The 144,179-nt window shown below is 40.5% G+C and overlaps 1 protein-coding gene, 1 long non-coding RNA gene and 1 other non-coding gene across 7 annotated transcripts; 1 reads left to right on the forward strand and 2 right to left on the reverse strand.

Moving 5' to 3' along the window:
- Window positions 1-14,374: 14,374 nt before the first annotated feature.
- LOC132346565 (uncharacterized) lies at window positions 14,375-18,774 on the reverse strand. The gene is made up of 3 exons (XR_009496411.1): window positions 18,595-18,774; window positions 17,854-17,908; window positions 14,375-15,129 (listed from the first exon to the last, which is right to left on the reverse strand). It is a non-coding gene; the product is annotated as an uncharacterized lncRNA (long non-coding RNA).
- Window positions 17,198-17,302, reverse strand: LOC112448940 (small nucleolar RNA U13). The gene has a single exon (XR_003037397.1). It is a non-coding gene; the product is annotated as a small nucleolar RNA U13 (small nucleolar RNA).
- Window positions 18,775-30,874: 12,100 nt separating the features above from the next.
- SOCS5 (suppressor of cytokine signaling 5) lies at window positions 30,875-100,064 on the forward strand. 5 transcript variants are annotated; one of them, XM_024998577.2, is made up of 2 exons: window positions 30,875-31,039; window positions 95,897-100,064. In XM_024998577.2, the coding sequence occupies exon 2, from the start codon at window positions 95,909-95,911 to the stop codon at window positions 97,517-97,519; it is 1,611 nt and encodes a 536-aa protein (XP_024854345.1). In that variant the 5' UTR covers window positions 30,875-31,039; window positions 95,897-95,908; the 3' UTR covers window positions 97,520-100,064.
- The last annotated feature ends 44,115 nt before the right edge of the window (window positions 100,065-144,179 follow it).

Here is a 144,179-nt window from a genome sequence, read left to right on the forward strand (position 1 = left end):
CATTTTAAAGTGTCCCTCAAACACCCTAGAATGGGACAGCTTTTCCTTCTCCTCTCCAAGTAAGTGTCAACCATCAGGGCTGCAGTAGATTGTCAGGATGTGGCAGTGGGAATGAAAAGGGAGGCGAGGAAAAGGTTCTTGCTAAAACCATTCCCTTCCCTTCCCTTCATTTATTCCTAGTCCAAGAGCGGCTGGAATGAGTCACTCAGAACACACCTTGGTCTTTTTCCTGAGAAAGCCAAACTTGGAAGTGACTAGCAGGTCTAATTGTGCCTCTGTGGAATCTAAATTCTGGAAGGAGACAAAGAGAGGTCTGGAGGCCTCTGACTGGAGAGCCTGATGGATTAAATCCAAGCCGCCAACCGTCCCAAGAAGCTGTCAGGGTGCCTGGGCTGCGTGGAGTCAATCTGGACGATGCATTCCAGATGGTTTGCCTTTTTCCTTGGGTTTGGGGCCAGTTGGAGCTCCTGGGCGGTCTCCCAAGGTAGACCCCCAGAGAGCATAGGGCAACTGTCCAGATGGGAGGGACAGGCCGAGGATCACTGTGGCAGGCTCGAAATTAGAGGGAAGGGCCCCCCTCCTTTGTGTCGAGCATCTGGATATCATTTTTCAGGCTATTAAAAACACTAACTCTACTTTGTTAAATGCAGCCAATTCATTTTTTTTCAAAAAGCAGTTGGGGGCCAAGCAGTTGCCCCAAAAGGGATCCAAATAACTTGGGGCTGTGATATGGGGTGGCTCAGAAAAGGGGCTGCAAACCTTGCTAACAAGCATCCGACCACCACCTCCACTCCAACCTCCCAACTTCACCAGTTCACAGGCAATGACCCCACCAATGGCAAAGACTCAGGACAGTGCCAGGGTTGTGCAGTGTATTTTACTTTTTGTTTTTGTGCAAAATGTATGAGGCAGATGAAGAACCTTTTCTTCCACATCGAAGGCTTTCTGATTAGGTTACTGAAAATAAGCGGGAGATAGACAGAAGAGTGGGGGCAGGAAGAGCACGCGAGAGAACAGAGAGAAGGAGCAGACTGGATGAACCACTGAAAACTCTCTGTGGACTCCAGCGTCTGTGAATCAGCTCTAGCCATGACTGAATTTGCTGCTATGGAAAGAAGGCCTGTTTATCTGTCGTCCTGTTGCAACCACGTGGTTGGCCAGCAACCTGAGGGCAAGCAGCTAAGAGCAGCCCACTTCCCAAGGGGCCGAGGGAAGAGACAGGAGGTGAAGGATGAGCTTCTACCCATGAGTGTCCCAGGCTGGTTGGAAGAGAAGTGGTCCCAGCTCTGGGGAAATCCTGGCGAGGCAGCAGGCCCCAGCGCTAGGGAGCTTCTGGGTTACTAGAAAGAGAAAAATTGCAAAGCACCATGGAATAAACAACTGCAAGGGAAGGGGGTTCGTAAGTACTAAGGGGACACAGGGCGGGGTGAACAGAACAGTTTGGGATGTTTTGGAAGGAGAAAAGTTGCCAAAAAAGAAAAACCTTTCCAATCCAATAACCTTACCCAGAGGAATCAGAGGAAGCCCAAGGATAGATCCTGCCCGACCATCCCAATGTCTGTTCTGTTGCTTTGAGAACTGTGCTTTAGTCAAACTATTTTGGACACATTTCTAGAGGGTAGATACCAGAAAGTAAAAATCTTACACATCCGATCAATCCCCAAAAGTGTCCTGTTTGAGGAATGGAAATGTCTTCTATATGTATCTCCTAGCTCCAGGCACTACTTGTGATGGCAAAAGCAAGCTTCCTAAAATGTTCAGCCTAGTCCACTTTTGGGAGAAAGTGATGATATTTGGGACATAAATGTTTACTGTAAATATACATCATTATACATGAACAAACCAGAAGTAATCAAGTACACAAGTTGTACACTGCACACTTGTGGTGACATGCCCCTATGCAGGGTATCCATGCCCCTAACTCTTATTCATGCCATGTCCTTGGGAATCAGTCAAGAGGATTGCTATATCCATTATTCAGAGACCTCACTTGACCCTGGTCCTCACGGATGCCTCAGCGTGAAAATCTCCAGCTCCGAGGCCCAGACCCTCGCCTGTCTTGACAGGGCAAACAGCTCCCATTGTGTGCCAAGGTATTATTAATGAACTCTGATCTCACTCATGGAAGCTCTGCTGTGAAATGCCAGTCCTGTTAATAGCTCACCGTCAGGCTCTGTGCTCGTCTTCATGGAGTCGTACCTCAGGACTAACCTTTATCTTCCTTTTATGATCCCAGAACATTGACAGATTCTCAAATGCCATAACAATAAAACACATCATGAGCATCAGCCAGTCCTTCTAAAATAATATTGATGTCAGTGACAGGCACGCTATTTTCACCTCCAGATTTAAATGGGGGTGTTTTGATATGGTTTCCCAGACCAGGAGACTTACATAGTAGAGAACTTCCACGGACTGGATCTTTCTTGCTCACTTGAATTTTAAGAGAAAATTTCTCAAGGGGATCAGATAAGTGTTGCTCTAATTCTTGACACAGAGCAACATTAGTGCTTGTCTTGTTCACACTTGCTAACCAGCATTACTCTTCTGCATGAAGTTACATCCTTTCCTGCTGTGGTTGGATCTCTGCCTTTGTGACTCCTGCTTCTCCGCAGTAAGTTGATGAGGGAGCCTGGGATTCTCCCAGTCAGCAAAACCTGAACCTGGCCCCAAATCAGATTGCCTAGGGAACAGAAACAACAGGTGAAGGGAATTGCTACCCAGCCCCAACTCCATGGCCATCCCATCTTCATTTTTTTTTCCTGGAGTTGCCACGAGCTCTACTTGAGGCTGAAGCTCTGGTGCTTGCTCAGGAAGAAGATGCGTGGGGAGCTATTCCCTGATGAACTGGAGTCCTTGAGTCTCTATTCCGTAGGAGTTTCTTCTAGATTTTCTAGGATAACTCATCCCACCAGAGGAAATGAGCTCATCTAGTCACTGACCTGACAGATGGCAATGACTTTGGTCAAGAGTGCCAAGAAAAACACCCCAGAAGATGGCTGCTCTGCCCTGTGGCTTTGGTGGCAGCGCCACGTGGATGGGTCTGTCTGCCTATAGCCTTCTCATACCCACAGAGTGTAAACACCAGGAGCAGCCACATTCCTTGGGATCTGCATAGGGGGTGCCTCAGTGGGCATCTGACCTGATCTGAGTCCACAGAGAAGAAGCTGTTAAGCCAACTCTCATCTGGGAAATGCAGAGCTGTTTGTATACTCTGACCTGGTAGAGTCCATCCTGGAACTGTGAGCCAAGGAAAGTTGGCTGAAACGAGCAAGACTCATTTAAGAAGCTGTAATGGAGGAACGCCCATTCTGCCCTGGTGGCTGGCTGCCAAAGTAGATTGGCTCCAGGTAAGCCACTGGCAAGGACAACAATGCTTCTTCCTGCTCCACATCAGTAACCTGTGCATGGGTCGTGTGCTGCAGGAGGAAGGGCAGGGTGTGGAACTGGAAGGGTGCCAGAGGTTTATGTAGTCTGTAATCCTGGGACTCAGTGAATTCTTCCCTCTATCTCCTACTTCCAGGAGGCTTCCTCTCCTCACGTCTCTCCAGGTACTGTGATGAACCTATGATTTGATATTGAGGCTTTCATTTAATATTTCCATACCATCTCTGTCCACGCCTTCATCCGAGATTTTGTTGTGTTCTTGGCTGACCCAGATGATCATAAATCTGAGTTTTTTCCTCCAGTTTCTTCCACTTGTAACTGAGAAATGAGATTATCATGTAGTAAGCACTCTAAGAAAAAGGTACACAGGTTTGCTGTTACCAAGGGTATCTAAATTGACTTTAATCCATAGCAATTCATGTTAGGGGGAAAGGCACAGCAGTTTCCTTTTTCGAGAGTTTTCCCTCTGATTGTTCATTTTGTCCTTGTAACTCGTAGGAGCATGTAGAGATGAGTCAGAATACCTCTGTTTGACAGCTGAGGACAGTTCAGCTCCACAGTGACTTGTTTGAGGGAGTCCAGGTAATTGGTGACAAAGCTGATGTCTGGTCTCCTGATTTCCATTCTGGGGTTCTTTTTACCAATCTTCCTTATTTCATTCATGCATGTGTGCTAAGTCACTTCAGTTGTGTCCGACTCTTTTTACAGTCCATGCTACATGCTATGGACTGTAGCATGCCAGGCTCATCTGTCTAGGGGATTCTCCAGGCAAGAATACTGGAGTGGGTTGCCATGCCCTCCCCCAGGGGATCTTCCTGACCCAGAGATTGAACCCTCGTCTCCTGAGGCTCCTGCACTGCAGGCAGATTCTTTACCGCTGAGCCACCTGGGAAGCCCTTTTCATTCATTCAGTGTAGCGATTGAAATAAAAAATTGCCCCTACATGCCATGGTAGAAACAGGTCTGTAGTCTTGTCTCCTAGCCTGCCCACAGAAACCATCTGTCCAGTCACACAAATAGCACCATGTTTCAGCCTCTGCACCTTGGCTCCTGCCATCACTTGCTTGAACTGCCCTCCCTCATTTCTCTGCTTAATGAAATTTAACTGTCCCTTAAGCCCAAGCTTAACTGTCTTCTCTTCTATATTGCTCTTCTGATATAGCAGCAGAAGTAGTTTTTCTTACTTGAGACAGAGTTAATAAAAAAAGGTGTACAAAGCCATCTTATACTGCCTTGGATTATAGCTTTTTTTGCAGGTGAATTTTTTTCTCCCCAAATAAACTGTGAGTCCAAAAAGACAGAAATTGTGTGTCACACATCTTGTGTTCTCTGGAGAGTCTCACATAGACTATAAGCTCAGTCTTTATTGAATGAGCACATGTGACCTGGAGGAGGTTAGCTGGCTCCTTGACATAGTCACAGTACTGAGATTTGAATTCCGAATTCCAGAAGCGGGCCTCCATGTTCTTTCCACCAAGGAAACAATGCAGTTTTCACTATGACTAGCCTCTTTGCAGGTCAAAAATGGTTGAAAATAGGCTACTTCATATGGACCAGTCTAATACAATGCATATTGAGTTATTCTAAAAAAAATAGAATAGGTTAAAAAAAACCCTGAATTTCCTGGGTTGTTGGCTAGCGGTAAATGAGGAGCCCTCTTTCAAGGATGCTGCTTTCTCTCACAAACTTGAAAATGGATTCTCGCCATGAGTCAACGTGGGAATAAAGTATGGTGGTCATTAAGCTGGCTTCATGGGCTAAAGAAAGAGGAGATTGAGAGTGACCCACTGTTAATCTTTTTTTTTTTTTTTCTCAATCATTTTTTAAAATTTTAATTAATTTTATTTTGGCCACGCTGGGTCTTTGTTGCTGCACTCGGGCTTTCTCTAGTTAGCGTGCATGGGCTTCTCATTGCCGTGGCTTCTCTCGTTGCAGAGCACGGGCTCTAGAGTGCGAGCTTTAGTACTTGCAGCATGTAGGCTTCCTTGCCCTGCAGCTTGTGGGATCTTCCTGGACCAGCTATCGTACCGGTGTCTCCTGCATTGACAGGTGGAGTCTTAACCCCTGGGCCACCAGGGAAGTCCCAGTATTACCTGCTTTTATCAACCATGCACTGTTTCTGTCTGCACTGACTAAGCATGCTCTGCCCACAGTGGATGAATTTATGTAGATACAGAAATAACACAGAAATCCCTCATCGAATGCCAATCTTGTGATCATCTATTGCTCCTGCAAGTCATTTTAGTAAAAAGCTTAGATTTAGTGGATATCTTTTGTCTCTCTTCTTTTTGTTTTATATTAAGAGTTGAATTAAGGGTAGAACTCCAGGCCTCACTCTATAAATGAAATGTACACTCAGTCTGTATACTGAATCAATCTGTATACTGAAATGGAATAAAACAGAATTAATTATGCTGACTTGGAACCTCTCAGGAAGCTGCTTGGGTTGGGAGACTCCCAAGGGAATTACGCAAGGGACAACAGTATTTCACTCACCTGCCTTTAGAGTCGGGTGGGATGTGGTCAGCTGTAGAGCTCTTCTTCTGCTGAGCAGAGGTACAAGTTTGGGTCAGAATTAAATGGCTCAAGCCAATAGAGGAGAGACAGATTCTATCCTCTTTCACTTGCGGTTGTGAAGCTGTCTTTAAATAAATATTAAGCACATATTTTTCTATATGTGTTTGAAGCAATACAAAGTTGTCCCATTAAGGCATCTGTCTGTCTTGGCCCAGCCTTGTTTATCAGTGTCATTTTACTTATCAAAGGGAATGGACCACTCCTTGAACAGTCACAGAAACCACAGTGGAACTCAGGAAACTTAACCAGTCTTGCATCCTATCATTCACATCCCATTGCTAAATAACAATTCATTCCATTTGTTTATTAATGACAATTATCTGCATTGCTCAAATGACTTCCTCATCCAAATTAAATATTAGGATACTAGGTCACAACATGGCCTTTCTGAAGGCCATACTTCTCTGATGTACAAAAGAGAATCAGCAAACCAAGCAAAGACTAACAGCCTACTTCCTACCAGGCACTGTGTGAGGCTCTGGATAGTACAATAGGTTGGATCTAGTTTGGCTTATTCAGAAGACAACCCTGAGACAAACCAAGGACTGTTTTTATAGAAGTATAAAAATAGTCTTCAGTACATCATCTTTACAAAATTATAGACACATCCTAAGCAGCTCTTGCTTCCTTTAACAACTCATTATGAATTCTTTATCCATGCAGTTACCTACATTGCAGTAGCATTTATTTTGTTCACGTCTCTAGTGCTTCTTAGTATGATGAATTTATAATTCAGAGACTAAAAGTAGAATCCCCTCTTACGTGTTCTAAAATTACTCCTTTCAAAGTTCAAAAGCTCCTTCTCCCTTTTAGTTTTAGTGGTGGAAAATCTGGTGAATCATTCCTGATTACACAGTATATAAACTTCATAGTTTCATAAAATCTAATCATGTTCCTGTTCAGTCTTCCTTCCAACGTGCTTTACCCCATTCAGTAAGTCATCAGTCCTCAAGTCATTTCTGAGACCCTTCTGGAGCTTTTCTAGATTTTCATATTTGTATTGATGTGTACTGTTTCCAGGAGAGAAAGCAATACCTTTTCGAGGTTTAGATTGCCATGATTCTACAAATATCCAGGTTGATGTTTACATGGCTCTTTAATAATCAACAGGTCAGTATTTCACATCACCATTTGTCATTAATCCATGCTTCTTACCCAGATATTTCTTGCTGTATAAACGTCCTTACTGAAAAAATAAAACAGCTACAACTGAAGTAAACACCTGTCTAGAACATTCCTTCAAAACTCCTTGTCTGCTGCTGCATTCTCTTCCCTGATTTTGGTTTTCTGTGTACATTTAAGCACTCATCTATGTGCTCAAAATAAACAGATGCAAAACAAAACAACCAATATATCCTTCCTTTCCTCTTGCAGAATCCCAATCAACAAACCCTCTCGTTACTCCCTACCCATCCTCATTTTTCTCTTTCCCCTATTTCTACACCCTCACTAAACTCCCTTTTCTCTTCGTTCTTTGTCATCTTTTTCTTGTCACAGGGTATATGTTGAAAACACAACAGAAAGAAAAGACTTCCCATTCTCCAGTTAATGTGTAGCCAGTGCAGTGAGGAGGAAATAGGTCTCTTAGGCCAAATAAATTTTAGCAATTAACAGTATCTTCTGTGCATCATACTTAAAAATGCAGCTTTTGACATTTCATACTTTACAAATGTCAATTGTGAGACTTGCACTTAGGTAATAATTAACTATTAAACTACTCCACAAACATTGAATATGATTTAGCATGGTGCCTTGGGTATAGGAAATGTATTGTAAATAATTGATGAGGCTTTACTCTGATAACTATATGAGAAATGCCTACTGTCCTGTAGGTTATACTACTTAATGCAGATGTCCGGTGGCAGTTTAGTTAGCTTTATGAATGTTCTTGATGGATGGATAGAAACCACGTAGTGGATTGATAAGGAATGGATGGAGTGTATGGGTTTAAGTTTTTAGGAGATAATAGTCCCTTGGGGATCTTCCAGATAGTTTGTGGGCTAGTACTCTACAGAATTAACACAAATATGACAGGAATATATATTTAAGGAAATTACTTAGTTCTAGACAATGATGCTTTTTAATGTTTCATTGGTGTTTTCCAAAAAGGCAGGATTGCACCCATTCACTCAGGAAAAGCTTTTTTTAAAAAAAAGCAGATTAAAATTAGAAAATTGTCCAGAGTGTCTTTAATCTTTCACTGAACTGTCCACTCTAAGTACTTCTTTTCTAAGGACTCATCACTGCACTCCAAACTTCCCCAAAAAAGCCTCTACTGAAGTTTCGTCCTGAGTTTTCTAGTGACAGGTTTAATGCCAGCAGGGCTCCATGGACATGTAAACGGGATCTTCACCTTTACATACTCAAGCCACTGAGTAGGTGGCATCATATTTCAGTGAACTGGGAAATTCACAGGGACAAGCATGTTGACCCAAACATATGAAGATTGCTGAGTCTAATATTCTAAAATACGTAATTAGTCAATGACTAGGAAGCCTTCCTCACATCAGTCTGGAAAGATAGTCAAATACAGAATGTTTTCTTTTTCTTAGATAACTGAGCTAGTTGACTAGTCAATACTATACGAGTTGCTAATTTTAGAGGTTTTGGACTCAATTCAACAGCATAGACATAAACAAAATATGAGGACAAAAAACGGCAATATTTTTTTCAGAACATAACAAAAGTCCCTGTCAGTGGCTGCACATTGTTCATGAGAACCCTGTTGAAATAGAAGAATATAATAAAAACCAACTGTCCCTCCCAGCTGAAAGACACAGACATATGACCTGTGGTTTGAGAGATGCCCGAATAGACTCCTTTAACATATTAATATTAAAACTTGACCCCATGAGATCTTCAGTTTCTGCTTCAAAGACACTGTGGCTTGTGGAAGGGTCCATAGGCACATCCTCCTGATTTGGTCTCTGAAAATCGTACACTGAAGGTCCACAGGCACATCCTCCTGGTTTGGTCTCTGAAAGTCGTACACTGAAGGTCCACAGGCACATCCTCCTGGTTTGGTCTCTGAAAGTCGTACACTGAAGGTCCATAGGCACATCCTCCTGCTTTGGTCTCTGAAAGGCAGTGTGTCCCCCTGTCCTCCAGCTGCATTGTTCATCTCAGAGCAGTGCATAAAGATCCTACAGAACTGAAGATCCTACCCGCTCTTATTTACAAACCTCTTTGATATCTATTCACGGACGTTGGTGCAGAATGAAAATGCACAGGACATACAATTTCTTCCTAAGATTTCACTATTTTCTTTCTGCTATTTAGGAATAGGAAGTCTATTAATTTAAAGAAAATGTCCATGATTTCCCTGGTGGTCCAGTGGTTAAGAATCTGCCTGCCAATGCGGGAGACATGACTTTGATCCCTGGTCCGGGAAGATTCCACATGCTACTGGGTGACTAAGCCTGTGAGCTGCAACTACTGAAGCCCGCACACCCTAGAGTGTGTGCACTTCAACAAGAGAAGCCATAACCGTGGTGAGAAGCCGTGCACAGCAACCAGAGACAGCCTGCGCAGCAGTGAAGACCCAGCACAGTCAAAAGTAAATAAGTACTTTTTAAAAATTAGGCAAATGTCCACAGAAAGCATATCATCCTCCAGGTAATTTGATCACATCTACCAAATTTTAGTTAATTTGTGAAAGCAAAGAGGAACTGAGGAGCCTCTTGATGAAAGTGAAAAAGGAGAGTGAAAAAGCTGGCTTAAAAGTCAACATTCAAAAAATTAAGATCATGGCATCCAGTTCCATCACTTCATGGCAAATAGATGGGGAAACAATGGAAACAGTGACAGACTATTTTCTTGGGCTCCAAAATCACTGCAGATGGTGACTACAGCCATGAGATTAAAAGACACTTGGTCCTTGGAAGAAAAGCCATGACAAACCGAGAGCATATTAAAAAGCAGAGGCATTACTTTGCGGACAAGTGTCCATCTAGTTAAAGGTATGGTTTTCAGTTCAGTTCAGTTCAGTCACTCAGTCGTGTCTGACTCTTTGTGACCCCATGAATCACAGCACGCCAGGCCTCCCTGTCCATTACCAACTCCCGGAGTTCACCCAGACTCACGTCCATCAAGTCAGTGATGCCATCCAGCCATCTCATCCTCTGTCATCCCCTTCTCCTCCTGCCCCCAATCCCTCCCAGCATCAGTCTTTTCCAATGAGTCAACTCTTCACATGAAGTGGCCAAAGTATTGGAGTTTCAGCTTTAGCATCATTCCTTCCAAAGAAATCCCAGGGCTGATCTCCTTCAGAATGGACTGGTTGGGTCTCCTTGCAGTCCAAGGGACTCTCAAGAGTCTCCTCCAACACCACAGTTCAAAAGCATCAATTCTTCAGCACTCAGCTTTCTTCACAGCCCAACTCTCACATCCATACATGACCACAGGAAAAACCATAGCCTTGACTAGACGGACCTTTGTTGGCAAAGTAATGTCTCTGCTTTTGAATATGCTATCTAGGTTGGTCATAACTTTTCTTCCAAGGAGTAAGTGTCTTTTAATCTCATGACTTCAGTCGCCATCTGCAGTGATTTTGGAGCCCAACAAAATAAAATCTGACACTGTTTCCACTGTTTCTCCATCTATTTGCCATGAAGTGGTGGGACCAGATGCCATGATCTTCGTTTTCTGAATGTTGAGCTTTAAGCCAACCTTTTCACTCTCCTCTTTCACTTTTATCAAGAGGCTTTTGAGTTCCTCTTCCCTTTCTGCTATAAGGGTGGTGTCATCTGCATATCTGAGGTTATTGATATTTCTCCCGGCAATCTTGATTCCAGCTTGTGTTTCTTCCAGTCCAGCGTTTCTCATGATGTACTCTGTATATAAGTTAAATAAGCAGAGTGACAATATACAGCCTTGATGTACTCCTTTTCCTATTTGGAACCAGTCTGTTGTTCCATGTCCAGTTCTAACTGTTGCTTCCTGACCTGCATGGTTTTACCAGTAGTCATTTATGGATGTGAGATTTAGAGCATAAAGAAAGCTGAGTGCTAAAGAATTGATGCTTTTGAACTGGGTGTTGGAGAAGACTCTTGAGAGTCCCTTGGACTGCAAGGAGATCCAACCAGTCCATCCTAAAGGAAATCAGTATGGAATATTCATTGGAAGGACTAATGCTGAAGCTGAAACTCCAATACTTTGGTCATCTGATGTGAAGAACTGACTCATTGGAAAAGACCCTGATGCTGGGAAAGATTGATGGCAGGAGGAAAAGGGGACAATGGAGGATGAGATGGCTGGATGATATCACCAGCTCGATGGACATGAGTTTGAACAGGCCCTGGGAGTTGGTGATAGACAGAAAATCCTGGCATGCTGCAGTCCATGGGGTCGCAAAGAGTTGGACACGACTGAGCGACTGAAATGGACTGAACCAACTTTTAAAATGAGGAGGAAACTCTGGGAAGATGGAGGAAGTGGTAGCATAGATTTGAATCTCCCCAAATCCCTTCCCCCAAATAAATAACTGGATAGGAAAACTCAAAACCCTTGAAAATATTTACAGTAAAGCTTTAGGTGATAAAGTAGCTCTGTGAACATCAAAATACCAACCAAATGGGATAGCCAGAAGACCTGCCTGTTATCAGCTCCTATGTATGAGGAAGCAGAGAAATCCATGAGAAAGTGTATCCAAAAGATCAGGGGATGGAAAAGTTGAATAACAGCCAAGAGGTATTTGCTGAAAAGCATTTGGGCTCGTGTGATAACAGCCCTTGCATGGAAAAGAAAAGTTTGGAAGGGAAAACTGCAAATTTAAAGAGATTTGAAAGATATATCAATAGTTTTTTTAACGGACAAAACTAAACTATCATATTTATGGATGCCACTTGGGGGGTAAAACCACAAAAGAAATTGATTTCTATAAAAATCAGTATAGTGGTTATTATCGGGGAGGGAGGCAGTTGTGATCATGGAGCACATGGAAGGCTGGCAAAGTCCTCTTTCTTGACCTGAGTGATGGTTAAGGGGGTGCTGCCTTATAACAATCCACTAAGCTCTGCATTTATTTTATTTGGTTTTCTGTGTTTGTATTGTATAATAAAAAAAGGCTTTAAAAATTTTTAATGAACATATCCTTTGGCCTAGGAATTTCACTGCTAGGGATTTGTCTGTAAGAGAAACTCACCAGAGTATGCAGAGATAGGCATGCCCATTGCAGCATTGTTTGAAATAGCCAAAAAGTTGTGGGAGGGATGGATATGAATGTGTATTAGGCGGAGACTCAGTAAATAAATTATGAAACAGCCAGCCATTTAAAAGAATACTATGCAGTCAAGAAAAAAAATGAGATGGGTCTCATCTATACATGTTCCCAGACATATCATTATGTTTTTCTAAAAACCAAGATGTACAACAATATTATTATGATCCCATATATGTAAATACATACACAGACACACAATGCATTCACATTTAAAATATTTGAAGGAATATCTAAGAAACAGTCAAAAATCTTTACCCTCAAAGTTGAGTGGGAGTAGGGAGGGAGTCAAAGAGTGAGAATTCAATTGTCATTTTGTGTGTTTTTGTATTTTTCAAAAGTATGTGTGTATTTTATTGTTATTTTTAAAAAGCTGATGCCTTGATTGCAGTCTTGTGAAAGGCCCTGAGCAGGAGAAACCAGCTAAGCTGTACCTGTATTTCTGACAGAAAGAAACTGTAAGGTAATAAATTTTGTTGTAAGCTCTGTTTTGGAATATTTGTTACACAGGAACATGGAACTAACACAGTAGACTAAACCCAGTCCCTTCTGGAAGTAGAGCACATGCGGTGAAACACTTGCCTCTGGGAGGCTGCAGCTGGATGGATGCAGCACATGCGTTGGGTGGATGCAGCACATGCATTGAGTGGATGCAGCACATGCGTTGGGTGGATGCAGCACATGCGTTGAGTGGATGCAGCACACGCATTCGGTGGATGCAGCAAAGTCAGGATGGTTTGGTTTTTTTAGCAAATGTCCTCACCTGCACCACTTTATTTTGTTTCAACTCTTTTCTAGCCAGATGACCTTATCTCTGAAGACTTTATTCAAAATGGGCTTTCTTTACGAATTCATTTTGTTTTCTTTTCTAGCAGTGAGTTTTTTTCAACCCTATCTTTTATCTGAAAATTGCAGTTTGAAAGTGATTTAGTTAAGAATCATCCCAGATTCCAGTTTATTACTCTATACAATTATTTTCTGTCCTTGACTGCTTTGCTCCATTGTCTGCCTTCTTCTACCTTTCTTTAGAGCTTTTCTTAATTCTTTCAGCGCTTGGATGGAGCATAAGAATCTACTTGAGTAAGCCCTCCTATTATTCTCCCATTTCAACATTTTTTCTTTTCTTTTTCTCCCTGGAACTACATTTTTTATATTATAGTCATTGCTCTGAAAGCTTGTGCATGACTTCCTTTTATTTCTCATTTAATTAAGAAAGAAGGAATAAATCCTCCTGTAAGAGATAGACCATCAGATCAGATCAGATCAGATCAGTCGCTCAGTCGTGTCTGTCTCTTTGCCACCCCATGAATCGCAGCACGCCAGGCCTCCCTGTCCATCACCAACTCCCGGAGTTCACTCAGACTCATGTCCATGAGTCAGTGATGCCATCCAGCCATCTCATCCTCTGTCATCCCCTTCTCCTCCTGCCCCCAATCCCTCCCAGCATCAGGGTCTTTTCCAATGAGTCAATGCTTCGCATGAGGTGGCCAAAGTCCTGGAGTTTCAGCTTTAGCATCATTCCTTCCAAAGAAATCCCAGGTCTGATCTCCTTCGGAATGGACTGGTTGGATCTCCTTGCAGTCCAAGGGACCGTATGACCACATTTAGTTGGGAGAACAATATTTGCATTAATTTTTGCAGAATTTTCAGAATGCTTAGTTCTTTGAGCAACATAAGGAATCTCAGATTTAGGAGGCCTGATATTAGAGGAATGCTCTTCCCTCCCCTCCCCCAACTTCTCAGAAAATGGCAACTCCTCAGCTATATAGGAGAATTCAGAAAGATAAGTGGAAAGGAAAGATTTTTGAATACCATTTTCCTTGTTTACTGAGTTGGTGTGAGATACAAGGGGACTTAAGGATTTATTTTGAAAGAATAAAAATTATAGGCTCTCTAAGTTACAAATAATAACAATAATAACAAAACAAAAAAATACATGATTTTTCCTTCCAAAGTATTTGAGACGCACTCTATATGAGGAAAATGGCCTTAGAAGAACATAGCAATATATATCTTCTACCATAAAAAACAGACATGAGATTGTGTGAAATAAGAGATCAAAAAAGCTGGCAACCTATCCGGCAAGGTTTTGACTTGCTCTAAGTGTTTCACCCCTTTCTACGGTCCTGACGTTATAAACATATTCTTCGACAATCAAACCGCAGCAGTAACAACAACAAAGACAAATGCACAAAAGATTTGTTAAACTTTATTTTGTTTGTTTGTTTTATTAGCACATGGCCTCAGAGAAGCTAACTAAAGATTCCACCGTCCAACTCTGTGGTGTTGCTCCTCAGGGCAAGGCTGACATTAGATACAGGTATTTGAAAATGAAAGAGACTCCTTTCCAACCCAGAAGAAATTATTCAGGAATCTGGGAGACAGCATATGATGTTGTGCCAGGTGCCACCAGTCTTTCTCAATAAAACATCCCTAGTGAAAAAACGTGGAGGCCAGAAAGGGCTGGTGAGGGAAAACATGACGAGGAGGGCTGGCAGCAGCATGCCCGCAAGGAATTCAATGTCAGGGAGAGCATACAGGGAGACACCGTAAATGTGCTTTTCTCACCAAGCTCCTTTTCGTTTTAGAGTTGGGAAAACTGAGGTGCGGGCATAATCACCAAAGGCATACAGCTAGCTGCTGACAGAGCTGGCTGTCTCTACTCTATCACACTGCTTCTTCACTTCGCTCATTTCTGTTCTGAACTGCCCTTGTTAATTGGCACTAAAGTCTCTGCACCTAGAGTTTCAGACATGTTTGGAAACTTCCTTTAAATGTGTTGATCGACTGAGCACTGAATTATTTGTGAAAGCAAGAACTCCCTCCAGGATGAGGTATTCAGAGATCAGTCATGATATGTTCCATTCTTCCAGGCTCTCTACATTTTCACACAGGAGGCATCAGTTTCTTGAGAGTGCACAGCCCCCCAAAAGCCGTTGCAAAGGTATCTGTGGAGAAAACAAGGCAAAATCCCATGGGTCCAGCTACCCTCCACAATCATCCTTAGGATGACCTTGGAGAACCCGCTTCCTCCTGTGGCGATGATGTGTGTGGACTGGGTGATTTGTGAGAGGCAGGTGAATGAGCTATATGTACAGCTGGTCCTTGAATCTTTGGTCCTCCTTGTCATCAGCTGTTGGAGAAGGAAATGGCAACCCACTCCAGTGCTCTTGCCTTGAGAATCCCAGGGACGGGGGAGCCTGGTGGGCTGCCGTCTATGGGGTCGCACAGAGTCGGACATGACTGAAGCAACTTAGCAGCAGCAGCAGCAGCTGGCAAGACCGTGTCCTTGTCCCATTGCCTCTGAGAGACACTGAATCTTGGCAGGGAGAGGAAGAGGGAGTGATACTGCATCTAACTTTGAGAATAATCATTACCATATCAGTGTGCAAACGACATGCTCCAGTGGGGACTGTAGGAGTATGCACGTTTGTCTAGCTATCTTGAATATTATAGGCATGGTCTAATTCTTCTTTATATTCTTTCTTCTAATAATGAATTGCAAAAGAACAAGATGTACTGTTGTACTTTATAGTTCAGGCAAGCAATACAGGTAATTGGCTAACATGGTTTGGTATGATCAGCTTTTTTTTTTGAAGCCGATCTGGCAGAAAAGCAGTGGACTATTGCAGGAGTTGCACTGGCCTTTCCAACACTTCTCTGTCCAGTCCATTAATCAGCAGCAGAACCGCCAGGACACCACATTACTGTGCTGTAGCTCAAAGAGATCTGTGGTTGTAATTGGGTTGACTGGGAACAAAGTTATATCATTCCAATTCTGATTGATTAATGCTGAAGTCCTTGCTAAAGAGTGGTTACCAGTCTCAGGCTCCACAAATCATTCGGTGGTGAATGAGGACTAAGCTAAACAAACTTGGGCCTGTGAACATGGATTTTTCTTGCAGTGTGGGGCAGAGGTGTAGAGATGGTGGAAAGGGAAGAGAAAAACTAGATTTGACTGAAGAAGAAAGAAACCCCTGCAGCCTGGCTTCTTCTGGCATCTTGGGCACCTCCCTTTCTTTTGTTACCTTGTTCCCATCTCTGCATTCGCTGTCACTAAGCAGTCAGATTACCACCCAGTGGTACCACCATAGTCATTCCTTTCTATCACCCTGGCTCTTTCTTTACAGATGCCCATTATTAGCCAGATGGAGTTATTGCCCAGTCAAATGATTTAAACCTCCCCTCTCTGAAAGCTTTTCTACCCAAATTCTCCAACTCCACCCAATTCCTCCCAATACTTTTTTCTAGTGAAGGACACTCCCAGTCATTCCCTTTGTCTCTTTCTCTGAGTCTCTCTTTTTCATCACTCCCATATCTAAATTTTCTCATTCATAGAAAGATAACAATCCTCTACTTGGGTCAGATAATCTTTTCAAAAATGTCCACTAATCCTGGACACAGAGTAGGTAGGGTATTAGAATTGCAAGAATGTTTTGGACAAAATCAAATTTAAGTATTTCTTTTCTGTTTGGGGTTCTTTGAGACATATCCAAACAAATAATAGGGGGAAATGTTTTTTCAATTTTAAGTAAGCTCTGGTTGTTTCAGTGTCAGCAGTCTCAAGCATTACTTCTTGCCAGCTTTCCATTTGGTAGAAGGTGCTTCCTAAAGATGAACTTCTGTGGAGTCAGAACCAGCAGAGATGAGCCAAATCACGATTGAAATGCTTGCTGGCTGCTCCTTTTGCCAGTGTAGCTCTGTGTTTCCACTTGTGGGAAATCCATCTGCCTGTCAGTGCTCGTGAACGCCAATACCTTTTTTGATACAACAAACTCACAGTGTTCCGCTTCAAGAATGCCAGCATTCATAATTTTTAAGCCTCCAACTTTAAAGAAATGGAAGCAACTGACTTTCTCTTCATTTAAAAGTAGAAATAGTAGTATTACATAGCTAGAAATTTCTGTAAAGTGGATTGGCAATAACATTACTTATGCTTTCAAAACCTGAGTTCTTCAAAATTTATGCCTGTGTATCAGTCACAAGATAATACATTTTTTTTTTTTTTTTTTTTTACGTCAGACGGGTAATGTGCCGGTGTCGTAACAAGGTTTGCAGGGAGGCACATGTCACGCAGCAGCATGAACACCCAATCATCATGCTCATGAACTACAAAAGGATCAGATAATACATTTTTTGACTTTAAACTATTTTCTTTCTTGTCCTAGAAATCCTGTTATGCTGTGGACATTTACAGAAATTTGGCTTGAGAAAAAATATTTCAAAACTCAGGTAGAGGTAAATTATAATTTATTACTGGGAGGAAAACACTCTTAGTTGCAACATCTCTAACTGGAAAGCTTTTGAATTTTCTAGATTTGACATAAAGATTTATGAGGTGCGATTTCACAGAAGAAAAAACATTTTGGTAAAAACTTTTTTTTGGTAGGTAAAATAGGAACTCACAAGAGTAACTAGATGAACTTTAGTAGAAGTCCTCTGTGAACTTAACTGAGCAAAGAAATCCATTAAACTCCAGGAAACTAAAGGTGCGTGTTTATTATTTATTTCTGGCATTGAGTCCTTTCCATTTCCCTACAGAGTTGTTTGAGGGATCTAATATTTTGAAAACATGCTATTTTAACTTGAGTCAATAACTTGATCTTAGTAATTTGGTGAAAGGGCATGAGATTAGAGTATGGCCAGGGTCTCATTCTCACTCTGCTACTCACCAGATTTGTGACTGTGGTCATCTCTCTTCCATATTTTGGACTTCTATCTTCTCATCTGTTTGACAAGAATAAGAAATACCTGATCTTGTTTCCTCTTAACATTGTTATGAAGATCAAATAAAGTCCTAGTTGTTAAATCATTTTGAAACTATCAAGTGCTATACAATATAAGGCAGTCTATTCATTATCACCTCAGAATTCCTCTCAGATTACATTGCTTCAAATGCATTATTTAGGAAAAGTACAAACTTGAATGCCATATGGAGTCCCTGTTGACACTGCAGATGTTGGTTAATTTTAGATTCTAAAAGAACAAAAGAACAGAAGCAGTACCAAGCAAATTAGCCTCTCTTTAGCTTTTTCTTCGAAATCTCCTATTATACAAACACCAAACTAAAAATGGCAGGCTAAATATTATAGAAAATTACATCATTTGAAGCATCGAAATTCTGTATATCCAAGCCTTTTTGCAGTTTATTTTTGCAGGAGTTTATTCCCTTCAAAACACATCACCAATGAATTTAATGCTATAAGATTAATCATGGTTATTTCTTCAAGGACCAAGTAAGAGGATTTTAATCTTCAACTTTAACCACAAATAACACAGAGCCAGGAGAAATAGAAAAGTCTCAGAAAGACTCACAAAAAGCCATTTTGGTGGTCATAGTCTCTCTTGAACTAATGGAAAACTGAACTAAGCTCAGCTAGCCTTGGTCTCTGATTCTGAAGATTCATATTTACCAGTGGGAATTTCCTTGAAGAACAGGTGTGGCAGACTCTCACATACTCATGACAACTGCTTTTACAGCCTCATCAGCTTGAGGAGACCTGTCTTCCTCACAGGCGCCATCTGTAAGACATCTCTTTGCATTTTGTCAAACCTGACTCTGTTTACACATGCGCAAGCAAGAGGTGTTTCTGTAAAACATACAGATGGCATCTGTCATTCTATCTCTTGTTTGTACACCAGCCACTAACAAAAAATATCCTGGAACAAGCTGAGCATTCTGTAAGTGCCTTGTAATTATTTATATTAAATATAACATTTTTATCTTATATATTATTAGTATAATATTGCTTATATTATATATATCTACAAAGGTCCAGTTGATATTCTGAACCTAGATTTTTACTTTTTAGAGGATAATCATGTCCCCAAATTATTCACTAAGTCTATCACTTTAATTAGAAATAATTTTCAAACAGAGGCCCTAAGTATTTCACCTATGAGGCACCTGCTCCTCTAAAAGAGGTAAAAATTTTAAAGTTTGTCTTAACCTATCTTTTAGTCATTTGGTGGATACAGTCTGATATTTCAAAGTCTACTCTCACGTGGATTAGAATTATTAAAAGCAAACCCGAAGAGTAGATTTTATGACACAGCTTATTATGGATGCAGTAGGCTGATCATTTTTGTATTAAGTATACTAGTAATCTCCTCCCTATCCTGCCCATATATTGCCCCTGTTAGCACAAAAGGCCTAATAAGACAGGTGCAACTTGATTCTACATTACATGGTTCCCTCAAACTGGAACAAGATTTTAACTCCCTCAAATATTTTCCCCAGTGAAGCACTTTGGATTACTGCAGATGATTATAGGCCTAAACAAGAAATAGATTCAAACAACCCTCATTCACTGCTGAAACTGAACTGGAACTGACCCCTAAAAGAAATTGGCTTAATTCCTACAAGAGGAATATGAATCAGGTTGCCATCTGTTCCCTTCCTTCTTTAACTTCCCCAGTGAACTGGGTTTAAGCATAGAACTGGAGGAGTCTTTCAGGGAAGGGAAAGAAGACTCTGGTTTGGTGTTTAGATGGGTTTGCTGCAAGGCTAAAGTCACTCTAGATGTGAGAAGAAAGGAGTCTGGGAATTAGCTGGGGAAATCACAAAATTTGGCAAACCATGGACACAACATGCTTTTAATTTGCCAAATTTTGTTTGAAGATGTTACATCAATCAAAAATCCTTTGCTCGCCAAAGTTGAAAAAACATAACCCACAGTAGCTAAATCAAAAGGTAAATTTATTGACCCATGTAACTGGATAATTTAGAGTATCTGGTGCAGGTGAAGCTTGATCCAGGCCTCAAACAATATGACCGAGGACTTGCTTTCTCTCTCTCCATTTCTCAACTCAGCATCTTCCATATGGGCTCCATTCTTGGACAAGCTCTCACCTTCTGTACCCGATATGGATGCAAGCTGATACTTACCCCTAGGTTCAAATCCAGGACCAACTTTTCTAGCAGATCTAGAATGGGTCACTGTGACCAGGGGAGTAGGCTATACTAGAAGACCTAGACCCAAGTCACATGTGTCACCCCACAGCATGGGGGTGGAGACATCACTATTCTCACCAAGCCCTGAGAGTAGAGAGGACCAGAGTCCGCAGAACAAAATTAAGAGTGTGGTGAGTAGAACTGACGCTCTCTACAAACACTCAGGAACCAGACGCACAAATAAATTTACTGAATATTATCCCTCATTTAAGAAGGAATTCTGGATATCTTCTAGAATCCAAGTCTTACCAGCTGAAGAGAAAAAAAGGAGAACGTATAACTGACATTTCCTAATGTTTACATAGAAGAGTTAGTGCTTAATGAAAGCTTGAAGGCTAAATATTGCAAATACAGAAACCAAAATATATGAGAAGGCATTTAAATTTAATTAATTTAAAACCAAAAAAGAAGTGGATTCCATTTTAAAAAAGAAAAAGACAATGGCCAAAAGAGAGACTATAGAATCCTCATGTGAGACATTTTAAAAATTGAAGGTAGTTTCAGTTAGAGTTGCGAGTAGATACTCTTCAAAGATACTGGGCAGTTCTAGCTTCATGATTTGTAGATTTTGCAGTTTCTGAGGAAGAGAGCTTTAGAGCCAAGGAAAACTTTATAGGTGGCTATTTGTTGAAACTTGTCAACTCATGATTTGTTTTTAAATACTTTCATTCTATAATTGAAACAAACAAACAAACCTCCCCATACATGAAATGGAACCAAAGAGAAGTCCTATGTGGAAAGATAATTTTATTTTCTAATAGCACTAGTAATATGGCTAGGCTAGCTTCTTACGATATTTATATCTATTTCTCAAATGGAAGCTTTCACTGCCATGTTACTTGTACAGGTTTCTACATCTGTATGTTCTCCTAAACTTTGTTGTTCAGTCACTAAGTCGTGTCCGACTCTTTGCAACCACATGGACTACAGCACGCCAGGCTTCCCTGTCCTTCACTATCTCCTGGAGTTTGCTCAAACTCATGTCCATTGAGTTGATGATGCCCTAAATAGTTCTAAATATTTCATGTAAATTAAGTACCCTAGGATTCTTCCATCCTGGTCTCATGTATCTGGAATCTAATAAATAAAAAACGTATGGAGGGAGGTGCCTAATGTAAAGACAGGATGCTCACTTTACACGGCTCAGTTATAAAGCACATTTACCAAAGTCAATCCATCTTCCCAGGCCCGTAAACCTATTCTCCAAAAGCAACCATGGGAAATTGAAGAATTACAAAGACAAATGCAAAGAGAGGCTAATTTAAAAAAAGAAAATGAATGAAGGATATTTGAACCTGAGGCTAGGGTAGCACTAGAGCTGTTTGGGGCAGTCTACACCTTACAAGTTCTCAACTCCAAACCCATTAATCCCATCATATACTTCATTCAAAAGATGCTTCTAGATGTTGAGTTAAGAAGACTCAAGTATTTTCTAGAGCTTGCAATTTATTAACTGGCACATAATCAAGTTGAATATTATTCTTTCTTCTTTTTAAAAATATGCCAGCCATTACTGGTTACAGGAGAAGCAGATTAAATATTTTAAAATTTTCTGGACTTCCCTGGTGGTCTAGTGGTTGAGAATCTTCCTGCCAATAGAGGGGACATGGGTTCGATCTCTGGTCCAGGAAGATTCCACATGCCACAGGGCAACTGAGCCCATGTACCATAACTACTGAAGCCCAAGTGCCCTGGAGCCCGTGCTGGGCAATAAGAGAAGCCTGCACACTGCAACTGGAGAAAGCAGGCTTGCAGCAACAAAGACACAGCACAGTCAAAAATAAATAAGTAAATAGATAATTTTAAAAAATAGTTAAACAGGATAAACATGATAAAATACCAATAAACACTCACTGCAGAAATTAAAAATCTTTATTAGGAAATGATAAAAGCTATAATTTTCAGACCAAACAATGAAGAATTATTTTTAATGGAATGTGAGAGCTAATCCTTTGAAAGTTGACGTTCTAATTTGGAAACCTAGTCACGCCACCCTAGAATATTCCTTTGGAAGATTTCATTAAAGTGTTTAGGAGACTTCTGGGGATTTATCCTAAAGATATACCTGCAGACATATGTGCCAGGTTATTCATCACAGCATTGTTTGTAATAAATAGCAAAGATTGTAAACAGCTCAAGTGTTCATCAATAGGGGAATGGTTAAATAAACTGTAGTGTAACGTTATGTAGCTGTTTAAAAGAATGAGGAAGCTCTCTCAGTACTGATATGACAGAGCTCGAAGAGACATTGTCAACGGGAAAAGCAATATGCAGATCAGGAGATATAATATGCCACCTTTTGTGTAAGCAGGGAAGAAGAAAAGAAAGAACTGCTTACATGTGCATGAAGAATCACTGTCAGGACACATGGGAAAAGCAATATAAGTAACTATCTCTACCTATGAGGGTGGGTGGGCGTGAAGAAGGGATGGAAGAAGCAGGGTGGGAGGGAGAATTTTCACCATATACCTTTTTATTTTGTTTTGATCTTTTTAAAAATTTCTGGTGGAAACCTTTTTTTTTTTAATTTATTTATGTATTTATTTTTGTCCACACTGGGTCTTTGTTGCTGTAAAGACGGACCTTCTAGGGGCTACTCTCTAGTTGCGGTACCCAGGCTTCTCAGTGCTGTGGCTTCTCTTGTTGCAGAGCACAGGCTCCAGAGTGTGGGCTCAGCAGTTGTGGTGCAAGGGCTTAGTTGCTCCATGGCATGTGGGAATCTTCCTTGACAGGGATCATATCTATGTACCCTGCATCGGCAGGCGGATTCTCAACCACTGGTCCACCAGGGAAGTCCTGTTTTGATTTGTGAAACGTGTGAATGTATCAACTGGTCAAATATTAAAAATTAAATAAATACCAGAAAGAAAAAAGCTTGAGAGAAGTCATTCAGGAATCATACAGTAATTTCATGAAGGTTCAGATCAGATCAGTTGCTCAGTCGTGTCCGACTCTTTGCAACCGCATGAATCACAGCACGCCAGGCCTCCCTGTCCATCACCAACTCCTGGAGTTCACTCAGACTCACGTCCATCGAGTCAGCGATGCCATCCAGCCATCTCATCCTCTGTCGTCCCCTTCTCCTCCTGCCCCCAATCCCTCCCAGCATCAGAGTCTTTTCCAATGAGTCAACTCTTCACATGAGGTAGCCAAAGTACTGGAGTTTCAGCTTTAGTATCATTCCTTCCAAAGAAATCCCAGGGCTGATCTCCTTCAGAATGGACTGGTTGGGTCTCCTTGCAGTCTAAGGGACTCTTAAGAGTCTTCTCCAACACCACAGTTCAAAAGCATCAATTCTTCAGTGCTCAGCCTTCTTCACAGTCCAACTCTCACATCCATACATGACCACAGGAAAAACCATAGCCTTGACTAGATGAACTTTGTTGGCAAAGTAATGTCTCTGCTTTTGAATATGCTATCTAGGTTGGTCATAACTTTCCTTCCAAGGAGTAAGCGTCTTTTAATTTCATGGCTGCAGTCACCATCTGTAGTGATTTTGGAGCTCAGAAAAATAAAGTCTGACACTGTTTCCCCTGTTTCCCCATCTATTTCCCATGAAGTGATGGGACCAGATGCCATGATCTTTGTCTTCTGAATGTTGAGCATTAAGCCAACTTTTTCACTTTCCACTTTCACTTTCATCAAGAGGCTTTTTAGTTCCTCTTCACTTTCTGCCATAAGGGTGGTGTCATCTGCATATCTGAGGTGATTGATATTTCTCCCGGCAATCTTGATTCCAGCTTGTGCTTCTTCTAGCCCGGCATTTCTCATGATGTACTCTGCATAAAAGTTAAATAAGCAGGGCGACAATATTCAGCCTTGATGTACTCCTTTTCCTATTTGGAACCAATCTGTTGTTCCATGTCCAGTTCTAACTGTTGCTTCCTGACCTGCATATAGGTTTCTCAAGAGGCAGGTCAGGTGGTCTGGTATTCCCATCTCTTGCAGAATTTTCCACAGTTTCTTGTGATCCACACAGTCAAAGGCTTTGGCATAGTCAATAAAGCAGAAATAGATGTGTTTCGGGAACTCTGTTGCTTTTTCGATGATCCAGTGGATGTTGGCAATTTGATCTCTGGTTCCTCTGCCTTTTCTAAAACCAGCTTGAACATCAGGAAGTTCACGGTTCACATATTGCTGAAGCCTGGCTTGGAGAATTTTCAGCATTCAGTGGCTCTAAAAAGTTTTTGTTGAATAAAAATAAAGACTTTTAAAATTAATCAGGGATAGACTATATAGCTTATTTCCTCAGAGACCTTTTGATGAAACTATTTAATTACAAAGGCAATAAACAATTATAAAGGGCTTCCCAGTTGTTGCTGGTGGTAAAGAATCTGCCTATCAATGCAGGTGACATGGGTTCGATTCCTGGGTCAGGAAGACCCTCTGGAGTAGGAAGTGGCCACCCACTCCAGTATTCTTGTCTGGAAAATTCCATGGACCGAGGAACCTGGCAGGGTACAGCCCATGGGGTCCCAAAGAGGTGGACACGACAAAAAAGAAATAAAGTGTCATGATTTGCTTTTATATTGTACAAAGTAGGCTAAGAGAATAAATGAAAAGAATATGGTTCTATTAATATAAGAAATAGTAACTTATGTCATAAACCAATCTAGGCGACAGGCAGCTTGAGCACTATGTTAAGTAGAAGGACTCTAAAGATGGCTCAAAATCTAGCAGAAAACATTTTAAATATCTTAGTTGCTTAGTTGCTCAGTAGTGTCCACCTCTTTGCTACCCCATGGACTGTAGTCCGCCAGGCTCCTCTGTCCATGGGGATTCTCCAGGCAAGAATACTGGAGTGGGTTGCCATGCCCTCCTCCAGGGGATCTTCCCAACCCAGGGACTGAACCCAGGTCTCCCACATTGCAGGTGGATTCTTTACTATCTGAGCCACCAGTGAAGCCCAGCAGAAGATATAGCTTTGTTATTATAATCTCTAATATCTGTATAGTACAAAATATATTCACATTTATAATTATACTTAGTTCATTTAATCACCAGAACAGTCTTATGAGGGGGTATTATTAAAAGTGTTATCTCAGTTTTATAATTAAATAACCAAAGTTCAGAGAGGTTATGTGACTTGCCTTAGATGGCACAGCAAGTGGGGAATGAGATTTTTAAGTTAGACCCAGATCTCCTGACTCAGCTCTCCTGTTCTTCTGTTGTTATTGTTCAGTGTTCAGTTGCTAAGTCATGTCCAGCTCTTTGTGACCCCATGGACTGCAGCATGCCAGACTCCTCTGTCCTCCACTATCTCCCAGAGTTTGCTCAAATAAATTCATGTTCACTGAGTGGGTGATGCCATCCAACCATCTCACCCTCTGCTGCCCCCTTCTCCTTTTACCTTCAATCTCTCCTAGCATCAGAGTCTTTTCCAATGAATCAACTCTTCACATCAGGTGGCCAAAATATTGGAGCTCAGCTTCAACATCAGTCCTTCCAATGAATATTGAGGGTTGATTTCCTTTAGGATTGACTGGTTTGATCTCCCTGCAGTCCAAGAGACTCTCAAGAGTCTTCTCCAGCACTACAATTCAAAAGCATTAATTCTTTGGCACTCAGCTTTCTTTATGGTCCAACTCTCACATCCGTATACAAATATAGGAAAAACCACAGCTTTGACTGCATGGACCTTTGTTGGCAAAGTGATGTCTCTGCTTTTTAATATGTCTAGGTTTGTCAGAGCTTTCCTTTGAAGAAGCAAGCATCTTTCAATTTCATGGCTGCAGTCACCGTCCACAGTGATCTCCTGTTCTACTTCATCACTATGTCTGTTCAGTGTGATAAATATATGTGCAGCATGCTATGGGAGGTCAAGTGTAACAGACAGAATGACTATTTTTATCTGGAGAGGTCTGGGAAGGCTTTATTGAGGAAAGTCATATAAATGGGGCTATGAAAGGTGGAGGAGTTTCCAGGTGCAGGAAAAGGCACACTTCAGACAGAGATCATATACAAAGCACAGAAAGATGAAAATGTATAGCATGTTTTATATAGCAGGGAGCAGAGGAATCCAGGAGGGGAGGTTGGGGCCATGCTGTGAAAGATTTTCAGTGCTACTTTGTATGCCGTTGGGTAGTCTCTGAATGCAGAGGTTTGAAACAGTCAGCTCTGGGTTTTCAAGAGAATTAGAGTGGCAGATTGGGGGATGAACTGGATCATGAAGAAACTAGTTAGGAGGTTTTTTTTTTTTTTTTTTAAGAGTGATTGTGTGAGCAAGATGTATCTGAACGATGATATTAGAAATGCAAAGGACTGATTACAAAATGTTTGTGTGAAATAGAATCACTTTTTGGGGAGGTTGAAAAGAGGGAAGAGTGAAGATTATTTTAAAAATTTTCTTGCTTATATGACTCGGTGGATGACGACTTCAGCAGAATTGAAGAATGCAGAAAAAATTGAAAAGGGAATTGGAGGAGATGGGGGTTTTCTTGTAGCTAAGATAAAGCTTTTAGTCCTATTTGATTTGAGGAGCCTGCTGGCCTCCTCTGTCTATGGGATTCTCCAGGAAAGAATAATTGGCGTGGGTTGCCATGCCCTCCTCTAGGGTATTTTCCAATCCAGGGATTGAATCCACTCTTCTGGCTCCTGTGTTGGCAGGCAGTTTCTTTTACCGCTAGTGTCACCTTGGAAGCCCAGATATGTCAAGTAGATGGCTATAAATATGGGTCTAAAATTTGAAAGCAAGGTTGAAGTTACAGACTAGATTTGGAGTAATCAAAATGTAAATTGTATTAATATTTCTGCTGCAAAAGGGGCACAGCACAGTTTTGGGGGTGATGTCAATGTTCTATTTCATGATTATGATAGTGATTACAAGGGTATACATGTTTCAAAACAGATCAAATGGTGCACTTTAAATGGATTCATTTTATATAATCTTGAATTCCTTAAAAAAAAAAACTGCTAAAAATAAAAGTGAACTGCCTTGTATAACATACTGCTAAATTGTTTTTAAAAACTGTTAATTGTTTTATAAGAAAGAAGAGAATGAGAAACTGTTCTACACACATCAGTTAAAAACAACTGATAGGCAGCAAGGAAAGCTGCCATGGTGTCATTGGTTCCAGAAGCCAGTGCCTGAGGTGCCAGTTTATGGGCCATTTGGGAGTCTTCCATTCAAAAACTTATTCCCTCCCCAAACCACCCTCTTTCATCCTCAGCCCACCCTTGTACCACCTGGGTTGACTTCCCCATTTGGAAGAGCTGAGATAATAAAGGTACTTGAAGAATACAATATGACTCACCGCTGAACAAGAAATCTTCCCATATTGATTGATTTCAGGCTTATGGCCAATTTGGCCTCCTTGTTTGGCACCATTCCCTCAGCACCACTTCTGAATTGTTCTTTCAATATTCAGCTTAAAATCTACTTTGTTCAAAAAACCATGTGTAATTTGACAGGAGGAGGAGGAATCTGATACCTGTATTCACCACCCAGTGTGAACACATCTACCATGAATATACAGTCACCAAATTTCTACATTTATGTTGGATTCTCAGTTCAGTCACTAAGTCTTTCAGATCTTGAAGAAAATAAGTATTATAAGAGGCACCTTGCAGGGTGGCGTGGATCAAGTCAGTTAGCATATGTGACGGAGAAGGCAATGGCACCCCACTCCAGTACTCTTGCCTGGAAAATCCCATGGATGGAGGAGCCTGGTAGGCTGCAGTCCATGGGGTCGCTAAGAGTCAGACACAACTGAGAGACTTCTTTCACTTTTCACTTTAATGCTTTGGAGAAGGAAATGGCAACCCACTCCAGTATTCTTGCCTGGAGAATCCCGGGGACGGGGGAGCCTGTTGGGCTGCCGTCTATGGGGTCGCACAGAGTCGGACACGACTGAAGTGACTTAGCAGCAGCAGCAGCATATGTGAAAATGCCAAGTATGGCATTAAGTAGGCGCTCAATAAAAGGCAGATGCCTTGTCAGGCCTGACTATACTTTCTGAATTATTGGGTCTGTATTAAAAGTTTCTTGAAAGTAAAAGCACTCTTTTCTGCACTCTGCACTCCCACCCTAGCTAATACATCCTCCAGAGACATGGGTGAATGACGCTTAGAAAGCTGGCAGGTCAAGGATAAAGTTGAAAAAGATTTACACAATAAATATGTAGATGAGAAGAGATCATTCTGGGGACACGGAAAAAATGGAACTCCATTTAGAGGAGGTGGCAAAGGTCTTTCTTTACATTTCCTCTTTTCATTCATTTAACATTTCATCTTGCCAAGAAGAGGGGACAGAAGGTTTCATCTTGATGAGCAGAGCTACAGGACTGTGTGCCAATACACCTGGTATTGATTCATGCCAGCTGGGAGAGGAGCTTGGCTTCTCCATGTTTTACTACTGTGGTTTTCTGGGCTGGGCAGCTGGGTGCCTAATAATGATAAAAACCATAATAGTACTTCATAATTACGCACTGCCCTTTGCCAGAACTTGGGTTTAATTACAATGACTATGACGGAACTGGCAACATCTCACTCCCTGTTGGGGTGCAACACCTAAGGGCCTGGAAATAGAGTCAAGTGGCAACTGCAACCCTTCTCCTGCAGAGCCTCTCCTGGCAATTTACCCAGAGTGCTCTGGGTTTGAAGCTCATCAGAAACAAAGAGTACTTTTAAATTGCCCACGTGTACTTGGCACTGTCAAGTAAAGTCGTGTTTATGATGCAACTCCTGCCCCACATGGGACACAGCATCATGGAATCCCAGGCCTGGAAGGAATCAACAAAGGTAATCTCATTCACTTATTACCCTGCCCCCTGCCAGGAGGCATCACAGCCTCTACACTCTAATAGATGAGCTTATTGACCTTCCATTCTGACTGGGCTCAAGATGCTTTAGTGGCAGCCTGCTTCAGGGGTCAGGAGATTTCCCCAGTTCATTTCAATATGCATTTTGTAAGTACCTATTCTGAGCCAAGACACTGTGGAGGCCCAAAGATGTGTAAGGTCTGACCCCTGCCCTCAAAGTAGCTTATCTCATAGCTGGGGGATTGGTATTGAGGCAGCCCTAACAAAAAGGTAGAGGGAAGTCCTCACAGATGAAAGGAAGTAAAATCGCTCCAGATGAAACAATCAGGGCCATCTTTTCTTTGAGAACAAGAAGGAAGGATGAGAGGATACTAAGCAGGGTGGGGAGGCTGGGGGAGGAGGATGGAGGGGGAGACTGAGGTGAAGAGCTGGGCAAAAACTTCAGGAGATTCTTGAATGTTTCTCTGTTTTTTGGTGGGAGATCTTTATAGTGTATATCACCCCCTGAATTATTAATTTGCTACTTTACTCATATATGCTTTATTTCACCCTATTCAGGAACTTTGTCAGTTTTGTTCACCACTATATCCTAAGCACCTCAAACAGTGCCTGGCACATTGTAAAATGCTTAGTAAATACTGGCTAATGAATAAATGGCCCAGGTGAGGCAATGGCTGTTGAAATTGAGAGAAAGGGCAATTAGAAAAGATAATCAACGGGACAAAGCTCAAAGGGGTACAGAAGTGTTACAGCAAGGAGGCAGTAGCCTGGAGGATTGCTCCCAGGTTCTGGTATGGTTAAGTGAATGAATGGTGATGTTATCAAAGAAGATAACAGACGGGGAGGAGCAAGTTTTGTGGACTTCTTATGGTATTTCAGTTCCGATTTGGATGTGTCAAGATTAGATTTAGGTGGAGATATCCAAAAGCACTAAGACAGGCAGATTGGAACCTCATTAAAGGTACACTCAGTCATCAGAATGGTTAGACCACCATAGTGTGCAGCAGAATGACTCTGTACCTACTAAGCAGAGGACTAAGGATTAGATCCTGGGACTCTCTTAAAAAGCCAACACAATTGAATTAGAAAGGTTAACTGAAAAGAAATACAATCTGAGAGTTTATGGTTTTAGGGAAACTGGAGTGAGGGGAGACCTTAGAAACTACTGCAAGAGATCACTTTATACAAGCGACCCTTGAACTCGATCATATGGATGTCACTGGTGGCCTTGAGAGGGGCACTTTCAGTGGATTAGTAAGGAACATAATTTAGTCTGTACTGGAAGCAAGAATTGAAATACGGCTGAGAGCCAGACAGGGTCTCATAGTTTGTTTTGTTTGGAGGTGTTGTAATACGACCATGGGTATGTCTAACACAAAAGAGGTCGGTAAGTTTGTGAATGACAAGGCTTCTATAAGTCCAGATGGCCTGTCCTGGTGGAGTTGGACTACCTCAACTATGCTTTTATCCTTTTAGCCATTTCTAGGGCGGGGGGCCCTTCCAGCCAAACTGCAAGCAAAAAGTGGGAGACACCCATCCGATCTGAGTCATGTTCGTGACAGCTGGCAATAGGGATGGGATTACTTGAATTAAACGAAGTGCCTAGGTTCCCGTGGATCTTGGAATTTAGTAATAGGCTCCTTGCTGGAGGGAACTAGGGAGACTCATTCACTTTTCCGACAAGGAACTCAGGCCTCCATTCAACATTTTTCCTTTCCTTTTCCCTAACAGAGTTGAAACCAGGGACAAAGCGTTCCTCCTCCCACCACTTCAAGGCTGACCTTCCGCCCTCAAGCCCACCACTGCCCCTTCTCGGACCACGTGACCCTGCTCAGATCCAGAGACTCGCCGCCGCCGACTCCTCCCCTTGGGCCCGCTTTACTCCGCCCCTCAAGCCCACGTGACCTCATATCTCCCATCTGACTGGCTCCTCCCTTTCCCCCGGGCCGGACCCGGCCGCCGTCGCAGCGGCCCGACTCCAAAATGGCAGCCGCGCACAGAGCGTACCCGAGCGGCCGGACCTCCCTGACTCCCGGGCCGTCCAACTCTCGCTCCCAGCCTCCCTCCTTCGGCCTTCACCTACACACCTTCGGATTGGCCGCTAGGAATCCCGCCCCTCCAGAGCCCCGTCTGCTATTGGTCACGGTAGGCTGCCCTTCAGAGAGGCGTGCCGCCACCGCCCCCCGCCCCGGGAGGTATTTTCCATTCCGGTGGGGGTTGGGGGGTGGGGGGAGGGGTAAAGGGTGAAGAGGGGGAGGCGGCCCGGGAAAGGGGTGGGGGCCTGGAGGGGGCATCCGGCAGAGCTGGGGTCCCCGGGCTCCGTCCGGAGGAAGCGAGACTGCGCTCACTCGGGCAGTCACTGGGAGCCGGACGGGACCGGCGGGCTGGCCGGCAGACTCGCTCTCGGTGACTGCGCCGTCCGGGCCCGTCCTGCCTGGCCGCAGGTGCCCCTGGATGAGGCCGCCCCGCGCGCCCCGACCGGTGAGTGTCCCCGCGGCCGACCTGGTTGGTGAGCGCTCCCCGGCCCCCGCGCCGCCGTTAGCTGCCGCCTCTCCGGCCCCAGGTGCTCGCGCCGGGCGCAGTCCGTCTCTGGCCGGCGCTTCCACATCCCGGGCGGAGGCAGCTCCGGCCCTCTGGCCGGGAAGAGGACGACGGGCGGGGGACGGCGGACCCGGGCCTCGAGCTCGGTGCAGACCGTGAGGCGCATAGTGGGAGCTTGCGCTTGGTAGGCTTTCAATGCATTTCGTTGAATAATTTTTCTGGTTGGAGGAATGTGGGGCGCCTAAGGGGAGAGGGATCGCTCCAGGCTAGTCGGAGGGCGTTCATGATCAGGGTCATGGCCAATCTCGGGGGTCACCAGAGACTGTGGGGCATTTGCCCGCGCTGCATGGAAGAGGGCACCCGTCAAGATACTGGGCTCTGAGGCTCCAATCCGGGGGTCCTCAAGGTCAACGAGAAGGTCCACCGGGAGATGAGAGGGAACTGGGAAACTTGGCTGGGGGAAGTGTCTGGAGCACCTCCGGAGTTTAACTCGAGGTGGAAAGGGATGCTCAGGCTGGAGCTGGAAGACCCTCTTCAACTACTTAGGCTCCTAAGATTCTTTGGTACTGGGATTTGGGAATTCAAGTAGCTGAGGCGAAGTGACTTTCTGGAGAGGGCGTTGTATTTAAAGAAGGATGCTCAGAAACAGTTTAAGCGCTCATCTTGGCTTGGTTCTGAACTTTGAAAGGCTGGAGGATTGGAGTCACGAGGTGATTTTTGACATTTTCTTTCGGCATTCCAACCAAAAGGTGGACCTTGGCAGCTACCTTCTAAAATGTATGTATGCGTTCGATGGTGTTTTCCCGGTTATTATTTTTGCTCAAACTGCACCTTGAAATTCGCAAACTGCACCTCTTGTAGCAGCTTCTGCATCTGCTGAAGATCCCTCCTTCAGGTCTCTCCATCCATAGCAGTGGTTTACTTCCTTCCAGTTTAACGTTTAGACTGATGTGTACTATTATTACAGGTTGCTAATGACTTTTATTCTATAAGATTAATAAGTAATTCACGGGCTTTCTTTCCCTTGTTTTTAATTGTTTCTTTACAAGGTCATATAAAATTGAACCACAAATTTTATAGAAGTTTAAAATATTTTAACTTTGTTGAACTGGGAAGATATTTGGTAGGCTAGCAGCTCTCGAAAGCAATACAAAAATCAGCTTGATTTTTCTAACAGTTGGGAATTTTATTGTCTGAAGCTTAGTTTAAGTTTAATAATCTTGTATTTGCATAACACTCTTGAAAATGAGTTAAGAGCATAGAAAATTCATACCAGGGTTAGTCCACAGAATCTACCTCTGTGGCAGCCCACGGAGGTTCTTCATGTCTCTTAGAAGAGGAAGCTAAGAATTTCACAGCTAGATTTTTAATTTTTTCACAATCATATATCTTACTGATTCATCACAATTTATAAAATAAAAGTTTTTTTTTTTAAGGGAGTATTTAAGCATAAGAGAAAATTTTGTAGATCATATTTTCACTTTGATGTAAAATGTAATTCATCTGTCAGAGAAAACATTTCTGCAAAAGGTTGTTAGTTATATTCACTTGGCACCTTCTTAGTTATTGAATAAATAATAGAAAATTAAATTTTTTTCTCCCTATTGTCCTTGAATTTTACTATTTGTCCTTAGGGAGAATGTACTGGCACACAAAACAGTAGCCTGAAATATTGAAACCTAACACCTTTTAACATTATAATAGCTTCTACATTATTCACCTTCAGACTCATTTATGGCAAACCAGTGGTCAGAAAGGCTTTCTCCTCTTAGCTTTGTTTAGAACGGGCTATTCGCCCATTGTCAAAATAAGGAAAAATAATGCATAATGCCTGCAAAGTAATGGTAATAACTAAAAGAGTGAGAATAGGAAGCTTGGAAAAAAGATTTATGTGTATGAGTCACATTTCTTCTAGAGCTGGAAGAGTAGAATTTGGATATGATTATTTTGCAGATCAGAAGACTGAGACCCAGACCAGTGGAAGGGTCTAAAATGCTAGCTAGTGATGAGCCACGATTGGTGGCAGGTCTCTGGACTCGAGTGCAGGGTTTTTCTACGTTATCATGTTCACATTGTTTATTTCTAAAGCATTCTGGTGCCCACTATAAGTGGTTTTAGGATTATGGGTGATGTTGTTCCCTTCTAAGGATGGGGAAACTTGGGTTGACTACTATTATACATGAAATGATATACAATAAGATGAGCTTTTATTGAACATTTTAAAACAGTATGCAGCATTGTTAGTGCAAGTGCTGATGTTTCCCTCTCATTGTCATCTAGATTGAAATAGTAGGTGAACTTCTTAGAGTAGGCTAGTGTTCTGTAATTTTTATGCTAAAACTTAATTGCTTAAAAATTTTTCAGTTCGGTAGGCTCAGATATTTTAAAAATAAGTTACACAAAAATTATTATTTTAAATATGTGTGTGGAGATTTTGTTAAAATGGATTTTAGTACCTTTAAAAAGAACAGTAGTAGAATTGCATAATTATAAAAACATGATTTTGATCATAGTTGTAGTAAAGACTGGATTTGTATAATAACATCATGATCCCTGGCAAATTATGTTAACCATTGTGTACCTAAGTTTCCTCACATGTAAAGTGAGGTTAGTAAATACACCCCCTCAAGGGGTATTGGTGAGGATTAAAAGTACAGAGTAAGGGTACAACAAATATTAGATATCATTTGTAATGTTCATTAGGTATATACGAGCACTTATGTGTCCAATTGTTTACTTGCTATTAATGAAGTCACTTTGTGGCTACACAAATTTCCTAGATAAATGCATGATCAAATAACAGTCTGCTTTAAGGGACACTTAGAGCAATGATGCCCTCCTTTATTTATTTATTTTTAGTCATTAGTCTGCTCACCTTGGAACTTGAGTTAGATATATCTGTCAAGTTATAGTGAGTGTGGCTGTTCTGAATGTCACTGGGAGACCGTTGTAGAAGTTTCATTATTCTAGAATTAAAATGTTAACAGTTGATTTGCAGATATTCTGTTGAAAATACAGTGAGTTCTGCAGGCCTCCTTGTTAAACTTAGATGAGGAAACCAGGTCTCTGTAAGGTCTTTTACTATTTGCAACCCCCTTCTCCCAATGGAACCATGAGAAAACCATTGAACATTATTTTCTATTGAGTGGATATTTTGATGACTTCATTCATTGAACTATTAGGTTTTAGTGATAACATTTGTTTAGCTCCAATTTTATAGCATTTAATTCTTTTTGATTTGCTATAGCCCAGATCTCACTAGTCTCAAGAACATGTGGTTTAGCAAATGTGTTTTATGGTGACAGTGGCAGATTTTTTCTCCTGGACATTTTGGAGTTCGTCCTCATCAGGTTCTTCAGTTGATGTTATAGCAGCTTGTCTTCTATTTGTTGTTGTTGCTTAGTCGCTAAGTCGTGTCTGACTCGTTGAAACCCTGTGGACAGTAGTCTGCCAGGCTCCTCCGTCCATGGGATTTCCCAGGCAAGAATACTTGGGTGGGTTGTCATTTCCTTTTCCAAGGGATCTTCCCCACCTAGGGATCGAATCTGCATCTCCTGCATTGGCAGCGGTTCTTTACCACTGAGCCACCAGGGAAGCAGTCACACAGGAGCTTACTTTTTCTTAATACCTTTTTTTTTTACATTAATTTCAATTATTTTTTAAGTTATATCACATAATATTTAAAAATTGCCCTTATTTTTAGAATTTCATTGAATTGAGCCTATTTTACATGTTTGAGATTAAAATAAGAAATAAGTTGTAGCTCAAAAGCACTTTTATTATGCCAGTACTTGATTTCAGCTATTTTGTTTTAGATCTCAGGTAGGCATTCTTTTGGTGGTACTTCAGATGATAAACACATGGGTCATCCCTTTACTCTGAAGTAACGCTGACCAGCAGGGCTAAGAGTTACATGGAGTCACCAAAAGTTTCCAGAGTCATTTTCTTTTTCTTTCATTTGTACAGAATTTTACTGTTTGAGAGGGACCAACCCTTAGTCCTCTTTTGATAAATTGTTATAATAAAGATTATGAAATTACTACAATTTGCTGTTCATTTTTGGCCTCATGACATACTTTTAGGAATTTTGTAGAACTTAGACATACAGATCTGGAGAAGGCAATGGCACCCCACTCCAGTACTCTTGCCTGGAAAATCCCATGGATGGAGGAGCCTGGTAGGCTGCAGTCCATGGGGTCGCTAAGAGTTGGGCACGACTGAGCGACTTTCCTTTCACTTTTCACTTTCATGCATTGGAGAAGGAAATGGCAACCCACTCCAGTGTTCTTGCCTGGAGAATCCCAGGGACAGAGGAGCCTAGTGGGCTGCTGTCTATGGGGTTGCACAGAGTCGGACACGACTGAAGCGACACAGCAGCAGCAGCAGCAGACATACAGATCTTTTCTTCACATCTAATCTAATTATGTGAATAAAATATTTAGTTAAATATGGTTTCAAAAGATATGGTAAATACCATGCTATAATAAAAAAAACAACAAACCATTACTCAATTTTTCATTAAGTTGGTTTTCTTCATGTATTTAAAAATAATTATGGTGTTGTGAATTGCCTGTTAGTCATATTGAAAGTTCATGGGTATATGGACTGAGTAGATACAGACCATGCAGACTACTTTTCTTAGCCTCAGTGTAGATGTTAGAGAGTGACAGGGAAAATGTAAATCATTTGCCTTGCTCCACTTAATCATGAATTTTTCATCTGAGTTATCCAGCTATCCTACTTTTAAAGAGGGGAAAGGGTTTTTGTATCTGGTTAGAGCAGAAGTAATCTTGAAGGGTAATTGGCTGAGTTGGACTGTTGGTGTTGGGTAAGTTTGCATCTGAATAGTTTAACTGAAAGTTACCTGTCTTTACTCTCCACCTGGTCTTCCCTGGTGGCTCAGTGGTAAAGAATCTGCCTGCAGTGCAGGAAACGTGGGTTTGATTTCTGGGTCAGGAGAAATGGCAACCCAATCCAGTATTCTTGCCTGAAAAATCCCATGGACAGAGGAGCCTGGTGGTTTGCAGTCCATGGGGTCGCAAAGAGTTGGACATGACTTAGAGGCTAAACAACAGCAATTCTCCATGCAGGTGACAAATTCTGAGGAATGCCCTGAGGGAAACCATAGTGACATGATTGCTAAATACATATAGGGAGAATATATGTCTGCAAGTTCACTAATAGTATATAAGCATTTTACTTACATGCTGGTTCACATCAAAATTAAATTTACCTTCCCTTTGGTGAGATGTCATTCAGTTACTGTATCTTTATCAAAACTAATAAGAAAAGCAGTGGTGAAAATAATTTTGAAACAGTTATTTTTGAAATGAGTTTATCTGCTCTGGGATTGTCTTCAAATAATAACTTCCTTATTTTATTGGAAAACTACAGAGCTTCCCTTGTGGCTCAGATGGTAAAGAATCTTTCTGCAATGCAGGAGACTGGGGAGGTAGAGTTTGATCTCTGGGTCGGGAAGATCCCCTGGAGAAGGGAATGGCTGCCCATTCTAGTATTCTAGCCTGGAGAATTCCTTGGACAGAGGAGCCTGGTGGAGCTACAGTCCATGGAGTCACAAAGAGCTCAACATGACTGAGCGACTAAGCATGCATGCCTGCATACAGGAATAATATCCAGTCTTTCTAATCTGAGCCAGAGTCTTCAGTTAGAGGTGGTAATCAAGAATTCATATGTGGTATTTCAAGCCAATTGAAAAGGATAGAAGCTTATTTAAATTATACATATAAATACACAGGCTTAAAATGGAACATGAAAGATAAAATGATGGAATGAAAATGATTTGGGAACTGAACTTCAGGCCTGCATATGCGGCAGGTAGTCAGAGGAAGAAAGTTAAGAATTAGAAGTTGGAGAGAGAATGTTGAAGGCAACTGGGCTTTGGTAGGAGTTTTAGCCCTAGCATTGGTCCTAGGTTCTGTGTACTAGGTGTGTCTTTGTATCAGGAAAACTGCTGAAGGATAAACTTAGTAAACATTAAATATAACCTGTTGGGAGAAGTCCAGGTGCTGTAAGAGTTAAAATATGCATGTAGTCAAAGGGGAGCTAATTTATCTAATTATTTATTTAGTCTTTGACCTTGGTTATTAACATGAGAAGTAGGCCATCCTTATTACTCTTCAGATGATTGGTGCTGGGACTAATTTTATTTAACATTTTTATAAATGGTTTAAAGACATACTGGCATTGAAAGTTGCCAGATTTGCAGCTGACTGCAGCTGACTCCGTGTGTCGTTCCAAGCAGTTAAAAGCCAAGCCAACAAGAAGAAGCTACCGGAACATCCTTGGATGAGTTTTTGTGTGGCAGAGAACAAGATAATGCATTTAGGAGAAGATAGTCCAAATGATATTTATAGCCTGAGCTGTGACCCAGGAAGGGGATCCAGAAGTCATGGCGATAACTTCCTTGAAGGCATTCGTTCTAGTTACTGCTTGGCCACAAAGTCCAAGGAGGAGCATGTTGAGTGTTGTGGGGCCAGGTTCTGAAAACAAGAATGTTGTTGTACATGAAAATAATTACACAAGGGGTTACCATTTTTACTGTTATGTTCCAGGCCAAGAGATTTGCCATCGTGCTTTGATTTAATTCTGTTTTAACGGTTTCGAAATGTAGGTGGCATTCAGTTTTATCAAAGAGGAAGTTTGATTCAGAAAAGTTAAGTAACTTTCCCAAGTTGGCCAGTATGTGGTAGAATTGGGACTGAGGCCCTGGTTTTTTTTTTTTATTGTTAACCCTAAACATTTCCGGATATATTAGGGGGCAGCTCTTCAAACTTGTCATCATTTAGGGTTTATGGAATGCGGTTGTACTCCTTTGCTGTGGCAGCTTTGGATGTCATTACCAGAAGAGACAGTGTCTAGGTATTCTGAGAGGACTTAAAGACGTTCCTTAAATTATTGATTTTTAAGGAAAACTAGGGATGTTTTGGGTTTCCTAGGCTGTTCAATAGTAAAGAATCTGCCTGCCAAGCAGGAGACAGGGGTTCAATCCCTGGGTCGGAAAGGTCCCCTGGAGAAGGAAATGGCAACCCACTCCAGTATTCTTGCCTGGGAAATCCCATGGACAGAGGAGCCTGGCAGGATACAGTCCATGAAGTTGCAAAGAGTTGGGCATGACTTAGCAACTACACAACAATAAAAATGTTTTAGTGTATTGTATAGTCTTACTGTTAGTGCTGGCTGCCCATAAAATGTTTCTCCTGTTGACTTTATAAAATGCTGGATTATTAATGGGCATTACTAAGGGAAACATTAACAAAAAACAGTTTTTGGGTGGAAAAGACACCAGAGTAGGAGTCCAGAGACATGGGCTCTCCTAGTGGTCTGAAAGAGGGGTGTGAAAACATTTGGATAACATTGAAACAGGCATTAATGTTCTTGCTATGAAAGTAGGAGAAGGCTTGAACTGTTTTAAGAGATGAGAAGGTGAAGAGAGAAATTGTAGTTTCTTTAAATGTGAGTTAAAATGTAAGAAAATATTTTATATTTCACTTATAAGGATGACATCTATCGTGTATAAACTGTTACACGTATTTTGTATTTATTGATTTTGGCACCCTCAAAAAATGAGGTTCCAAGAACCAAGTGAGTAGGTAAATGTGAAAGTACTTTGTAAATTTTTAAGTGTTCTATCAGTAAGAGTGATAGAGAAATACCGATTCTCTTGAGAAGGATGGACAAAGAAGATGCTGTGAAAACTTTAAGTAGGAAGAGAAAAGTACAAGAGAGAAACAGCAGAAGTGGTGAAGGAAGATGTTCAAGATGAAAGAAAGGAAGTGAATGAATGAATGTGAAGAAGATTGAGCTGTAGTTCTCTTTGTGCCAGTTGATCAAAAGGAGAGTAATACATCAGTAACTGAGGACTTTTTAACCGTAACTTACAATAAGGAAGTAGCTCAGCAGGTAGTCTACATTGACCATGTTAATAAGGCTATGAAAATAGGCTAATTGAGAGTTGACTGTGTTGTCTGTTTCTCCACTTCTATATAGGTTTAGCTAATGGCTTTAACATTCAGAACATAGCTCAACGTTCAGAAAACGAAGATCATGGCATCTGGTCCCATCACTTCAAGGGAAATAGATGGGGAAACAGTGGAAACAGTGTCAGACTTTATTTTTGGGGGCTCCAAAATCACTGCAAATGGTGATTGCAGCCATGAAATTAAAAGATGCTTCTCCTTGGAAGGAAAATTATGACCAACCTAGATAGCATATTCAAAAGCAGAGACATTACTTTGCCAACAGAAGTCCATCTAGTCAAGGCTATGGTTTTTCCAGTGGTCATGTATGGATGTGAGAGTCGGACTGTGAAGAAGGCTGAGAGCCGAAGAATTGATGCTTTTGAAATGTGGTGTTGGAGAAGATTCTTGAGAGTCCCTTGGACTGCAAGGAGATCCAACCAGTCCATTTTAAAGGAGATCAGCCCTGGGATTTCTTTGGAAGGAATGATGCTAAAGCTGAAACTCCAGTACTTTGGCCACCTCATGCGAAGAGTTGACTCATTGGAAAGGACTCTGATGCTGGGAGGGATTGGGGGCAGGAGAAGGGGACGACAGAGGATGAGATGGCTGGATGGCATCACCAACTCGATGGACGTGAGTCTGAGTGAACTCCGGGAGTTGGTGATGGACAGGGAGGCCTGGTGTGCTGCGATTCATGGGGTTGCAAAGAGTCAGACACGACTGAGCGACTGAACTGAACTGAACTGAATGGCTTTAAATTGTATAAGGGTGCTCATAAAAATAAAATAAGCTGGACTGAGTTATTGTTTATTCTAGATTCTTAAAAATAAAAGGCATAGTGTGTTTAAGGAAAAGGGTGAAGTTTGATCTGTCAGAATAAGTACAAAAGAAAATTAGGGAGTCAGACTAGAACCAAGGTAGAATGGGAACAAAATGCAATAGTACAAGCTAGGGTTTTTATTTTCTTTTATCGATGAGGAAGTGATAAAAAATAGTTTGGTCTTTTAAAAACAGTTATAGGTGTAATAAAGAGAGCAGCCTAGAGGAGCAGGTAATGGAGACATTTATTCACCAGCAGTGCTGCCCTGGTGGCTCAGTGGTAAAGAATCCACCTGCAGTGCAGGATCAAACCTGATCCTGAGTTGGGAAGATCCCCTGAAGAAGGAAATGTCAACCCACTCCTGAGCCTGGCAGGCTATACAGTCTATGGGGTCACAAGAATCAGACACGACTTAGCCACCGAACAACCAACAACAATACATACAGTAGAGTGAGTGAATGAGGTATTTCCTCTGGCCTCTGGTAGGCAAATCACAGTCAAAGATGCCATATAAGGCTGTATAATTGTCATTCAAGAATGAGATTATGATGGTCTGAATTTGTAATAGGGATAGAAACAAGAGCACTGATTTCAGTGGTACATAGGAGTTTTAACTCCTCCAGACTTGGTTTGTGTTTGGAGTTTAAGGAAGTTGAAGATGAGTCTAAGGTTCCTGACTTGGTGGTAGAATAATATGTGCAAGTGAGAGAAGGGAAACACAGAGTTTGCTTTCAGATAAGTAGTTTGCTTTTTGGATAGGTAATAAGTGATCAGTTGGAAATAATGGGTCTAGCTCAGGAGCATGGTCAGCTTTATAGATATTATTTGGAAGGTATAAAGTTTGTAGTTGAAAGTTTTGAAATTAGACAAGTAATGACCATAATTCCTAAATAATAATGCATGCGGAACAAAAAGTAACTGCCAGTGTTAACACTAAGCTCAAGAATGTAGACATTTTAAAATATTTGTTTGAAATTTTGCCCACCTCTAGTCAAACACCTACCACATAGCCTTACAAAGAATACATAGAAATATTTACTGCCAGCAAGCCAGAAATATTTTAGTGTCCTTGAAATAGTGTACCACATCCTGTCTGGCCATCCAGCATAACAGGGAATTCGTAGACAAATGCACTTCCTTATTCTTCACTTTAGTCTCTTTTTGGAATCCTGTTTGCTTTCTTCAGCTGGCGGGGTTGTCTGAACAGATACTGAAGCCCAAAGGCTTTTTTTACCTTTAAAATCTCGGCCAGAGCAGCTCTAATTAACCATCTCTTTACCTCTCTTTCCTACCTTTCCAGCCCTATGGAGCTCAAGTCTCTGGCAATAGAATGGCTACTCTTATGAGGGAAAAGTAAAAACGGCACAAGAGAAAGAGCCTTGAAGAAGTCTATAATCTTTTCAGTTCTCCCCCAAGGTTCTACTCTTTTAATCCAGGGGATGGAGTTGGTGAGTCATTAAGAAGAGATGTCCAAATTCAGTAAAATAAATATATCTATTAGGAGCTAGGTCTTCAAGTGCCGAGGGAATTTGGAAAGAATCTGAGGTGGTTTAGTACTTAGTGGAAAAGATGAGTTTTTGGTTCAGTTTTAAAGGAGGTAGCAAGACAAGGCTGTGCAGCAAAAAGTAAGAATAACACTATTAAAGAACTAGGCAAAACAGTATGTACCAAGAAGGTAGAACTTTATGAAAAGCAAAGGAACTGGTGAACAGGATTCTTTATCTAAAATGCACAGTTTGGGATGTGGTTCATGATAAATTAGTGTTAAATGACTGAAAACTAAAATTTGGAGTTAGTACTCCTTAAAGTACATAAGTTGGAGAAGGCAATGGCACCCCATTCCAGTACACTTGCCTGGAAAATCCCATGGACGGAGGAGCCTGGTGGGCTGCAGTCCATGGGGTCACTGAGAGTCAGACACGACTGAGGGACTTCACTTTCACTTTTCACTTTCATGCATTGGAGAAGGACATGGCAACCCACTCCAGTGTTCTTGCCTGGAGAATCCCAGGGATGGGGGAGCCTGGTGGGCTGCTGTCTATGGGGTCGCACAGAGTCGGACACAACTGAAGTGACTTAGCAGCAGCAGCAGCAAAGTAAATAAGTAGAAAGTTGAATGTGAACAGAGGAGTATCATAACATGATTTAAATAGCAATTAAGCAATTATGGAAGATGACAACTGTTACGTATAGGTTATGATGTAATTATGATGTATGTGGCAGTGATTAATTTATATACCATCCAAATTCCTTATGTTTTCTTTTGTTTTTGTATTATGTACTTCTATACCGGTAGTTCTCAAACTTTCCTGGGCATAAAAATTATATAAAGCTCTTGTTTGAAATATAAATTCATCCTGATACATGTAACAGTGTGATCATGTAATAGTGTTTAATTCCTTTCAGTTAGCTGACTAGTGTTTCATTGTATAGATATACTGTGGTTTATTACTATAAAAGTAAGCATTGTTGCAGTTTTCAGCTGTTATGAGGAAAGCTGCTTTGAACATACCCATACAGGCTTTCTGTGACACGTATGTTTGGGTGAATGCCTAGAAGTGCAATTGCTAGGTGTATGGGATAGGTGTGTTTAACATGAGAAACTAACAGAACAATTTCCAAGGCGGGTTTCCCAATTTATACTCCTACCAGCAGTGTTCCCTCTTCCTTTTTTTAAGGGAAGAGTTTGGGTACAATTGATGTTCTTCCTTAAGTGTTCGATAGACCTCACCAGTGAAGTCATCTGGACCTGGGAGTTTTCTTTGTAGAAAGGTTCTTAATCAAGGATTTGATTTTTAAAGGGATAGGTCTAAGACTCTTCAGATTTTCTATTTCTTTTGGTGTCTGTTTTGGTAATTTGTGTCTTGTGAGGAATTTGCTTCATCTAACTTGTCGAATTTATCATCTTGAAAAATAAATTACACATTTTATGAAACCGTATTTTCTTTTAATGTAAGATATGTACTGGTGTTCCCTCTTTGATTCCTGGTTGTTGGATTTATTTTCTTTTCCCTCCTGATTACTCTAGCTAGGGGTTATCAGTCCTTTCCAAAAATTGACTTTTGGTTATGTTGATTTGCTCTGGGATTTATCTGTTTTCTATTTCATGATTTAAGTTTTTTTATCTTTTACTAATTCCTTACTTCCTCTATACTTTGGTTTTAATTTGCTCGACATTTTGTAGTTTTTAAAGTGAAAACTTAAATCATTGATTTTTAATTTTTTGAAAAATGATCAACATTTAAAGCCATAAATTTTCATTACCATTACATTCAAAATAGTTCCTAATTTCTCTTATAATTTTTCTTTGGCCCATAGATTGTTTCAAAGAGTTTTGTCAAATAATTAACCTATTTGGAATTTTTCAGCTATTTTGTTACTGTGTTTTCATTTAATGCCATTGTGATTATAGAACAAACCTAATAATTCCAGGCAACTTAGGCTTTTTTATTATTTTATGGCCCAACAGATGGTGTATCGTGGTGAATGTTCAGTGTATATTTGAGAAGAATGTGTATTCTCCTGTTGCTGTGTGGAATGTTCTCTAAATGTCAATTAGGTTAGATTGGCCTTTGTAATCTTCTTATATTTTTACCAGTTTTTTTGCCTGTTCTATCAGTTGCTGAGAGCACAGCTGAGGTTTTCACCTACAATTTTGGATTTCTCTGCTTCTCTTTTGAGTTCTATCAGATTTTGTTCCGTGTTTCAAGCATTGTTACAGCACCCTTAGGTGCATACGTATTTAGGATTGTTAAGCCTTGTTAACAATCAAGGGCTTTCCCTGGTGGCGCAGAGGTTAAAGTGTCTGCCTGCAGTGTGGGAGACCTGGGTTCAATCCCTAGGTCGGGAAGATCCCCTGGAGAAGGAAATGGCAACCCACTCCAGTACTCCTGCCTGGAGAATCCCATGGATGGAGGAGCTTGGTGGGCTACAGTCCACGGGTCGCAAAGAGTCGGACACAACTGAGCGACTTCACTTTTCACTTTGTAAGCCTTGTTAATGAATTGGCCTCCATGAACTGTCCTTTCTTATTCCTGGTAATTTCCCTTGTTCTGAAGTTTCTGTGTTCTTTTGATTAATGGTATATTTACCATTGTTGCATGGTATATTTTCTTCCATCCTTTTAAAAGCTTTTAACCTGTCTATCATTATAGTCAAAGTAGGTTTCTTGTAAACAGTGTGTAGTTGCATCTAACTTTTTAAATCCAGTCTGATAATGTCTCTCTTAATTTGGTGTGTTTAGACCAGGAGTTGGTAACGTTTGGCTGTCAGATGAAACTCTACCACCTGTTTATGTATGTAAGGTTTTGTTGGAGCATGATCATGCTCATTCGTTTACCCATTGCTTGTAGTTGCTGTTGTGCTGCAGGTGGTGAGGTTAAGTAGTTGGGACAGAGACCAAAGCATAAAATATTTTCTGGTTCTTCATAGAGAAAGATTGCCAACAACTACCTTAGACCATTTACACTGAATGTAATTATTGATAAGGTTGGATTAAAATGTATCATGTTACTGTTTATTATTCTTTTTTTCCTTAATGTCCTTGTCTTTGTTTGGATGGGTTATTTTTTATGGTTCCATTTTATTTTTTCTATTGGTTTATAACATTTTTCTTAAAATTTTTTAGTGGTAGCCCTTATACTTAAGGGCTGCCATCAAATACTATCATGCCGCTTCATAAGTAAGAATCATACATAATATTACTCTTCCAGCTTCTCCTTCCCATCTTTTGTGCATTTTTGTCATACATTTTGATATGTGTGCTTTAACCCTGTTGCTGGTTTTTTTGCCTTTTTAGGCAGTTGTACCTTTTAGACCATTATAGGTGAGAAAAATGTCTTTCATATTTCTCTCATTTTAATCATTTCTTCATGTGGATTCAGGTTTGTATGTAGTATCATATTCCTTTTGTTTGAAAAACTGTTAACATTTCCTTTAGTGCAACATTCTCTCTTTCCGTCTCTCCTCTTACTTTCTCTCATTTTGCCTTCAGTTTGGGAAGTTATTGTTAATAGTTACAGAATTCTAGTCTTTTAGGATTTTCCCCTCTTTTAGTACCTTAAAGATGTTATTTTCCTACCCTCTCATTTGCATAATTTCTGATAGGAATTCTGTGGTGATTTTTATGTTTGTTTCCCTATATGTAGTGTGTGTTTTCCATTTGGCTGGTTTTCTCTTTATCGCTGGTTTTCAGCAACTTTATTATGATGTTCCTTGGTGTGGTTTTATGTTTATTCTTGCATTTTATTGAACTTTTAGATCTGTGGGTATATTGTTTCACCATATTTGCAAAATTTTTAGCCATCTAACTTCAGATTTTTAAGTTCCCAAGTATTTCTTTTTTCCTAAGACTGCAGTCCTACGTATGGTCATTTAGCCACTTAATATTAATTCACAGGATCACTGAAGCTCTTTTCATTTTTCTTCCAATCTTTTTTTCTTTTTTTCATTGTAAAAGGTTTATGTTAACCAGTCTTCAAGAACACAGATTTTTAAAAATTCTCCTTTGTCTAACAAACTGTTATACCCATCCAGTTAAATTCTTCTGTCAGATATACTTAATTTCCACTTTTCTGTTAGGGTTTTTCTTTTTATTACGTCTGTGTTTTCCTTTAAGCCTTTGAACTCTTTTCTAATAGCTATTTTGAAGTCCTTTTATTAAAATTCTCTTTATCCCTGCCACTCCTGGATCCTGATTATAGATGACCATTTCTTATTTTTTCATACATTTGGTAATTTCTTATGGGATTATGGTATTGAATATTTGTTTTTTTTCTTTTTTCCTTTTTTGAGTATTAAGTTTAATTCTGGCAGGCAGTTACTTTGTGGATCAGCTTGATCTTTTGACTTTTGTTTTCGGGGTTTTTGGGGTTTTGGTTTTGGGCGGTTCTAGAATAGCTTTTAGTTTAGGGCTAGTTTGGGCCCATTACTGAGGCATGTTCCTTCTTGTGTCTCATTTGATTGCCTTACGTGTTCATCACGGTTTATTCATCCTGGCTGGTGGAAACGGAATGATCCTGGCCCTGTGTAAACTCTGGGAGTTGTTGGAGCTCCTTTAATATTTGTTTTTTTCTTAGAAGTTTTCCTCTGAGAGTCTCATAGGTTTACATAACACACATATGCAGATTGGTGTTTAGCCAGAAACTCAGAGGCCTCTTCTGTACATTGTTGAGGGTTTCCGTTTAGTTTCTAGCTTTATAATCATATGCCCTGCAAATCCTACCCATCTCAGACTCCATAAATTCTGAGCTCTGTGACCTGAACTCGGTGAGACTGTTGACTCTGTTTGGGTTCCCCCTCCTTTTGTTGTTGTTCCAAACAGAAAACTAGGGCAGTCTTTGGGTTGACCTCATTTGTTTCCCTTCTTTCAGAGGTCATATTTCCATACTGCCTGTTACCTAGTGTCTGAAAATAATTGATTTATGTTTTGTCTACTTGTCTACTTGTTTGTGTCAGGAGGACAATTCTGGACTTTGTTGCTCTCTTTTGCCTTCATTTTTGAAGGATATTTATGCTGGATGTAGAATTTTAAGTTGGCAGCTTTTTTTTTTTTTTTCTTGTAGCATTTTAAAATCATCATTTCATTACTCTGTTAAGTTGTTTCTGATAAGTTAGTGGTCATTCTTACTATTGTTCATTTGATGTAATATGTCTTTTTCCCCCTCCTCTGGCTGCCTTAAAGATTTTCTCTTTATCTTTGGTTTTCAGCAATTTTATTTACTCTAGGACTAGCTAAGATCTCACACGCTAGTAAAGTAATGCTCAAAATTCTCCAAGCCAGGCTCCAGCAATATGTGAACCGTGAACTTCCTGATGTTCAAGCTGGTTTTAGAAAAAGGCAGAGGAACCAGAGATCAAATTGCCAACATCCGCTGGATCATGGAAAAAGCAAGAGAGTTCCAGAAAAACATGTAATTCTGCTTTATTGACTATGCCAAAGCCTTTGACTGTGTGGATCACAAGAAACTGGAAAATTGTGAAAGAGATGGGAATACCAGACCACCTGATCTGCCTCTTGAGAAATTTGTATGCAAGTCAAGAAGCAACAGTTAGAACTGGACATGGAACAACAGACTGGTTCCAAATAGGAAAAGGAGTACATCAAGGCTGTATATTGTCACCCTGTTTATTTAACTTCTATGCAGAGTACATCATGAGAAACGCTGGACTGGAAGAAACACAAACTGGAATCAAGATTGCCGGGAGAAATATCAATAACCTCAGATAAGCAGATGACACCACCCTTATGGCAGAAAGTGAAGAGGAACTTAAAAAGCCTTTTGATGAAGGTGAAAGTGGAGAGTGAAAAAGTTGGCTTAAAGCTCAACATTCAGAAAACGAAGATCATGGCATCTCGTCCCATCACTTCATGGGAAATAGATGGGGAAACAGGGGAAACAGTGTCAGACTTTATTTTTCTGAGCTCCAAAATCACTGCAGATGGTGACTGCAGCCATGAAATTAAAAGACGCTTAGTCCTTGGAAGGAAAGTTATGACCAACCTAGATAGCATATTCAAAAGCAGAGACATTACTTTGTCAACAAAGGTTCATCTAGTCAAGGCTATGGTTTTTCCTGTGGTCATGTATGGATGTGAGAGTTAGACTGTGAAGAAGGCTGAGTGCCGAAGAATTGGTGCTTTTGAACTGTGGTGTTGGAGAAGACTCTTGAGAGTCCCTTGGACTGCAAGGAGATCCAACCAGTCCATTCTAAAGGAGATCAGTCCTGGGTGTTCTTTGGAAGGACTGATGGTGAAGCTCCAATACTTTGGCCACCTGATGGGAAGAGTTGACTCATTGGAAAAGACTCTGATGCTGGGAGGGATTGGGGGTAGGAGGAAAAGGGGACGACAGAGGATGAGATGGCTGGATGGCATCACTGACTTGGGTGGACATGAGTCTGAGTGAACTCCACGAGTTGGTGATGGACAGGGAGGCCTGGTGTGCTGCGATTCATGGGGTCGCAAAGAGTCCGACACAACTAAGCGACTGATCTAATCTGATCTGAATACCAAGGCATGGCCTTTCTGAGATCTCTACCAAATGCATGTAATAGTCATCATTGAGGTCCCCTCTCTCCAGCTGCCAGGAATTTGAATGTCTTCCAGATAGTTGTTCAGCACATGCTCCATAGCTGTTCTTTCCCCAGAGTTTTTTGTTTGGCCTCATGGAGTCTTGCCTTGTGCATATTCAGCTTAGTCTTGGCAAAGAATTAGGAGATCTCTCTACAGGTTTTTGAAACATTTTCTCAACATAACTCCTTTCTTTCTTGTATTTTCTTTAAATTCCAGTGACTTCAGTGGCCTCAAACATGAAGTTCTATTTTTTCAACTCAGTGAGATCTCTGTTCTTTGGAGATTTCCCTTCCCACGTACATGCAGAAAACCAGGGTGTTCATGAGTCTTTAAATCCCTCCTCTGAATAATCGCAGTCTGATGCTGCCTGTTGTGCAACATCTGAAAATAATATTTAATATGTATTGCCCAGATTGATGGTTTTTCACAGCAGGAGGTCTAGCCCTGTATCAGTTACTCCATCATAACTGGAAATGGAAATGTAAAATTTCATTTTTATTTTTCTTCTTTTTAAAAACTTTTTTTGTTGTGTGGCTTGTGGAATCTTAGTACTCTGACCAGAGATCAAACTCAGGCCGTCAGCAGTGAAAGTGCACAGTTCTCACCACTGGACTACCAGGGAATTCCCTAAAAACCTTTGTAACTTTTGGTACAGCATATCATCATATTTTAATTTTCAAGCCATACCGAAAGCTATAAAGAAGAAAGTTCAAAAGAAAGGAAGAAAGCTTAATATCTGAAAATGAGGTTTCCATGGTTACCTTTAATCATTTCAGATCTCTTATTGCAAATATGCACATGGAAAAATAATTTTTTAAGGTAGATTTATGCAATTCATACTATTTTTAATTAAAAGCACTTTAATTAACAAGGGTAAATTTATTAAGCAGAATCAACAGTGGAAGAATGGCTCAGTTCAGTTCAGTTCAGTCGCTCAGTCATGTCTGACTCTTTGTGACCCCATGAATCGCAGCACGCCAGGCCTCCCTGTCCATCACCAACTCTCAGAGTTCACTCAGACTCAGGTCCATCGAGCCAGTGATGCCATCCAGCCATCTCATCCTCTGTCGTCCCCTTCTCCTCCTGCCCCCAATCCCTCCCAGCATCAGTCTTTTCCAATGAGTCAGCTCTTCGAATGAGGTGGCCAAAGTACTGGAGTTTCAGCTTTAGCATCATTCCTTCCAAAGAACACCCAGGGCTGATCTCCTTTAGAATGGACTGGTTGGATCTCCTTGCAGTCCAAGGGACTCTCAACAGTCTTCTCCAATTTTTAAAATTCTGATAAAATGAATGGAGGATAAGGGCAGAAGGATTTAAGTGATTGTAGTTTTTCTCATCTTAATCATGCCTGTTCTCCACTTTTGCAGATACTTTAACTTGAGCTTTACAGTATAGATTTAGTAAAACATTTATTTATTCTTACATTATATGTATGATATATATCCTAATTTTTTCTATTTTAAGGCAGTCTCCCATGTTTCATAGTTTAAAATTGTGGAATTTCTATCAAGCACTGCTTTGTACACTTGAAGAGATTAATATTGCTTTCTTTCTCCCTCCCTTTTTTTTTTTTTTAAAGTTTTTGTGTTGCTTTCTCAGCCACCTGTTACTGTGCACCTCCTTGTAGATGTGGATACCCTTATGGTATAAAAAAGAAGTCATAGACTTTACTTTTCTCAATAAAATACTACATTTGCTGTCTCAGTCCCTGGCATCTTAAAGTGTATGGACCTGGTGCTCTTTAGGAACTCACTCTAGTGACTCAGCTTCACATTTTTTGCTATATATAGAACATGCTAGAAATCCAATGGAGAAAGTTAATATACCAAAGAAGAGACAAAGGAATGTTGTGGTTAATGAATAAAGAACTAGACATGTCTTCCAGGGAAGTACCATTTATATCAGACCTCAGAGAATGACCTTAACTTGGACAGTCTGGTGTCTATTCCTTAGCAGTTGCAGATCCAGAAACTTATTTTGGTCAGGGGAACTGATTTCATTCTACGCAAAGTTACTGAAGACTCCTATGGGAAACAAGCAAATTATTTCTTAATAGTATCAAGCCATAATAGTTTGATAGCTCACATCTTCACTGCAGGGCTGCCTCTGCAAATGGGATGTGAATAATTAGGGTCCAGCTAATCAGACTGTTTTCCTGAAGGCTCAAGGTAGTACATTCTTCTTCGATTACCTTATTTTTAGACTTTGTGAAAGACTCTATAGCTGTGCGCAAATCTTTTAATCTCTGCAGTCTCCATTGTCTTATCATTAAAATTGTGATAATAACTAGCTACTTCCCAGACTTGTTGTGAGAACTAAATAAGGTAATCCATGTACTGCAGTGCCTGCTAGAGAGTTGCCATTCAGTAATTGTTCAGATGATTTGTTGTCTTTGACTTCTAGATTGGAGGTCTGGGAGTTAAGACAGGCACTCTTATCTTTTCTTGCATTCTTGCACTCTTTCTTTTCAGGCACTGATAGCAACTCTAGGCCAGGTGGTGTTGAGGTACTAACACTATTTGATTTCTAAGAATATTGTTCTGAGTGATAAAGTTAATTCAACTTATTGATGAACTGTGATGAATCTGCATAAGTTATGTTCTCCGGTGAGATCTAACCATTTTCATATTTTTAAAAACTTGTATTTTCTTTATTTATTTTTGGCTATGCTGAGTCTCTGTTGCTGCATGGGCTTTCTCTAGTTGCAGAGAGCAGGGGCTGCTCTCCGGTTGTGGTATGCGGACTTCTGATTGCAGCGGCTTCTCTTGTTGTGGAGCACAGGCTCTAGGGCAAATGGGCTCAATAGTTGTGGCTCCTGGGCCTTAGAGCACAGGCTCTATAGTTGTGGCGCAAGGGCTTAGTTGCTCCACAGCATGTGGGATTTTCCTGGATCAGAGATGGAACCCATGTCTTCTGCCTCAGCAGGTGGATTCTTTACCACTGAGCCATCAGGGAAGCCCCCATTTTAATATTTTGAGACTAAGGTAAGAATCATTCTTTTAAAGACTTCACTAGTGTTTTCTTCTCAATTTGACATTTCTAAACAGCTTGGTATTTCTTGTAAAACAAACAAGTCCAGGTAACGGATTTAATAAACTGTTTTTACTTGTTGCTGACAATGTAGTAAGAGTCATACTCTGTAGTTAATATTTCTAATTTATTACATTCATAGATTATAATGCTGGGCTTGATCCCATTGCCTTTCCTTCAGATGAGCTCACTGAGACCCCAGGAACCAACCTGAAACTAAGTCAGACTAAGCTGATGTATCATATGGGTCTCTGGGACTGTGAGGTGCTGGTGCAGCCCTTGATGAGTTTGTACTCTGGAGGAGACAAGGACAGCAGCTGGCTCCTCCCTTTAGGTGTCAGCATCCTTTCTTTCACATGGTTGTGAGAAGGTGTTATTGAATGCAAGCAGGGAGCTTGTGGTGTCTGCCTGAGTAGCAGACATCCTAAGCAGGTCCCTTCTAAAAGGAGTGCCTGCTTGCCCCTCCTTCTTGCTTAGCCAAATCCAAATCACTGTGAATGAACAAATGTGCTTTTTGTGTCAGGTACTGTGTCTACTCCCTGGCACTGTGGAACAGCTGGGACTTAACCCTGGAGTTTTAATGGCAGGGCTAAGACAAGCCTCTGGACTCCAGCACACTCTTCTTTTTGCCATACCCCCATCCTCCCTACATCAGATGAATTCTTTCTTCTCTTCTGAATTACCATTTGACTTACATAGAAGACTTGTTAAAGAGTGTTTTGATGTCTGTTTAGATGTTATTCTTTAATTGTTCTACATTTTACTTTCTTACTTAAAATCCTGGTGTTTTATCATCTCACAGGTGTGTATTGGATCCTCAGCTAAATCCTTGAGGATCTGTGCCATTCTGATCTCTCTTTTTATTTTTGTAATATAAATTTATTTATTTTAATTGGAGGCTAATTACTTTACAATATTGTATTGGTTTTGCCATACACTGACATGAATCCGCCACTGGTGTACACGTGTTCCCCATCCTGAACCCCCTTCCCACCTTCCTCCCTATCCCATCCCTCAGGGTCATCCCAGTGCACCGGCCCCGAGCATCCTGTATCCTGCATCGAACCTGGACTGGCGATTCGTTACACATATGATAATATACATGTTTGAATGCCATTCTCCCAAATCATCCCACCCTCACCCTCTCCCAGAGTCCAAAAGACTGTTCTATACATCTGTGTCTCTTTTGCTATCTCACAGGGTTATCGTTACCATCTTTCTAAATTCCATATATATGCGTTATTATACTGTATTGGTGTTTTTCTTTCTGGCTTACTTCACCCTGTATAATAGACTCCAGTTTCATCCACCTCATTAGAACTGATTCAAATGTATTCTTTTTAATGGCTGAGTAATACTCCATTGTGTATATGTACCACAGCTTTCTTATCCATTCATCTGCTGATGGACATCTAGGTTGCTTCCATGTCCTGGCTATTGTAAACAGTGCTGTGATGAACATTGGGGTACACGTGTCTCTTTCAATTCTGGTTTCCTCGGTGTGTATGCCCAGCAGTGGGATTGCTGGGTCATAAGGCAGTTCTATTTCCAGTTTTTTAAGGAATCTCCACACTGTTCTCCATAATGGCTGTACTAGTTTGCATTCCCACCAACAGTGTAAGAGGCTTCCTTTTTCTCCACACCCTCTCCAGCATTTATTGCTTATAGACTTTTGGATAGCAGCCATTCTGACTGGCGTTGATCTCTTTTCTGTGACCCTTAGGGCTTAGAATATTTTAAGCATTCAGTAAATTGTTGATCAATGGGTAAATATGTTATCAATTTTTTAATTACACCAAAATTTACATTTTAACATACTTTCAACTCAAGAAAGATCTGTATTTGCTACTTAAAGCTTGTATCCTTGAAGAGTTAAGATTGAAAAGAGTTACAAAAGTGCTCTTATCATTTGGAAGAAATTGAGTGCTGTCACAGATAACTGTAATGCTTTAGGAACTAGGGAAAGTTGCGGATGGGGAGGTTGGTCACTTACTTGAGTAAATGACTTGTGGTCATCTGTTTGTGTTTTTGCTTTTTACAGTCATAACCTAAGGTCTAATTTTATGGCACCCATCACATATATATCCTTACAGAGAATAGCTGTCTTGAATTACAATCCTCTGTGTTTTAGTAGATTGATTTGCTCTGGGTTTATTTCTTGAGAAGAAAAAAAAAAATTATTTCATGGCTCCTTAGGATGAGTGGTAGTTATGACCGTCTTACTATGTGGTCTCAGTCAGCAGTCTTTTTTTTTCCCCTCCCAGCTTCATTGTGGTATAATTGATGAGTAAAATTTGTATATAGTTAAACGTGTATGTGTGTGCATGTGCACTTAGTAGCTCAGTTGTGTCCGAGTCTTTGCATCCCATGGACTGTAGTCCACCAGGCTCCTTTTGTCCATTGGGATTCTCCAGGCAAGAACACTGGAGTGGGTTGCCATGCCCTCCTCCAGGGGATTTTTCCAACTCAGGGATCGAACCCAGGTCTCCCACATTGCAGGCGGATTCTTTACCATCTGAGCCACCAGAGAAGCCCATGAATACTGGAGTGGCTATATATTTAAAGAATACAGCATGGTAATTTGATACACATATACATTGTGAAATGCTTATTGCAATCAAGCTAATTTACATTTCCATTGCCTCACATAGTTATCCTCTTTTGCAGGGGGAAACGAAAACATTCAAGATCTACCCTTTTTGCAGATTTCAAATATAGAATACAGTAATAATAACCATAGTCACCATGCCATACAGAAATTATTCATCTTATAAATGAAAGCCTGTACCCTTTTGCCAACATATCCCTGTTTCTCCTACCTGCCCGCCCCCTCCCCACCCCTCTGCTGCTGCTGATACCATTCTGCTTTCTGTTTTTATGTATGTCACCTTTTCTTTATTCATCATATCAGCATTCTTAAAAAAAATTTTTTTTTTTTTTATATGAAGCAGAATCAGTTGAGAAAAATTTGGATAAACCACTGTAAATCTGTAATTGCTACTAGGAAAAACAAGGGACATACCATACTAATAATAAACAATGTCATTTTTATTTCAAGGACCAAATGAATATATAGTACGAATGTGGAATCTTTCTTTTGACTTAATATATGCTCTATTTGTTTCATCTCAAATTATCTTTTTTACATGGTGATGTTAAATATTTGTCTTTAGTTATTACTATGTATTAACAGCCTCTATAGTTAGTAACGCTGAAGAAGCTGAAGTTGAACGGTTCTATGAAGACCTACAAGACCTTTTAGAACTAACACCCAAAAAAGATGTCCTTTTCATTATAGGTGACTGGAATGCAAAAGTAGGAAGTCAAGAAACACCTGGAGTAACAGGCAAATTTAGCCTTGGAATACGGAATGAAGCAGGGCAAAGACTGATAAGAGTTTTGCCAAGAAAATGCACTGGTCATAACAAACACCCTCTTCCAACAACATAAGAGAAGACTCTATACATGGACATCACCAGATGGTCAACACCGAAATCAGATTGATTATATTCTTTGCAGCCAAAGATGGAGAAGCTCTATACAGTCACCAAAAACAAGACCAGGAGCTGACTGTGGCTTAGACCATGAACTCCTTATTGCCAAATTCAGACTGAAATTGAAGAAAGTAGGGAAAACCACTAGACCATTCAGGTATGACCTAAATCAAATCCCTTATGATTATACAGTGGAAGTGAGAAATATATTTAAGGGCCTAGATCTGATAGAGTGCCTGATGAACTATGGAATGAGGTTCGTGACATTGTATAGGAGACAGGGATCAAGACCATCCCCATGGAAAAGAAATGCAAAAAAGCAAAATGGCTGTCTAGGGAGGCCTTACAAATAGCTGTGAAAAGAAGAGAAGCGAAAAGCAAATGAGAAAAGGAAAGATATAAACATCTGAATGCAGAGTTCCAAAGAATAGTAAGAAGAGATAAGAAAGCCTTCTTCAGCGATCAATGCAAAGAAATAGAGGAAAACAACAGAATGGGAAAGACTAGAGATCTCTTCAAGAAAATCAGAGATAGCAAAGGAACATTTAATGCAAAGATGGGCTCAATAAAGGACACAAATGGTATGGACCTAACAGGAGCAGAATATATTAAGAAGAGATGGCAAGAATACACAGAAGTACTGTACAAAAAAGATCTTCACGACCCAGATAATCACGATGGTGTGATCACTGACCTAGAGCCAGACATCCTGGAATGTGAAGTCAAGTGGGCCTTAGAAAGCATCACTACGAACAAAGCTAGTGGAGGTGATGGAATTCCAGTTGAGCTGTTTCAAATCCCGAAAGATGATGCTGTGAAAGTGCTGCACTCAATATGCCAGCAAATTTGGAAAACTCAACAGTGGCCACAGGACTGGAAAAGGTCAGTTTTCATTCCAATCCCAAAGAAAGGCAATGCCAAAGAATGCTCAAACTACCGCACAATTGCACTCATCTCACATGCTAGTAAAGTAATGCTCAAAATTCTCCAAGCCAGGCTCCAGCAATACGTGAACCATGAACTTCCAGATGTTCAAGCTGGTTTTAGAAAAGGCAGAGGAACCAGAGATCAAATTGCCAACATCCGCTGGATCATGGAAAAAGCAAGAGAGTTCCAGAAAAACATGTAATTCTGCTTTATTGACTATGCCAAAGCCTTTGACTGTGTGGATCACAAGAAACTGTGGAAAATTCTGCAAGAGATGGGAATACCAGACCACCTGACCTGCCTCTTGAGAAACCTATATTCGGGTCAGGAAGCAACAGTTAGAATTGGACATGGAACAACAGACTGGTTCCAAATAGGAAAAGGAGTACGTCAAGGCTGTATATTGTCACCCTGTTTATTTAACTTCTATGCAGAGTACATCATGAGAAATGCTGGACTGGAAGAAATACAAGCTGGAATCAAGATTGCTGGGAGAAATATCAATCACCTCAGATATGCAGATGACACCACCCTTATGGCAGAAAGTCAAGAGGAACTCAAAAGCCTCTTGATGAAAGTGAAAGTGGAGAGTGAAAAAGTTGGCTTTAAGCTCAATATTCAGAAAACGAAGATCATGGCATCCAGTCCCACCACTTCATGGGAAATAGATGGGGAAACAGTGGAAACAGTGTCAGACATTATTTTGGGGGGATCCAAAATCACTGCAGATGGTGATTGCAGCCATGAAATTCAAAGACGCTTACTCCTTGGAAGGAAAGTTATGACCAACCTAGATAGCATATTCAAAAGCAGAGACATTACTTTGTCAACAAAGGTTCATCTAGTCAAGGCTATGGTTTTTCCTGTGGTCATGTATGGATGTGAGAGTTGGACTGTGAAGAAGGCTGAGTGCCAAAGAATTGATGCTTTTGAACTGTGGTGTTGGAGAAGACTCTTGAGAGTCCCTTGGACTGCAAGGAGATCCAGCCAGTCCATTCTAAAGGAGATCAGCCCTGGGATTTCTTTGGAAGGAATGATGCTAAAGCTGAAACTCCAGTACTTTGGCCACCTGATGGGAAGAGTTGACTCATTGGAAAAGACTCTGATGCTGGGAGGGATTGGGGGCAGGAGGAGAAGGGGACGACAGAGGATGAGATGGCTGGATGGCATCACTGACTCGATGGACGTGAGTCTGAGTGAACTCCGCGAGTTGGTGATGGTCAGGGAGGCCTGGTATGCTGGGATTCATGGGGTCGCAAAGAGTCGGATGCGACTGAGCGACTGATCTGATCTGATCTGATGGTTAGTTGAGGGACAGAATTTGAGTTTCTGAGTTTAGAATTTATATCTTTGTATATCTGCCATATCTTTGTATAATTTTTAAAAATTTAAGTCTCCTGTCAACTATCTCTTTGTCCTCCCATTTCATTGGTTTTCACATGCTCAAAACATTTATTTTTGAGCCTTAATTTGTGACTAACTAGAAAAGTTCTAAGATAACTTAAATTATATATTTTTAAAAGCTTTAAAAAAAATCTTGATTAACCTACAGTATAATAGACTTTTTTTGGTGGGGAGGGTATTGTTCAGTCAGGTCTGACTCTTTGCTAAGTCAGGTCTGATTCTGCGACCGCATGAACTGAAGCAGGCCAGGCTTCCCTGTCATTCAGTGTCTCCCTGAGTTTGCTCAGACTCATGTCCACTGAGTCAGTGATGCCATCAAACCATCTCATCCTCTGTTGTCCCTTTCTTCTCTTGCTGTCAGTTTTTCCCAGCATCAGGATCTTTTCCAATGAGTTGGCTCTTTACATCAGGTGGCCAGAGTATTGGAGGTTCAGCATCAGTCCTTCCAGTGACTATTTAGTGTTGATTTCCTTTAGGATTAACTGGTTTGATCTCTTTGCTGTCCAAGGGACTTTCCATAGTCTTCTCCAGCACCACACTTCGAAAGCATCAGTTCTTCAGTGTTCAGCCTTCTTATGATCCCTCTCAAATCCATACATCACTACTGGAAAAACCATAGCTTTGACTATACGGACCTTTTTCGGCAGAGGGATGTCTCTGCTTTTTAATACACTGTCTAGGTTTGTCTTAGTTCTTCTTCCAAGGAGCAAGCGTCTTTTAATTTCATGGATGTCACTGTCTACATTGATTTTGGAGCCCAAGAAAATGAGTGTGTATGGTTATTTAAATTTTAACTTGTATATGCATCCATGTACCCACCATCACAATCAGGATACTAAACAGTTCCATCACCCCCCGGAACGCTCTCATGCTGTCCCTTTGTGTCACACCCCAAACCCCTGGCTATTCCCTCTTAGCCCCTGATAATTCACTAATGTCATATTAATGGAATCATACAGTATGTAATCTTTTGAGACTGGTTTCTTTCACTGATAATAATGCTTTTGAAATTCATCCAAGCTATTGGATGTATCAGTAATTCATTCCATTTTATTGCTCAGTAGTATTCCACTGATAAACTATACTAAAGTTTGATTATCTATTCATCTGTTGAAAGACATTTGGGTTATTATCTGTTGAAAGACATTTGGGTTATTTCCAGTTTGGAGTGATTATGAATAGGGCTATTATAAACATTTATGTACAGGTTTTTGTGTGAGCACAGATACTCATTTCTCTAAGATAGATACAAGGAAAGGGATTGCTGGGTCATACAGTAAGTGTGTATTTATTAATAACCTTATAGTAGCTGCCATACTTTTTCAGAATTGCTGTCCTATTTTGCCTTCCTGCTTACAATGTATGTGAATTGTAGTTGCTATGCATCTTCTCCAGCATTTGGCATTGTCACTCTTTAAAAACAATTTTAGCTGTTATAATATTGTTATGCCTTTAATTTGGATTTACCTAATGGCAAACAAAAAAGATCTTCACGACCAAGATAATCACGATGGTGTGATCACTGACCTAGAGCCAGACATCCTGGAATGTGAAGTCAAGTGGGCCTTAGAAAGCATCACTACGAACAAAGCTAGTGGAGGTGATGGAATTCCAGTTGAGCTGTTTCAAATCCCGAAAGATGATGCTGTGAAAGTGCCACACTCAATATGCCAGCAAATTTGGAAAACTCAACAGTGGCCACAGGACTGGAAAAGGTCAGTTTTCATTCCAATCCCAAAGAAAGGCAATGCCAAAGAATGCTCAAACTACCGCACAATTGCACTCATCTCACACGCTAGTAAAGTAATGCTCAAAATTCTCCAAGCCAGGCTCCAGCAATACGTGAACCATGAACTTCCAGATGTTCAAGCTGGTTTTAGAAAAGGCAGAGGAACCAGAGATCAAATTGCCAACATCCGCTGAATCATGGAAAAAGCAAGAGAGTTCCAGAAAAACATGTAATTCTGCTTTATTGACTATGCCAAAGCCTTTGACTGTGTGGATCACAAGAAACTGTGGAAAATTCTGCAAGAGATGGGAATACCAGACCACCTGACCTGCCTCTTGAGAAACCTGTATTCGGGTCAGGAAGCAACAGTTAGAATTGGACATGAAACAACAGACTGGTTCCAAATAGGAAAAGGAATACGTCAAGGCTGTATATTGTCACCCTGTTTATTTAACTTCTATGCAGAGTACATCATGAGAAATGCTGGACTGGAAGAATTACAAGCTGGAATCAAGATTGCTGGGAGAAATATCAATCACCTCAGATATGCAGATGACACCACCCTTAAGGCAGAAAGGGGAGAGAAAGTAAAAAGCCTCTGGATGAAAGTGAAAGAGAAGAGTGAAAAAATTGGCTTAAAGCTCAACATTCAGAAAACGAAGATCACGGCATCTGGTCCCATCACTTCATGGGAAATAGATGGGGAAACGGTGGAAACAGTGTCAGACTTTATTTTGGGGGGATCCAAAATCACTGCAGATGGTGACTACAGCCATGAAATTCAAAGACGCTTACTCCTTGGAAGGAAAGTTATGACCAACCTAGATAGCATATTCAAAAGCAGAGACATTACTTTGCCAACAAAGGTCCGTCTAGTCAAGGCTATGGTTTTTCCACTGGTCATGTATGGATGTGAGAGTTGGACTGTGAAGAAAGCTGAACGCCGAAGAATTGATGCTTTTGAACTGTGGTGTTGGAGAAGACTCTTGAGAGTCCCTTGGACTGCAAGGAGATCCAACCAGTCCATTCTAAAGGAGATCAGTCCTGGGTGTTCTTTGGAAGGACTGATGGTGAAGCTCCAATACTTTGGCCTGATGGGAACCTGATGGGAAGAGTTGACTCATGGAAAAGACTCTGATGCTGGAGAGATTGGGGGCAGGAGGAGAAGGGGACAACAGAGGATGAGATGGCTGGATGGCATCAATGACTCAACGGACATGAGTTTGAGTAAACTCTGGGAGTTGGTGATGGACAGGGAGGCCTGACATGCTGCAATTCATGGGGTCACAAAGAGTCGGACACGACTGAACGATGGAACTGAACTGAACTGAGATTGAGGAGTTGATCATCCAGACCCACTGATTTCCTGTTCACCCTAATTCCTGGCATCATCTCGGGAATTTTGCATCTATGCAAATAGCTAGCATCCCAGTCTCTGATGCCCTCTCTTAGCGCTTACCGTCTTACTGGGGTTTCTCTTATCTTGAACGTGGGGTGTATCTTCACAGCTGCTCCAGCACAGCGCAGCCACTGCTCCTTACCTTGGATGTGGGGTATCTCCTCAAGGCTGCCGCTACTGACCTTGGACGTAGGGTATCTCTTCTGGGCCGCTCTCCGCTCCAGCGCCGTGCAGCCTCCACTGCTGACCTTGGACAAAGAGTATCTCCTCTCAGCCTCTAGCTGCTCCAGCACCTCGCATCTCAGCCATAAAAAGGAATACATTTGAGTCAGTTCTAATGAGGTAGATGACCCAAGCCTATTATTACAGAGTGAAATAAGTCAGAAAGCGAAAGATTAATATCATATACTAACGCATATACATGGAATATAGGAAGATGGTACTGATGAATGTATTTGCAAGGCAGCTTGGAGAAACAGACATAGAGAACAGACTTGTGGACGGGGGCAGAGGGGAGGAGAGGGTGAGATGTATGGAGAGACTAACATGGAAACTTACATTACCATGTGTAAAATAGATGTTTTGCTGTATGTCTCAGGGAACTCAAACAGGGACTCTGTATCAACCTAGAAGGGTGGAATGGGGAGGGAGATGGGAGGAAGGTTCAAGAGTGAGGAGACGCCTGTGGCTGATTCATGTTGATGTTTTACAGAAAACAACAAAATTCTGTAAAGCAGTTATCCTTCAATTAAAAAATAAATAAATTTTAAAAAAAGAAGAAGAAATTGCCTTTGCAAACACCTTTGTCCAAAATCATATGAGCTGTATTCATGTGGATCCACTTCTCAGCTCTAGTCCATTGATTTGTGTCTGTTCTTTAACCCAGTGCCATACCCTCTTTACTACTGTAGCTAAGAATTGTTTGGCTTTTTTAGCTCCTTTGCTATTGTTTTTAGAGTTAGTTTGTGTCTATATATACAAAAAATATCCTAGAGGGTGGTAGTTTGATCAGAACTGTGTTTAATCTACAGATTAAATGAGAAAAATTGACACCTATACTATGTTGCACTTTCAATTCATGAATGTAATATGAATTTCCACTTAGATCTTTGATTTTTTTTTAATAGTGGTGTAGTTTTTGGCATACAGATCTTGTACCTGTTCTATTAGATTTATACCTCCATATTTAAAATTTTGGGGAGCTATTGTAGTGGCATTTAAAAATTTTGGTTTCCACTTGTTCATTGCTGATATATATGTGATTGATTTTTTTGTGTGTTTTCCTTATATTTTATGATTTTTATAATTTTACTTATTAGTTCCAGGAGGTTTTCTGTAGAATATCTGAGATTTCTATGTCGACAATCAAGTTGTCTGCAAATAGGATGTATATTCAACATACTTTCATTGTTAAGTATGATGTTAGCTGTAAGCGTGTCCTTCCTTCTGCTTGATTTGGATTTATTTTGCTCTTTTTTCCCCTAAGGTAGACTCTTAAGACTATTGATTTGAGAATTTTCTTCTTTGCTAATATTAGCATTTAATGCTATAAATTGTCCCCTGAGCTTTGTTAACTGCATTGTACAAATGCTGATGTGTTTTAATTTTCTTTGAAGTAAAAATATTTTCTGGCTTTCCTTGAGATTTTGTCTCTGACCTATGGATTATTTGTAAGTGCAGCATTTAATTTTCCAGTTTTTAGAGATTTTCCTGTTATCTTTCTGTTATTGATTTCCAGCTTAAGTTCATTATGATCAGAGAACATATGTTGTGTTACTTCAGTTGTTTTAAATTTGTTAAGATTTATCTTCTGACCAAGGATAAAGTCTGCCTTGATGAATATTCTGTGTGTACTTGAAAGTACCCTGCTCCTTTTGGGTGGAGTGTTCTATAAATGACAGTTAGATGCAGTTGGTTGAGGGTATTCTATATCCTTGTTGATTTTTTGTCTACTAATCATATAGATCACTGATGTAAGAGTGTTAAGATCTCCAACTACTGTATTTTTTCTTCCAGTTTTTTCAGATTTCACTTTGTAATTTAAAGCTCTATTATGTGCACACTCTTTTCACTCTCATGCGTTGGAGAAGGAAATGGCAACCCACTCCAGTATTCTTGCCTGGAGAATCCCAGGGATGGGGGAGCCTGGTGGGCTGCACAGAGTCGGACACGACTGAAGCGACTTAGTAGCAGCAGCAGCATGTAGGAGTGTTATAATCTTCTTGGTGAATTGACCCTTTTATCATTTTATAATGCCATTTTTTATGCCTTGTAGTTTGCTTTGAAGTTTATTTGAGATTAATACAACCATTCCAGCCTTCTCATGATGAATATTTCTGTAATACATCTTTCCCCATCCTTTTACTTATAACCTACTTGTAAGTTTTTGAAATAAATTTCTTGTAGGTAGCATATAAGTGGGTCCTGTTTTTAAAATCCGTTTTATAGTCTTTGTCTTTTAATTGGTGTGTTTAGGTGCTTTGCAATTAATATAATTATATATTTGGATTTAGTGTACCATTTTATTTTTTGCTTTCTGTTTTTTTTTTTACCCCTTTCTGCCTTCTTCTTGACAGAAGCTAAAACAGCTTTTAGTGTTTCATTTAAGTTTATTATTTTTTTTTATTACATCTCATTCTAGTCTTGGTGTGGGTATGTGTGTTTGCTCTATGGATTATAATAAATCTAAATTCTTATAGTCTACTTAGGATAAATGTTTTCCCACTTAAGTGGGGGTGTAGAAGCCTTATTACTGTCTATACATGTTGCCTCTTTTTTTGTTGTATTGTCATATATTGTGTCTACATACCTAGAAAACTCCATCAAACAATGCTACAGCTTATACTTTTAACCACTAAACATTTTAAAGAATTGAAGAAGAGAAAAAATAGTTTATTGTATTTACCCATATGGTTATTAATTCTTTTTTATTACTAATGTTCCAGTTTTCCCTTGGTATAATATCCCTTGTGCCATTCAGTAATTCTTTCAAAGCTGATTTGCTGGTAGTGAATTTTTTTGGCTTGTCCCTTCACCTGAAGGATATTTTCACTGGATACAGAAATTCTGCATTGACAGTTTTTTCCTTTCAGTCTTTTAAAAATATGCCTTTTCTTTCAGAACTTAATGGTTCCTGTTGAGAAATTCACATCCATTCAAACTGTTCTTCCCCGTAAGCAATTAATCACTTTTGTTCTGTCTACTTTCAGACTTTTTTCTTTGTTTTGAGTTTCATCAGTTGTACTGTTAGGTGTCTGGGCACACATTTCTTAGGGGTTTATTGTGTTTGGGTTCTGTGCGTCTCAAAATCTGTGTGTACGTTGTGTCTGTTACCAAGTTTGGAAAGTTTTCAGCCATTATTTTCTCAAGTGCTTTCCTGAAGTGAACTCTTTCATGCTCCTTTTACAATGCCAGTGACACCAAAGTTAGACCTTTTAGTGTCCCAGAGGTCCTTGAGGCTTTGTTCATGGTTTTTTTTCCTCCTTGTTGTTCAGACCTGATAATTTCTATCAGTCTGTCTGCAGGTTCACTGACTTTCTTTTGTCACTTCCATTTTGCTTATTGAGCCCATCCAGTGAATTATTTCAGTTGTTTTATTTTTTAAATCTAAAATTTACATTTGGTTTGGTTTCTTTGCTGAGACGTTTTCTTTTAGTCTTTTAAAGTGTTAGTTTCATATAACTTAGTTTATGTTAGTTAATTTATGTAACAGTACATGCTTGTTGTAAAATAGATACATGTGGAAGTATATGAAATTTTAAAATTTCATTGTATGGATGTTACTATTAATGGTCATATAAATTGTTTTTACTTTTTTTTCTGTGCAAACCAATGTGCATGTTTGTATATGTATATTCATGCACACACATACTAACTTGTATATCTGTAAATTTTTAGAAGTAGAATTCTAGGTAGGCATTATTTTTAATACCCACAAAATAGTTCACATATTTCCCTATTGAGGTGTAGTGTGAAGATTATTTTTTGTTTTACACTAGTATAAATTCTTGGAGAAGGCAATGGCAACCCACTCCAGTGGAAAATCCCATGGACGGAGGAGCCTGGTAGGCTGCAGTCCATGGGGTCGCTAGGAGTCGGACACGACTGAGCGACTTCACTTTCACTTTTCACTTTCATGCATTGGAGAAGGAAATGGCAACCCACTCCAGTGTTCTTGCCTGGAGAATCCCAGGGACGGGGGAGCCTGGTGGCCTGCCGTCTATGGGGTCGCACAGAGTCAGATACAACTGAAGCGACTTAGCAGCAGCAGTATAAATTCTTAAAAAAAAAAAAGCAAAACCCAACTATTCAGTGAAATGGCTTTGCAGAACTAGAATTAGTATGTTAAGTGTTATGAATATGTTCAATTTTTTTCATAATTTGTAAATTGATGTTCCAAGGACTTGGTGATAAATTTACACTTATATAACTATGGAATTTAAACTCAGGAATAAATCCTTTGTGTTTCTTCTGTCAAAGAACAAGAGACTCCTGGAAATATTTAGAGACCTGTTTATTTCAACGGTGTTTGCCCTTCTTGGAGCATTTTTATAACAGCTACTTTAAAGTTTGTCAGATAATTCCAGCAACTATGTTGTTTCAGTGTTGATGGCTCTTTATTGTACCAAGCAAGTTGAGATTTTCCTGGTTCTTCATATGCCAAGTAATTTTGAATTGTATCCTGAAATATTATGAGACTCTGCTGCTGCTGCTGCTGCTGCTGCTATGTCGCTTCAGTGTCCAACTCTGTGTGACCCCATAGCTGGCAGCCCACCAGGCTCCCCCGTCCCTGGGATTCTCCAAGCAAGAACACTGGAATGGGTTGCCATTTCCTTCTCCAATGCATGAAAGTGAAAAGTGAAAGTGAAGTCACTCAGTCACGTTCGACTGTTAGCGACCCCATGGACTGCAGCCTACCAGGCTCCTCCGTCCACGGGATTTTCCAGGCAAGAGTACTGGAGTGGGGTGCCATTGCCTTCTCCGTATGAGACTCTAGATCTTGCTTAAATTCAGTGGAGAATGTTCATTTTTGTGTTTTAGCAGGCAGTGGACCCTGTTGCTTTAGGCTGCGAGTTGCAGCTAGCTTTCTGTGGGATGAGATTTCAGTATCAGTTTGGTTTTCAAAGCCTGTGGTGCTCTGCTGTTTGGCTCTGTCCTGTGTGTACCCTCCCATTGGCCAGTTTGAGATAGGTGACTTCGTGTCTTTGTTCGATTCTCCACCTTTTTGGTTTGTTATTTAGGATAAATTCAATGCTCTGTTCAGCTCTGGAGTGACCCCAGGTGTTCATAATCAGCCTCATGGAGTTGCTTTTCTGAATTCCTCCCACTCAGTCTATTTCCCCTACCCTTTCTGCTTCCCTGGAATCTCCCTGAAGGCTGTCTACTATGCTTTCTTCCTGTGATTGTGCCCACATGCCGGGACCAAGTTGCAGGGGGGGATGGGTTAGGAGAGGGGTTTGCCCCACCCTGTTGAAACCATAGCTTCTGGGATTAAGAGAGGAAGATTTCTCTTGCTCATGCTTTAAAGTACCTGTGGGCCCCCTACCAGTACTGCCTCCCTTTTCCTGCCCAAGCCTTGAACTAAAGGGTGCCATGTGAAACAGTCTGCGTTACTGCCCACTTCCGGGTTTCTCCCAGTCTAGGTGAGTGGTAGAATACAAGAGGGAAAAAAAGAAACCCGCCTCTGGTTCCATGGCACTTTGTATTCTGGTCTTGCCCAAGCTACCTGCTACCATTCAATTTTTAGAGTCTTTAAATAACTGTTCCAGACATTTTGTTTAGATTTGATAGGTTTATTCAGTAGAAGGACAGGGTGGTGTGTTTTTACTTTATCTTAATTGCCACTGGAACCCTGTATTGTGTACTTTTAAGTAGGTTATTATTTATTCAACCCATATATGTCCTTATCATTTGAGTGAGGACCATGTGCTTGGCAGTTTACATATATTATTTGTTTAATTCTCTGACAACTGTCTGTCTTGGGACATGAGGAAATTGAGGAGTGAACTCTTAAACTAGGTCCAAAGATAGTAACTGACAGGCTGGGGATTGACAGAGGAGCCTAGGGGTGTTCCCAGTACCAGCATCATCAGACCCACTTGAGAACTTGATAGAAACGATCTAGCCTTACCTCAGGTCAACTAAATCCGAATTGTAGGAACAGGGCCCAGTAATTGGTTTTGATGAGCCTGTGTTAACCTGATGGATGCTAAAGTTGAGGACCATTTCTCTATGCTATAGGACTTCACAATACTAAGTACGTTTTAGTTTCTTTTCTGAACTCTAATATAAGAAACAGAAGTAGCTTTTCACCATTGTTTGAGACATATGGTAGTATGCTGAATGCGAACTAATTTTCTTACTGATGTAAATAACATACAGCTTTAAAATTACACTTTATTATTCAAGTTTACAGTAGTTAAAATATTAATACTATGAATTAAAAAATTTAAATGTGTGTGTATGCAAAGATATCAGTTTAGAGGTGAATTTTTGGCCAATAAGTCACTTAGTCTCTGGTAGTTACTATATTATATGAGAAAGTGAAAGGGTTAGTCTCTCAATCGTATCCAACTCTTTGTGACCCCATGGACTGTAGCCCCTCAGGTCCTCTGTCCATGGAATTCTCCAGGCAAGAATACTGGAGTGGGTTGCCATTCCCTTCTCCAGGGGATCTTCCCAACCCAGGGATCAAACTTGGGTCTTCCACTTTGCAGGCAGATTGTTTACCATCTGAGCCACCAGGGAAGTCCATGATCTGTATTTTCAAGTTTAGGATATTAATACTTAATTTCCCTAGATTTCAGGGTAACTTGTTATACAGATTTAGACTAAGATTGGGTTAGATAAAATGGCCCAAATTTGCAGATTGTCCTATTTTGTGTAATTTTATTTTTCTCACAGAAGATTAAATGTACACCTAAGTTTAATTTGCATGTCCTTATAAGACATTTTATATTTTTTAATTGAAGTATGTAGTTGATTTAAAATGTTGTGTTAGTTTCTGGTATACAGCAAAGTGATCAGTTTTTTATACATACATACTTATGCACACACACATTATTATTTTTCAGTTCTTTTCTATTATGGTTTATTACAAGATATTGAATGTATATAGTTCCCTGTGCTTACAGTAGGACCTTGTTGTTTATCTATTTTCTATGTAGTAGTTTGTATCTGCTAATCCCAAACTCCTAATTTATTCCTCCCTTTGGTAACCGTAAGTTCTTTTCCATGTATGTAAGTTTGTCTCTGTTTTGTAAATAAGTTCCGTTATATCATGATTTAGATTCCACGTATAAGTAGTATTGTAGGATATTTGTCTTTCTTTACCTGACTTACTTCACGTAGTATGATAATTTCTAGGTCCATCCATGTTGCTGCAAATGGCATTGTTTCATTCTTTTTTATGATTAATATTCCATTGTGTATATATGCCACACCTTCTTCATCCAGTCATCTGTTGATGGACATTTAGGATGCTTCTATCTCTTGGCTACTCTGCATAGTGCTGCAATGAACATAGGGGTGCATTTATCTTTTCCAGTTGTAGTTTTCTCTGACATATGCCCCTCCTGCTGGATCATATAGCATCTCTGTTTTTAGTTTTTTAAGGAACCTCTATACTGTTTTCCATAGTGACTGCACCAATTTACATTCTCACCAACTAGTGTAAGTAGTGAGAATCATTTCCATGGCACACCATTCAGTATCATAGTAATTCAAGTCTGTGCTCCAGGCACTAATGCCGAAGAAGCTAAAGTTGAATGGTTCTATGAAGACCTACAAGACCTTGTTGTAGAACTAATACCAAAAAAGACGTCCTTTTCATCATAGGGGACTGGAATGCAAAAGTAGGAAGTCGGGGGATATCTGGAGTAACAGGCAAGTTTGGCCTTGGAGTACAAAATGAAGCAGAGCAAAGGCTAACAGAGTTTTGTCCAGAGAACACAGTGGTCATAGCAAACACCCTCTCCCAACAACCCAAGAACATCACCAGATGGTCTGTACCAAAATCAGATTGATTATATTCTTTGCAGCCAAAGATGGAGAAGCTCTATACAGTCAGCAAAAAACAAGACCTGGAGTTAACTATGGCTCAGATCATGAGCTCCTTATTGCAAAATTCAGACTTAAACTGGAGAAAGTAGGGAAAACCACTAGACCATTTAGGTATGACCTCAATCAAATCCCTTCTGATTATACAGTGGAGGAATTAGATCTGGCAGACCAAGTGCCTGGAGAACTATGGACAGAGATTCGTAACATTGTATAGGAGGTGCTGACCAAAACCATCCCAAAGAAAAAGAAATGTGAGAAGGGGAAGTGGTTGTCTGAGGAAGCTTTTCAAATAGCTGAGAAAAGAAAAGAAAAGAGCGAAAAGCAAGGGAGAAAGGGAAAGATACACCCAACTAAATGTAGAGTTCCAGAGAATAACAAGGAGAGATAACAATGCCTTCTAAGTGAACAATGCAAAAAAAAAAAAAACAGAGAAAAACAAAATGGGAAAGACTAGAGATCTCTTCAAGAAAATTAGAGATAGCAAGGGGACATTTCATTCAAGGATGGGCACGATAAAGGACAGAAATGGTAAGGATCTAACAGAAGCAGAAAATTAAGAAGTGTCAAGAATACAGAAAAAGATGTTAATGACTGGGATAACCACATGTGGTTGGTCCCTCACCTAGAGCCAGACATCTTGGAGTGTGAAGTCAAGAGGGCTTTAGGAAGCATTACTAGAAACAAAGCTAGTGAAAGTTGATGGAATTCCAGCTGAGCTATTTAAAATCCTAAAAGATCATGCTGTTAAAATGTTGCACTCTATATGTCAACAAATTTGGAAAACTCAGCAGTGGCCACAGGACTGGAAAATGTCCCGTTTCATTCTAGTCCCAAAGAAGGGCAATACCAAAGAATGTTCAAACTACCATACAACTGTGCTCATTTCACATGCTACCAAAGTGAGTGAAAGTGAAGGGCGCTTAGTCCTGTCCAGCTCTTTGAGACCTCATGGACTGTAGTCCATGGAATTCTCCAGACCAGAATACTGGGGTGGGTAGCCTTTCCCTTCTCCAGGGGATCTTCCCAACCCAGGGATCGAACCCAGGTCTCCCACATTACAGGTGGATTCTTTACCAGCTGAGCCACAAGGGAATACTCAAAATTCTTCAAGCCAGGTGAACCAAGAACTTCCAGATGTAGAAGCTGAGTTTAGAAAGGCAGAGGAACAGAGATCAAATTGCCAACGTTCCTTGGATCATAGAGAAAGCAAGAGAATTCCAGAAAAACTTCTGCTTCATTGACTACACTAAAGCCTTTGACTGTGTATCACAACAAACTGTGGAAAACTCTTAAAGAGATGAGAGTACCAGACCATCTTGTCTGTCTCCCGAGAGTCAAGCCGCAACAGTTAGAATCTTATATGAAACAACAGACTGGTTCCAAATTGGGAAAGGAGTATGTCAAGGCTATATATTGTCACTCTGCTTATTTAACTTACCTGCAGAGTACATCATGTGAAATGCTGGGCTGGATATATCACAAGCCGGAATCAAAATTGCAGGGAGAAGTATCAACAACCTGAGATAAGCAGAGGATACCACCCTAATGGCAGAAAGCAAAGAGAACTAAAAAGCCTCTTAATGAAGTTGAAAGAGGTTAGTGAAAAACTGGCTTAAAACTTCAGCATTCAAAAAACTAAGATCATGGCATCCATTCCCATCACTTCATGGCAAATAAAAGGGGAAAGAGTGGAAACAGTGACAGATTTTATTTTCTTGGGCTGCAAAAACACTGTGGATGGTGAGTGTAGCCATGAAATTAAAAGACGCTTGCTCCTTGGAAGAAAAGCTATAACAAACCTAGATAGCATATTCAAAAGCAGAGACATCACTTTGCTGACAAAGGTTTGTATAGTCAAAGCTATGGTTTTTCATGTACAGATGTGAGAGTTGGACCATAAAGACTTAGCACCAAAGAATTGATGCTTTTGAATTGTGCTGGAGGAGACTCTTGAGAGTCCCTTGGACTGCACAGAGATCAAACCAGTCAATCCTAAAGGAAATCAACCCTGAATATTCATTGGAAGGACTGATGCTGATGCTGAAGCTCTAGTACTTCGGCCATGTGATGGGAAGGGCTGACTCATTGGAAAAGACCCTGGTGCTGGAAGAGATTGAGGACAGGAGGAGAAGGGGGCAACAGAGGGTGGAATTGTTGGATAGTGTCACTGACTCAATGGACATGAGTTTAAGCAAACTTAGGGCGATAATGAAGGACAGGGAAGCCTGGTGTGCTGCAGTCCAAGGGGATGCAAAGAGTCAGACACAACTCAGTGATCTAAACAATAACAAGTGTAAGAGGGTTCCTTTTTCTCCACACCTTCTCCAGCATTTATTATTTGCAGACTTTTTAACGATGGCCTTTCTGACCAGTGTGAGGTGATAACTTGTAGTAGTTTTGATTTGCATTTCTCCATGGACTGCAAGGAGATCCAGCCAGTCCATTCTGAAGGACATCAGCCCTGGGTGTTCTTTGGTAGGAATGATGCTAAAGCTGAAACTCCAGTACTTTGGACACCTCTTGCGAAGAGTTGACTCATTGGAAAAGACTCTGATGCTGGGAGGGATTGGGGGCAGGAGGAGAAGGGGACGACAGAGGATGAGATGGCTGGATGGCATCACCGACTCGATGGACATGGGTTTGGGTTAACTCCGGGAGTTGGTGATGGACAGGGAGACCTGGGTGCTGCAATTCATGGGGTTGCAAAGAGTCGGACATGACTGAGTGACCGAACTGAACTGAAATGAATAATTAGCAGTGTTGAGCATCTTTTTATACGCCTATTGGCTGTCTGTGTTGCTCAGTTGTGTCTGACTCTGCGAACCCATTGCCATCAATATGAGGAAACATTTTATATAAAGTTACCAATCAGAAAAAAATCTTATTAGACCACATTTTCAGAATTTTTAAAATTAGCCTACAATCCACCTATGCTTTTGAGGTATGTGGATTAGTTGATTAGATTAGTAGATTAGTTATGGAACATTTTCTTTTGTGATAATCTCTCTTACTGGCAGAATAGCTGGGGATTGGGGTAGAGTAGATATAAATTCTCCATTGTAGAAGTAGGTCTTATAGTTACTATTTATATTAGATTTTTAAGTCTCTTACCCCATGGTATCTGCATAAGCAAGACACATAATAATCACTGAGTACTCTTGTAAGGTAAAAAAGCCCTGCCCTCAAGAAGCTTACAGAGAAACAGTTGCTATTCCAAAAAAATAGTTACTCTGAGAAAGATATGTAGAGTACTGTGAGTGTGGTGTGTTGGAGATAGGCTGGACCTGTGAACTGAGCTGTTAGTATTTCATGCAAAGATGGGCTCAATAAAGGACAGAAATGGTATGGACCTAACAGAAGCAGAAGATATTAAGAAGAGGTGGCAAGAATACACAGAAGAACTGTACAAAAAAGAGCTTCACGACCCAGATAATCACCATGGTGTGATCACTCACCTAGAGCCAGACATCCTGGAATGTGAAGTCATGTGGCCTTAGGAAGCATCACTACAAACAAAGCTAGTGGAGGTGATAGAATTCCAGTTGAGCTATTTCAAATGTTGAGAGATGATGCTGTGAAAGTGCTGCACTCAATATGCCAGCAAATTTGGAAAACTCAACAGTGGCCACAGGACTGGAAAAGGTCAGTTTTCATTCCAATCCCAAAGAAAGGCAGTGCCAAAGAATGCTCAAACTACTGCACAATTGCACTCATCTCACATGCTAGTAAAGTAATGCTCAAAATTCTCCAAGCCAGGCTTCAGCAATACGTGAACCATGAACTTCCAGATGTTCAAGCTGGTTTTAGAAAAGGCAGAGGAACCAGAGATCAAATTACCAACATCCACTGGATCGTGGGAAAAGCAAGAGAGTTCCAGAAAAACATCTATTTCTGCTTTATTGACTATGCCAAAGCCTTTGACTGTGTGGATCACAAGAAACTGTGGAAAATTCTGCAAGAGATGGGAATACCAGACCACCTGACCTGCCTCTTGAGAAACCTGTATTCAGGTCAGGAAGCAACAGTTAGAACTGGACATGGAACAACAGACTGGTTCCAAAGAGGAAAAGAAGTATGTCAAGGCTGTATATTGTCACCCTGTTTATTTAACTTATATGCAGAGTACATCATGAGAAACGCTGGACTGGAAGAAACACAAGCTGGAATCAAGATTGCCGGGAGAAATATCAATCACCTCAGATATGCAGATGACACCACCCTTATGGCCGAAAGGGAAGAGGAACTAAAAAGTCTCTTGATGAAAGTGAAAGAGGAGAGTGAAAAAGTTGGCTTAAAGCTCAACATTCAGGAAACGAAGATCATGGCATCTGGTCCCATCCCATTTCCCCCATGGGAAATAGATGGGGAAACAGTGTCAGACTTTATTTTGGGGGGCTCCAAAATCACTGCAGATGGTGATTGCAACCATGAAATTAAAAGACGCTTACTCCTTGGAAGGAAAGTTATGACCAACCTAGATAGCATATTCAAAAGCAGAGACATTACTTTGCCAACAAAGGTACATCTAGTCAAGGCTGTGGTTTTTCCAGTGGTCATGTATGGATGTGAGAGTTGGACTGTGAAGAAAGCTGAATGCTGAAGAATTGACGCTTTTGAACTGTTGTGTTGGAGAAGACTCTTGAGAGTCCCTTGGACTGCAAGGAGATCCAACCAGTCCATTCTAAAGGAGATCAGCCCTGGGATTTCTTTGGAAGGAATGATGCTAAAGCTGAAACTCCAGTACTTTGGCCACCTGATGGGAAGAGTTGACTCATTGGAAAAGACTCTGATGCTGGGAGGGATTGGGGGCAGGAGGAGAAGGGGACAACAGAGGATGAGATGGCTGGATGGCATCACCGACTCGATGGATATGTGTTTGAGTGAACTCCGGGAGTTGGTGATGGACAGGGAGGCCTGGCGTGTTGCAGTTCATGGGGTCGCTAAGAGTCGGACACGATTGAGCGACTGAACTGAAGTGAACTGAACTGTGGTGGTATATACACCACGCAAATCAGAAATGTTATGTATATAGTCAGTTCCTCTGTAACAGGACAAGTGCATTCCTAAAAATCATTAAGTGTAGGGAAAAATGGGATTGGGACACACTACTCAAACTTCCTCAGCCACACATTTCTTTGTTTAAAAAAAAAAAGGAGAAACCTAATTAAAACAGTAAAACAGTTTTGCATATTAAAATGGAAATGGTTAAGAAAAAAATAAACATTATTATAAATAGGGTGCTTTAACTTGAAAGCACCCTGTTTGCTTGTGAAGTGGGTGTGGGGGAGATTGCCTCTTGTGAGTTGTGGAATGGTGGAGGGAAGGCGTCTGATACCTGAGGCAGAGTTAACACCTGATGTGGATGGGTGAGGCTCCCGACGGGAGGTGGGCTGAAGTAGCTGGGAGGTGCTGGAGGCATGTGTATGTTCTGTGTATTCCTGGGCGCAGGGCTCAGTGCTGCTGGGTGCAGTTTTCTGCATTCATCCAGTGTTAAAATCGCATAAGCCAGTGGCGTTCCTGTGGTGCTCTTGTTGTTCCGTAGTGAAACAAGGGCAGTGAAACAGATTTAAGTTTTCTAAACAAATGTTAGAGCAGAACTGAGTGTAACAGGGCTTTTTTCCCCTTCTGAGACCTGGTTTAACCAGCACACCTCTGGAAGTGGAGCTCTTTGGTCAACCTGGAGGAGTCTTGGAAGACTTGACAGAGAAGACAGTTGAACTGAGACTTGGCAAATAAATAGTGTTTTGCCAGGAATGACATAGGTAGAAGGAGGGCATTCCAGGCAGGGTGAACAGCAGCACCTGAAAAAACAGGCAGATGTAAGCCTGGTATGTTTGAGAAACTCTTACGTAGTTCAGCGTTAAAGAAGGTTATAACTTGGAAGGAAGGAGAGAAGCAAAGAAAGGAAACATAGTTAATAAAACATAATAGTTAGGCAGGGGCCAAATTCTCAATGGCCCTGAATACCACTTTACAGAATTTACATTTTATCCCTTAGCGGGTAGAGAACACTGAAAATTTTCAACTGTGAATTATATTTTCTATCACTGGTTTCTGTAGCACTCACTGTGCTACAGTGAGTGACTGTTTCTGTCACTCACTGTGACAGAATGGCAGGTAGACTGAAGGAGACTCAGCTGGAATCTGGGAATCTCGTGGGATAGGGAGGAACTAGTGTGGCTCTTTGATCGGAGAAGGCAATGGCAAGCCACTCCAGTACTCTTGCCTAGAAAATCCCATGGATGGAGGAGCCTGGTAGGCTGCATTCCATGGGGTCGCTATGAGTCGGTCGCGACTGAGCAACTTCACTTTCACTTTCACGCAGTGGAGAAGGAAATGGCAACCCACTCCAGTGTTCTTGCCTAGAGAATCCCAGGGATGGCAGAGCCTGGTGGGCTGCCGTCTATGGGGTCGCACAGAGTCAGACACAACTGAAGCGACTTAGCAGTAGCAGCAGCAGTGTGGCTCTTTGATAGCCTTGACCCTTTCGAGAATATTATCAAAGCTGTAGATGCTTACTAGCAACTGTGTCCTTTCTGTGTTCCTAGAAGGCATTACTACTGAAACCCTATTTCTTGGTTTTAAAGGCTAGGACCTTGAAAGTTAGTCTTCTGTATGGTGAGGAGTCCAGTGAATTTATTAATATAACCAGCTTCCACAGTAGCTAGTTTCACTGTTAGCTTTATTTATATAATGTTTAAAAATGATGTGGCTAATCACTACTGCAGAAGTTGTATTGTCGTGCATTCATTGAGAAATAATTACATGGGCCAAAAAGTCTCTTTGCCCATTGAAATTCCTGTTTTTGCCCAAATTGTTTTATAATAAAGGATAACTATTGTAAGGGATAACTAATAATCAGATGAAATTCAGGGGTTAAGATATAGCTAGATATATCTAGAGTCTTCCCAGCAAAAGTTAGATACAAACGATTTTAATTACAAGTCTAAATAAAGAAAGCCATCTAGCCCACCCCTTAAAAAAGTGTATCTTTCCTCACAGGATTCCATAGCATATTTTGATGCCAGTTACCAGAGGACAATACTGATAAACCTCTCAATCTCGTTGAAGATACCAAAGATACTTTAAAACTAATTGAAAACAAGAATATCAGGATAAAATATATATTAAAAAAAAAAACAATCATGTCCTGCAGTCTTCCAGTTAATAAATTCCAGTATTCCATACAGTATTTAGGGTCTGGTCAGCAAGTAATAAACATTTTTAGAAGGGTAAAATGCTATATTTAAGTTTAGGGAGAACTAGAGACAAAAATAATGGAAACATTGAGAGACTTCTTAAAAGAATTTTTGGATCTTTGAAACTTTGGAGAATATAATTATTAGATTATGGATTTATGGAGGCCATATACTCTCTCAGTGTTTTGTCTGTAATACTTTAAATAGTTGCTGCTGCTTTTTTATTTTTTTGATGGGGCATTGGTGGTTGCTTGTTTCCTTAATTATAAAACTAAAATTTTTCAAAAATAATATATGATTTATTGCAGAAAATACTACTACTTGCATGAATAAAAGTTAAAACTCTTAATAACCTTAATGCTATTTTGTTTGTTTTTGCTCCCTCCTCATTTTTATAACTCTTCTTTGATGGTGAAAGGAGTTTGACCATCAAATACCAAGTTCTTACTGTGGACTAGATGCTGTTCAGTTATTACTTATATGATAGTCTCTGATAGCCACTTTGAAAAGAACCCATGGGTATAGGTATACAATAAAAATAAAGTGTGTTACAATCAGATGGCCATATTTATACTGTAATTCACAGACCTCCATTTGCTTTAAAAGGCAGATTCTAATCTTTGCCTCATCCAGACGTTGCCATATTGTATGTATGCTCCTTTTTTTGCACTGTCCATGTTTTCTCCCTTCACACTCTCAGAACTTGTAATCTTGGTGCCAAATATTACTTCTTCTAGTCCTCAGGATTTACAGAAATAACAGTGTGTCCTTTTCTAATAGAAATAATGCTTTGTTTTCTCACTGAGCCATTTGGCTCTTCTAGAATATGCAGAGAATCTTCAGTGAAGTCATAGTCATTCAGTACAACCAAGTACAGGAAGAGAAGCACCCTTTTTAAGCATATCATGTTTAGAGTCTTTATTTCCAGCTTTTCAAGTTGCGTTTTCTTTTTATTTCACGCCACCTACCCTGTCCTTCAGCCACCTGAACACACCTCTCCTTTGGGAGGCCAGATCCTGTCCTCTGTCTCTGCCTTAAATACCTTTCTCCACTCACTCAGCAGTCAGCTGTTCATTTTTCAAAACCCAGCTCAATATCACCTTTTCTGTGAAGTCTTCCTTGACCCTCTGTGTTAGTTAGGATTAGGTACAATGGCAAGCAACAGAACCTACAAAATAACAACGGTCTAAAGAGAGGATTTATTCCTCTTCTGCAACAGTGGAATATGCAGCATAGGGCTGAAATGACAGCTCTGCTTCATGATGTCATTCGAGAAGTGATGTCTCCCTCAGGGTGGCAGAATCTCTCAGATTTAACCCTTGTCCTCACCATCCAAAATGGAGGTAGTCTATTTTATGTACTATCATGTATAAAGGAAGGGAACACAAAAAGGGACTAAGGATATTCCTGAGCTGTCTCATAAAATTTCCCTAAAGCTGCCAAATTATGTATCTGCTTACATCTCACTGGCCCCAGGGAAGATCTGGAAATAGAGTCTTTATTCTGGGTGGCTCTGTACCAGCTAACCGTATTATTATGGAAGAAAGGGAGAACATGTATGGAACACAGCTAGCAGTCTGCCACAGTTGCCCAGCTAGAGATGGTTGCATCGTGCTTTGTGTTCTGGACAGCACTCACATTAGCATTTAGGTTGTATTAGAAGTCATGTATCTTCTCCACCAGATTGTGGACTTCTAAAGGCATTCAGGAAAAGGATGGCAAAATTATCAGAGACAAAAGCAGGCAATGATACTTAAATATCCATGTGAACAAGGGAAACTGTTTATATAGACACTGATTTCTTAGACCTAAGTTTTTTTTTTTCTTTTTTCGCCATTTTGTAGAGGGAAGTGGACACTGCCAATAGTAGCGGGCATGGCTTCTTTTCAGTAATGCCTCAAAATTGACCACACAGAACACAGAGTTATTTAAAATGTTGTATATAAATAAGAATCATGCTTCATTTAAGAAAATTTTACTCAAGTATATAGTTAATTTACAATGTTGTGTTCATTTCTGCTGAATAGCAAAATGACTCAGTTACACATAGATATATATACATTTTTATATATATTCTTTCCTGTTATGGTTTATCAGGATACTGAATATATTTCTCTGCTATACAGTAGAACTTTGTCCATTCCATATATAATATGCTTCTTGATGTGCCATGAGTAATAGAATTCCTATGTTTCTGACAAAGAAAATAAATAAAAATGACTAGTGTCAGGAACAATGAAAAATAAAAGGTTGTATATTCTCTGTATTATGCCATTTTAAACAATTGTAGTAAAATTTACCTAAGAGTTACCGTTTTAACCATTTTTAAGAATACTGTTCCGTGGCAGTAAGTACACACACATTGTTGGAGTCATCGCCACCCATCCCTCACCAGAACCACAGCATGTCTGAGCCTAGAAAATTCTGGATATTGACCTCTGTCCCACTAGATACAAAGTCTAAATTAGCGATTAAATTGTTTTACTAAAATTCTGATTAAATTTTCAAAGTTACATAAATACAAAGTGCATGTCCAGTGGTTTAAACAGAATCTCATAGATACCTTCCCACTGCAGCTGATTGGTCAGTTTGGCAGAATGGTGAGTCATACTTACCTGGCCAACCACAGACCAGCTGTTGATTTACTCAGTTATGTGAACCAAGACCAAAGCACCAGAATAGAATAGAGAACCCTGGCTCTGTTTTAACATTTTGTCTTTTCCCTGAAAGTCTGAATGTAAGTTTCCATCCGGCCCCTAGGTGTCTTGAGTTACAAGAGGCAGTCTCAGACTTCCTTGTCACTTAAATCTTTTAGTACAGTTAAGAGATAAAACTGACACGCCTGAAAGGATCTGAGGAGAAGAGAACAACACGTTGTGGTGTTAGCTCTGAATTCTTTTAGGGGAATCAGAAATTGATACACACATGAAAAATCGAAGTGAATAGTAAAGGACAAAATAGTGGCGGTGTTTTAGAGTAAGAAATAAGTTCGACTAAAACGGGGCACGACTATGGATGGCAGTGAGTGACAGTGAGGCACCAGAAGGTGTGTGTGACTGCTGGATGTTCCGGAAGGGAAATGAGTCTGGCAGGAACAGAAGAGAGACAAAGGTGTTGCAGAAATCTAGGAAAGTGGCAATGGAAATTTGGACAGGGTTTCTGGCAGTGGAAGTGCAGAAAAAAAGGTAAATTTGAGAGCCATTCTGGGGGGGAAATCTATTGAACTAAATAACAGTAAGTATAATTGTGTCAAGTGGAAGAAGAGCAAAATGAAAATTTTTCTGAGAAATTCCATAGAAATGTGACTGATATCCCATTTTTGGGAAAGTTCTTGAATTAACTTTAGATATAGTGTATTTGAGTTGCGAAGGAGAAGCCAAAATGAGACAGATTTTTTTTAGGCTCGTAGTGGACTGAAAAGTGGGTGGAATGTGTGGTACAAATCCAGCTGTACTTGAGGTGAGAACTGGTCCTGGAAAATAGGATCACTGATTATAACAGTAACAGCTAGAGCACATTTTCTCCTAACTTCTACATACCCGAGAAACTCTTAAATAAGTGTTTTAAGTTTATTTATTATTAATTGGAGGATAATTGCTTTACAATATTGTGATGGTTTCTGCCTTATATCAACATGAACCAACCATAGTATACATATGTCCCCTCCCTCTTGAACCTCCCTCCCACCTCCCACCCCTTAAATAAGGTTTTTCCCCCCCAGTTAGCTTCATTTCAACTGATGAGACTAGTTAAATAAATCATAAATCACATCCAGGACACTGGATTTCTTCTCCCATACTATTAAATAAGAAAGCAAAATCTATGCCTTACATAGAAGGATGAAGAATAGGGACAAGAACTTAGATTCTTTCACAAAGAAAAACATCTTAGAATAAATATTGTGGCACAATAATGTCTTGCCAAGGAGCATTGTATTCTTAAATTTTATAAGCTACTGAATTAACTAATTTGTTTGATTTATAACATTTGAAGTAATGTACTAGTATATAATAGAATGTTTCATGTTTTCCTTTAGTGGAACGTTTAGTTGAAGCTGCTATGCCAAATGTTTATAGGCTTTCTGTCTCAGAATGGCTCTTTGTGTATATAGCAAAACAGTTATAACCATATGGAGTTAAGTAGAAAAAAACCTTGGTAATAAAGTGTTTCTCTTATAATTAGAAATTGCCTTAAGATACAATATGTTACAGTAGTGATAAAGGTAATATAATTGGAGAAATAGTCTATTAGTATAGAGATGACTGGAGTTTCACTGAAGATACTAAGGTGATAGGGTTGAATTCACATCAGAGTGCTCCTTTTTTGATTAACATTTTTATAACAATAGAATTCCCACCATTCCTACCACTGCTTTTTATCTTCTTTTTATTACATGTTGGAAACTCATCTTCTAAGCTCAGCTGTACTAGAAGTGTTACAGTTGTATTGCATCACATAATCTATTTCTGTTGGTTATTCTATAAATAGTATTACCATACACAAAAGAATGCATATTACTTACTATCGGTGCTCTTTGGCAAAGAGTATTTCCTGCTTCCCAGTCAGGTGTTATTTACTGCTGATCCCAAATACTGTTTGAGAATCAGGTTGGCTTTAATGGAGAGCTCTGTATTTGTTATTCTTTTCTCTACTGATTGTGTTTATCAGCCCCTTCAACCCCCATTTCTTTGTATCTTTTCTAACTCACTCTTCCCCCACCTTTTCTTTAAAAAGCTTTTAAAAATACTTTGTTTATTCTGCATTTTACACATAATATGGGTTTTATAAGATGGAATCAGATTGGTGTTTTTCAAGATCTACTTCCTTTTGAAATAGCATTTTTCCAACTAGGTAATTAATATATTACATTTGAAAGTAATATCTTGGAAAAGACAGAAAAGAAAACAGGAATACAGAAAAGAAAGAAAAAAATGATCAATTAATATAATTGAACACCTCCCAAAATAACTATAGTGGTATTTGCTATCCATAATCTTTTTATTAAAATGTTTGTATTTATGTGTTGAGGTTAGTTTACATACTAATTTTATTTTATTACCATATTTGTTAATAAATATGTTTTTATTAAATAAAAATAAATTTTATTAAATAAATTTAAATAAATTTTAAATAAATAAATTTATTAAATACATTTTATTACCATATTTATTTTATATAATGAACATTTCCAAAACACTAAATGCTCCAGAAACATGGTTTTAATGTCTATTAGTCCAGTCAATGAAAGCACCACAATTTATTTAACTAGTCCTCTGTTAACAATACAGTTTTTCCCCAATTTTTGCTAATATTACTTAGGCTATGATGAATATCTCTTTGTATATAAACCTTTGTGTCTTTATCTAATTATTTTCTTGGAATATATTTCTAATTGTGAAGTCTTGTCAAAAAGTATACACATCTATTTTAAAGTTTTGATAACATAAAATTTCCTTCTTGAAACGCCATGCGGATTTGTGTCCTCAGGTTTGTAAGAATACAAGCTTCTCAATACCACGTTTAGATAGTACCATTAAAATGTAAAATAAGGGAAACAAACTTTGCCGAGTTGGTAAGTAAAAAATCTTATATTACACTTTGCTTTGGATGTCTAGTAAATTCTAAGAATGACCTTTTTTCATACATTTATTGGTCAAGTGTTTTATCTGATTTTGTGATTTTTTTTTTCCTCTGGACATACCCTTTGCTGTTTTCTATTTGTGGTGTTGTGCTTTATCTTTTTCTTATAAATATATTAATACTTCGTCATATGTTGAAAGTTTTTTATGTAGCATACCATTTGTCCTTTAATTTTGTTTATGGCATTTTTTGACATGTAAAAGTTTAAAATATTCAACTATTAAGTATTTTGATAATTTCCTTTTGATTTCTTTCTTCAGCATTTTGTTTAAATAGACTTTCCCATCTCTTCTTTGATAGGTTAGACAGTCTCTTATGTTTATTTTTTTATTTATGGTTAGTCTGTTTTTACAGTCCATTGAAATGCTCATCCATTCCTTTTACGTTGGAAAGATTACAAAATTTTAGATTCAGAATTATAGAGTTTTCTAGTTTAAGAAAATCTGTTAGCTTTATTTTTACTCCCATCTCCTTAAGAGAAAAAAATGATTTAACAATAAATCTACACTTGGACATTTAGTATGGTGATAATTGACTTATACTGAGGCAAGGGAGTGGGAGAGGTAATTTCCAAGTCTGTAGGCCTTCCATTCAGGTTTCCTATTAGTAATAGCAGAAAAGAGGAGGAACAATGAGTTACATGTTTCTCATTGTCTGCTTAAAGGAAGCAGATCAGTGTTCTTGAGAGAGAAATCTTGGCAGTAAAGTCAGAGGAATTTTTTGTGTGTATCTTTATATGAGGAATGATGTCTTTGATACCATTTTTATAGGACATGGAATAATAGAAGGCCATTTATTTTATAAACTCTTAATAAAAGTTAAGGGCATAATATTAAGTTTTAATTCTGGTAAAATACTATATCTGCAGGAGTCAAAATAATACAAACCACATAGGTGTCTTTCTGGTTAAGTTATTTGATGTGAGGGAGAGTTTAGAAAATGTCTGTGGTTGGTTAGATATTTCTCTAACTCTTTCAGCATAATAATTGAGATTTTTAAAAATTAGATTTTGATTTGTGTGTATTTGTGATTCCAGTTAGAAATAGCAATTGTGGAATGGTTCATACACATTAGATCCAAGTGTTTAACTGGAAAGTGTGACATTTCATTGTGAAAATTAGCCAATTAATTATTTGACAAGGTCAAGAATTATCTCATATAAGTAGGTTTCCAGAATTACCTGCAAGCAATAACAAACTATTTTTACTTGCTATTTTTACTTCAGACAGTTAAAATGTGAACAGTTTAAGTAAATACTAAATCTTAATTCATTTCAGATCTGACATAATATCTAATTTTTTTAATAAAGTACTGCTTTCTTTATTATCAAAGAATATTGAGAATTAACTGTAGTTCAAATTGCTCAGTGTATCTTTGACACAATTTAAACTTACTTTATCTGTAAAAATAACCCTCATTTTTAAGCTGTATGTAGGGCAAGTAAATATCTCTTAAACTGTGCTGAGAAGGTTTTTATAAGGGAAGACAGGAAGGAGAAAGTTTGTGACAAAATAGTATTGCTATTATGAGGGTTTTTGTTGTTGCTTTTCAGCTGACCCTGAACCTTTAGTGTTTAAATTGAACATTAAATCAGCACCTGACTGAAAGCTGACTAGTTACATAGAGTACAAGACCGTGAGAATAGCTCACTATGTTGGACATTAGGGGATTATACCTTAATCGCACCGTAGTATGATTAGGACTCAGAATTGCATCTGATGTGCTTGCTGCTGGTAGATCTTAAATAACATGACTCTATTTGTGGAATGCTATACTTTTAAGTTCTGATATTTTAAAAAATCACAGATCGTTGAGGTTAGTTAATGTAGTTGCTTGTAGAGAGAGGACTCCCTGGGCTGGCTGGAGACAGAGGGTTGCTTATCCTCTTTAACATCTCCCATGAAAGACTCCTTACAACCTACTTCTGGTTGTTTATTTACATTTTTAACTAGTTGAAATACTAATTTTTTTCTAAGAGTTTCTTTGTTTTTGTCTTCCTAAGGATTAAAAAGTGACCACTCAGAATTCTTCCTGGAGAAAGACTCTTTATATCCCTACAACAACCATCTGGTTACCTTATTTCTCCAGGTGATATGGTTTCAGCTGTATCTTTCTATTCCTCAGTTATAATACTGATAACTGTTGATTTGTTGCTCCTTTTGTGCTGAGATCTTAAAGTGTAGAGGAAGAGCCAGACATAGAGTCCCTTGACTTTTCTTTGCTGCTTGAAATCCTGGGATCAATCTTAAGGCAGATGTTCTAGAGGGGAATGAGAGTGAAGGAAGATGCCTTACTTAAGCAGCTGTTTCAAGTAGTGTATGCAAATGATGATGAAGACTGAACCTGGGAGATGGCAGTGGAAAACAGCGGGGAGGCATGGACCTGACGGGGCTCTCGGGTGGACTGCAGACCACATTTTCCAGTTCACCCTTCCCTAGCGGAAGTGTAAAGGCAGTGGTAACTAGGATGTCTGTATTTCTCCCCTTGCAGTTTGAATCTCATACTTCCAAAGCATACAAAAGTTAGGGCTTTGCCTAAAGAGTGAAGAAATGACCTACTACTAAGTCATTTCAGTCGTGTCCAACTCTGTGCGACCCCACAGACGGCAGCCCACCAGGCTCCGCCGTCCCTGGGATTCTCCAGGCAAGAACACTGGAGTGGGTTGCCATTTCCTTCTCCAATGCATGAAAGTGAAAAGTGAAAGGGAAGTTGCTCAGTCGTGTCTGACTCTTAGTGACCCCATGGACTGCAGCCTACCAGGCTCCTCCGTCCATGGGATTTTCCAGGCAAGAGTACTGGAGTGGGTTACGGTCATGTTCATTGTTGCATCTCTTCAGTTTCCACGTGTTTGTTTTTAGCATATAGATCTTGTATCCTGCAACCCTGCTGGGTTTTCTTTTCCTTTTTTTTTAGGATTTGTTCAGTTCAGTTCAGTCTCTCAGTCATGTCCAACTCTTAGCGACCCCATGAATCACAGCACGCTGGACTTCCCTGTCCATCACCAACTCCCGGAGTTCACTCAGACTCATGTCCATCGAGTCGGTAATGCCATCCAGCCATCTCATCCTCTGTCGTCCCCTTCTCCTCCTGCCCCCAATCCCTCCAGCATCAGGGTCTTTTCCAATGAATCAACTCTTCGCATGAGGTGGCCAAAGTATTGGAGTTTCAGCCTCAGCATCAGTCCTTCCAATGAACACCCAGGCCTGATCTCCTTTAGGATGGACTGATTGGATCTCCTTGCAGTCCAAGGGACTCTCAAGAGTCTTCTCCAACACCACAGTTTAAAAGCATCAATTCTTCGGCGCTCAGCCTTCTTCACAGTCCAACTCTCACATCCATACATGACCACTGGAAAAACCATAGCCTTGACTAGACGGACCTTTGTTGGCAAAGTAATATCTCTGCTTTTCAATATGCTATCTAGGTTGGTCATAACTTTCCTTCCAAGGAGTAAGCGTCTTTTAATTTCATGGCTGCAGGATTCGTTAGGTTTTTCTATGTGGAGAATCATGTCATCTGAAAATGGGCAGTTTTATTTCTTCCTGCCCAATCAATCAACATTTCTTTTTCTTGCTTTATTGTCGTGGCTTTCACTTCTCTTTTAACCCTAATCTCTTGCTCTGGCCACCAGTGATTTAGAAATCATAGTTGTTAGATTGACTTCTGCCTGGAACACTTGCCTGGGTTGGTGCTTTCCTTATGCAAAGATTTTTCATTACAGATTCAAAATCTTTTAGAGTTATGGGCTTGGTGTTTTTTATTTTTTCTTGAGTTAGTTTGAAATTTTATGTTTTTCTAAAAATCTAGCCTTTCTAAAACCCTTTTTAATTTATTGGCTTAAAATTTCTCATGTTTTACATCTGTTTGTTCCTTTTAAATGTCTTACAGTGTGTATGCATGTAGTTTCTGGCCCCAGGCTATTATGCTTTCTAAGGTTCTTTAGTCTCTTGCTCTGGTCAGCTCACTTCCTCAAAGCACTTCTCTTTAAACCTCTCTGCCCCTGCCACCCTTTTTTCATTTGCAGTTTCCAAATTGCTGTGCACTTTTGCATGTAGTATCAGTAAACGTTAAAATGAATATATATTTTTATCGTCTTTTCAGATTACTTGTTTTTAATCTTTTGATAGGTGAGGTTTTATTTCAGTTGTTAGCAAACTAAAGGTTTTTTGATTGTCCTGTTTTAAAAAAATAAAATTGTATGTAACATGGTAATACATAAAAGTGAGGTATATTACTTGGAGTTTCTAGTCTATAATTTTAGTCAGAGTGCTTCTCTTGAAATTAGTTTTCTTAAAGGGTTAAAAGGTATCCTATTTGTCTTTACTTCTCCCAGTATTGCTCCCAAATATCTTTCTGAAGAATAAACTCATTTCAAGATGTTTAAAATTTCTTTTACTTAGGCCGATTTAAGGATCTAGATAAAAAACCAGAGTTGTCCTGATTATGGGGCTTCTTCCTTTCTTTTACTCATTCATTACAAGCTGTCAAATTATTTGAAGACCATGGATTATCTTCAGGCCTATAATTTGGCATAGAAGGAAGTAGTATCCTTTAGTTTGTATTATAGTGATAATAGAAGGAAAGTGTTATTTTAAAAAATCATTTTATTTTAGTCCTTGGAATCTTTGTATTTCTTGTGACACTAAACTACTGGAGTTACAAAATGGATATCCTTCCTAGAGAAGGAATGCTCCAGATTACAATTGCTCACTTACCATTGGTAACTAAATATTCTTTGTAAATTATTAGCAGGACCGCAGTGAGCTCATTGTTAAACAGGCCCCAATCAGCAGTGAAGGCTAACCAGTGTAGTAGCTTGATCCACTAAGTTCCTCAACCTAGAGCTGTTTCCCTTGGTAGATATTTGTTTCTAGTTTACTTTTTGGTATTAAGGGAGACTTGTGTATGTGTGTTGGGGGTAGGGGGTTGGCCCTGTGCTCTAGGAAATGTTACAGGCATTTCTGAGAAGGTACTAATCACATTGGACTTCCGTGGTGGCTTAGTGGTAAATACCTGCCTGCCAATGCAGGAGACTCGGGTTCGATCCCTGGGTCGGGAAGATGCCCTGGAGAAGGAAATGACAACCCACTCCAATATCCTTACCTGGGAAATCCCATGGACAGAAGGAGCCTGGCGGGCTACAGTCCATGAGGTAGCAAAAGAGTTGGACATGACTGAGCAACTCAACAGCACCTAGTCGCACCCTGCCTTGATGCTTAGTAACAACAGTTTGCTTTTTGCTGCTACCACCAGAAGTACGTGGTACTTCTGCTGCCCTGTAGATAGTATAACAGAAGCTACCTTTTCTGAGCCCTTGTTGTATATACTCAGCTATACTTACCTTTATGTCATGTTATCCTCTTAAAAACCCTTGTAAGAGAGGGGTAGTTATTTCTATTTTTAGATGGAAAGGCTGAGACAGATTTCACAGCTGGTGAGTGCTTGAATTTGCTTTTAAGGCTTTCTGAAGCGAAAGCACATGTTCTTTGTGTTCTACCACAGTCTGCCAATAATGCTGGCCAGATAAGAAACATTTCAATGAATAGTATGTTTGTTAGTATATTACATAAGATACTTTCTCCATAGAAAATGTAGCATAACTTACTAGGATTTTATGCCTCCCTAACGTGCAGTATATATATGGTAGAATTTAAATGACGGCAGTGTTAAAAACTAAAAAGAAATATTGAGTCACTAAAAAAAAATGAATGAGGACTATGTTCCTGGGCCTTGCCTAGTACTATACAGATTAGCTATGCTTAGTTTAGACTGTAGATGAGCTGTGGCTTCAACTGCTAAGGAATACTGAAATCCCTGTAATATTTCTTAGGAAATAATAGAGAATCTTAAATGATGAATGATAAAACTTTCAGTCTGGTAGATTTTGTACATAGGAAAATACTGACATTTGTGGCATGACCTAGAAGAACTGAAAGAGAGAATTATTTTTAAGAAGAAAGGAAAGCTAAAGGTTCATGCTAGATAGTACTGGTAACAGCCACTGTCTTTTGAGTGTCTCCCATGAACCAAAGGCTTTATAGATATGGATTCTAATCCTCACATCCAACCCATGAGGGAGATATTATCCTCATTTTACCAAGCGGGACATTTAGGTTCAGAAATGTGAAGGACTGTACTTGTTCAGCCTCCTCCCCCACTCACCCCCTCAGCTGACTGTCTCACGCTTGTGCCCTTTTCACTATGTTGTCCTAAGCGCAGTGCAGGCAGAATCACTACAAGTACTCTGTGTTTAAGAATCTGGGGTTTTGATGGGTTGGAGCACTCTCCTGTATGACACTGGAAATTAGAATTGTGTGAGTAAAATTTAAGGAACATGCAAATTTTAGATACTTTTTTTTTTAAATCAGAAAAAGAAATAGCTCTTAAATTGTCTTTTGGGGGGTTTATTAAGGCAGTCTGTAGAACACTGTGACTCTTAATTTGATTTAATGTCCATTTTTTCTTCTTTTTTAAGATGTGCTATTGTATTTACTTTAATATGCAGAAAGAAATACAAGAAATTACTAAGCTTCATCTCTTGAAATTAAGCATGTGGTTCCAAATATATATTTTTTTAATTTATTTATTTCAATTGGAGGACAATTACTTTAGAATATTGTGATGGTTTTTGCCATACATCAGCATGAGTTGGCCATAGATACACATGTGTCCGTCCCGCCCCCATCCTCAACCCCCCCACCACCTCCTTCCCCACCCCATCCCTCTAGGTTGTCCCAGAGCACCGGCTTTGGGTGCCCTGCTTCATGCATCGACCTTGCACTGGTCATCTATTTTACATACGGTAATGTATATCCAAACATATTCTTAATTGATCTTATATTTGAAAGTAGTATTCTAGAAAAGAAGTGAAGTTTAGTCATATGTTGATAGATCCATTAGTTATAATAACATCAGAACACTTTTGAGTGGTATACAAGCCTACAGAGAGAGTCATGACTTTCATAGTAGGTAGGCATAGACTAGAGACACCAAGCATTCACAGTAGGCCTGTGAATACGCCTTTTGCTCTGGGTTCTTTTGGTCAGTGTTGTTTCACACATTGCACTTAAAATGGAACAAGCTAGTGGTTTTCTTCTGAGTGCTAGCTTTGTCACATTTTAATATCAGTTCCATCCTTTAATGGAACATTTTGATAAATCACCAAATTGCATATAGAAAAAAATCTCCCAAATGTTAATATGCTATTGTCTAAATCATCTGTAATTTTCAGTTTTGAATTCATCTACTGAAGAGTTATGAGAGCCTTTTATTTTCATAGTGGCTTTTTAAATAGTGTTTATTAATTCCCATTGTGGTCGAAATGTGGCTGTATAATTTTAAAACTTTTATTGTGCAGTGTATTGTGTACAGGAAAGACTGTGTAAAATTGTAAGTGAAGTCTAAAAAATATTTAATAAATAAAAACCATTGTAGCCGTTACCCAACCAAAGAAATACAAAATTAATAGTGCTTTAGAAACGCCCTAAGTGCTTCTCACTAACTCTGTATCCCTTGCCACAAACGTAACCATTTACCTGCTTTTTATATTCTTACTAGATATGTATGCCTATCTCAACAACATATTTTGGACTTAAACAGATAAATTGATTCATAATGTACATATCTTATGTATCATATCTTTCTCTAAGCATTGTCTTTGAGTTTCATAGTATAGATGCAAGTGGGTTATCACGCCTGCTTGTCTAGTAATCCATCATTGGATATACACTCATGGACTGATGAGGTTTCACTAGGATGTCCCAGTGACAGCCTCAACTGCAGTGTTTGCTAAACTGAGTTTCTTAACTCTCTTCAACCTCCCACCTGCCAAAACTGCTCTATTGACTGTGTTTTCTATCTCTGAAATAGCATTTCTTTCCACCCAAGCCAGAAACTTTTTTTGACACCTTTCTCTTCCTCTTTCACCATGTCAAGGCAATCATTAATCCTGTAGATTTGCCTTCTAATCATTTCAAATCTGTGTCTCCACTGTTACCAGCCTAGTGGGGTCCTTACCTGGACCTTTGAGGTGGTCTTTGTGCAGCATCAGTATCCTTTCCTGTTCTCTCTGTGGATTACAGCCCTGCCTCTTCTGCTTCATCTTGGCCCTCATTCCCTTCACTTGCTAGTCTCTGTTAACTTCAGCCATTGTTCATTGCCATGCTCCTTCCTGCTTCACGACCTTTGCAAATGCTGCTTCCTCTGCCTGTAGAACACTGTCCTCGTATTCTACAACAGTGTTGGACACTGTTCATTCTCACTCATCCTTCCTGACAGAATTTTGAAATATCACCTCCTCAGAGAGAAGTCTTCCTAACCATCCCTGAATCTAGCTCATGACTCCCTGTTATCATTAGGACTTTGTACCACTCCCACCTGGCATGGCTATAAAATTGATTAACTGGTTATTAACGAAGACCTTTCCTTTGATTCAGTCAGTACCAGTAGTCCACAAAGTCCATTAAAGCAAGAAATCATTAAAAGGGGTGCATGCCTTAAGTATTCTACTCTCAGAACATGACTCTATGTTCATTTGTCAGGCTTTTTATTAAGGGACAAAGGCCTTTTCTTTGAGAATAGGTCCATTAGTTTAGTTGCCAGTTCCATATTGTTTATCTTTTAGAAACTATACTCATAATATTAATATATCATTTAAGATTTATAGTTTGGGTTTTTTAAGTAGCGTAAGAGTTTAGACTTTTCTGATGCATTCTGATCTTAGAATCCTTATATATTTTTGTAGTATTTTTTCTAATCTTTGAAACTGTTTTCTTGCCTATACCTGATATAGCAACAGAAGTATCTCACTTTTATTGAGTATATCAAAAGTTATTCAACTCAGTGTTCACATTCCCCCATATTTTGTTAGGTTAATTAACAGTTAAATCACCTAATTATAATAATAAGTATAAATGACATGAACAGATCTAGAACTCAGTAAAACTCAGCTGATGGGAAGAAGTCTGAGTATATTAGGTCAGAGGATTCCACATGTACATGCTCTACTATATTAATATACTGTGTATAGTATAATACTGTAACTGAATTACATGATCATTTATTATCCACAAAACAGCGGTTTTATATGGTTGAATATAATATTAAATAACAGTGTAAAAGATATGTAGGCATACAGTTGGATAATGTAGATCATGTCACAGACTATAAAGTATGTTAAAAATATTTAAAAATAATTTTCTAAAAAACCCCAGTGGTTCTCAGATTATTTTAAGGGACTAGAGCTATGACAGCCATGCATCCCTGGATTTCTGGATCAGTCTTTAATATTAAACACTGTATTTTTTTTTTAAGTTATTGAAATGTCACCAAAATATCAATCAAAAATGGCATCTCCTAAACTGCATCTTGTACTTGACTTTGGCACAGAAATACTTTAGTCAGTCCTGTGTCCCAGTTTTTATACTGAAACTGAAGAGCTTTCTATTGAAAAGGTATTATGATTAGTAGTCTAGATAGATTAAACAGTAGAGGAGCGGTTTAGTTGGGTCACATGTTTCCTCTCTGCCCACTATGGCATGCCATGTAGTCTGAAAATTTGTTGAATTTATTTCTGATAAAGTATGGATTCAGTTCCACTGGAATGAACTCCTGGAAACTATTTCAATGACTTTGTTTTGTGGAAATTTTGTAATAGATACTACTTGGCATTAAGAGGGCCATTGACTACAGTCTTTACTTTGTTAATATATATAAATTTTTTAGTAATGGAATTTGACCTCTCATTTTTCATAATTCTGATTTATAGCTTATCCTGTTAATTATCACTTTTCAACAAAAGCTGTTTAACTTACTACAGTATTATAAAACCAATTTAAATTATGATTGTCCTTCAGGAAAGGAATGACTTTTTAGAAATTTGCTTTGGATAGGTTTAAAGATAACTCCGCAAGCATAGAAATGTGAAAGATTGTTAATGGATGATCTCAATCTAGAATCAATACAATCGAAATTTAACACTTTTTCATAAAAAGCCCTGTGTAACTTTATATGAAACCATAAAGTAATAGAGTTGTAATAGCTCACACGGTTTTAGCTGTATTTCCAAAAATTTAACCAGAAAAACCAAAGAACCTCAAAACTGACATTGTAAATATTAAGAAAGTTGATATGTCTTCCTGATTCTTATATGGACTCTTCTGTGAATCACTATTGGGATTTTCTTCCCACTATTACAGCCACCCACATAGCATTCCCCACATCAAGAAAAAAATCCATTTTCTGTCCCCAGGGAGTATTGGAAGCATACTAGTCGTTTCAGTTAGGATATTTTGTCACAATGCAATCTAGCAGCAGCCTTCCACACTAGGAAGAGAGAGATCGCTAAATTTCATGCTCTAGGAAACTGAACCAGAGGTTTAGTGTTAGAAACTGCCTGCTGTCACCTGGCCTGTCATGCAGCTTGTTCATACAGCTTACAAAGAGCTGTATATGAGAATACGTGGTTTTAAGTTTGGTTGCTTTCTAAAATCAATGGTTATTTTTTTAGGTATAATTTGCTTGTCAAAGAAGTATCTTTAGATAGCTACAAAATGTATCTTATAAACATGGAGATGAGAGATTTCTGTACTTTTTGAATATTACTCGTCTAGTTTCTGCGGTGGTATGGCTTATCATCTTACATACAGTAGACCAAGGTCAACAAACTTTGTCTGTAATGAGCCAGATATAAAATACTTTCAACTTTGTAGGCTACATGTGATGTCTGTTGAATGTTCTTTCTGGGCTTTTTGTTTTTGTTTTTTTTAATCCTTTTAAAAATGTAAAAACCATTCTTAGCTTGAGTCTATACAGAAGCAGGCCACAGGCCAGATTTCCTCCCTGGGCTATAGCCTGCTGACCCCTGCTCTAGATCAGCACTGTCCAGTAGAAATATAATTTGAACCATGCATGTAATTTAAAATTTTCTAGTGGCCACATTTAAAAAATAAAAAGAAGCAGATGAAATGAATTCTACTACAATATTTTACCAGTTATATCCAAACTTGTTATTTCAATATGTGGCACTAACCACATTTCAAGGACTCAATAACTACATGTAGCAGACAGCACAGTTCCACACCAGAGCTATTCAAAGTATGGACCATGAACCGGTGTCAGCCTACAGTTTGTTACCAGTTTTTGACAGGTTAAGTATAGAAATTAAAAACAAGCATTTAAAATATTTTATAGTAATTTAACAGTTACTTTATATCTGTTCAACTAGTAAGAAACTTGGCACTTATATTTCATGTCTTTTTTACATTTCACTTTTAAAGCAATTTTATGATATTTTACAAAAGAATCAGTCTATGAAATTAAAAAGAAACTGCTTTCACTACAGATAACTTAAGAGGCCCCTTCAGTGCTTCTCAAGCAGTTTATGCTGCTGGCTCAAAAGTGTGAGGAACCAGTTACCCCCGGAGGCAAGGGTAGAGTATGGGGCTGAAAACAGCACAGTGGGCAGTCCGTGCATCAGTCTCCCATGTGTCTTTCACCCTGAGCAGCCTGGAAATGACTGTTCCTTTACCTTGGATAAAACTAGAGGTCAGAGCTGGGAGGAGTTTAAGAAATTTAGTCATAACTGAAGTTGGGATATCTTTCAGAAATAAGCAGCACTTTTGAAACACAGAGACTAAGTGAAAGTAGGAATACTGAAGTTAAGACCTCGCAACCTGCCTTCCCTGTACTCAGAACACGGCAGTCAGGAGTGTATGCCCCACATAGGAGATTGGAGCCTTTCTTTCCGGGATGAACAGCCAGGAGACAAAGCTTACAGATAGTAACTTTTGAGGATCCCCTAATGAAAAACCAACTCATTGTCTCATCATCTTGTAATAAAGCCAACCAGTCAGCAAGCACCACCCCCGTGCCCCCCATCCGCCCCCTCCTCCCCACCCCCCAGCGAACAAAGCTTCTGATCTACATGTCAGTGCTGATGCATCATCAGACACTACAGAAAGCCTCGCAAGTCAAAAACAAAGACCTAAAGACTTAAGGAGAAAAAACAATATACTTAGAAGAAACAGATACAAATGTTTAAAATGTTAAAAGAAGAAAAAAGGAAAACGTTTTAAAATTTTGTATCCTTAGAGAAATGAGGCATTATATCCAGGAAGCTGGAATAGGATGCTATTAAAAAGAACATTCAGAGAACAAGAAAATTTGTCTTGAAAATTAAAACTGTGATACAAAGAACTGTAACCGCACTAGAACTGTTGGACAGTGATGTCAAAGAAATCTACCAGTAGAAAATGAAAAGAAAGACAGTCTTAAAAGGAGACATATGATAATCAGAAGATGAATCTAGTGTCTAGTGAACTTTAGACACTAGATTTTAGTGTCTAGTGTCTAATGAACTTTAAGGAGGGAGGGAGGGAAGATGATGGAGTAAAAAGAAATTGAAAGGGCCTGGCACAATGAGTGTAAAAAAGGTCCCACACTATACAAAGAAGCTGCAGTGTTTCATGAAATAAAAACAGGTCACATGCAGAAGACTGGGAACTGATATAACATTAGACTTTTCAACAGCCAAATTGAAGCCATTAGAATAGTGGAATAAGGCCCTCAAAATTCTGAGGGTGAATTATTTCCATCCTAGAATGTTGTCAACTCATATGAACACATTATCTAGAAACAGTGAGGAAAACAGCAGCAGAAACAGCTTAACAAAATTCAAAGTAACTTTCCTTGACCCCTGGGAGTGGGAATCAAGAATGGAGAGAGTGTATCAGGCAGTACTCCTTTTTGATATAAGCCTTGTAATAGTGTTTGACCTTTGAAACTGTAAATGTATGAATTAGGTAAAAATAAAAAGCAACTTTAAGAAATGAGAAGGAATCCAGGCTAAAAGGGGCTAGGATGTTGGAAGAGTACATCTACAAATTCTAGAGTCAACAAAAATGGAGCAGGAATTAGTCCTAAAAATAATAGGGCCATAAGTGAAATCTTAATATATAAAGAATAAATGATAAAAACAAAACATGTTCAAATGGTTTAAGACTCAAAAAATGCTTACAAAAGATTTTTTTTACAAGGAGGAGGAAGCAAAATGTTCTGACAGAGTTTAATAGATTTAACAGTCCCATCTAACATTTTATTAGAACATATACCACCTGTCATGCAAATTTCTATGTACTTAACAGTATGCTTTTAATAAAGAGGACTCTCACCGTACATTTTATGATTTCAGAGACATAAATTATCTATGTTGGCATTGTCACTATTCCAAGAGCACTGTTAGTTCAAGACCCTTTCTGGAGGAAACTAAAGGGAAGATACATAATTCTTCTTAAGAAAGTTCATTTCTCTTGCTCCTAGTCAGCTTCTTGAAAATGGAAGTATTTCTGACAAAGAGATTTAGTCGTTTATGGAAAGATCAGCTCTAATGACTCTTATCACTGTTAAAACAAAACTCAGTTTTCCAATACTGATTCTGAACTGTGCAAAATAGTACACAGTGAGATAGTAAATAAATATGAACAAAAAATTCAGGGGGAAAAGTGCCATAAATATTAAATGTCAAAATAGAAGAAGAAAAAGATTCTGCTGTCATATTGTGATAAAACTGGTTGAAGTTTAAGTTTAGGCTTTTCTATTTCATCTAATGTTGATTTTTAGGTTACTAAATGAGACAGCGTGCCTATAAATGTCATAGTCTTAAAATAATTTACACTTGTAAAGTGCCATGAACTGCTTTAGATTTTTTTTAAAGGAGCAAGAATAAAAAACCCAAACTGCATAGTTTTTGTTTTTTAATTACTGTAGTATCATAACTTTTTTCCTATTACTCTGTTATTTTCAAGTTTTTCCAGGATTAAAAATCGAGACGCTTACCTTCTATTTAAACACGTATTATCTTTCTTTTTTCCTGTTTTCTGTTACACTCAAACTACTTCAAAATCACGGAAAAAAATTATGTCATAGGGTGAGGAGGGTAGATTAGGAATTTTTACAAGTGATTGACCTGTAAGGCTTAGATTGCTAGATGAGTGGAGTAGAGTTAGTTGGTAAGTGAAATTAGATGACTGCTTAAAGGTTTTTTTAATTAATTTTGATGTATTACACAAATGTGGTCCTGATTATCACTTTTAAGAAGTTGAATGAAGATGCATTTCAACAATGTAAAACATATTTTCCCTTTATAATACTTGAGGCAGTACCTAAATTATTCAAAGTAAGGAGACAGAAACCAATGTCATAATGGCCTGATGACTCCGTGGTAAAGAATTCACCTGCAATGCAGGAGATACAAGTTTGATTCCTGGAGATCCCATGGATCGGGAAGATCCCCTGGAGAAGGAAATGACAACCCACTCCAGTATTCTTTCCCGGGAAATCCCATGGACAGAGGAGCCTGGTGGCCTACAGTCCTTGGGGTTGCAAAGTGTCAGACACAACTTAATGATTACCAACAACAACACATGTGAAAAAGCCACCAGAGTTTAATTAAAAGGGTTTCTTTGCTTTCCTCTGAGTTCTGTATTCTATTTGAAGGGAAGTAGAAAGTGAGGACTTGCTTGAATAATGGTGTCACAGTAGGGTCTCATAACCCTTATCACAGTAATGGGGTGATGTAATGTAAATTTCTGACCAAAACCACTGATGTTTCCCATGAGAAAAAGAGGGATGGGTACTGACTGCCTTTTTTGTTTTCACACACTCCTTTGATTAACTTATTTTCTTCTTTTTCTATTTTTTGTCTTTAGGTCTTATAATCAATGGATAAAGTGGGGAAAATGTGGAATAACTTCAAGTACAGGTGTCAGAATCTCTTTGGTCACGAGGGAGGAAGCCGTAGTGAAAATGTGGATATGAACTCCAACAGATGTTTGTCTGTCAAAGAGAAAAACATCAGTTTAGGAGACTCAGCTCCTCAGCAGCAAAGCAGTCCCTTAAGAGAAAACGTTGCCTTACAACTAGGGTTAAGCCCTTCAAAGAATTCTTCAAGGAGAAACCAAAACTGTGCCGCTGAAATTCCTCAGATTGTTGAAATAAGCATTGAAAAGGATAATGACTCATGTGTCACCCCAGGAACAAGACTTGCAAGAAGAGATTCCTACTCTCGACATGCTCCTTGGGGTGGGAAGAAGAAACATTCCTGTTCTACAAAGACACAGAGTTCACTGGATACGGATAAAAAGTTTGGTAGAACTCGAAGTGGACTTCAAAGGAGAGAGCGGCGGTACGGCGTCAGCTCCGTGCACGACATGGACAGTGTGTCCAGCAGGACTGTAGGAAGTCGCTCTCTGAGACAGAGGTTGCAGGATACTGTGGGCTTGTGTTTTCCCATGAGAACTTACAGCAAGCAGTCAAAACCCCTATTTTCTAATAAAAGAAAAATACATCTTTCTGAATTAATGCTTGAGAAATGCCCTTTTCCTGCTGGCTCAGATTTGGCCCAAAAATGGCATTTGATTAAGCAGCACACAGCCCCTGTGAGCCCACATTCAACATTTTTTGATACATTTGATCCATCCTTGGTTTCTACAGAAGATGAAGAAGATCGGCTTCGAGAGAGAAGGCGGCTTAGTATTGAAGAAGGGGTAGACCCCCCGCCCAACGCACAAATACATACATTCGAAGCCACTGCACAGGTTAACCCGTTATATAAACTGGGACCAAAGTTAGCTCCTGGAATGACTGAAGTAAATGGGGACAGTTGTGCAGTTCCACAAGCTAATTGTGACTCAGAAGAGGACACAACCACGCTGTGTTTGCAGTCACGGAGGCAGAAGCAACGTCAGGTGTCTGGAGACAGCCATGCCCACGTTAGCAGACAGGGAGCCTGGAAAGTCCACACGCAGATTGATTACATACACTGCCTCGTGCCGGACTTGCTCCAGATCACAGGTAATCCCTGTTACTGGGGAGTGATGGACCGCTACGAAGCAGAAGCCCTTCTGGAAGGGAAACCTGAAGGTACATTTTTGCTCAGGGACTCTGCACAAGAGGACTACCTCTTCTCTGTGAGCTTCCGTCGCTACAACAGGTCCCTGCATGCCCGAATTGAACAGTGGAATCACAACTTTAGTTTCGATGCCCATGACCCATGTGTGTTTCACTCCTCCACTGTAACAGGACTTTTGGAACACTACAAAGACCCCAGCTCTTGCATGTTTTTTGAACCATTGCTTACAATATCACTAAACAGGACTTTCCCTTTTAGCCTGCAGTACATCTGCCGTGCAGTCATCTGCAGATGCACGACGTATGATGGAATTGATGGGCTCCCTTTACCATCAATGTTACAGGATTTTTTAAAAGAGTATCATTATAAACAGAAAGTTAGAGTTCGCTGGCTAGAACGAGAACCAGTCAAAGCAAAGTAAACCCTCCTGTCCCAAAGGGCATTAACTAGATCTGCTTTTTTGTGCATCAGGCAGTGTTCCTATAGCAAGCACACATATCAGTGTTAGGTTTCTTCAGTACAGTATGCAAGCTTAGTGTTAGTATCTGTCAGGTGCGATCTGCTGTTACTTTTACTCAGTAAATGTGGTGCCTATTGAGACAACAGGGGATAGAGCTACAGGTATTCAGTAAGGCTGCAGAAACATTCTGCCGATTTAGCTGACAGTTTGGTTTTTAATGGCTGTAGTAACTGAGTGAAGCAACTCTGGGGCATTTGCTATGAAGAATTCTATTTCTTACTGAAGAACAAATTATTAATATTGAATGAGTATTTCAACAGTATGACTAATGTTTGAAATTATTATTTTTTCTAAGAATTTTTCTATAACCTTCCAAAAGTAGTGATGTTTATAGTTACTGTAAGTCAAGTTTGGAAGTCCAAAAACATAAAGACTGCCTTCCTTTTAGAAAAAAAACACAAATGCAATTTCTGGCCACAAGGGCATAGTGCAGTTCACGTAAGTGTGGATATAGTTTATAGTCAGCCTCCTTTTCTCTTCTGCAAAAGGTACTGTTAAGTAAACCAGGTTTTCTAAGTAGTAGTTCTTAAAATTTCAGACTTAGAAAAAGTTGGTAGTAGAATTTTATTTAAGGCCTTAGGTATTCATTTTTTAATGAGTGCTTTAACTTAAAGCGCATTGGAAATAGCTGCTGCAAGGTAGGCCTGCGTGTGATTTTTTTTAAGTTGACACGTGCAGTCGAGTTGCTGGTTTGTTAAAGTTGGATCTTTTTCTATGCCCATGATGAGTTTGTGAACCATGAAGAAAGTGAGACGAGAAGATACCCAGACAAGTCAGAGGATACTAACTCCAGTGGTTGCTGGTCGTTGAAATTATTGTTAAACTGTAACTCATAATTTGGATGGCAGTATTTATCTCTTTGTTGTAAACTCTCATAGCTGAATTGCTTAAGTACAAGTTACAGAATTTCAGTGCACTTAATTTTTAATGGAAAATCTGAAACCTAAATTGCTGATTTAAAAGGTACTGTACAACCATTGTATCTGTAAATAACTTTACTTAGCACCTTTTTGTCACTTAGAATAGTATGCAATACTACTTGAGTGAGCTATTTTGGACGTAATACCAAGTTCTAGTGTTTGCTTCTTAGTATTGAACCGAATTTACAGTCCGTCTTAGACATTTTGCACTAAAGTAGTCAAATCTGTTCTTGTGTCTTTCTGTTAATGTGCTCTGTACCACTGGTGAGTGCTCCCTAGTTTCCTTACCTGCTGCTACAGAAAGTTATTTTACATCCCAGTGGCTGTCGCCAAGGCCACAAAAAAGAAAAGCTATATTTGTATGCAACACTAACCCTTTGACTGCTAATGTATGTTTCTGCTTGCTGTGCCTTGTTATGGCTGCTTTTTTGTGCTAATAAAGTATGTTTGGTGTTCTCCTTGTATATCTGCTGTTTTATACATTTGCAACAATTTCTCTTGTAAATGGAATGGTTTGGGGTTTTTAAATAAGCATTACCTGGCAACCTCCTATAGTTAATGCAGAATTACTGAACAGTCTAATATTGACTTATTCCAAGTAAGCTAATTCTAAATTTAATTCTGTACATCTTTCCAATCATAATCACATATACTGTGGAACAGTATCTCTCTAGTTACTGAAAATTACTGTATAGTTTAGGTTATAACAGAAAATGAACAGAGAAGTACTGAGTAAACCTATTGATTTCTCTGCTTTTAAGTGAAAGATTGAAACTATCAGTGACATGTTATAGTAAATGAATATCTGTAGCCTCCTGCATCAGAAGCAAGTTAAATGAAGTCTTGTGAATTAATAACAGTAGCACCATTTATTGGTTTGGGGACCATTTTAATTAATAATAAATGCCCAAAATGTAGAAACTTTAACCAAAGACTTGTCCATTTTAAAGCAAAATGGGGATTGAAGGGACTTACAATTCCTGTCATTTCTAGTAGAAGTCCCTGAAGAACAAATACCAAAGTGTTTGAGAACGTCATCCAAACCTACTTTAAAGCATTATGTGCAATTAAGTTGTTATGACATAATGACATTGCATAATTGTTGGGTCCGTTTTCTTGAACTTATAATGTACCTGAAAAATAAACCTCTTGGGGAAATAAAGAGTTCATACTGATTATTGGAGAAAGACTATATATGCAAGCAAGATCTTGTTTTAAAGAGGTAACTTGAAACTCCAAGAAAGCACTTGATGTTTTATATGCTTGTAGGAAATTGATGTTTTAATTGTAGTTTTACAGAAAGTATTAATGCTTTTATGTATTTCAGAACTTTCTTATGTTAAATGGAAATTGTTTTAAATGTGTAAATATTTGAGTTTATGTAAGCATGTATACACTGTGCTAAAAGTCACTTATGTTTCAGTTTGTGTGTAATATTCATATGCGACTTTTGGTTTAAATTTTTTTCTTAAAAAAATTAGTGGCTTACATTTTAAAAAAAGAAAAATCACCAGCATGAAACTGCACCTAAGTCTATATTCACTGTGTCTTTTTCTGAATCCCACTGTAGTCTGTCAACTAAATTTATGTTTTCATGGGTTTTTTGAAGTGCATTTTAATACAAACTAGGAAATTCTTTAGAAGTTTAGAGATTTCATATAGAAGTAATTATAATTAACCCAAAGAAAGATTGCTCTGGTTCATATACATTCTCATTCTTAAGTTCATTATCCATTCATTCATATTCTGTATATACATACATACATATGTGTTTATGATGTTAATATTACTTTCAACATTAATATTGACATCTGATTCAAAATCATTTAAAGGCCTTTATATATATATATATATTTATATAAAGGCCATATATATATACACTCTATCCTTGTACCATTCAGATTTGATTATCTGCACCTGAAGTTTAGACTTATAACTATAATCTTGTTTGTAGTAACTTGTAAAGAGAAAGCATTCATTAGTATTTTCTTTACTGGCTAAACACAGTAAAGATTCTTTGAAGAAACAGCTTGATTTAAATATAGTTATTAAGTGAGTGAGTGAGTGAAGTCGCTCAGTCGTGTCCGACTCTTTGCGACCCCATAGACTATAGCCTACCAGGCTCCTCCGTCCATGGGATTTTCCAGGCAAGAGTTCTGGAGTGGGTTGCCATTTCCTTCTCCAAGTTATTAAGAGTCGTAATTAAATTTATATTTCTTATACAAAAGTTGAGCCCAAATAATAACACTTCACAAACTGATGTGTGTTCTTATGGTCCATGAGAAGATTTATATAAAATTTATAGTGGCTTGAACCATAAAAATTGATACTTGAATTCTAAGATTCATATTGACAAAATTCAAAGTTTATGAACATTTTAATTTGACGTTTTGACCTTGTTGCTGTTCATTTTCATCCTAAGTTTTCTCTTGCTCCAGATCACTAAATATTAGTTTGGTAAGTTTTATTGAGATTGGTCTTAGATCCTTTATTTTTGTAACAAAGAAAGCTATAAAGTTGCTTCTTGGTAGTGGCAGAGTCTGGAGTGAGTCCGAACTCTCCTTGGAAAGATGCAGAGCCTATGTTCATCTCTGGGAGTATGTTAAGTGTTAACACGGGGCAGATCACATGCGTTCCTTCATATTCTGCACCACAGCACATACAGTGTAACCTAGATGAAATTAGATAAACATGCACACTAAGGGCTGACTTAAAGGTGAGAAATATTATTCCAAAGGAAGCAGTACTCCATGGTACATGAAAACTACATATCTAGGCTCATGTTTTGTTTCATATTTTTGCAACAGCCAAATACAGAACATAGACTTTCACAATGTGGTATCTTTCTAAGGAGGTTTGGGATGGAGTTTTTGTGGGAGATGGTTGGTGGTTTGGAGCAGGGGGGCGGGGTGTTAATGAATTGTCCTTAAAAAGTAAGGATCAGTTGGAACAACTTTCCATACCCAGGAAGCTTGATTAAATATTAAGACTCATTTCAGCTATTCATTCACAAATACTCATTGAAGAGCCATGTGCATCCATCACCGTTTTAGTGATGGGCACACACTGGGTTATCAGACAAAGTTACAGGGTCACTGGGGAATGGTGACCTTGAGTGATGAGAAGGAAATCACCAATATCAAAAGTATGTCAATAAAACTAAAGATCTGAAAGCAGGAATGAGCTTTTATACTGGAAAAGAATGCTAGTAAGCCAAGTCCCGTGAGTATGGTGGGAAATGGTAGGTGATAAGGTTGTAGAGATTGACAAGGGCCTGACCACTTAGGGCTATGGGTCCAAAGTAAGGAATCTAAATTTTATTCTGAGTCTGATGGTAATAAGGGGGTGACATGGTCTGCCTTATATTCCTTTAATAGATGGAGAACAAGCTGCAGTGGGGCCAAATTGTCATCTAGGTGAGAGATGGTGAGAGCCTAGATTGGAGTGGTTGTCATAGGGAGGAGTCTTTTGCTGGAAAAAAACAGGATTTGGTGATAGGTTGGATGTGAAGAAAGAAGAAATCAAAGATGACTGATTTTGAGCAAAGGATGATGATGCTATGATTTTAGAATAACATTGGAGGAGCAAATTGGAGAGTATAAGTCAAATCTTGACCTTGGGTTTGTTGAATTTTGAAATTACTATTAATTATCTTAGTGGAGACATTGGGATGTATGAATTACTATTATCTCAGTGGAGACATTGGGATGTCTGAATGTAGAGTTAAGGAGGAAAAGAAAATATGGGGCATTGCTATATAAATAATACTTAAAACTACAGGACAGGATGGCAAGAGCTAGGCATTTTGCAGGGGTTAAGTATTTCTTGGGAAAAAGTGAAAGTGTTAGTTGCTCAGTCATGCCTGACTCTTTGAGACCCTATGGACTGTAGCCCACCAGGCTCATCTGTCCATGGAATTCTCAAGGCAAGAATACTGGAGTGGGTAGCCTTTCCCTTCTCCAGGGGATCTTCCCAACCCAGGGATCAAACCAGGGTCTCCTGCATTACAGGCTGATTCTTTACCATCTGAGCCACCAGGGCAGACCCACCAGGGAAGCAAGTGTTTCTTTGGGAGAAGTAATTAATGGCAGTACTTACCTTAATTTGTCAATTCAAGGTTCTGTATCATTATCTTTTGTTTTTTAAGCCATCTAATTTGAATAGAGGACTTGCGCTTCAACAATTTTTCAAATACTGGAATCATAAGCCTTGTACCCAGTTTTAAAACTTCATCCATGTCAAATTAGTTGTCATGTTTTCCATGTCAAGTTAATATGTCTTTTTTTTAGTACAAGTGTTTACATGAAAAAGCAAGTTCATTATGGAATATTTAGAAAATACTAAGATTATAAAGAATTGGTACCTCAGATGGGACTTCCTTGGCAGTTCAGTGGTTAAGACTCCATTTCCCAGTGCAGGGTGGGCACAGGTTTAATCCCTGGTTGGGAAACTAAGATCCCACATGCTGCATAGTGTAGTCTAAAAACTTTTTAAAACAATCAGGACCACAGAAAAATCCGTATTACCATTTCCTCTACCATCATCAACCCTAACCTTGACTCTCCCAACTCCCATTTTGTAGAGGTAACTGCTATTAACATTATTTTTCTCTTCCAATACTGTCCATGCATTTCTAACAAAAGATGAAAGTTTTTGAAATGTGGATAAAGATAGATGATAACATACCAAGAGAGGAAGAGAGTTGTGGACCTTGAATCACTTTTAGGACATACTCAGATATGGTCCAGATTTTACTCTGTACCTGATTCAGTGTGGACCTAACTTTCTTCAGATTTTTGAGACAGGTCATTCAATGGTTAGAGTAACTGACACTGCTAAGCCCTGGTCACTGATGGTTTCTTGAAATAAAATGTCAGTAGAAGATGAGAATCTTCATGTCATAGAACTTTTAAACTAATGGGGACAGAGGCAAGTATATAAATACGGAGTGATGAAAATATATGAAAATAGACTAATGAAAAAGTAATTTAGCAGAAACGTTGCATGCTTGATAAGGAAAAAGAGAAAAGTGACCCACTTGGAGGCAGGGTGATTTGGTGTCTTAGGTTTATTTCATCACAAGAATGTCTAAGAAATTGATTACCAGATGGTGGAGAAGTTAGGTGTGACAGTGTAGTGGTAAGTAGCAACTGATGAAGGCAGGGTGAGGTAGAAGAATCTGTTGAATGTAACTTTTGAATGTACTAGACTGAAGAGTCTGAATCTATCTAGGTTCGTAGCAAGGTAGAATTAAAGATTAAGAGATGATGCCAGCAGCCGTAAAATGGATTATAACCAAGAGAGACTGGAGAAAGGATGCCCTGTGAAATTTGCCTGGGTCCCTTAATACCACTGGCATTAAGCTGAGGAGCACATCTGAAAGAGACTGGCAAAGGGGCAGGGGAACCCCACCATTTTTGCTTGCCTAGGAGATTGTTAGGTATGTCATTATTTCTCCAAATGTAAGCAAATTATAGGAAAGCCAAGCTAGTATCTCCCATTTAATATGAGTATGTATCCTGTTTTTTAAATAAAATATGGATAGTGTATTTTTGAAAGGCACATTTTTAATGCAAAGAAGTAATATTTAGGGGAAAGTTCATCACTCTTAGCTTTATATAGAGAATAGAAAAATTATGTAAAATCTAAACATCAAAAATTTTCAACCTGACAAAAATGCTGAGAACAGGCAGCAAGATAAGATTTAAGGGGGAGTTACTGAATTTAAACCCCTCAAAAGCTATTCTAATTGATGGGATTTTTCTCATTTTTAATTTTAGTAAGTGAAGACTGTATCAAGTTCTTATTTTAGTACTCAGGGTTATATTTATATGGCACCCCACTCCAGTACGCTTGCCTGGAAAATCCATGGACGGAGGAGCCTGGAAGGCTGCAGTCCATGGAGTCGCTAGAAGTTGGACAGAACTAAGCGACTTCACTTTCACTTTTCACTTTCATGCACTGGAGAAGGAAATGGCAACCCACTCCAGTGCTCTTGCCTGGAGAATCCCAGGGACAGGGGAGCCTGGTGGGCTGCTGTCTATGGGGTCACACAGAGTCGGACACGACTGAAGTGACCTAGCAGAAGTACTTATTTTCTGATACTTCTTTCTCTAAGAAAGTATTTCTTGTTTTTAGCTAGAACCCCGAGAGTTTAGGGTATTTTTTAAACACTACAACTTAGCATTACACTGAACAGTCTAATACGTTCTCATCTGTCTTAAAATGCATACAATTACGCACTTAATCGTACTTTTTATTGGCTTCTGTTAAAGATGAACTACTTTATAGTTTTTTGTAAACACTTGAATATATTTTTAAAATTAAACTGGAATAATTTATCTAATTTTATAAATATTTTAAGGTGCCCTTGAGTGTAATAGAGGAAGTGTTGGATTTTAATGACATTATATAGGAATAGAGAAAAATTTTAGTATATAGTAATAGTTACAAGACTGAATGATAAAATTTGCAAACTGTATTTTAAAATATCTTTTAGCAGTTTCTGAGTAATAATAGGATTAGAAAACTAAAATTAATTTCTAAAATTTGGCTGTACTAAATTTCCATCCTTCAAGTAGGTAATCTGAGAGGCAGTATATCGGTGACATGAACAAAATAAATGTTAAGGGTCTACATTTAATCTATGAATTCTGTCAGAGCCTGGGTGATGTACCTAAAATAATCCTAGAGGGGAAGCCATCAGAACAGCCTCCTGGCCCAAAAAACAAACCATATATAATCTGATGCAGCAGATGAATCATTGTGTAATACATAAGATTTACTTTAGCTGCTGTGTCTAATCCTCTGCTTGTCTTGATACTTGACTTAGAGGGGTTAAGTACATGTCCAGAGTCACAGAGACAGTGAATGTTGGAGTTAGATGTCAAACATGAGTTGAGGCCAGAACCTAAGTGCTTATCAGTGATACCTTAATTTTCTGGATCCTAATTTTGTGAACCAAATTTCTTCCAGTACTTTGTCCCTTATTTTCATGTCAAGGGGACAATAGATTTTCAACAACTGATAAAAATAGATTCTAGACCACTCATAAAAGTGTTGAAGCAGTAGGCCCCTGAAAGCAAAGTCGCTCAGTCGTGTCCGACTCTTAGCGACCCCATGGACTGCAGCCCACCAGGCTCCGCCGTCCCTGGGATTCTCCAGGCAAGAACACTGGAGTGGGTTGCCATTTCCTTCTCCAGTGCATGAAAGTGAAAAGTGAAAGTGAAGTCACTCGGTCGTGTCCAACTCCTTGTGACCCCCATGGACTGTGGCCTACCAGGCTCCTCCGTCCATGGGATTTTCCAGGCAGTAGGCCCCTAGAATTCCTTAATTCCTACTCCAGTTCATTATCTAAGGAGTCTTCCATTTCTCCAACTTTTTCTAGCACTGCTGTCCCCCTTGCTCCCTTCTCTCCTGTCATGCTGGCTTCTTATAGTGGCCTCAACACTCCAATATCTTTCCAACCTGAGGACTTTTGCACTTGTTGCTCCCTCCTGAAATTCTCACCTTCACAGTCTTCCACATAGCAATATAGGTTCTTTTCATTCTTTATCTCTTAAGCTTAAATGTCACCTCCTCAGAGAGACCTAATCATGTCATTTAAAGGAGATCACACCCAGAGACAGAAAACAAAACCCAATGAAACCAAAAGTTAGTTCATTGAACAGATAAACAAAACTGGTAAGTCTTTAGCCAGATTCATCAAGAAAAAAATGAGAGGGCCCAAATCAGTAAAATCAGAAGTGAAAATAAAGAAAGTACAACTGATGTCACAGAAATACAAAGAATTATAAGAGACTACTTATAAATAACTATACACCAGTAAAAATGGACAACCCAGAAGTCATAGACAAATTCTTAGAAAGGTACAATCTCCTAAGACTGAACCAGGAAGAAATAGAAAATATGAACAGACCAGTTACCATTACTGAAATTGAATCAAAAATTTAAAAACTCCCAACAAACAAAAGACCAGGACCAGATGGCTTCACAGGTGAATTCTTCCATTACAGAAAAGTTAATGCCTATCCTTCTGAAACTACTCCAAAAAATTGCAGAAGGAAAACTTACTAACTTTATGAAGTCAGCATCATCATCAGAGCTGAATAATACAATAACTGAAATGAAAAATAGAAGGAATCAAGAGCAGAATAAGTGAGCTGGAAGACAGATTGGTAGAAATCACTGCTGCAGAAGAGAATTTTTTAAAAAATGGAAAGAAATGAGGACAATCTAAGACCTATGGGAAAACATTAAATGTACCAACATTTGCATTCTAGGGTTCTCAGAAGCAAAAGAGAAAAAGGACCCAAGAAAATATTTGAAGAGATAATAGCTGAAAATTTCCCTAATATGGGAAAGGAGACACTCAAGTCCAGGAAGTGTGGAAAGTCCCATACAGGATAAATCCAAGGAGGAACATGCTGAGACACATATTAAAGGCAATAAGAGAAAAGATACAAGGGAATCCCCATGAGGTTATCAGCTGATTCTTCAGCTGAAACTCTGCAGGCCAGAAGGGAATGGCATCATGTATTTAAAGTGATGAAAGGGAAAAACCTACAACCAAGAATACTCTTCCCAGCAAGTCTCTTGTTCAGATTCAATGGAGAAATCAAATGTTAATAGACAAGCAAAAGAGAGAATTCAGCACCACCAAACCAGCTTTACGAAGGAACTCCTCTAGATGGAAAAGAAAAGGCCACGACTAGAAACAGGAAAATTATGAATGGGAAAGCTCACTGGTAAAGCCATAGGAGACAACAAGGTACAGGAAACAAAGAACCTGTACTCTGAAAACTGTAAGATGCTGATGACAGAAATCAAAGAAAACACAAACAGGTCAAAAGATATACTGTGTTCTGGATTGGAAGACTCAATACTGTCAAAGTCACTATACTACCCAGGGCAATCTACCGACTCAGTGCAATATCTACCAAATTAGCAATGACATTTTTCACAGAGCCAGAACAAAAATCTTCTAAATTTGTGTGAAAACACAAAAGACCCTGAACAGCCACGACAATCTTGAGAAAGAAAAACAGATGGAGGAATCATTCTCCCTGACTTCAGACTAAACTACAAAGATGCCGTAATCAAAACAGTGTGGTATTGGCACACACACACACACAAAGCAGAAATACAGATCAATGGCACAGGATAGCAAGTCCAGAGAGGATGCTCACACTTACAGTCACCCGGTCTACAACAAAGGAAGCAGTGAAGAAGAGACAGCCTCTGTAAGTGGTGCTGGGGAATCAGGACAGCTGCATGTAAAAGAATAAAATTAGAGCGTTCTCTAACACCATGTCCAAAAATAAAACAGGCTAAATACCTAAATGTAAGACTGGATATTATAAAGCTCATAGAGGAAAACATAGGCAACACATTTTTTAACATGGATCACAGCAAGATCTTTTTGGATACACCTCCTAGAGTAATGAAAATAACAAAGAAATTGCATATAATTAAAAGCTTTTGCACAGCAAAGGAAACCATAAATAAAGCAAAAAGACAGCTCACAGAGTGGGAGAAAATATTTGCAAATGATAAGACCAAAGAGAGATTGATCTCTGAAATATATAAACAGCACTTGCAGCTCAATATCAAAAAAAAGCAAACAACCCAATAAAAAAAAAAAAAAATGCACAGAAGATCAAATACACATTTCTCCAAAGACACATAAAAATGGCCAGAAAGCACATGGAAAGATGCTCAACATAGCTAATTATTAGAGAAATGCAAATGAAAACTCTAATGAAGTGTATCACCTCATATTGATCAGACTGGCTATCATCAAAAAATCTACAAATAATAAATGCCAGAAAGAGTGTGGAGAAAAGGGAATCCTCTTACTCTGTTGGTGGAAATGTAAATTGATATAGCCACTCTGGAGAATAGTATAGAGGTTCCTTAAAAAAACTAAGAGTTACCATATGATCCAGTCTGGGCATATATCCAGAAAAGACAAAAGCTCTTATTGAAAAGATGGATGCATCCCACTGTTCACAGCAGCGCTATTTATAATATCCAAGACATGGAAGCATCATATCCATCAACAGATGAATGGACAAAGAATATGTGTGTGTGTGTGTAATGGAATATTACTCAGCCATAACAAGAATGAAATAATGCCATTTGCAGCACATGGATGGACCTAGAGGTTATCATACTAAGTAAGTCAGATGGATAAAGACAAATATTATATGATACCACTTATATGCAGAATTTTTTTTTAATGATACAAATGAACCTATTTACAAAACAGAGATAGACTCAGACAAAGAATACAAATTTATGGTTGCCAAAAGCAAGAGAAGGGATAATTTAGGAGCTTGGGATCAACAGATACACACTACTAAATATAAAATAAACAAGAAAGATATACTGTATACCACAGGGAACTATATTCAGTGTCTTGTAATAACCTATAATGGAAAAGAATCTGAAAAAGAATAGTTACAGATGTTTAACTAAACACTTTATTAAAATACACCTTAAACATTGCAAATCAACTAATACTTTCAATTTAAAAAATACCAAAAAAAAAAAAAAAGACGAGGTAACGAATATGATGAGCCTCCTGTGGAGAATGGGAAAACCCACAGGTGATACAGAGAACAAGTGAATGCTAGAGAAACTAGGGCAGCTGTTTCACGTAGTTGGAGGGAACTGTATCTGTGAACCTACACATCCTGAGTTTCATGGCATTGAAAGTCATCTTTTTAAAAACTAGAAAACTGTCCTTGAAGAAAAACCGTATGACAGTTTATGAGATCTTACAGAGGTCGGACACGATCGGGCTTTCCTCACAGCTCAGTCGGTAAAGAATCTGCCTGCAATGCAGGAGACCCGGGTTCAATTCATGGGTCAGGAAGATCCCCTGGAAAAGGAAATGGCTACCCACTCCAGTATTCTTGCCTGGAGAATCCCAGGGATAGAGGAGCCCGGCAGGCTGCAGACCACAGGGTCGTAAGAATCGGACACGAGTAAACCACCAACCAGAGAGGTGGGATGTGATGGAGTTAGAAGACTTGGGTTCAGGTTCAGAGATAACCACTCATGTCACCTTGGTCAAATTACAGTTTCTCTTGGCTTTTGCTTCTTCTCATTGTAAAGGAATTATCTGCCCATTTCACAGAATCACATTTTGGAAATTATCTCAGATAAGAAATGATAGGAAAGGCACTAACCATTAATCTTCAGAACTCTGGCAGTTGAAAAAAATTTGTAATATGTGACTTAATATAAAGACAAAGATCTACCTAAAATGATTAAACTAAGAAAGAAGTCCTTTATATAATGTTTTTCTTTTGAAGAACTCAAGTTTATTTTAGCTGTATGGCTGTTGTCAGACTGCCTGGGTTGTGCTTCAGTTCAGCTGCCTACTAACTGGTAAGCTTCTTTTCAGTCTCAGTTTCTTCATTTCAGGCTCATCTCTACCCCCATTGTGGTGTGGAAATACATTTAATAATCCTTGAGAAACACATAGCACAGTGCCAGGCACATAGTAAGTTTTCAGTAAATATTGTTTTCTTATCCTTCCATCCATCACTGATTACATTAGCAGATGTGCAGAACTGGAATCTAGAGCCTCTGATTAAAACCGGTCTTTCTTTTTCTCTGTTAAGGGCCTGACTAAAATGTAAATTCAACCAGTAGTTCTTTTATATACTGTTGGCTTAATGTGGAGTTTTGCTGATGGACATAATCAAAATGTTGAAACATGATTTCTAAATCTCGGAAAATTATTGGGGAGCAGATAGGATAAAGAGAACCATAATTCTATTCAAATTTTTATTTCAGTGCTCATAAGATGTTTTAGTTTTCCATAAAGCTAAAGAATTTATCTTTGGAATTGATAGATATATAGTTATTATGCATCTGATTCATGTTTTTATATCCCATTAGAAATGTGGCAGTACACTTAGAAAAGTTTCAGGAATTATTTTTCTCCAAATGCACCATTTTATTTTCTAACCTGGCTATGACTGTTAGGCTTAGGAAACACACACACAGCATAGACATGGCTACAGGACGCCTTAAAACCTGTTGTGGCCATCGTGTGCCACCACTATAGATTATCACAGTGCATCCTGTGAGAAGCCCATACTGTTTCAATTGTTGCCTGAGACTTTGAAAACCAACGTGGCTCCTTTCATGACTGAGACTTCCCGGGAAATCTCCGTGTGTCCCTTTTCACCTAGTTTGTTGCCTCCCCACTTTACACACGGTGCTGTGCTTAGACGCTCAGTCATGTCCGACTCTTTGCGACCCCATGGACTGTAGCCCGCCAGGCTCCTCTGTCCATGGGGAGTCTCCAGGCAAGAATACTGGAGTGGGTTGCCACACCCTCCTCCAGGGGATCTTGCCAGCCCAGGGATCGAACCCAGGTCTCCTGCATTGCAGGCAGATTCTTTACACACTGAGCCATCAGGGAGGCCCAGGAATACTGGAGTGGGTAGCCTACCCCTTCTCCAGGGGATCTTCCCAACCCAGGAATCAAACTGGGGTCTTCTGCATTGCAGGTGGATTCTTTACCAGCTGAGCTACCAGGGAAACCCTTACACACAGAGTCACTGCTGTGTGTTCCTGTGGGTTTGTGGACATAGAGACCATGCCATCAAGTTCCTAGCTAGATCCCTAGAACCCAGCTCTCCTCGTGGCTCATGGCAGGTGCTCAGTAGATATTTGTTCAAAGAGTGGATTCTCAAAAATTAAGTAGTTTAATATCTATTGTGGATACATTTATAAAGCATAAAACATGAAGGAATTAAAAAGCAAGCTAGCATTGTGTAACTGCTAGTTTTAACTTATGTCAAAACATTAATAAGCTATTGTACTTTATTCTAACCTAATGACTTAATTAGTTTACTGCCTTTTAGTTAAAAGTCTCTTAATTTTGAAATTGACACCTTTTTAGGCTTTATTGCATCTTTCTGCTGCTTAGGTAACTCTTTGAAACCGTAAAGAGTAACTCAGGTGAGGTACCTCTGAAACCCTAAACTCATATCTTTTGATTCTAGAACTGCTGGAGGTTTAGAAGCCAGTTTTGCTTTGAGGTTGCAGTGCCTACCATCTGTTGAGAAGTGAGGCTCAGAGACCCTTCAATGCATCAGTAAAGGGCAGAAAGTGCTCCCACCTAATTAACATCAAGTGTTTCCTGAAAGAGAGACGAGCGGGGAGACATGGACACAGGCCATAGAGCTGCCCTCCTGAACGTGTCTGTTTACACTGCATGGCTATCACGGGGGCGCTTGCCTTCTCTAAGGCAGCATGTTTAGAATCTTGGGACCTACGCTGCAGCAGTTTCTCATGGAACATTCTGAAAACTCTATGCCACTTTAAGGAATGTCTGAAAGCCATTATCCAGACCAAGCCAAAGAAAGCACTGCTTTGATTTTAATGGTTTGTGACTTCTACTGTGTCCTGTCCTTGGGTCCTGGCTGCTGTGACATTGGGCGTAGGCTCCACTGCAGAGGCATTTGTTTCTCTATGTCTGTCAGCTTGGGAAGCAAAGTCAAGGTGAAGACAGGTGAAACAAACTACTTTGACCATATCCTTAAATTCAAGCTAAATTCTACCTTAAGTCAGTTGATTCTAAATTCTACCTTAAGTCAGTTGAGTTCAGGAAAGCTAATAATACATAATCAAACCAGAAACATTTTTCAGGAGAGAATAGTTCCAATCTCTTTGAGTAATTCTAGTACTTTCAGTTTAAAAACTTTATATTGTTTGATCCTATGGTTATTTTTCTTCTGTTATTGAATGAATGAATACACTGAATGATTCAAAATATATTTTAATTTGTAAGTTTCGGTTAAATTTAAGTGTTTAAAAATAATAACTGCCTGGATCTCTCAACCTCACATCTTGGAAAAAGAATATCTCCATGCTTACCAGATGTCTCTGTGTCCAATAAGTGACTCCTTCAAGAAATGATACAGCCCCCACCCTCACAGAAGCTCAGCTCCAGTCTCCACCAGACACTGGGGAGTGGCAGCTGTGTGGACTTTTACTTGTGTCTGTGTCCCGTTGTCTCTTTCTGAAATCAGAACCACTTCCTTCTTCTAACTGATGCATTCAGTTCAGTTCAGTCGCTCAGTCATGTCCGACTCTTTGAGACCCCACGAATCGCAGCCCGCCAGGCCTCCCTGTCCATCACCAACTCCCAGAGTTCACTCAGACTCACGTCCATTGGTCAGTGATGCCATCTAGCCATCTCATCCTCTGTCGTCCCCTTCTCCTCCTGCCCCCAATCCCTCCTAGCATCAGAGTCTTTTCCAATGAGTCAACTCTTCGCATGAGGTGGCCAAAGTACTGGAGTTTCAGCTTTAGCATCATTCCTTCCAAAGAAATCCCAGGGCTGATCTCCTTTTAGAATGGACTGGTTGGATCTCCTTGCAGTCCAAGGGACTCTCAAGAGTCTTCTCCAACACAACAGTTCAAAAGCATCAATTCTTCATTGCTCAGCTTTCTTCACAGTTCAACTCTCACATCCATACATGACCACTGGAAAAACCATAGCCTTGGCTATACGGACCTTTGTTGGCAAAGTAATGTCTCTGCTTTTTAATATGCTGTCTAGGTTGGTCATAACTTTCCTTCCAAGGAGTAAGCATCTTTTAATTTCATGGCTGCAGTCACCATCTGCAGTGATTTTGGAGCCCCAAAAAAATAAAGTCTGAAACTGTTTCCACTATTTCCCCATCTGTTTCCCATGAAGTGACAGAACCAGATGCCATGATCTTGGTTTTCTGAATGTTGAGCTTTAAGCCAACTTTTTCACTCTCCTCTTTCACTTTCATCAAGAGGCTTTTTAGTTCCTCTTCCCTTTCTGCCATAAGGGTGGTGTCATCTGTATATCTGAGGTTATTGATATTTCTCCCGGCAATCTTGATTCTAGCTTGTGCTTCTTCCAGTCCAGCGTTTCTCATTATGTACTCTGCATAGAAGTTAAATAAGCAGGGTGACAATATACAGCCTTGATGTACTCCTTTTCCTACTTGGAACCAGTCTGTTGTTCCATGTCCAGTTCTAACTGTTGCTTCCTGACCTGCATACAGGTTTCTCAAGAGGCAGGTCAGGTGGTCTGGTATTTCCATCTCTTTCACAATTTTCCACAGTTTCTTGTGATCCACACAGTCAAAGGCTTTGACATAGTCAATAAAGCAGAAATAGATGTTTTTCTGGAACTCTCTTGCTTTTTCCATGATCCAGTGGATGTTGGCAATTTGATCTCTAGTTCTTTTCCCTTTTCTAAAACCAGCTTGAACATCTGGAAGTTCACGGTTCACTTATTGCTGAAGCCTGGCTTGGAGAATTTTGAGCATTACTTTACTAGCATGTGAGATGAGTGCAATTGTGCGGTAGTTTGAGCATTCTTTGGCATTGCCTTTCTTTGGGATTGGAATGAAAACTGACCTTTTCCAGTCCTGTGGCCACTGCTGAGTTTTCCAAATTTGCTGGCATATTGAGTGCAGCACTTTCACAGCACCATCTTCCAGGATTTGAAATAGCTCAACTGGAATTCTATCACCTCTCCTAGCTTTGTTCGTAGTGATGCTTTCTAAGGCCCACTTGACTTCACATTCCAGGATGTCTGGCTCTAGGTGAGTGATCACACCATCGTGATTATCTGGGTCGTGAAGATCTTTTTTGTACAGTTCTTCAGTGTATTCTTGCCACCTCTTCTTAATATCTTCTGCTTCTGTTAGGTCCATACCATTTCTGTCCTTTATCGAGCCCATCTTTGCATGAAATGTTCCCTTGGTATCTCTAATTTTTTTTGAAGAGATCTCTAGTCTTTCCCATTCTGTTGTTTTCCTCTATTTCTTTGCAATAATCGCTGAGGAAGGCTTTCTTATCTCTCCTTGCTTTTCTTTGGAACTCTGCATTCAGATGCTTTTATCTTTCCTTTTCTCCTTTGCTTTTTGCTTCTCTTCTTTTCACATCTATTTGTAAGGCCTCCCCAGACAGCCATTTTGCTTTTTTGCATTTCTTTTCCACGGGGATGGTCTTGATCCCTGTCTCCTGTACAATGTCACGAACCTCCGTCCATAGTTCATCAGGCACTCTGTTTATCAGATCTAGTCCCTTAAATCTATTTCTCACTTCTACTGCATAATTGTAAGGGATTTGATTTAGGTCATACCTGAATGGTCTCATGGTTTTCCCTACTTTCTTCAATTTAAGTCTGAATTTGGCCATAAGGAGCTCATGGTCTGAGCCACAGTCAGCTCCCTCATGTCATTTGAGCCCATTTCCCTGAAATCCTAAGTTCCCATCAGTTTATGGCAGCAGTTCCCAAACTTTTGGTCTCAAGACTTTATTACACTCTATAAAATTATTGATGATCCACCCAAAAGTTTTGTTTACTGATTTATCTATCAATAGTTACCATTTTACAAATTAAAACATAAGATGTTTGTTTCTTTTTAAAAATTCATCATACATTAAATACATAACATTTTTTTGAAAAATAACTTATTTTGGAGAAATTGGTGAGAAGAGCCAAATTGTTTTAATTTTGAAAGTCTCCTAAATATCTGGCTTAATAGAAGGCAGCTGAATATTCTTATCTCCACTCAATCTATGGCAATATGTTGCTTTGATTAAAGAATTTGAAGAAACTCTGGCCTTACATAGATATGTAGTTGGAATAGGAGTATTTTAACAGCATAATTGTGGATATTCCTCAATAATACTAGAGTAAAACTCAGCAGATGATAGTTTCTTAAAGGCTGGTTAGAAAGCAGAGTCTGCAACTGTATCGATGAACTAATGGTCTGTCTTCCACTTTGAATGAGTTTTGCAGCATCAGGCATTGGTCATTTGGAAAATCTTAGTTCACTGAATTATGCAGTTCTTCCAAATATTTTATGTGTTTTAATATACAATATTATAAAATCACATTTGATAACAGCACCCCAATCTCATTGATAAATAACTAGGAAACATAATATTTGATATTCAAAATTTTGATTGAAAACTCAAAGTTTGTCATTAGCAACAAATCGTCTCAATTATTTACCTTGAAGTAACACTTTCAAGAAAATGTCTGCCAGATAGAAACCTGAGTCACCACAGTGTCAGCCATTCTTCCAAATAAAAATGGTGTTTCATTTAGAAGTGGCTAGTTCAACTTGAAACTCAGTCACACAAGCACTTTTCACGGAAACAACCATTTATTTCAAGAGGGAGCAGAATGGTTTTTTTCACTTCCTCTGTTGGCACACATAATATTAAAAAGATGTGTACTTAAGAGTTGAAATTGAATAAAAATCCTTTCTACTGCTTTATCAAGGACTCTCTTAGGTGGAGCTGGCTCTTTTTGTTTTGCTGGTGCATAGCAGTACAGAACACAATCATTCCTGGTACAGTTTGGTATCAACGCCTTGATTCATGCAAGGGCACCATTTTTGCCCACCATGGCTTTTGCACCATCAATGCAAATTTTGACACAGTTGTATAGAATAAACCATGAGATTTGAAAAATACCTTTAAAATCCTAAAATTAGGTCGAGGATTTACTGATGCCTCAAATGAAATAATCAGTGGGTCCCAAGGTTAACAGTCCAAGAGCCATGGATTCAAACTTGGATCCAGAAACTCCTTCCACCTTTGCAGTATGACTCTGGAAGCCTAGTCAGTTCTGGTAAAGAAGCTAGAAATAACTTTTTGCTATTTGATAAATTAATGAATTTAAATTCCCACATGCTATTCCTCCAGATCCCTTCATAATCATTAATTTTCTTTCAAATAAGAAACCGCAACAGCTAAAACCATTCGTATACAGTTAAAACGTAATCACTTTACATTTTGAACATTCCTTCTAAATTTCCTCCAATTCAATACAAAATACATGAGTACCTATCATGCACTCAATTCTAACTAGGCACTTTAGGGAATAAAACAAGTGCACATTCCTACTCCTCAATTATTAATTTTTGCAAAGGCTTACTGCATGAAACAAAGGATGTATGGTTAAATGTTGCCATAAAGTAATAAAGATAGAGATTCAGGGATTTCAAAGAGAAGCTGATGGATAGAGGAGCTGCTCCAAGGAATCCATGGTTCAGACAAAGGTACTAAAGCTGGGGCTTCTCTGGTGGCTCAGACAGTAAAGAATCTGCCTGTAATACAGAAGACCCAGGTTCAATCCCTAGGTCAGGAAGATCCCCTGGAGAAAAGAATGGCAACCTGCTCCAGTATTCTTGCCTGGACAATACCTGGACAGAAGAACCTGGTGGGCTACAATCCATGGTGTTGCAAAGAGTTGGACATGACTGAGTGACTAACACACACACACACACACACACACACACACTGAAGCTGGAAACTGGAGCCAGTCCTGAGGGGTTGGAGGTAATCGGGACTGTAAATATTTGTACACAGCCACATCCAGAGCTGGAAAGGTGAAGAGAAAGGGCTGGAATAGCTCTTTCTTCTTCACCCTCCTACCCTCCAATTGCCTTTAGTTGAGCAAGGAGAATATTAAGTAAACCAAGGGACTGGGGGAGGCAACTCTAGAGTGAGTCACAGCCAAAAGGGGTTGTCAGAATGACAGAGTGGGGCTTCCCTGGTGGTCCAGTGACTAAGACTTCAATGCAGGCAGTACAGGTTCAGTCCTGGCTGGGAAGCTAAGGTCCTACACACCTCAGGGCCAAAAAGCCAAAACACAGAATGGAAACACTATTGTAACAAATTCAATAAAGACTAAGAACAAAATTTTTTTTAATGACCCAGATTATCAGGGCACCATTGTCTGTTGTAGACCAGATGCACTGCTTAGATCTCCATCCTAGAAAGAACCAGCTATCCATTTACAGGAAGTGTTGGCGATCAACTTCCAACTGTCAGTTCCTTTAGGGTCAGCTTCAGGTGCAAAAAGCCACTTCTCTGCAAAAAAGCTACCATGCTCAAGGTCATACCCTTCTCAGGACTGTTTATACCCATTAACAGACAGGGGCAGGGATATAAAAGCATAGCCATTCTAGACAACTCTGTGGACGGTATTCACTCCAAAGCTCCCTGCTACATTGGCTGAGGCCTTAATGCAATTTAACTTCTGATCCATCCTTCTTTCTCCTTCTCACAGGTGGGATCCCCTGTGAGAATTCTTGCACTCCAAATTCTGCCTCAGTACCTGATTCTGGAAAATCTAACCTGTGACATCCTCTCTTGCTGATCAGTACATAAATATATATGCATATGTTTATGTATACATATGTGTGTGTGCTCTGTCGCTCAGTCGTGTCTGACTTTGTGGCCTCATGGACTGTAACCTGCCTGGCTCTTTTGTCCATGGGATTTTCCAGCAAGAATACTGGAGTGGGTTGCTATTTCCTCCTCCAGGGGATATTCCTGACCCAGGGATCAAACCCACATCTCCTACACATGTACATGTTTATGTATATATACATATGTCTATGTATACATATATTTTTTAATTACTTTCTCCATTCATACAGTATACTACCCACAAATTATCAGCAAATTGTGTTTTCAACCTGTTGGTTTATTTATTCTAAATATAGCCATTATTTCCCTCTAATGAAAATGTTTGTTGCCAAAAAATTTTTATAATGGCAAAATTATTTATTTTCCCACTAATCCCTGTGTAATTTTGGCCCGTTTTGGAGATATTAAGATACTAAATATACATAATTTGTTCAAAACAGTGGGGCATTTTATCTGTTTACCCCTGGGTTGGGAAGATCCCCTGGAGAAGGAAATGGCAACCCACTCCAATATTCTTGCCTGGAAAATCCAATGGACAGAGGAGCCTGGTGAGCTACAGTCCATGGGGTCACAAAAGAGTCACACATGGCTGAGCGAGAGCACAGTCAACAACTGAGAGTAATTCTTAGTAAGAAGGAAAAATATTCCAGTTGTAACTTCAAAAATATGACATGTGGAAGGTTGAAGGTCACTTCCTGAGCAGTGTGGGGTGTAAGCCTTAGTCCTGACACCTCTATTTAGTAGCACACTCTGAGATCCTTCAGCCTCGTGTGCAGGGCAGAGGACCAAGGTCTGATTGCACTCAATCTGTTTGCAGGAAACTCAGACAAAGTCATGCCCTTTCTGAAAAACCTTTCACTGAAGAAGGTGATGGACTAGAGGATCCCCAAGGTGGTTCTTTTCCTAACATCCCAGGTCCCAGGTTCTGTGCTGTGTTGTCACATAGGTTATTTGGAGTCCTGAGAAGCAGATTAAACTATGGTTTTAAATTTTTATTTTAGGCAAGACTTTTTATATAAAGCAACAACAAGCATTTATGGCAGCCCTAAAATTTGTCATGAGAAATAAGCGTTTCTTTCATGAAGCCCAGGTGGGAGGACAGCCCTGGGCTGGACTGGAAGCCCAGCAGAGGCATCTTTCTTCCCAGTCTCTTCTCTGCCCTGCCTGGTGACTCCTGCCAGCCTGCTACTCTCACCACAGCTCCCCAATATCACTTCTACAGTCGCTGCTCCACTGACTCCCCAGGGCCATAAGATACAAGCCAGATCCCACAGGCTGGCACACATGCCCTCTGTGGTCTGACCAGTGGCCACCTTTCTAACTGCCCTGGAGCCCCCTCCTACCCATGCATTCTGTCTCTAGTGGCTCTGGAATCCTCACAGTCCATGAACACACTGCTCACTCTCAGCTCTGCCTCTCTGCACGCGTTCCTCTTTCTCCTCACTTGGCCCTGCCCTCTGTCCTGCCACCCCCATCTGCCTGGCAAAGCCCTGCCCCATGCCTCCCTGTTTTTTCCTCTGATTCTTCCTGGATACCCATCTACTCTGTTTATAACTTCATTACAACCAGGCTTTTTGCATTAGAAACCGTTTATTTTTCACACCAGACACCTCACTTGAATGTGATGCCTGAGGAGCAATAGCAGAATCCAGCTCACCTTTGCATCACCAGTGCCATTACAGAGCCTGATACATGCTGGGCCTCAGGCACTGTTTCACATAGAAAGTTGAATTAATGGCTTCCTGCCACTGAATCCCCCACCCAGCTCTGTTGAAAGAATTGTTTTGGTCTTGTGTTATTTGCCTATTTTCTTTCCTTCTGGCCAAAGCATCTCCAACAAACGGGAGAAGTCTAAAGAGTGACTTGCAGACAAATCATATGCTAACCACAATGCCCAGCATCTAATAAACAAGTACTGAAATGTCACTAAATTAATGACTGGAGGCCCCCATTGATAGGCAACGCTATGCCTCTCTTTTCTAACTCATTGGTAATTCAGTTGCAGGCTAGCAGGAAGAGATACGGTGGAGGGAGAAGCAGGCCTCTCAATGGCCCCAAGTCATGGCATATGGGGGTTACCGTGGTCTAAATGCTTGTGTCCCCTTCAGGTTCCTATGCTGAGATCTAACCTGCAAGATGATGGTATTAGGAGGTGGGGCCTTTGGGTGGTGCATAAGTGATGACAGAGGAATCCTCATGAATGGGATTCATGCCCTTATAAAAGAGACACCAGAGAGAGCCCTAGCACCTTCTGAGGATATTAGTATTAGTTTAGTTAACTCAAGTAAGATGTGTTAGTGAACCCTGGAAATTGGACTTGAATGCTAATGAGGATACAACTGTAAGACTGCAAGCCAGAAAGGACCCTTACCTGACTACACTGGCACCCTGGTCTCAGACTTCCAGCCTCCACCAGAACAACCACCAATGCATTTCAGCTGTTTATAAGCTATCCAGTCTCTGGCACCTTGTTAAAACAGCCTCAATGGACTGAGGCAGGAGACCACCTGCTCATACACCTGGCTAAGTATGGCTCCTGGAGGCTTAAAAAGGAAATAATTCAACTCTTTTCCAGGACATAGTATGGTCTGGGCTCTGGAGGTATTAGTTTAGTAAACTAAAGTGAAATATGTTAGCAAACCCTGGGAACTGGGGTTGAATCCTTGTGTGAAGCTGAAGTTGGTAGGGTCTCCCTCATCTACATGGTTCATGGATGTGATTAATGTTTGACTCTTGTCAAGTAGGGCTATAAGGAGGTTCCAAGAGGGGCCTTTGATTAGACTAAGAAAAGAGGAGGTGTGGGAAAATGTGTCTGAGAAGCTCATCCAGCACAAACATATTTGCTTGCAAAACTGTGAAATTGTTAAATTTATACCACACAAGACTGTTACTTAAAACATCATGGTAAAATTGCCTGCTGAATCAGAACAGAGAGCCTGACGCACCCCTTGCAGGAACATACGTGCTCAGCTGTAGGTCCCTGCCTCCTCCCTCCCCTGTACTCAGTATCTGTGTTTGCTAAGACCCTGTGCTGCTCTCTGTCCTGCGAGTTTCAGCTAGGATATGAGCTTCTATAATAACCATAAACTCTCAACAGAATGCAGGTGATAACTAAAGTAAAACAGCTATCTGAAGGCACTGGAGAGTGAACAAAAGCAGGCAGCTTCTGGTGAGGGGCCCATGCTTGGAGGAGGGGAGTTGTACAGAGTGAGTTGCCATTTTAGACTAGAGCCAGGCAGTCACTGTGGCACACAGGACAGTGGAGTGCTGATGGAACAACTGCTGTCTTTCTGGGGAACCAGAAGACTAAATATGGGGGAGCCACAGCTGCTGGAAGGGGCTCCAGAAGAGAGAGAGCTGGAGAAGAGATCCCCCAATTCTGTCTGTTCACATTGCTATTGGCTTTGAATCACACATACACAGAAAACCTGAAACCACTCTGCTGAGGGCAGACTGATTTGAGATTGGAGGTAGTGGCCAAAAAAGGATGCGTTGCAGTTTGAGTTCAACAAAGATGATTGCCTACTTTAAAAAGAAAAGAGAAAGAAGAAAGAAAACAAGTTTTAAAGAAAAGAAAGAATGTTTATCAGGGTAAAATAACATAATCCTGAGTCTCCGTAAATTAAAATTCATAATGCCCAGGATACAGTCCAAAATTACTCAACATAAAAAGATCCAAGAAAATGGAACATATTTTCAAGAGGAAAGAATATCCACTGAGGAAAAAGCCTGAGATGAATGAAATATGGAATTAGCAGACCAATTTTAAAGCTGCTATCATAACTATCCTCCGTGAAGTAAAAGAAAATGTTCACAATGAAGACAGAAAATTTCAGCAAATAAAAAATTTTAAGATATTCTTAAAAATTATATGTAATATATAAAAACTGTATAATGGCTGAAGTTTTACAAAATCTACTGGATAAATTTAACAGAATGGAGATAACAGAGAAAAAAGTAAGTGAACTTGAAGATAGATCAGTAGAAACAATGCAATATGAAGAATAATGTTTAACAACTGAAAAAAACAAAAGCCTCAGACATCTTTTAGATAATATCAGTCAAAAATATATGTAGTTGAAGGAGAAAAGAAAGAAAATAAGGCAGAAAAAATATTTGAAGAAATAATGACTGGAAATTTCATGAATTTGTTGAAAACTTAAATCTATAGATTCAAAGTATTCAAAGAACATCAAGCAGGCTGTGCTAAGGCACATTTTATAGTCAAAATATTGAAAGCCAAATACAAAGTAAACATTGCTGAGGTCGCAAGAAAAGAATAACGTACTACATTCAAAGAACAGTTCGATAAATGTCTGACTTCTTATCAGAAATTATGAAGTCCAAGAGACAGTAGAACAATTTTCCTGAAGTGCTGAAAGGAAAGGAAATCTATCAGCCCTGAATTCTATATCTAGCAAAACTATCCTCCGAGAATGAAGGTCAAATAAGGAAATTTTCAGATAAAACTAAGAGGATTTGACACCAGCAGACCTGCACATAGAAATGCTAATGGAAGTTTTTCAGAACAAGGTAAATAATACCGGCATGAAATTCGAATCGTCAGAAAGGAATGAAGCAGAAGAAGTGATTAGGCAGCATTAGAACCTGCTTCCTCTTTTTTGGCCCAAACCCCTCCAGTAGCCCAAAAGTCAGAGATACAAGACTGCCAGGTTTCCAAACAATCCACAACATTCTGTTAAACCTAAACACCATTTTTAGTAGGATGAGAAACATCAAATACTTAGGAATAAATCTAACAAAAAATGTTCAAGGAAAACTGAAATCTACAAGACTGCTGGGGGCAGAGAGTAAAGAAGAGGAGACTATGCTGGTGGAGCGCATATGCTGGTTCTACCCCCTCTGCAAGTTCTGCCTCGGTGGCCTAGCACCCCAATTTAGAACAGGGGGCAGGATGGAAAATATGGGCCTCAGACTCCTCTCCAGCTCTTGAGTTTATGTTATACACCCAGCCACCTAGAAACAGTCTGACTTCTCTCTTGCTAAGTCCATACTCTAAGCTATTCAGTTGCGAAGTCATGTCTGACTCTGCAAACCCTTGGACTACAGCACTCCAGGCTTCCCTGTCCTTCACTGTCTCCCAGAGTTTGCTCAAACTCATGTCCATCTAACCATCTCATCTTCTGCCACCCCCAATTTGTCTACCCTTGAAACAATTAGCCATAACCATGCATACGTGCATAAAAGAGCTACCAGGACCAATTGCTTTTATCAAACGAGTTGATGGGAGGCAGTTTCTGCAAAGTAGGCAGGAAGGCAGCTCATTTGGTATTTAGTACAGTAAAAGAAGAATGAAGAAAACTCTCTTGATTGACCAGCAAGCAAATGTTAAGGTGAAACTACATCTTAGGAAAGCCTCCTATTGGGAGGGTACACGATGTGCTGGTAGGAAAGGGGGAAAAGAGAAGGAACAAGATGAGCTGGAGGCCAGGAAAACATTTGGAATCGGGCAGGCAAGATGTTGGTGGGATAATCAGCAGGAATATGCTAGTATTGCCATGCCAGTTCTTATTATTACTAAAACTTCCATAATGATTGATCAAGAGTGTAATAGTAACTGCAGCTTGTGGTAAATGAACAATATACATTTCAGCATATGTCATTTATCTCCAAAACCACACAACAATGCCATTTCAAAATATTTGTCTGGTTTGGGCAGTGGAGTTTACAGCTATGGGGAAGAGTACAGCCTGGAGATGGGCAGACACCTTGCTGTTTATTTCAGGTGTTGGGGACTTACGTATTCTCCATGACCATTCATGTTTCTAAAATCCCCTCCAGTATCCCCATCCGTTTCCTCCTAAACTCTACAACATTCTTGAGGGTGACTACAAGTACCTCCATTACAACTGGAGAGGAGTGTGAGGCTTAGAGGTGGGGGTAGCTGCTCAGGGTTGGCTCTGGGGGCAGGGCCAGCTTTCAAGTCAACAGCGACGATGTCAGCACAGGCAGCGAGAGCCCACCTTTGAGCCTTGGTCACTGTGGCACTGTCTGTGACCCCCAGACCACGGGGAAGTTCCTTGCAGGCTCATAGAACAGAATGTGCAGATGACTTCTTGCCTCAAACACCTGAGACTCCGCCCAAGGGTTTTGTCTGGAACGCTGAGCACTCTTTGCCTGTGAACAGGTCAGACTGAAAGTTTGAGGGAGTAAATGCTTTTTTAGGGGCACCGGCTCAAAATACAAAGAACCAGAGTGGGCAGAGATACGCTAGCTTCCTCTCTGCTCCAGCCTTCTCGCCCTCCATAGGGTGACTCAAGGTGAGTTGTACACTGAACTTCAGGAGATCCTCAGCAGGATTGCCTCTCAGTTGCCCAAGCTCAAGGCCCAGAACTCCCTGACGTAACCCTGAGTGGTCTCCTCCCGTCCCTGTCTCTTTCCCTCTGGCCTTTTCCATGCTTCTGGGAATCATCTCCAAATAAACAAAGTGAAAGTGGAAGTCGCTTGGTCCTGTCAGACTATTTGCGACCCCATGGCCTATACAGTCCATGGAATTCTCCAGGCCAAATAAACAACTTGTACCTAAATCCTTGTCTAGAATCTGCTTTGGGGGGCACCCACACGGGGACAGACGGCAATCCCATCCAAAGTGCTGGACCCCTCTGCCAAGAAGAGCTGGGAGACCCCTTCAAGTGGCTCGAGGAGGGATGGGGAGGGACTATGAGGTCAGAGGATGGCGTTTCAGGTAAGGGGTCTGGCATGAGCCTACTCTGGAGGGTGTGTGGGATGTAATGTGGTGGGGGGCGGGGGTGGGCAATGGGAGTCTAGGGGTGGCAGGGAGGAAATCGGGATGGGACCCTGACTCTTCCAGCAAAGGGGACTGAACCCACAGGCCTCCAAGCAGACGCCAGGGAGGCTGCAGTCACCCTTGACTCAGTCAAGGCTTTTAAGGGCTGGAATTGGAAATGCCATTTTCTGGTTTGCTATTGGCCCAGTATTTCTTGGTTTACATTTTTTTCCTCTGGAATTTCCATTGTCCTTACTCCTTAGAGGAGACTAGACTTTTGTGGGTAGTAAAATATGTCCTCTAAGTTAAATGTCATCTCACCAAGTGCCATCATCACATTTTTCAGCGCCTGGCCATTTACATAGCTCCTTCATTTTGCGCTGATAAAATAGCCCTTTGAGGTCAGAAAGGCAGAGGCTAGAATTTCCATTTCTGAGATGCTGGCTAATGTGCCCAGTGTGACCCAGCTGTAAGTGGCAACACCTACCAAAGTGGGAGGGAGCTCCCAGAGCCTGGCTTCATTCCTGCAGCAAACGGAGCGGGGAGCTCAGCAGGACCCCGTGACTGTGGTCCCTCCACTGGGCCCAGTCAGCGCTGTGACAGTCGTGGGCAGGGCGGTCCCCCTGGGGATGGAGAACCAGTGCCTGAATGCAGACATCAGAGGTCTGGACAGTGCTGGCCACCCTGCTTATATAACACCTGTCCTTTCAGGCTCCCACTGCAACTGGCTAGACTTTCTGACAGAAAGTTCTCTTTACCAAGATTTCCAAGTCCTAGTTCTTGCTAGCGGTTCTACAGATGGCAAACTTTGTCTAGAACACTAGCACTTGACCACTGTCAGTCCTTGCCAAGGGTGGGCAACCTGGTGACTCGGGGGCCAGCTCAGGATCAAGGGTGACCAGTCTCAAGTCCATCTGAGCCTCCCAGAGCACAGACAAGTAGCCAACTCTTTGTAGGTTTTGTATTTTTATGGCACATTGCAGCTTCCAAGTATGTGTTTAGGATATTGAAAACACTTGTTATTCTTTGTGTTAATATGATGAAAGTAATAATAATAAAGTAGGGTCAGTCTCTCGGAGGCTCTGAGAACAGGGCTGGGCTTCCTGCCCTCCTGACCTCAGTGAGATAGGCTGTACTGTGACCATGTAAAACTCTGGCAGAATTCTGTGCCCCTCCCAGGGGTGGTCCCAGGTCAAGGAGCAGCTCCAAGCCTTCCTGGCAGGACTGGTGGTGGAGCCAGAATCAGGGACCCTGCCCCATCCCTGCTGACTCCAAATCCTTCCAGGTCTGGCCACGTGGCGTGGGGCCTGCCTCCTGGATAGGAGAACTAAGAACCCCAGAGGTGGCCTGAGTTCTCCTGCTTTGCAGACTGAGGGCCAGGTGTGGGAATTGATCAATATCCTTTCTGCTGAAACCTTCAGGGAATCAACCTGTCTTGATCAATATTTTCCTGTAACCGTCTCAATTTCTTCCTAGAAAAGTGAGGATTTAACAAAGGAAACTATGAAACTCCTCTGCTGGAATCAGACAAAAAGGAAGATCTTTAATAAAAGAATCAATAATGGATGTTACACCATTAAGCCTAATTTTCCACGAGGGCACAGATGACATGAGAACTAATGTTCTCTCAGTTCAGTTCAGTCGCTCAGTTGTGTCTGACTTTTTGTGACCCCATGGACTGCAGCACGCCAGGTTTCCCTGTCCTTCACCAAGTCCTGGAGCTTGCTCAAACTCATGTCCATCGAGTCAGTGATGACAACCAACCATCTCATCCTCTGTCATCCCCTTCTCCTCCCACCTTCAATCTTTCCCAACATCAGGGTCTTTTCCAATGAGTCAGTTCTTCGCATCAGATGGCCAAGGTATTGGAGTTTCAGCTTTACCATCAGTCCTTCCAATGAACACCCAGGCCTGATCTCCTTTAGGATGGACTGGTTGGATCTCCTCTCTGTCCAAGGGACTCTCAAGAGTCTTCTCCAACACCACAGTTCAAAAGCATCAATTCTTCGGTGCTCAGCTTTCTTTATAGTCCAACTCTCACATCTGGAAAAACCACAGCTTTGACTCTCACTACTGGAAAAACCACAGCTTTGACTAGATGGACCTTTGTTGACAAGGTAATGTCTCTGCTTTTTAATTTGCTATCTCGGTTGGTCATAGCTTTTCTTCCAAGGAGCAAACGTCTTTTAATTTCATGGCTGCAGTCACCATCTGCAGTGATTTTGGAGCACAAGAAAATAAAATCTGTCACTGTTTCCATTGTTTCCCTATTTGTCATAAAGGGATGGGACCAGTGGATGCCATGACCTTAGTTTTCTGAATGTTGAGCTTTAAGCCACCTTTTCACTTTCCTCTTTCACATTCATCAAGAGGCTCTCTAGTTCTTTTTTGCTTTCTGCCATAAGCGTGGTGTCATCTGCATATCTGAGGTTGTTGATATTTCTCCTGGCAATCTTGATTTCAGTTTGTGCTTCTTCCAGCCTAGTGTTTCTCATGATGTACTCTGCATATAAGTTAAATAAGCAGGGTGACAATATACAGCCTTGACATACTCCTTTCCCAATTTGGAACCAGTCTGTTGTTCCATGTCTAGTTCTAACTGTTGCTTCTTGACCTGCATACAGATTTCTCAGGAGGCAGGTCAGGTGTTCTGGTATTCCCATCTCTTTCAGAATTTTCCACAGTTTGTTGTGATCCACACAGTCAAAGGCTTTGGCATAGTCAATAAAGCAGAAATAGATGTTTTTCTGGAACTCTCTTGCTTTTTCGATAATCCAGCAGATGTTGGCAATTTGATTCCTGGTTCCTCTGCCTTTTCTAAGTCCAGCTTGATCATCTGGAAGTTCACAGTTCACGTACTGTTGAAGCCTGGCTTAAGAATTTTGAGCATTACTTTGCTAGCCTGTGAAATGAGTACAATTGTGCAGTAGTTTGAACATTCTTTGGCATTTCCCTTCTTTGGGATTGGAATGAAAACTGACCTTTTCCAGTCCTGTGGCCACTGCTGAGTTTTCCAAATTTGCTGGCATATTGAGTGCAGCACTTTCACAGCATCATCCTTTAAGATTTGAAATAGCTCAACTGGAATTCCATCACCTCCCCCAGCTTTGTTCATTGTGATGCTTCCTAAGGCCCACATGACCTTTGCATTCCAGGATGTCTGGCTCTAGGTGAGTGATCTCAGCATCATGGTTATCTGAGTTATGAAGATCTTTTTTGTATAGGTCTTCTGTGTATTCTTGCCACCTTTTAATATCTTCTGCTTCTGTTAGGTCTGTACCATTTCTGTCCTTTATTGAGCCCATCTTTACATGAAATGTTCCCTTGGTATCTCTAATTTTCTTGAAGAGATCTCTAGTCTTTACCATTCTATTGTTTGCCTCTATTTCTTTGCATTGATCACTGAGGAAGGCTTTCTTATCTCTCCTTGCTATTCTTTGGAACTCCATATTCAAATGGATATATCTTTCCTTTTCTCCTTTGCCTTTAGATTCCCTTCTTTTCTCAGCTATTTGTAAGGCCTCCTCAGACAACCATTTTGCCTTTTTGCATTTCTTTTCCATGGGGATGGTCTTGATCACTGCCTCCTGTACAATGTCACAAACCTCCATCCATAGTTCTTCAGGCACTCTATCAGATCTAATCCCTTGATTCTACTTGTCACTTCCACTGTATAATTGTAAGGGATTTGATTTAGGTCATACCTGAATGGTCTAGTGGTTTCCCCTACTTTCTTCAATTTAAGTCTGAATTTGGCAATAAGGAGTTCATAATCTGAGCCACAGTCAACTCCCAGTCTTGTTCTCTCAGCTTCTTTTCAAACCTTCAAGGTCTGAGTCTAGCTAATTGACCATACTTTATTATTATTGCTTTCATTATATTAACACACAGAAATTTTTTTCTCTGTGAATTTTCTAACATCCCAATTGCCATGGGATTAATCTGGAGTTTAGAGATGACATTTTTCTTCTCTTTGGAGAATACTATGAGAAGGGCAACCCTGAATGCTCAAAAGAATAGCTTTTGTCTCCTATGTTTCCACTAAGGAAAAAGATATCAGCTGGGAGGCCAATCTTGTTTCCCTCTTCACCCCCAACCTATGAGAACCTGCCTTTCAGCCCATCTCAGGTACAGCTGCCTAGACCAGGGGGGCCTTTGACCTCAGGTTACCTTTCCCAAGGCCACTGACTTGGGGCCTGGTTAAAAAAATAATGATCCACTAAGATTCCTTCTTCAGGCCGTAAGTAGGGGAAACTGAGAGGCTGCTGACATTCTGGAAATGGAAAACAAACAGACGGTTGTGGTGCAGAAAGGGGAGAGAAGGAGGTGATCGCCGAGATGGTCACCCACCAGACGAGGGCATAAAGGAGCCAGGGGCAGAGACGGGAGAATGGAGCAGACAGCAGCAGCGACTAGAGGCCGTGGGTTCCTGGAAGGACGGGGAGTGTCCCATCTCAGTTCCGGCCCCATGGGAGCCAGCTGGGTCAAGGCTTCTTTTCTAGGGGTCACCTCCCTTCCTCACAGATCCTTGCATTAAATCCCTCTTCCCTGAGTCAGCTCAAGGTGGGTGGGGAGGTCTCTTTCTGAAAGAAGAAAAAGTGTTTAGATCATTTACACTTAATGTAATTATTGATAGAGTCAGGTTTCTATCTACCATCTTGCTGTTCATTCTCTACTTGCTCCCTTTATTCTGTTCTCTTTTTAATCTTTTTGTCTTGTTTTGCATTAGTTTTGCATTTTTTAGTATTCCATTTTACCTCCACTATTGGTTTGCTAACTATATCACCTTGTCTTATTTTTTCAGTAGTTGCTCTGGGATTTAAAATATGCATAATTAATGTATCACAGGGTATCTTCAAATATTATACTACTTCATATAAAACTTTCCAACAGTATGCTCCTATGCTCCCCTCCTGTACTTTGTGCTGCTGTTGTCATATGTTTTACTGCTGTATATGCTATTAACACCACAATACATTCTTTTGCTTTAAGTCATTAGTCTTTTAAATTTTTTTAGTAAGGGTAAAAAAAGTCTCTTATTTTTACCCACATTATTTACCATTTCCCGATCTCTCCAGGCCTTTGTGTTGATCCAACTTTCCATCTGGCATTATTTTCCTACTGCCTGAAGAACTTTAATATTTTTTAAGTTCAGGCCTATTGGCAACAAATGCTTGCATCTTTTGTCTGTCTGAAAAAGTCATCATTTCACCTTCATTTTTAAATTACATCTTTGCTAGATTTAAAATTCTGGGTTGACTTTTTATTTTCAACACTTTAAGATGCATTCCACTGTCTTCTGGATTGCATTGTTTCTTATAATAAATCTGTGACAAGTTTTATCTTTGTTCCTCTGTACAAAATGTGTCTTTTTCTCTGGATGCTTTAAAGATGTTCTTTTGTCACTGTTTTTCAGAAACTTGATCATATTCTGTCATGGTGTAAGACATTTCTATCTGTAGATTTATAGTTCTCAACAAATTTGGGGAAAATTTTTGGCGATAATTTCTTCAAATACTTTTTCTGTTTACTCCTCTCTTCCATCTTTCTGGAAGTCCAATTTCATGGACACCAGACTGCTTGATATTATTGCACAGGTGATTGGAACTGTGCTATGCACTTTTAAAATGTATGCATTTTCTATTATGTAAAGTAAAATCAAATATAGTTGATTTAAATCAATGAGAATATATACAAGACCCAGCACCATTCATGGCACACAATAGGTGATTAATAAATACTGTTTTTCATCTCCCCAACCTCACCTCTTTAATTTCTCTCTGTGTTCCTACTCTTTTTATCCAGTTTACACACTTCAGCCTCTTTCACTTCTCACACCCCTCTGCCTCTCCAAATCCTCCCATCCTTCAAGGCACAGTTTGAATCCCTCCACCCTGAACATTTTCCAGGTTACTTTAGGTCACAGTTCAGGTCTAAGCATTCACCTTTTGCCTCCCCAGAATTAAGCATTATTGTATATTGATATGCGTCTTTCACAGTACAAGGGTGCTTCTGTGTCTTGCCTCACCTTTGATTTTGAATTCCTCAGGAATGAGTACTATAATACTTTTTCCTCCTGCAACATCATCACCGCCTGCTCCAGCAGTGCCAAGAGGTGTTTCTCATTGTGAATCACCTGGGACAGAGCCTCCCAAGCATCCTGGAGCACCAAAGACCTCCTACCCCTGGCCAGCCAGCTGCCTGCGGAAAGAAATTGCTCCCAAGTGACACTGTGGTGTTCTGAAGGAAAAAGGACTCTGGAGGCCAACCATCCTGGTAGAAATCTCAGCCCTGCCTGCTTCCTTCTATTTAACTGTCGCCAGGTTACTTAGCCAGACTGAGTCCCAGTTTCCTCATCAGTCTCATGGATGTGATGGAGTAAAACAGAGACTTGTGTCAAGCCCCTGGCTATTATCTGCTGTCATGAGAACTGGATTAATGAATGTAGCACAGGGTTCCAGTCTTTCAGGGGCTACATGAAGCTGGTACTCGTTTAGAGAACACCTAGACTTGTGAATTTTTGTGCCAGCTATGAACTCATTTCCCCAGGCTGTGTCATGAACTCATTTCCCCAGGCTGTGTCATGAACTCATTTCCCCAGGCTGTGTCTAAGAGCTCTGCATCCCTCACAAAAGCTCATTGTGTTTCTTTAGTCCTATCCACACATCTGGTTGCACTTACTGATCTAAAAATGTATCCATCCTTCTTGCCATGTTCACATTTCTGAACATGGTGCAGCCCCAAGGGGGAAAAACTCGTAAATACCATGCATTAGAAAAATTAATGCCATGCATTTACATCCTTCCAAAAAAGGAAGGTCTAGGACAAGGAGCATAGCCCTCTGTAAGCGGCAGGCACATGGGCAGCTCTGCACACCAGGGGCTGACACACCAGCATCCCTGGGACTTGAATCTAGTGGTCTTGCTGGTGGTGGTGGTGTTAGTCACTCAGTCGTCTCTGACTGCGACCACATGGACTGTAGCCCACTGGGCTCCTCTGGATTCTGCAGACAAGAATACTGGAGTGGATTGCCACATCCTTCTCCAGTCTAGTTGTCTTCGGCTAGGAAAACCCCTCCAAAGCAGGGAGGAGGACTTCTAGGGCAAGGAATCCAGAGAACAAGAAGTTCTTTTGACTAGTAAAGGTTTACTTCCAAAGATGAGAGGGGTAGCAAGGAGAAGTCAAGAGACAGGACACCTGGTTCTGCCTCTAGATTTCCCGAGTGACCAAGAGCATGTCTCTCAGTGTCTGTGGGTCTCTTCTACCCATCTGTGCGTAATCACTTATGTCTCCACTGCAGCTGTGATTCTGTGAATGTCTCTGAAATAGGGCAGAGGTATTTGTCTCTGTGTTTGTATCTGTCCATGTTCTGAATGCCAATTAAGTGCTTGGCATGTAGCAGATACTTCACACATGTTTATTAAACAGATGAATGTTATAAGGTTGAAATTGTAAGCCTCTATCTAGATATGCACTTTGCCCTCAATTACTGTGACATCAAGCAACTTCATCTCTGAGCTCCAGTTTCCTCATTTGTAGAACAGATAATGAGGTCTACACATGATGACTGTGAGAATTAAAATAGGAAACCCTCATTTTAAATGAACTTGAGAAGTCCTGAAGGGGGATCTTTCACATGCAAACCACCAGTTGCATTTTATTTTACAATTCTGGGCAGAAAGAAGCTTACCTTACCACCCCATTAAAAGGAAGTAAGATTTTCTCTTCACCAATAACAGCCCAGCCAATGAAAAAGTCCGATAACTCAGCCAACGAGAAACTGTCACCATCCTGACCCCTCACTTTCCTTGGATGGCCTTTCATTCAAAGAAGCCCCTCTCAACTTCCTCCTTTATCTCTATAAAGTTACACTCCTCTCCTTTCTTCTTCAGACTTGCGCATGGTTTGCCATAGCTTGCGTGTCCTGCATTGCAGTTCTTCTGCTATTCCCAAATAAACCAATTTTGCTAGTAAAAATAACTGGCTGTCTTATTTTTAAGGTAGAAATGGTTAAAGGCGGTTTGTTAACTCCATAAAGGGTGCCTAATACAGAGAGATTGCTCACTAAATGACAGTGATCATGGTTATTGTTCTATCTACCACCATTCTGCTTGTTGGTTTTTTGGAATGGCTGTAGGAATTTCCTCTCTTGTCTCTTTTTTCCCCACTCTCCCACTCCCAGTATAATGCTGCAGTGTATGGATTTTCTCACTCAATGGGCTGTCTCTAAAGATCAAGCCAAAAGAACAGGCTTGTGTTGTAGTAGATTAGATTTGAGTTCAAGCTGAACAAAGAAAGAAGTTATGAAAAGAGATGGGGAACTTTCCCCAGGAAATCTGTTGGAATATATAGATGTTTTCATCAGTGACTGGCTCCTGTGGTGACCCATATGGGTCCATATGAGCTTTTACTTAATGGCCTCTACGAGCCATGAATAGCTCAAGGAAACTGTGATGAGGCCCGTGGGCTCAGTCAGAGATGCTCTGTGTGTGATCTGCTCCACAGAGACCCACGGGTCTTTGAAGTTACAGAGCTGCTGAGATGCATTAGTGCTACCCAGGGATACAATTAAAGAAGTAGATCCCTGCCTGGCACCCAGCCAGCCCTGAGGCCTGAGTCTGAAAGAGGTAATAGAGAATGGGCCTGGTAGACCTGCTTTCTCATGAAACTTTTATGCACTGGGTCTTTGTAGAACCTCCTGGCACCTTTAAAGCCAACCTAGGGCACTTGACAGCCTCGCTGGCATGCCAGCACAGCCCCAATGGCCAGGTCTGGTGGGCGCATGTACCCACAATGACCCCTTCTGTCCTCCTGCCCATTTCACTGTGGGTTGTTTGTAAGGGGAGAAGAGGAGTCACATTCTAGGCTGAGCTGTGTCCTCCAGAGGCTCTCCCACCAGTGTTGGGAACCCCCAACCACCCCCAGGGCCAGTTCACTAAAGGAGCTGGGCCTTTGGTTCCTGTTGGGAGGGTCTGGGATGGGGGTAGGTGAAGTAAAGGGGAAGGGGTGTTGTGAGTTGTGAGTGGTACAGAGAAGAGAGAGAAAATTTCTGCTTGTTTCTCAACTACTTCACTTGCTCAGTCAGCTGAAGATAGGGGAGGGCTGACCTAGGACAGGTAGGTAGTGTGAAGAGCAGGTTGTACTGGGCTGAGCTGAGCTACATGGAGTTGGAAAGACAGATCCTGCTCTTTTAGAATCCCCTGGGCTGAGGCATCCGTTCTAGGCAGAGATTGAGTTTGTTTTCCTAAAATTGTCTCTGGCAACAGAAGAAATGAAATGCTTGACTTATGGACAAGACACCCAGGGAGACCATCTCAAGTCGCCAGAAGCGAGTCTCCTGAAGAGTGCCCTTCAAAGCTCCTGGGCTGCCTCCACCTCCACGGCCCCGCTCTTCCCTGTTCCTCATTCCCACTCTTCCCCTGCCCTCACTCTTCTTCCCCTCAGGGAATGACCTCATGCATTCTTCCCCAAGGGCCTTCCAGACTTCCCCACTTATCTGGCTGCCTTTTACCATATCCTGACCCCCATTCTCCATTTGTTTTCTCTGGGTCCTTTCCCCTGAATAACTGACTGCTGTAGAGGTGAGACACATAATTCTTCGGTGTCTCCTAGAATACAGAACTTGGAATACAGTAAATGCTTCTTGAATGAATGACTGAAAGGCTGTATTACCTCAGATCTTAAAATGCAATTCTAGGGCTTCTCTGGGAGGTCTAATGGTTAGGAATCCACCTGCCAATACAGAGGACATGGGTTTAATCCCTGGTCTTGGAAGGTCCCATGTGCTGCAGGGCCATTAAGCCCGTGTGCCACAACTCCTGAAGCCCGTGCACCTAGAGCTCAGGCTCCGCAACGAGAGAAGCCACTGCGATGAGAAGCCTACATGCCGTAATGAAGAGAAGCCCCAACTCGCCACAAATAGAGAAAGCCCTTGCATAGCAATGAAGACCCAGTGCAGCCAAAAATTTTTAAAGTAAAAAATAAATTAAAAGCTTGGGTCATAACAGGTGTATACACTCCAACTTATACCTTAAGGATTATTACTGAGGAACTTGGGTTTTCTAGGGCTCCAGCTGTGAGTCCTCTGAGGCTGGTGAGGATGGCGGGACCAGGGCTAACGGCATTAAGCAAATGTCGCAGCCCTGCCACCAATTTATGTGTGATGGAGAATAAGTCATGGAACATTTCTCCATGTCCTTACCTGTTCAGTGGGTCACCACCCACTTGTATAAAGTATTGAGAGCAGAAAATGGGGCAGTTTTGAAAGTGGTTTGGTAATGCTGAATAGATGAAGGAGATTATTATTCTCAGGGGTTCATGAGGGATTCATTCAAAACTTCCTTAGTGATAATATACTCCGCTTCAGATACTAGGAATACAAATACAAAGGTGCCTCAAATCTTGCCCCTGGGAAGCTAGGGAGAGAGACTCAAATACTAGCAATGGGATTGTAGGAATGGGGGACGAAAATGTCTGGGGGGCAGACAGGAGTGCATTTGAAGAGACCTTTGGGAATCATCAGATGTCTCCAGGAAGAAGAGTGGAGAGGCAAGAGCCTCACAGAAGTGAAGGCTGAAGGCGTGGACAGGAGCTGTGAATGGTGCCTCGTGGCTCCAGTGGAGAAAAGCAGGGTGACGAGGCTGCCAGGAAGCTCAGCACAGATGCTGGGAAGGTAGGTGGCTGAGCTGGGGAGCTCTGCCACCCTGGTGGGGTAGGCCAGGGTGGAGTGGGAATGCAGGGGGAGGTGTCAGAACACTTCTGGGACTCCAGCTGGTGCAACCTCAGGCAGGGCCTGGAGTTACTGGGTGAGCAGGGAGGCCAGGCCCTCCAGGTTGCTCAGCACAGATGGGCAGAAGCATACTGCCTGTGTTGTAGCCACGCGTTCCAGGAAACAGACTCACTCAGAAGGACAATGCAGATAGTAGAGTGCAGTTTATTACACCAGGAGGCCCAAAGCAGAGTCTTCTCTGAGCCAAGGACCCCGACCAGATTTTGTGAAAACCTTATATACCCTAAGTGTACGCCAAACCCACCTCCCCAGATTCCCTGAAACTAGTCTGAACAAAGGAAAAGAAAGATACAGTCAAAGTTAACTCCTGATTCCTGTGCCTTACGCCTAGGTAGTTAACAGTGGACAATTATCAATAGGCCTGTGGTCATACCCCAATAAGCATAATAGAATGTGTGATTCTACTCGGTTACACAGATAATTAGGGTATTCTTTTAGGCGAGGGAGAGTCTAGGTATGAGCCCTGGGGCTCTTTCTTCCGGGGGCCTGGTTTTCCAGTTGGTATGTCGTTTCCATAGGTACTGGGCATATAGCTCAAAGTCCACAGTCCGGCCCAAGATGGAGTCCTGCTTTCAAGATAGAGCCTGTTTTGTCTGTTTCCTTCTTCACCTGGTCCTTCCTTCTCTTAAGAGCTCCAAGGGCAGCCAGGTCAGATTACTCGCCTGCTACTCAAACGTGTAAAACTCTCACCTCTGTGCCTCTGCACAGCTCTCCCTCTGCATGGACTGTTGTTAATGGCCCTCACCCTCCAAGTCCCTGCTCCCATGTCACTCCCCATCCCGGGGCCCTCCTTGGCCCATGGTGCCCCCATTGTTCCTTTAACACCTCGTAACACAAGTGGTCCTTGTCTTTCCCGTGTCTCCCCTCTAACGTCAGTTCTGTGAGGCTGGGGACTTTGTCTCTTATCCCGAGTTGTTGCTGGCACACAGTAGATGCTGAATAGCTGAGTCAATGGCCTGGCTGTAAAGCGTGACTTGAAGGGTATTGCACTTAAACCTGCAGTATCATCCATGGGTTGTGGTGGGGATCAGCATCCCCCATAGTATAAATCAAGAAATCGGGGTCCCCTTCTTGGTCTTAAATATGTATCACATTAAATTTTATGGTAGGCGACAAGGAGAACTGACCGCAAAGCCCCAAGGCTGAAATCTGGGCTCTGCACCTGCCTCTCCTCACTCCCCGAGCATCATGTCCTAAATCCTGAATCCCAAATCCAGCCAGAGTGCGAAGCCCAAGGTGGACACAGTCCTAAATCCAGCCTGGTCAAGGAAACCCAGCTGGCACAGGAAGGTCTCCCGTAGGGCCTGGGCCACCTACAGAGAATGGAAAGTACGGGCTTCAATGGGCAAAAGCTGCCATTGCCTTACTTGGCAACACATGTGTCTTTTTAAATAACAGATTTAAATAAGTAATGCAAACTGTGAAAATCTATGGTTAAAAATGAAAGAGGAGGGGTGGGAATAAAGACTCTAGCAGATGGTTACCGGGCCTCCGTCTCTGACAGGTGGGACAGATCATCTACACCAACACATCCCGAAAGGTCTTCTCTCTCAGTGGAGTGTTTACTGGCGTCCCACAGAATGAGCCCGGCACATTCTGCCCAGCCCAGAGCAGCTCTGGGGAGGACCTTGGCCTTGGCTGGGCCTCACCTGTGGCCACAGAGTTACCCCTCACCAAAAGGGGGGCAAGGAGAGAGAAAATCCTGCAAGTCTAGGCAAAGGCACCATCCAACCAGAGGTGGGGAGGAAAGACTTGACGCTAGCCCTTGGGGTGTCTGAGTCAGCGTCTCACTCACACACACTCACACTCACTCACACACACGTGCTGCCTCTTGCAGTCCTCGGCCCTCTTCACATCTGCTCTGCCCACACCTGCTCTCTGACAGCCAGGACTGTGGGGCCCTTTTAAAAGACCCCACCTGGCCCTCTAACTGGTTCACAGAGGAGAGTCATGGGCCCCTAGCTAGACTGTGGCCCAGTAGGAGGTGGAGACCAGCCAGCCCTTGTCCTCCAGTATTCCCAAGGCCAGTCACAGGCCTAGTGTCCAAGGGGCTCAGGAGCAGCCGCCTTCATTTCCCAGCAGAGCCATCAGTTTGGGGTCAGACTCCTTTCTGCGCCGCCACTGAGGGTCACGGGCAGGCCTCCTCCCCACATTACCTCCAGCCCCTGGGTGTGTTAGCACTGAAGGATGGATACTGATGCTGAGTCAGAACTGGGTCCACAGGGTGTCCCTTGAGGGACTGGCAGGGAGCTATCCTAGGAAGCAAGCCCTCATCTCATCTTGGGGTCACCTGCCATCATTAAGTACTTGTTGGGCTGGCCACTGTGCTGAAAGCTTTACGTGCAGAATTGCTTTAAATCCTTACAACACCCTACGAGATGTGCCAGCATCACCCCCATCATTGTCATCTGCATTTAATAGAAGAGGAACCTGAGATGCAGAGAGGGCATGGAACTGGTCCGCGGTCACAGTAAGTGGGATGCAGACACGTGGACCCCTGCCCCACAGTGTGTGCTCCAAACCCCAGGGAAGCCGCAGCCATGCCGCACAGCCTCCCCGACTGCACCGTCCGTCAGTCACTGGCACCTGTACATAGGCTGCAGGACTGTGCAGGCTCAGCTGCTAGTGCCCCTGGTCAAGTCCTCGCCTCTCCCTGAGCCCTTGATTTCTCATTAGTACAATAGTACAGGGTTTGGGAGAAAAGCCATCTCACAGGGTGATCGAAGGAAAAATGTGCTAATATGTGTAACAGGCTTAGAACACTGCCTGGTACCAGACACACTCAACAAGTATGAGCCTTGTCACTATTATGGATAATATGAGTGTTCCAGTGGAAACTTCCAAGTCCTTGTCTGACCTATAGTCCTTTCTCCACAGGGTCCATGTACTGACCTCCCATATCTACTGTCCTTTTAACATCTCCCTCCAGCTCATTCTTCCACCTTCTCCTTTTCTCCTCCTTCCACTCCCAACTTGCCAATGAATCTGTTTAATTCATTTTAATGCTTGGAGCCCCAGATCCCTGACTGTGACAGATTGAGGGGGTAGGGTGGGGGTGGAGAATGGAGGAGCTTGTGTAATAGGACATAAATAAACTTGAACATGCTTCTTGGTTTTTACTTGCAGATTTTATCCCATCACAGGGCAATCTTTGCTTTGTCTTCTCTGGAATCAGTGGGAGGATGTTTTATTCATGCCCATCTCCCCAGCACGCAGGGCAGGAGGTGCCCAGCGTGCCACGTGCTGGGTTCTGTGAGAGCGGATGTTTATGCCAGGTGCTGTTTGCTCTCAGGGCCTCACACACTCACTCGCTGATGCTCTGATACCATCTTAATGTCCCCATGCCCAGCAGATAGTAAGCACTCTGAAGTCTGGCTAGCATGAAACGGTGTTCAGTCTGTACCCTCTACACACCATTTAAAACCCTCATCTCGGTCTTGGTGACTCATGACCATCCCCTCTTACTTCTGGCCTCACCCCTCTCTAATATTTAGGAAGGGGGTTTCAGTGCAAACTGTCAACGTGATGAATGGCCCAGGTGACAATGACAAAAGTTAGTGCACACCTAAAGCAACTTAGGTGCTTCCCTACAGGTGTGACTTGAGCAGCGTCAAATCGTCTAAAACCTCTCCCTCAGCACTGGTAAGACATTCTAGTTACTTTTCCAAGTAGTTGTCTGAAAACTGCAAATCATGAAGGCGTAACACATCACACCAAGTCACGGTCAGATAGGCTTGGGTTCACATCCTGTCCCGTTACTTTTTGAGCAGATTCCTCACGTCCTCTGAGCCAGAGCTTCCTCAGTGCTGGAGCGAGGGTTGTGAGGCCCCTCTACACTAAGGGGCCATGGGAAGATGACCTAGTTCAAAGGTCAGCCGTTTAGTGGGTGGCTTCCCCACTCTTCAACAGCCCACCGAGTACAGACTACTAAGGAAAGAAGAATTTCGAGGGGGAAGGAAGGAAGGATGATTTTAGTGTCTGTCAGGCCTGGGGTGGGACGGGATGGTGGGTGGAGGCTGGGAAGGGAGCGAGCTGTTTACCAGCACAGTCAACAAATAAGGATCAAGACTATAAAGCCAGGCATTGTGCTAAGTGCTGAGGCAGTGAAAAGGAATTTTATTTATAAATTATACTCCACCTACTTCCCAAGAGAATTTGAAGGTGACTCAAAATGAAAACCACATGCAGCATGATCAGTAAAATAGAAAATCAAATCCATGAAAATGAAGAAAAGAAACCAACATCGATGATCACCATGCGTCAAGTTCTTGAATGTCATCATCGTTTAATCCAACAACCCCATTTTACAGATCAGAAAGACAAGAGCAAAGAGGCAGGCCCAGACCAAATGCAGGTGCAAGCACAATGGGCTTGGGATATTTAGGAGCCTGTGAAAATGTTTAAAACATTCTTTTAAAATCAGAGTAAGAAGAAAAATTTAGGTTGAAGGAAATGTTTTAATATACAACCTTCATATATTCTTCTTTATACCTCTATACTTTCTATACAATCGTAAAATATAATTTTTACTATTTTTAATGGAGGAGGGGACTCACAAACAGAAAAGTGCCCCCAAAGTCATCCTGCAGCCCCAAACCTAGCCTGTCTAACTCCAAACCTGTATGTGGGAGTATGTTGTGGTTATTGAGTATCATGTGCAAGTCAACTCTGAAACTAAAGAGAGAGTATAAGATAAATAATTTTCAGTTTCATAAAAAGGATGTGTGGTGGGGCACATGTACTTTACTTTACAATGTGATTGTAGTTTTCTTATTTTCTTTGTAACTAGTCAACCCTTTCTTATCAGTTCCACCAGGGAGCCAACCCCTAGTTGGCTGGGGGGATGGCTAAATGTTGTCCAATTTGATAAATTTCCAATCTGATTCAGTAACTAAAATTGTCTTAAGTAATGGATGACTCCACTGAATCTCAACCTTTGGGAGACTGTTTTGTCTGCCTCCTGAATCCAGTGTGGCAGATGGTTCTGACGAGATCACTGTGGCATCCCGGGAGAAGGTCCCTGGAGCATGCCTGGATCCTCACTGCTCTCCGCTGCCAGGGTATGGACCAGCCTGCTGCCTGCGCTGACGGACCACTGAGGTGGGATGGGCTGCATCTTGCTTTACAGGGTGCTGTGCCAGGATGCATCAGCGAAGCCTGTGGTCCCCACCAGCTGCCGAAGCGACCACTCGGACCTGTGGCCAAGCCTGTCCTACGCCATCCTGCTGGCTCTCCCAGTATCTCCTTGTGTGCTGCCTCAGGCTTCCCTACCGACCACTCCTGTCATCATTCACAGCATCATGTGGGTACTTCTGGACCTGTCATGGCCCCCGTGCACCTGGAGGCTGATAGAATACTAGCCCAGACACTCACTGTCTCCTTCATACTTTTCTGGACGCCTTAAAAACTCCAACAGATTGTACCCTGACATATTGTAGGGACAATGGAGGAGGCAATAAGCAAAGTGGCAGAGAAAAACCCTGGGGCCTGAACTGTTATCTCTCCATCCTCCTTTCCACAATCTATCAAAAGAGAAGAAACAAGATTTCCTCTCCTCATTTTCTAAAAACTAGTCAGGCAGGCCTAATTCTTGATATGTTAAATGAGAGATGAAGGAATTCAGAAAACCTTTTCTTTTAACAATGACTGCATTCCATCCAAGAATTTTGCTATGACTCAGACAAAAATCTAACTGGAATATACTGAGCTAGTATTCTGTCTTCTTCTTACCTTCTACACCAAACATTGCTTCAGTGGGCAAGTAACCCCAGAACAAGATTTATAGGATGCGAAAATTCATCGAAAAGTAATTTCAGAGTGTCAACCCTGTTGCAGAAACATGTTAGTTCAACAGGAGAAACCAACTATGGTGTATTAAATCCCCCCAAAACTGTATTCTGTGGGTCCTTTTACAAAGAATATTGAACAACATGATGAACACCATTTTCAATGCTTTCTTGAACCTACTGGATCACAGGTTTATTATAAAAGAATATAACTCGGGAATAGCTGGGTGGAAGAGATGCACAGGGTAAGGTCTGGGGAAAGGACACAGAGCTTCCATGCCCTCTCCAGATGCACCACCCTTCCCACATCTGCATGTGCTCACTCACCACAAGCTCTCTGAACCCTGGCCTTCTGAGTTTTTAATGGAGGCTTCATCACATAGACATGATCAATTAAATCACTGGTCATAAGCAACTGATTCAACATCTAGCCCTGTCTCCTCCACAGAGGACAGGAGTGGGAACTTCACTGCTTACTTTGCAAAACTTCTCCCAATACCTTTTGCTATATGGGCTTCCCTGATGGCTCAGTGGCTAAAGAATCTGCCTGCAATGCAGGAGACACAGGTTTGATCCCTGGGTTGGGAAGATCCCCTAAAGGAGGAAATGGCAACCCACTCCAGTATTCTTGTCTGGAAAATCCCGTGGGCAGAGGAACCTAGTGGGCTACTGTCCAAAGGGTCCCAAAGAGTTGGACACAACTGAGTGACTAAGCAACGCCTCAACAAAAGTAGACTAGAATATTAGGTGTTTCTGTATGAAAGGGGATCATCAGGTGAGTTGTTACGCTAGACCTGGTGTTCCTAATAGCTGAACGCAGGTTAGACACCCCAGAGAAGATAGCACGGCACTGTCCACCTAGATTTTTAAAGCAACATTTGGATGGGGGGGAAGTCACTGTCCTCCTCTCCCACCTTGAAGGAGATGAGGGACAATGTAAGAAAACAATGATAGGTTGTTGCTTTTTTTTAAGATTCATTGTGATTCAAAATTTGGGCCAGAAGTAGTTTCAGAGTTTGTGCTGGACTTCAATTAAGCTTTATTAAGAGACATTTTAAAGGACGTGCTAAGAAATGCAGAGGTATTCTACATTCGTAGATGGATGAGCTGGTGTTATGAAGAGGTCATTTTCACAAGTTTATATATAGATTCGATGCATCTCAATTAAAATCCCAATACATATTTACATGTAGAATCTGGCAAGTTTATTGTAAAACCATCTACAAGTGCAACAATGAGAAGAAAAACAAGGTGAAGGGATTGAGTGACTACAAAGCCGTAGTGACTAAGGCAGTGTGACATTGGCACAGACATAGACAGTAGATCAGTGAGGCCGAATAAAGAGCCCACGAACAGATACACATATAGGGATGCTTGATATGTGATAGAGGTAGGATTACAGAGCACTGGAAAGAACAAACTATTAAAAAAAAATGATGCTGAAAAAAGAGTTATGGGGAAATGTATTCTAAGCGGGGATTAATTCCTTTGTGGGGTCTTTAAGGATCACTCCAACATGGCCATAGAAATCACACTCAGAGAGGCATACGAAATGAAAGGATTTATTATACTCATGGGTCCAAGAAGAGAGAGGCATGGCGGGCTGCACAAGGTCATTTATATCTCAATTAAAAAAAAAATAATGCATACAGTATGTTACTTATTTACCCAGCCTAAAAATAGATTCAACCACCAGCTCAAACTACAGTTGGCCTTATGCACTTGCCTGCTGTGCATCGGTGGATTCAACCGACTGGGTATTAAAACTATTCAGGGGAAAAAATTCCAGAAAGTTCTAAAAAGCAAAACTTGAATTGGCCATCCTTCAGCAACTACTTATAGTACTTACATTACATTTACAACTATTGACATAGCATTTACACTGTATTAGGTATTATGCATAATCTAGAGATGATTTAAAATATATAGAAGGATTGCCTAGGTTATTTGCAAATACTGCACTATTTTATATAAGAGAGCATCTTAGGATTTTGGTATCTGTGGAGGTCCTGGAACCAATCCCCTGTCAATACCAAGGGATGACTGTATGTGAAATTGCTGTTATTTAACCATTTTTCTGAGGCAAAATGGCAATTTCCTACAGTTTACCCTAGATAGAGTAAAGCAGTGGGAAGGATCTATTAGAAGTGATGCTGAAAAAAGTTATGGGGAAATGTGTTGTCAGGAGGGAGAGTAAGTCCTTTGTGGGGTCTTTATGTATCACTCCGACATGGCCATCGAAATCCCTAGTGTTTTTAGGGTGCAAACACAGATGGTAAAACCATAAAAGTAAGCAAGGTAATCATGAACTGAAAGGTCAGGATTGTGTTACCCCTCTGGGAGGAGGGAAGGAGATTTGATTGAAAGAGGAGGAGGTGGAAGGGGGAATTCACAGGTACTGGAGATGTTCTAGTCTATTTCTTGCCCTTGGGAGTGGTTACAAAGGTATTTGCTTTACAGTTCTTTAAACTATAAATAATTTTATACACTTTTTAAAAAGGAAATAAGAAAAATGTAGATGCCAGTTCTGAACTCAGGGCACCCTAGCCGAACAAGTCTTCTGCCCTTGAGTGGCATAGAGAGCAGGGCACCTCCTGCTGGATGCCAGGGGCCCTCATTGCAGGTTACCTATAACAGTTGCCCTGGCACCACTGGTTTGTCTTGTTTCTCCCAGATAACAACTGGTGACACTTTTATTACCCCACTTATAATGATATACTAGATTAGTTATGTGTCTTTTCCCAGTGAAGGGTAAGCCCCTTGAGGGCAAGGACTGAGAATTTTCCATGGTTGACCCAGTGAAGCCGAGTGCCTAACAGACTGTAAATCCTTGGATAATTGAAAGGATACACTCCAGAGGAATGTCTGGTTGGACAGACAGATGGATGGACAGAGAGCTTACTGGCTGCAGGTCTTTACTGAAAAGGGGATTATATTTTGAACTAGCGAAGAGAGTTTTACAGCCAAACATGATGAATAGAGTGGCTTTATACATGTAAAAGCGCTGGTACAGTATAGTATAAATGGAGTATGGTATAAACCATTCTTAATGATTTAGTAACTGGGACAACAC

This window comes from Bos taurus, chromosome 11 (assembly GCF_002263795.3).
Source record: "Bos taurus isolate L1 Dominette 01449 registration number 42190680 breed Hereford chromosome 11, ARS-UCD2.0, whole genome shotgun sequence".
Taxonomy (NCBI): domain Eukaryota; kingdom Metazoa; phylum Chordata; class Mammalia; order Artiodactyla; family Bovidae; genus Bos; species Bos taurus.

Excerpts from the sequence above, each read along its gene's own strand:
- SOCS5 (XM_024998577.2), top strand. The coding sequence starts at position 95,909 with ATGGATAAAGTGGGGAAAATGTGGAATAACTTCAAGTACAGGTGTCAG.